Source organism: Lagenorhynchus albirostris, chromosome 10 (genome assembly GCF_949774975.1).
Source record: "Lagenorhynchus albirostris chromosome 10, mLagAlb1.1, whole genome shotgun sequence".
In the NCBI taxonomy this organism is placed as follows: Eukaryota; Metazoa; Chordata; class Mammalia; order Artiodactyla; family Delphinidae; genus Lagenorhynchus; species Lagenorhynchus albirostris.
Genome location: NC_083104.1, coordinates 70,732,808 through 70,854,703, shown reverse-complemented (window position 1 = coordinate 70,854,703; position 121,896 = coordinate 70,732,808). Strand labels below are relative to the sequence as shown.

The following is a 121,896-nucleotide window of genomic DNA, read 5'->3' as shown; positions in this document are numbered from 1 at the left end:
CGCACAGCTGCCTCCTCCACAGTCTATGTCTCTGGTCTGCAGCTGACAGGATGACATCACCACGGGAGAAGTCACCTTTGGTGGTGAGAAGAGCCAGCTGTACACAGGTGAGGTCTACTGGAGCCCTGTGGTCGCCCAAGTTACTGGCAGATCATCTTCCACGGGTGGGGAGATTCAAATCCTAACCCCCCACTAAGGGAGGAGGCCTGGGGGGCTTCCTTTGGGAAAAATGTAGGGCTTCTCCCAGCGCAGGGCAGACCCAGGGACTGCTTTAAGGGAGAGCCTGCATGGAGGCTGGGGGAGGGATGACATGACCTCCGACCTCTAATTATTCCTACAGGTTATCCATAGGGCACTGGCTCACTGACTGGTGCTCCCAGGGCTGCCTGGTTGTCATGGAAACAGGCAACTCCCTCATCATTGTCCCTGAGCAGATCTGTGGTCAGCTGACACAGCTCACTGGGATCCCAGGGAACAGCCAAGGAGAGGGAGGCATCCCAACCCGCTGTCACTGGGAAGTCAAAGGACACTCACCTGAGGCGCTCCTTCCAAATTCCCTGAGGGTGTGCATGTCATTTCCCTGCCCGCTGCTTCATGCCAGGTGCAGCGGGATCTCCCTGCCCTGCCCCCTCCCCGCCCCCTCTCCCTCAAAGGCTCCCCTAGCAACAGCCCTTGCTCGTATTTCTGCCCCACTGCTTGGACTCCATCTTGGTGCCTTCACTGGGGCATCATCTGGGGTGGGGCCGTGTCTGCAGTTGTGGGGGAGAGGAAGGTTGGGAGGTTGAGGGACCAGGGAGGAAGGATTTGGGTGCAGGATGGATTTCCGGGCTGTGAGACCAGCCACCTCTGTCCCCGGAGCCCTGGGGGAGCAGATTCTGACCACCTGTCTCTGCATCCTTTATATCATTTCTCCAGTTTGTCACCAACTACAGCAGTGGCCAGAGCCCACTCACCAGCCCCTTCACCATCAGTGGCATCCACTTTCTCTGCTGGGCCATCAGCACCTCATCTCTACGACTCTCCCCATCTCTCTCCCGCTTCTCCTTCATACCTGGGCATGGAGGCGGGGAGCCCGTAGAGCTCTTGGGATGTCAGATTTGCATAAGACCTTAAGGATCATCTTACCAACTTCTTCCACAAGCGTAATACCAGGAACCACCATTTATCCAGAACTTTCTGAGATGCCGTATGTGGAGTGGTTGAGGTCCAGCCTGTCTGCATCGGGATCCTTGTTCTGCCACTTCGGAGCCTTGTGACCTTGGGCAAGTCACGAAGCTTCTCTGAGCCTCCATTTCCTCATCTGTAAAATAGGGACAATACAGTGTTTACCTTATGAGTAAGGTCCTGGTGAGATTACACAGACTGGTAGAATTAGAGTGATTAGAAGAGGGCCAGGCACACGCTGAGCACCCTGTAAGTGCTGGTGGCTCTTCCTGGTTCAGATGCTGAGCCGAGGCTCTGTGTGTATTTGCTCTTCAAATCCTCCTGATAATCCTGGAAGTGGGTACCGCTATCACCCCCACAGGTAGTGATCAGCCCCTTCTTAAACCCAAAGCTTGGCCCTTACCACGTGTGGGTGGTCCCCATTCCATTTGTCCAAGGATGGTGGTCACGGGGTCCTCTTTGGATTACTCAAACCTCCAAACGTGGTGGGCCAGGCCCTGCTTCTCTCCCAGCCTTCCACTCTGCTCCTAACTAACTAATATACGTGGAGCACCCTCTGGACCTCCTCTTCGGGGGACACAAAGGAGGGAGGAGACACCACCCTGCTCTCTGAACACTTGTGATTAATTGTTTATGTGACAGATGACAGCTGAGAGTGGAAGACTGTGTGTGCGCACACATGTGCTCAATGCCATAGACATCAGTGTTTTTCAAATCGCAGCTCACAGCGCATTAGAAATCAGTTCAGTTGATTGGAACCAGCACTTTAGAAACAAATAGAATAGGAAAATTGAGTGCATCCCATGTACTATGGACTAGAATTTTTATGGGGGGGTGAAGCTTTTGTTTTCATTATACATTGTATGTATGTGTATATAAGGTTATGATGTAAAATATATTTCTAACTGGGGGTTGTGGTTTTAAAAAAAGCCTGAAAGCCTCAGCTCTGGTGGTTGGGCCTCTGCCTCCTTCAGGGGACCCCTCTCACTGCTATACTCCAGCCTCACTGGCCCCATCACTTCCTCTTTCCTACCTCAGGCGCTTTGCAGGTGCTATTTTGCCTGCCAGAAATGTTCTTTTCTCACTCTCTTCACCAGCCTAACTTGTATTCATCATGCAGAACACAGCAATGGGTCATATTATCTCCCTCCCTCAACTGATGAGAAACTGAAGCTCAGAGAGTTTAAGTGACTTGCCCAATGTCACAAAGCCAGGCAGAGGTGGGCTGGGATTTGACCCCAGGCTTCTCTGATTTCAGAGCTCAGGTTCTTTCCTTAACCCATGAGACTTGCCTACTGACCGCTTCACTTCTTTTCCTCCGGGTCATTGCAGCAACGGCCTCATGGGGTTTCAGCCCACGTTCCTACTTTCAGAGCACAGCCAGCCCCCATGGCTCCCTGAAAACGTCTTCCTGAGGGTCTGCTACTCCATCTCTGACGTGGGCAACGACAAGGTGGGCCTGGCTGCTGCTGTATAGACCGGCTCTGCCTTATCTTCCTGGTCAGAGGCACACCCTCTGGGTCTCACGGAAGTTGGAGAGCCCCTATTTTCACTCGCTCTAGCCAAACTCTGCTCCTCAGGGCTGAGAGCTGGGAGACCCCAAATAAAGCAGCTGTAGGCTCTGGCTTTGGGGAACAAGGTGGGTGGCTGGGGAGTTAAATAGGGGGGTGAGATTAGTTCGACTTTCATGCCCACTCAATACAGGTCAGTGGATCCCAGATCTAGTCATTCAAATACCACCCTCATGATCTCTGCACTGAGTGTGGCCCCCCGGTTAGAATCTGCTGGCGTGGGGGGTGGGGCAGAGGCCTGGTCAGGTTTCCCTGCCAGCTCTCTGGCTTGTGCAAGGTGCCATTTCTGGAGATGTGGGACAGTAGTCTGGGAGGACGTTGAGCCGGCAGTGTGGACAGAGCCACAGACACGGAGCCCCCACTTTGGCAGGACGGCTGACCCTGTGCTCACAGCTGTCCTGCCTGTCAAATGGAGAGGGCCACCTCTGGGCAGTGCCCTGGTGGGGGGACAGGCTGGGAGTTCCTGGCTGGATTTCACATCTAGGAGACTGTCCCCAGCCATGGGGCCCAGGGCCGGGGAGGTGGAGGGAGAGGAGAAATCTAACACCTAGACTCTAGGGCTGGGGGCCCTGGGGTCCTCGGGTAACTGAGGCTCTGCCCCTCCCCGCAGTGGCCAGCCTAGAAGACTAACTCCTCAGTGACAAGGATTTCAGGCTGTAATTCTGCTGCTTCCTGACATTGCTCCGTTAGGAGGATGTCACAAACACCCCTAGTCCGTGAAATCATGGGTGTGATATGTCCGATATGTATCTGTGTTAAAATATATGATAATAAATACACAGCTGTGTGGGAAAGACATGTTCATCCTTGTTGCACCTGAAATCATCTCTGCTTTTCTACTCTTGTGGACAATGTTAGCCCAGGTGAAGGTGCACTGCCCACATCAGCCCGGGACTCCCTGAGCTGGGGCTGCCTCCCCCCTTCATCTTTGGTGGGGGGTGTCTCTGAGGACAGGTGTTCTGTCTCCTTGCTCCTTTTCCTTCTCTTCCTCCTCTTTTTTTTTTTTTTTCTTCTTTCTTTTTGGCTGCTCTGTGAGGCTTGCGGGATCTTGGTTCCCCAACCAGGGATAGAACCCAAACCCTTGGCAGTGAAAGCGCAAGAGTCCTAACCACTGGACACCAGGGAATTACCTTCCTTCTTTTTAAAATGTGACTTTAGGGACTTCCCTGGTGGCGCAGTGGTTAAGAATCCACCTGCCAATGCAGGGGACACAGGTTCGATCCCTGGTCCGGGAAGATCCCACATGCCGCAGAGCAACTAAGCCCGCGAGCCACAACTACTGAGCCCACGCACCACAACTACTGAAGCCCGTGCGCCTAGAGCCGGTGCTCCGCAACAACAGAAGCCATCGCAATGAGAAGCCCACGCACCGCAACGAAGAGTAGCCTCTGCTCACCGCAACTAGAGAAAGCCTGCATGCAGCAACAAAGACCCAACACAGCGTAAAATAAATTAAAAAAAAATTGTTTTAACATAAGACTTTTAATTGATGTTTAATACACATACATACCGAAAGGTGCATGTATCATGAGTATCCAGTACTGACTTCTCACAGACCCACGTGACTGGAACACAGGTCAAGAAGCAGAACAACATCGGCACTAACCAGAGGTCCCTTTTCCTCTTCAGCCCCTGTCCCCAGCCCCCTGCCCACTTTAAAGAAAAAGATTCTGACTCAGCTGATAGCTATTGAGGGCTTGCTCTGTGCTAGCACTTTTATAACCATGGTTTTATTGGATTATTCTAGCAACCCTGAGGGACAGATGATTATCCCTGTTTTACAGTCAGGGAAACTCAGGGTCGAAAGGGTAAGTGAGTTATCAGGGTCAAATGGTCAACAAGTGGTGGAGATTGGTCTCCTAAAGTCAATTCCATATCACACATCAGCATCACATTCTTAAATATATACAAAGAGAGGTGAATGAAGAGTTTGAAGTAGGGTCCATAGGTCATCAGCAATAAATCTGCATGGACATCTCTGACTGTTTGAGCAGAAACATCCCCTTACTTATTTTGGGGACTTCTCCTGTCTAAACACTTCAGAAGGCTTCCTGAGGGAGACGTCAAATTCTTACAGGGCTCTGCCTGCTGGCCACAGTTGGTTGGTCCAAGAGTGGGCATTTGACCCAAGATGGGCTAATCAGAGAGCTTTCTTGGGAATTTTGGTTTCATGCTTCCTCTGGAAATGTAAAACTCGGGTGCTGGTGGCCAGTTATGTGGAGAAAGGCAGCCTACAGTGAGTGAGTGAGAGAGAGAGAGAGAGAGAGAAAAGTGAAGCAGGAATGAGAACCAAAGGTCCTGATAATGTTTGGATCCCAGATTTCAGTTGACCCCCAAGGCTCTGCCCCATCCTTCCTCTTCCTGCAGCTGGGCTGCAATATATGACTCACCATCTATCCAATGCATCCCCCTTTCCACCTAAGGCAGACAAGCAAGTTGCTGTCTTTAAGCAAGGGTTCATCAATCAATAGACCAGAGAAAAAACAATCAGCCTGTCTATCCATTTATACACACAGGGATCGATTTCCAGCTGTTTGAGATACAGACAGATAAAATGGACTCCACTATTGAATGGGGATAAGGTAACCTACCTAGTGGGGTTGCTGTGAGGTTGCCTGATTCAACAAATGTAAAGTACCCTGCTTGGCACAACGTCGATGATGGGATATTTTGGTAGGGGAGGAAGAGTCCATTTCAAAACCTTGAACCTAGCTCTTCCTTACAGCAGAGTTCTAATGAATAAATGTAGAAGGGATGATGGACATAGAAAAGCACCACCATAAGGACTGTTGCAAGCAAGGACCAATAATAGATGTTAAAATTGGTGGGCAGAAGAATGATGAAAAACAGGAGACTGGCGTAGTCTCAAAGTGTCTCCCCGGAAGATACTTATTAATTATCGAGGGAAAGATAATTCCTGTACAGCAGAGAAACATGGTAGACCTCACCTTAACCAAGTAATTAAGGTTAAATAACCAGCAATGAGACACATCCCTAGTCAGATACCTCCTGATATCATGCACTGAGGATATATCACCTCTGTGGTTTCTGCTCCAAAATGCATGCCACCAATCTCATCATTAGAAAACATCAGAATAACCTAAACTGAGGGGCATTCTACAAAATAACTGCTCAGCACTTTTTAGAAGTAGCAAGGTCATAAAAGACAAACAAACAAACAAAAAAACCCAAGGAACTGTCACAGATTGGAGAAGACTAAGACATGAAAATTAATGTGATGTGGGGACCTAGATTGGATCCTGAATCAGAAAAAGGACATTAGCGGGAAAACTGGTGAAATTCAAATAAGGTTTATAAATTGGTTAATAGTATCAGATTGGGGTTAATTTCCTGGGTTTGATCATTGTACTATGGTTATGATGTAAGATGTTAACATTAGGGAATTCTGGATGAAAGGTGTACAGGTACTCTCTGTACTATGTAACTTTTCTGTAATTCAAAAATTATATCAAAAGAAAAAGAGCGCTGTGGAGGACCCCAACTGCAGGGCCTTACCTGGCAGCTTTAAACTAGGGGGTCGGAGGATGAGCCAGAGGTGGAGGTCCAAGTCAGACGAATCCAGCTTACACTGGGCCCTCTGCTTATAAAAAAAAAAAGAAAAGAAAAGAAAAAAGAAAAAGAAAAAAAAGCATAAATCCTTGAACTTGAAAAAAAAACTTCCATTCCAGTTTGCCCCCAATAAGTTTGATTAAACCAATATAATGGTGTAAGTATAAAACACACAAAATTTAAGGAAAAAACTAAAAAACCAAGATAATAGCCGAAGTCGTAACTAAAATTCGTGTAGACAGCTGCCGAAGACTTAAGGTTTATAAAGTACCTGTCCTGGGATCTGAGGTGAGGTCTCTCAGCTCTGCAAACTTAATTCAGGGTTAGAATACACAGTGAAACTCAGATCCCTAGTCCAATCTCACACCCACTGCAAGAGACCCCACTTCCAGGATTCCTCAAAATGTGCTCCTTTAGCCTCTGTTTGAATGATTCTGATAACAAGGAGCTCACTACTCTCTTCGTTTGGTTGATGTTTATTTTGTGCCCAATTACTATTGATAGAAATGAGAAATTCGAATCAACCCAAATGAATAGGTCTAAGTAATGTTACTACCAAGATAATAGAGCACTGTACAGCCACCAGGAGTGATAAGAATGTGGCCTATCTCATGGATAGGCCATGGATGTGTGTATATAGTAATCTTCAGTAACAAGAACAGAACAGAAGTAGTATTTACACACTGATTACAGCTACGTTAAAATCTCAGTGTGTACATTAGGAGCCAGAATATAATTTTGCAATTTAGAATGGTGCAAATAATTGTAGTTTCATGTCATTTTGATTCTTTAAAAAGTAGTATATGTACAGAATTTAAATGAAATTTAGTATCCAGAATTAAAAAAAAAAAATCCTCCATTAAGGGACTCAGGGATTGTCATTTCAAAATTGAGAATGGGTGTATGAACACTAGATTGGGAAGGATCCTGAGGCCATGTCTCAGCACCATGAAAGAGAGTGATCTGTTTGATTAGTCATGTCTGCCATGGGTGGAGGATTAGCAGTGGCAGTGTGCATGCTAGTAGCTGCCATCTCTTCTCGAGACGCTCCCAGCAACCAGTGTCACTTTTGTAGTCACTCTGAAAGGTGAATGAGCTGTTTAAGGAGCCAGGTGAGGGAAAAGACCTTTCCTTTTAGTTACAAGTGATAGGATTTGGGGCAAGTCACTGGGATATAAGACAGTATGAAATAAATACCATAAGGGGAGGAAAAGCAAAGTCCTCCACAATAGGAACGAGTTTGAGAGTAGGTGAGCACAGTAGGGAAGGCTTTATGGCCTTTGTACTGGGTCTTGAAGGATGAGGAGATTTTGCAGGTGGAGATGCTGGGAAGGGTATTGCAGATGGAGACCACAGCATGGATAAAGGCACAGTGGTTGGAAAATAACAGGTCTCCTGGGAGAAAGCAAGGAGATTGCTATGGCTGGAGCACAGAGCATGTGTAGGTTAGTAGTGGAAGATGAGTGTGGAAATGTAGGAAGGGGCCAGCCTGAGTGTGTCCTCAAGGTCAGGGTGATGAGTTTGGATTTTATTTAATTAGCCACAGGGAGCCTTTGATGAGTTTTGAGACAGGTGGTGCTTAGAGGGAGAGGAGACCAGAGGGTGATGAGATAACGCCTCTTTCCTGGGAAAGCATCACCATGAGAGGACGCCAGGCCCTGGATTTTGACACGATCCCTTTAGAGTGTGGGGTGGAAATCAGAGCACTGGGATAATGGGGTGTGGGAGATATAACCAAGACCTATGGAGAACAATCCCATGGGATCCATCTAGTGTTCAGGATTTCCTGAGCTCTGGGCCAAGCCCAGGGAGGTGGAAGCCACAATCTCTGCCTTCTAGGAGTTTCCAGTCTATAGAGTGAGGAAACATACACCAGAAGACAACTGGAGACCAATCCTAGACAGTGTGTGATCCGGCACTAAGGGGAGGGCACCAGCTGGGTGTGCAGTGTTTAGGGATAGAAGATGAACTTGGTGGGCAGCCAGTGGGTCAGGCTTACTGGGGCTCCTGTCCTTGGTGGGAGGTAGCCCCGGATGACTTCTAAAGTGTCCCCAGACTCTGTACATCCCTGCTCTAGGAGGAGAGGTCCTGAAGGATGGGCAGAACTTGGACATGTAGAAGGAAGAGAAATGGGCTTTCCAGGAATGGGGGGCTGGGTGGTGGCGGGGCAGCCAGGGCAGACAAGGACTTAGGACGTATGGGGACACTGAGGGGACTGACTGAGCTGTCAGGTCAGGTTGGGTAGGTGGGGCAGTAAAGCCCCAGGGCCTGGCTGCCAAGCAGGGTACCCTGGCTCGATGCAGTAGGCCAGGGGTATTCAGAAGGGATGTGATGTGACTGGGGTTTGGGGACAGTTAGCCCACAGCCATCAGACTCCTTGGGTCCTGCCAGATAAGGAAAGGGTCCCTGGAGGGCCATGTTGTGGAGTCTTGTTGGCCTCACAAGACTTAGGGGACCCCATGGATTCTGCTGTATTCACAGGATGTGGCAAGATTCCAAGGATCCTATGACTTTCTTTTGCCTGATCTTCCAAACCTGCGGATTCCCCTACCCCAGGGAAAGCACTCCCTCGTTACGTTGCCTTCCACTCCAGTGTCCCTGGAGACTGCAGGGAGGAATGGGAGCTGATTTGGCCTTGAGACACAACCAGGCAGGTACCTCCCTCTCTGTGCCAGGCCCGGGTGGACCTCTAGTGCCCTCCCTCCCCTCCTCCATCCAGGGCCAGGGGAGACTCCAGGGCTCTGGCCGGGCAGTGGGTGGAGGTGGCCAGAGTGGAAAGTCCCCACGGGCTGGATTATATCGGTGTTTGGCAGGCCTGCTCTTGGCCTTCTGCCTGGGGCTCAAGAGCCTGACAAATCTGTTTGGAGCCCTGAGTGAGGGGTGAGGTGGCAGAGAGGGTACTGGCGTGGGGACTTTTTCCACTCACCCCAGAATGGAGACTTCTCCAGTGCCAGGTTGGCAGGCATTGGGCCAGCTCCAGGTCACCTCAGGCAATGAGAAGCTTGTAGCTGGGAAGCAGGCAGGACCCGGAGATGAGGGACAGAGGACATGGCAGATCAGGCTCGGGAGCAGGAACGAGGACAGATGAGAGCTGGGGAAGAGGGTAATGGGGGACACAGGCATTTTAGGAGAACAAAAGACATGGGCAGGGACTTCCCTGGTGGTCCAGTGGTTAAGATTCAGTACTCCCAATGCAGGGGGCATGGTTTTGATCCCTGGTCGGGGGACTAAGATCCCTTATGTCGCACAGTGAGGCAAAAAAAAAAAAAGACATGGGCGGAGTCTCAATGCAACAGAAGAAGAGAGACAACGAAGAACAGAAGCAGGGGCTGGCATGTCCCCTCCTCCCATGCCCCTGCCCAGGCCTCCTGTTGCTGCAGATCAGTGCCAGTGGCACAACCAGAAGCCAGTGCGGCTTAGTCTGTGGGTGTGTCCTGAGTGCTTGCTGAACTATGATGAGCATTGCTCCAAATGTCCCATTTGACCAGGAAAACCTCCAAAGCTGCCCCCAATAGCTCTGACTTCAGCCACTGGCAACCCAGCCCCACCATCTGCATCTGTGCTAACAATACCGCCAACATCACCACGGTCAGCCTCACGCTCACCACTACCATCATCATTACCATCCTCCTAGCTGCTGAGTCCATCAACCCCCGACACTCCTAACTGCATCCCCCAAGGGGTTGGGGGTGCTGGAACCAGGACTTAAGTCAGAATCTTTGAGTGCATCACCTATAGACCAGCGATTCTCAACAAGTTTGCTCCCGAAAGGGACATGTGGCAATGCCTGCAGACACTGTTGGTTGTCACAACTGGGGGACTGTTGCTGGCATCTAGTGGGTAGAGGCCAGGGATGCTGCTAAACATCTTACAATGCCGAGGACAGTGTCCACAGCAAAGAGTTTTTTGTCTGAAAGTGTCGGAAGTACTGAGGATGAAAAACCTGCCTATAGATCCTACGGCCCTCACGCTGCCCTCCTCTGGCCCTCACCCTAAAAGGCTTACCTCACACCTCTGGTTCCTGCACAAGAAGTCATATTTGCCACTCCATCTCACGGCAACTTTGATTTCTTATCGTTCGCACCTCCTGGCCTCCACTGCTTGTACTGAAAAGTCAATAAGATGAAAAGTCCTTTGCAGCCACCCTCACAAGGGAAAACACACAGAAATAACTGATACGTGGAGCCCAGGGTATGACGGGGATTGAGGTCATGCTGGTGCAGGGCAGGGAGGCAGGGGCTGGGCTGGGTCCTCGGGGTATAAAGGAGGAAGGAGTGTTCAGGTCTTCACTCCACTGACGCCACAACTCTGAGCTGCTTCTCTACTGTGGCCAGCTGGGAATCGGCATCATGAAGTGGATGGTGGTGGCCCTGGTCTGCCTCCAGACCTTGGAGGCGGCCGTGATCAAGTGAGTCTGGGGCCTGGCTGCTAGGGCAGCCTTTTTTATTTTTAAATGAACTACCATAGACTGGATGGCTTATAAGCAACAGAAATTTATTTCTCCAAGTTCTAGAGGCTAGGAAGTCCAAGATCAAGGTGCCTGTAGATTTGGTGTCTGGTGAGAATCTGCTTCCTAGTTCATAGACCCCCATCTTTTTGCTATCCTCACATGTTGGAAGGGGCAAGGAAGCTCTGTGGTTGACCTGCCTCTGCTCTGGGACTTCTGGACAGGGAAGGCTCCCTGAATCGGTGTAGGACAGGACTCAGCAGTGGGAGGAGATATGGCCTCTGCTTTCAGGGAGCTTCCAGTCAAAGGGAGACGCACCATCCCTTCCCCCACTGATGGATAGGAAACAGGGAGAATAAGGGTGACCACCACCCAAGCAGATGCTGAACGGCCAGTACAATTATTTCTAGATAGGGAGACGTTTGCTAGTATTTTCCTTAAGGCCCCCAATTGATTTGGTAGATGCCAAAATCATCTAAGCAGAAACACCCGTCATGTAATCTCTACACGCTGAGGTGTCAGGGGATAGGGAACGAGGCGGCACAGCTCACAGGACATCAGGAGGACTCCCGGCCTGCCACTCTGCTTGCTATTCTACCACTAAAGAGTGATTTTTTTGGCAAAGAGATGGCTCCTCTCAGAAACTTCTTTGAATATGCAAATTCTGTAACTGTGATGGGGTGCAGTCAACCATCAGCCTTCGTAGCTCCAGGTGAATGGGTTTAGCAGAGAATTTCTGGACAATGAAGGGCCTTGGGGGAATGGGGAAGAGATGGGGAAGAGATGGGGAAAGAAGTGAAAGCAGCAGGAATTCTGGAGCCTGGAACAAGGCCTGGGTGGACCTGCAGAGACCCCTAGGCAATGGCGGCAAGGAGGTCTGCGAAGACATGGGCAGAAACCCATAATTCAGTACATACAGTTCCAGAGCTGATTTGGGCTCCGGACCAACCAGGCCAACCTCCCCACTGTCCCGGCATCCTGAGAGGAGCGTGACTGATCCAGGCCAGACAAGTCGCTGCAGGGGCAGAACTAGGACCCTGTCTTCTGAGTCCCCAGTCTAGTGCCCTTCCCCTGGTCCTGTGCTCTGTCACAGCCAACCGGCACCAGGTGCCTGACAGCCACTGTACCAGAGGACTTTCTTTGGGGTGAACTTTGCCATCTATGAAACTTTTGTTTTATTTTATTGGCCACATTGTGCAGCATGTGGGATCTTAGCTCCCTGACCAGGGATTGAACCCGCTCCCACTGCAGTGGAAGTGCGGAGTGTTAACCACTGGATGCCAGGGAAGGCCCTCTGAAACCTTTTTTAAAAATGCACAAATTGGGAATTCCCTGGCAGTCCAGTGGTTAAGGACTCCGCGCTTTCACTCCTGAGGGCGCGGGTTCAATCCCTGGTCAGGGAACTAAGATCCCGCAAGCCACGCGGTACAGCCAAAAAAACAAAAACAGAACAAAAATGTACAAATCCTACAAAGGGTAATGTCTGAAGTTCCTCTCCCCTGCCTGGGAAAGTGTTTATGGGATATCTGAGAGTGGAGGACCAGGGTGGGATGAGGACCCATGAGATGGGGTGGGGGCATGCATGGGTGAAGTCAGTTGTTTTCTGAATCTCAGAGCAAGTCCTGAGAAGAGTTTTGAAAGAAAGAGAAAGAGAGAGGAAGAAAATGAGAGGCAGAGGGAGAAAAAGCCAGAGAGAACCAGAGATTGAGACAGAGATGGAGAAAGAGGGAGACACACAGACACGTACAAGCCGCAGACACCGGGGGACAGAGTGGCAGGGAGCCTGAGGCAAACAGAGATGGAGAGAGAGATTGGGATATTAGAGCCTCTGTAGGAAAGAGGGAGGTCCTGCCCTGACCCCAGCCCTTCCGCAGAGTCCCCGTGAAGAAATTAAAGTCCATCCGTGAGACCATGAAAGAGAAGGGGATACTGGAGGACTTCCTGAGGACCCACAAGTACGACCCCGCCCAGAGGTACCACTTCAGTGACTTCAGCGTGGCCTCCGAGCCCATGGACTACATGGACGTGAGTCCTGACCCTCCCCGGGGCTCCCCATCTCCCTGCTGCCAAAGACCAGGCCTGGGCTGTGAGCTGCGCCCTTCCTCTCTGCACCCTCCCACCCGGCCCCCGGGGCCTGCCCCCATCTCTCAGACCTGCCAGCCCAGAGACTTCATTGGCGGGCAGAGCACTCAGGGGCCCCTGCTGACCTAGCAGCTGAGTCCACAGAGACCTTTGCAGCTGCCCCGGGCGGGCTTGGACCGAAGGTCTGTGGGTTCTGGGCGAGCGTGGAGGGCAGGCTCAGGCCCCTGCTTCTGGTGCGGGCTGTGGGGCTGGTCACTCTGTCACTCTGTCCGTGGAGGAGGCTGGGCCTGATGGTCCCTGGATCCCGCCAGAGCTAACAGCCCGTCCATGTCCCCCGTCTCCCGCCCAGGCTGCCTACTTTGGTGAGATCAGCATCGGGACCCCACCACAGAACTTCCTGGTCCTTTTTGATACTGGCTCCTCCAACCTGTGGGTGCCCTCTGTCTACTGCCAGAGCCAGGCCTGCAGTGAGTGCTAGGTTGGGCAGGGGAGGGCGGTTGGCAGGGCAGGGCACTGACACCCTCTGGGGAAGGGCCGCACTTCATAAAGATTGCTGGGGAAAGCTGCAGTCCCGGAGAGGACCAGGGACCTGTCCAGGTCATGTGGCACATGCCCAAGCCAGAGGGAAGAAGCTGGCCATGGAGCTGGGTGGCCCCTCTGCTTTCCCTGCTCACCAATACATATCCCTTCACCTACTCCAGCCCAGCCCAGCCCACTCCACTCCGTTCTGTTTGCTCTGGGCAATGCCATTCCATCCCACTCCACTGTACAACACTCTTTCTATGCTACTCCACCCCATGGTTTACTAAGTTCTTACTGAGTATCTCAAGGGACACGGGAGAAGGATATAGATATGGTCCCCTCCCTGTAGTTGTATTTGGAGACAGGAGATATTCACTTCCTAGGGCTGCCTTGGTCCCTGCCAAAGCCTTGGGGTTTGGGTCTTGACGCCTCTAGTCCAGAAGGTCCCTCATTGGCTCCATCCTAGGCTATCTCAGGATCCTGGTGTGGCCAGCTTCTGCTCGGGGTGAGGTGAGGGTCAGGGAATGCACAGATGCCCTGGAGGTTCATTCACTCCTTCATCCGATGAGTAATTTCTCAGCACTCGCCATGTGTCAGGAGATCTGCTGGGGGTCAGGGAGATGAATAGATTCTATATAACCTGCCCATAGGGAGGTCACCATCCTAGGGCATCTCAAGGTTCTGTAGGTCAGAGGGGGCTTTGGAATCGAGGCTGGCCAGTTCTTGTGGGTCTTCCAATGCCAGGAAGGTCAGCTGGCCACCCCCTGACTCAGTGGCCGGTGTGGAGTGGGGCGTGGGAGGAGTGCTGAGTCCCCAGGATGTGAGCCCAGGCTGGGAGACAGGTGGGCAGTCCGGCAGGCCTGAGAGTGGGCCAGCCTGACTTCCCGAATTTTCCTTCCCTTGCAGCCAGCCACACCCGCTTCAACCCCAGCCTGTCCTCCACCTACTCCACCAATGGGCAGACCTTCTCCCTGCAGTACGGCAGCGGCAGCCTCACCGGCTTCTTCGGCTATGACACTCTGACAGTGAGTGATACTGCCGGCTGCCCCCGTGCCCACACCCAGATGTGGGGAAGGTAGTCCGGGGCTGTGAGCTGGATTCTAACCTCAAAGTCCTCACAGTCTGATGGGGAGACTTAGATGGAGGCCCTGAAAAATAAGAGAAACACCTACTGCTCTACCGTACAGGCCAGAAAATCAGTACAATAAAGGCTCATCCAGGGACTTCCCTGGTGGTCCAGCGGTTAAGACTCTACACTTCCACTGTAGGGGGCACGGGTTTGATTCCTGGTCGGGGAACTAAGATTCCGCATGCCACAAGGCGCAGGCAAAAAAAAAAAAAAAAAGCTCACCCATTCACTCATTGAACCCTCACTGCGGGCCATCATGTGCCAGGCACCGAGGGCACCACAATGGTTGGAGTGACCTGGTCCTTAAGGAACTTAAAGCCTCGGGAAGAAGAAGGTTGGGGTGGGGAATGCTGCAGCGGTCGGGGATGGCTTCTTGGAAGAGAAAGTGGCTTTTGCAAACCTGACAAGAAGAGAGGCAGCAGAAGCAAAGGAGGGATGAAGAACAGACCATTGAGGGGTCTGAGGAGGGGGAGCCTGGGGGAGGTGGGTGGAGATACACTTGTCATCTCCCATCCTCTCTTTCCCCTCCAGGTCCAGGGCATCAAGGTCCCCAACCAGGAGTTCGGCCTGAGTGAGAAAGAGCCGGGGACCAATTTCCTCTATGCGAAGTTCGATGGCATCATGGGCATGGCCTACCCTGCCCTGTCCATGGGCGGGGCCCGCACCGCCCTGCAGGGCATGCTGCAGGAGGGTGCCCTCACCAGCCCAGTCTTTAGCTTCTACCTCGGCAGGTAAGGAACCACCTGGCGGTCCCCAGCTCCCAGCGCATTGCCCCCGTGGCCCTGGATGGCTGAGGTTCAACACTTTGGGATTTGAAGGCCTCCCAGCAGGCATATCTGGCAGGGCCTTTCCTCCTGGGCTTCTGACTCTTCCTCCTCCCCTCCCCAACCCCTGCATCTGTCCCTCCCCACTCGGCCTCTTCTTTGTATTTCTTGGCCACGACGGTGTCTCTCCTTCCTCCCGCTGAGCTCTTCTTTGAGCATTGCTACTGCTTTCTCCATACCTCTTGGGCTTACCTCCTGCCCAGAGCCCCAGTTAGCTCATTTCCTTCTGACCAAATGTTTTCTACCTGGACACCTCTTTTGTGTAGAAATCTATTGCTTCATCTCCTTTGATCTATTGTTCTAGCCAGGTCCTGGAGTCTTCTGGTCTAGGTCCACCATGAACTCCTAACGAGTTGTTATTCTTACCACAAACACGAGCCAACTCAGTGATTTATGTGGATGGGCCCCGGTGCCAGGCAGTAGGAGGGGTGGGGGTGGGGGCGTCGCCTGGGGTGGACTTTCTTTCCTCTCCAGAATTAGACAACTACCTTCTAGAGATAGTCAATATCTACTCTCTGGGGCTTAGTCATCTGAATCTTTCAACCACATTATCCTGTTACGACGGTTGCTGGCCTCTGTTTACAAGTACTCTGAGTTTAGCCCGTAGGAGCTCTGCCCAGTTCCACACTCAGGTTCGTCTTCTGTCTAACAGGGGAGGCCCTGCCCTCCCCTCCACCTGGGCCCTACCTCCCTCCGATCCCAGCAGAAAAATAACAAGCTGGGCCCGGGTCAGGCTCCCGTGGACACGCTCCACCAGCAGCACAAAGTGAAAGGGAATGGAGAACGTGGTGTGTGGCAGGGTGGGGGGGCCAGACGACCAGAGGCTTCCCCAGAGGCAGCGCTTGGTGGAGCACCTGGGAGCCTGAGGCACTGGGAAGTCTGAGCTCCAGGCCAGGGGGGAGAGGGGGGCGGGGCGGGGCTGGACACAACCTCTTCCCTCAGGGAGCCCCATTCCGAGGGGAGACGCGGCCCCGCCCTCGGGGAGCCCTGGTCTGAGTGGAGACACAGCCATTCCTCAGGGAGCCCCAGTCTGGAGCCAGGGCAGGACCTCTGTTTTCCTGCCTTTTCCACAGCCACTGCCTGACTCACTTTTGCTTTGCGTCCTGCAGCCAGCAGGGCTCTCAGGACGGGGGAGCAGTCATCTTCGGAGGTGTGGACAGCAGCCTGTACACGGGGCAGATCCACTGGACCCCCGTCACCCAGGAGCTGTACTGGCAGATTGGCATTGAGGAGTGAGTCTGTGGTGGGCCCTGGGGCTGTGGGTACTTCCTCAGAGCAGGCTCTGAGGCACTTCATGTCACACGGGTACTGCCGGGTGGCGGGGGGACAGAGGACCCCAGAGACCTGCGCCTGCAAAGCCACAGCTGCCCTCAGCTGGGGTTTCAAGGCCCAGGTCGGCCTGGAGAAGGAGGGTGGGGTGGGGACAACATAGGAAGGGGCAGGACTGGGAATCCCAGACATTTTGGACCCTGTAGTCCAACCCTAGGGGCTTAGACATTAGAAAACTGGGGTGTGTGAGGGGGAGGGACTATTTTGCTCAAAGTACTTACAATGAATCAGTAACCCTGGCCTTCAGTGTTTCTAGAACCATCCTTGGAACTCTTTAGAAAGAGATTCCAAGGCCATTTAGGTGGCCTTTGACAGACTTTGGTATGAGGCAGGAGGATGGCTGGATTGACCTGTGCAGGGCCCTTATCTTCTGGAGGTGCACCTTGATTCTGTGGTTGCAGCTATCCCCTAGCTGCCCTGAGCTGGGAGGTGCTGAGGCCGCCCATCTCCTCACCGTTCAGGTTCCTCATTGGTGACCAGGCCACGGGCTGGTGCTCCCAGGGCTGCCAGGCCGTCGTGGACACTGGCACGTCTCTGCTCACCGTGCCCCAGCAGTTCGTGAGCTCCCTTCTGCAGGCCACAGGGGTCGAGGAGAACGAGTATGGACAGGTGCGTGTGGCGGAGGTGTGCCCCTTCCCTGGGGGAGGCCAGCCAGGGGGCATTTGTGGTTTTTCCTGGGAGCACAGGAATAGCTTGATTCTTGGCCTACGTGCTTCTCGCCGCCCCCAGGCACTGGAGGTGGGGGCCCCAGGATGACTGGGGCTGGGAGCTGGCTGGGGGCCCGAAGGCTGATCCAGGGGAGCCAGATGCTTGTGCTAAAAGGGTGTGGGGAGGTCACTACTAGGCAGAATTTCCTCTGAGCTTCAGCCCCTTAGCGGAAACAGGTTACACACCTGCCGGGCTTTGCAGTAAGAGGGAAACAACTAGACTGTGCTGCCAAGCCCATGAGTGACAAGGGGTAACCCTTCAGTCCACAGCTCCCTCACCTCCACAGGGCCATGCTCTCTGCCCCGTGCCCCCTCCTGAGCCCACCAAAGGGTTTGCCTAATTAATGCATTCCCACTAACTTTGGTGGACTGATGGGCCATGCTTTCTACAGACCTGCGTGTTTTAAAAGGACACTTGCAGAGAAAGGGGTGTAGATTTAATCTCTCTCATGGGGAAAATTCAAGCAAGAGTCATGTTTGGGGGTGAGAAAGATGCTCAGGTCCCCCCAGATCCCACCCTCTGCACGTGAGTCCTCATGTGTAACACGAGCAGTATTGGTATTGCAGCCTCCAGTCCCAAAGCAGGCTTGGGGCTCAGGCCCGGGTCCTGAGGGGCTGAGGCGATGGGGTTGGCAAGTCCTCTCAGGGGGGAGATGAGGCATCCCGGGCCCTGTTCCTCTCTGCAGTTTCTCGTGGACTGTAACAGCATCCAGAGCCTGCCCACCCTCACGTTCATCATAAATGGTGTGCAGTTCCCTCTGTCACCCGCTTCCTACATCCTCAATGTAAGTCCTGGCCCCTGCATCGGGAGGGTGGGGGATGGGGGATGGGGGTGAGGGGTGGGAGGAAGGGGTGGGTAGCCAGAAACGCTGGGTCTCCTTACCTCGCGCCATTTCCTGATGCCTTGCAGCATTGATTTCTTTTCCCCATCCATTGATTCTAAACCCCCGTCTCTGGAACGCGGCTATGAAAGAGCAGAGTGCCACCTATTATTAATGATTATTATTAATTAGAGGGGAGGGGCGCTGGCTCTTTGTTGATCACTTATGAGAGTCAGCCCCTGAGTGAAGCACTTTGTCTACATTTCCCTGATTACTCGTCACAACATTCAATGAGCGAGATACTGATTCTATTTTACAAACAAAAACTTGGAGGTTCAGAGAGTTAAGTAACTGGCCCAAGGCCACAGAGCTAGTCAGGGTGAAGCTAAGCTTTGAACCCAAGTTGGTCTGGTTCCAAGACTTTACCGCCAGGCTGACCTGCTCCAAATCAGGAACAGGAAGGAGTCAAGGAGACCCTGCAGAGGGAGGCCTTTTGCAGCCTGCCCTCGGCCACGCCAGAATCCCCCACCAGCCCGACTCTGGCTCTGGAGGCTCAGTTGGCCTGTGAGCCCTCAAGGGCAGAAACTTCGGCTCACCTGTTTCTGCATCTGTGCTGCTGGCCTGGGGCTCTGGGCCGAGCAGTGCCCCGTCACTGTGTGAGCGGATGAATGAGTGTTGCCCTTCTGTGTTGTGCAGTACGACGACAGCTTTTGCATGCTGGGGGTCGAGCCCACCTACGTGCCCTCCCAGAATGGCCAGCCCCTGTGGATCCTTGGGGACGTCTTCCTCAGGTCCTACTACTCCGTCTATGACTTGGGCAACAACAGGGTGGGCTTTGCCACCGCCGTCTAGACTCAGCGCCTGGACGCCCGGGCTCCCTTCTCCCTCTGGGCCTCCCAGGCTACAGGGGGTTCTCTCTGCATTTCCTCTCTGCATGTAGCCTCCCTTCTCTGGACTCTGGACTTTCTCTAACAATAAATCTTTCTTCTCCATATCGACCAGCCTGTTGTTTCTAGAGGGCAGTTGTGGCCTGTAAGGCAGCCCCTGGTCTCAGACAATGGGGACAATGAGAGTCAGGGGCAGATTTGCCTCTGCTGCACCATGTTCTGCCTGAGTTTCTAGGAGGTTTGCAGTGGGTCACTGAGAACCTAAGAGAAATAGGGGACAGGGTAGGGCTTGGGGGTGGGCCCTGCATCCCTCAAATCTTGGAGTCTGTTCACAGCTTCTCTCTGGAGAGGGAAGACTGTGGTAGTGGCATGGAAGCAGGACATTCCTTTGTAATGGGCAATCCAAAATGCTCTGCTGACCTAATTTACCAAACTACCACCAGAGTGACCCCACACATGTGCACTAGCAGTGTGACTAGGGGTTCAATGTATCCTAAATCTAGCCTCTTCCTCCTTATCTGTGATCAAGTTCCACTAGGAGCTTTCAGAGTAAGGCTGGATGCCGGTACACACTTGTAACAGTCACGGATCCTTTAGGGAGAGATCACCCGATGCCACCAGAACCTAGTAGGTTCCAGGAGGGCTCCAGAAGATCTGGGCTGAGTTAAGCCTATCATATTTTAACCCAGACCCCTATGTCCCAGGGCTTGTCTTTAAAGAAGGGCTGGCTCTCAACCATGGACAAGAGGGATAGCTATTTGAATCACATGAAAATCAAACCCATTTGTTCTAACCAACTGAGCAAGAGGTCTTGTCCTTCTGGACTTCATTCCTGTCCTCCATAGGACCCTCCCAGCAAAAAACCCGAAACCTGGTGGGGGTGGGGGAGGGACACGGTATGGGGAGGGGGAGGAGGAGAAGGAGGAAAAGGCAAAGAATGATAGCTCAGCACCCTGTAACTTCCAGCAGGGGAAGGTGACACGAAAGAGGTCAGGAAATTTCTGTCCAGCAACATGGCAGCGGGGGGTACCTGCAAGCTCGGCTGATGAGGTCTAGGTGGGGAGGGGGTATATATAAATGGAGAATTCACAATTAGGGGGGAGGTGGGCTCTATTTTATAGTCATATTTCCTTTACCATGCTGACCAACCTTGTCCCTTATGCTCAAGATCCAGGTCTGGTACCCCACTCCAAACCAGGAGGGAAACTGAGGTTTGACACAGAGGGGTTTCTATGGCAACAGCACACCATCTGGGACCCTACATCTTTCCTAGACTCCAGGAAAGCCAGCCCGCTGCAAGTCTCTCCTTGGGGTCAGATAGGCCACAGGGTGTATTGTGGTGATCTGTGTGGTTCGGACATCACTTACTGAAAAGAGAAAACTTGCAAAAGGGGTAGAAACGAAGTGGAACGAAGTTTCCAAATTAAACGCCAAGTCCCTGTACAGGCCTGAACTCACAGAGCGGGACTACAAATCCCGGCATGCCTAGCCGAGCTGCAGGGAGGACTACGCTTCCCAGCGGGCTCCGCGGCAGGCCGACGTGGGGCGGAGTCGGGCGGGGCGGGGCCGCGGGGTAGGGTGCTGCCCTCTGCCGGGCACGGCGGGAAGTGAGTGCGGAGTGACAGCAGGAGCCCCGGCGCCGGGCGCGGGGCTCGGTGACAGCGGAGGCGGCGGCCGCCGGCTGGACGTAGGGAGCGGCGGCGGCGCCGACGGCAGAAGGAAGGGCGGACAGGGGCGGGCCTCCCTGGTGGCGCGGAGCCTGAGGAGCCCGGGAGGGGGTGGCCGGCACAGCTCTCGGGCCGGACACCTGAACTTGGGACAAGTTGCCGGAGCCGCGGGGCGCGGGCGGCGGACGGATTGACCTTCATAGTTAGGTGAGCATAGCTGGGGGGCAAGGGGTGCGCGGAGGGCCCGGAACCCCCGACCAAGGCTCCCCTGCTCCGATCCAGTGGGTCCGGGAGACAGGTGGGTGGGTGGGGGTGTCGACTGGAAAGGGGAGCGAGACCGTGTGCGCCGCGCTGCCACCCGCCCCGCTGTCCGTCTAGCCCGGGACGCCCGGCGCATGGCCGGGGCGGCGCTGCCCGCGGAGCCTGGGAGCCCCTTCAGCCCCTCCCTTCAGGCCACGGCCGGGGGGCGGCTTCTCTGCGACCTTATGTAACCAGGCGGGAGGGGCCGTGGCGGGCACGGGCCTTCCCGGCCCGGGAGCTGGGAGTCGAAGGGGCGGGAGACGTGGGAGTGAACTTGCAAGAAGTTTGAGGGCGTGTGGGCCCGGCGCCCACTTCTTCTCCACCGGACGCGGCTGGGGCGGGTGGCACAGGGGAGGGCGCCGGAGGTAGGGGAGGTGTGCGGGGGCCGAGTCCGGCCGGGCCAGGCCCTGCCTGGATGGTCCGGGGGAATGGGAGGGCCGGAGCGGCGCCACGCCCCGGGGGCCGGGCTGCTGGAAGCTGAGGGGGGGGCGGGTGGAAGTACCATCCCTCCCTCCCTTCCCGTCCCTTCCTCCCCCTCGGCCTCTTGAAGAAGCCGCCTCTGCCAGAGTCCCCCGGTATCCCTGAGCGCAGTCTTTTTCTCCCCCTTGCATTATTCCACGACCTTAGGGAATCCCAACCCCAGAGCTCACCCACTGCACGCCCCTCTTTCTACCTTCCCTGGAGCTCCCAGCCATCTGCCCGCCCCCTGAGTATCCCCCTTCTTCTCGGTCCCGAATCCCGGAAAACACGCCTCCTTCCCCCCGATTCCCTGAGTCCGCACCGCCCAACCTCAGGCTGTCCCGCCCCCGAGTCAGCGCTCCTTCTTCTCCCCTCCTCCCGGTACCCCGATCAGCTATTCGGCCGCAGCGAGTGCGCTCGCCTCCTCGAAGGGAGCGGGCTGATGCCAGCTCGGCTCCTCCGCCCCTCGGCCCCCTCCCGCCGGGGGTTCTGGCTTCACGCACGGCTGCCCCGAGCTGCTCAGGGTTGCGCGAGCAGGTTCGCGCTGAAGCCGCCCGGCGCGCCCCAGCCCAGCGCCCAGGGGGAGGGAGGAAGGGAGGGAGGGGGAGAGGGCGCCTGGGGCGGGGCTCGTCTGCGCGAGCGCCCGCATTGCCCAGGGCTCCCCCACCCCCTCCTCATTCCAGGCCAGCCCCTCACCGCGGGGGCCTTCTCAGATGCCCCGTCCACTCCTGCCGCCCGTCTGTTCTGGGGATGGTTCTGCGCGAACAGTTTCTGGACTAAACTTTAGCTCTTTGGCTTAGTGTTCTCTGGGGAAGTGTCAGTTAATTGCCGCCCAGACCCCACCCCCCACCCTGAGAGAGGGGTGCTTGGGTGAGCAGGGAAGGGGACAAGCCGGTTCAGGTCCCCAGTGACACCTCTGGGATGTGGGCTCAGGACCCTGCGAGCTGAGATTCCACCGGCCCAAGACCTGGCACTCTCGGGCAACTGGCGGTGGAGGGGAAGGTAGGGGCCCGGTCTCTGGTGTCCTCCAAGGCCGCCAGCTGTGGGTGCCCTCAGGTCAGATCGCAGTTCTTCGTTCCTTGGCTTGTGCCCTCTGAGGCCTTCACTCTTCCCAGCCTGAGAGATGGCCCCCAGGCCCTACCTTCAGGGAGATCGCAGTCTGGGAGAGAGACAGCCAGGCCAGAAGAGGCTGGAGAGGGGAAGGGCTGGCTGCCTTGGGAGCCCTGCCTCAGTTTCCCCAGCCGTGGAATTTACTTGGACCCCTTCATTCTGCCTGCCTCCTGGCTTCTAGATGTGAGTCGGGAACCAGAGAGTGTAAATGAAGGGCTGTTTAGGGTGACTCTATGCTCTGCTTGTGCGGGAGAGCAGCCAATGTTGCTCACAGTTTACAAGGCCTGTTACAGCTGCAGTGCTATTTTGTCCTCAGCTCAGCTCTGTGAGGTGCAGCCAAATGGGAACCCAGGCCTCCTGGTTCTGTGTCCCATGGAAGGGGTGCAGGGATTGAGGACATCTCCTCAGGTGAGCACTCAATCCAGGGAGAGCCCCTGGGCTTCTGTGGGCTGATGGCCTGGTAACTCACAGTCAGTGGTGGGTAGGAGGGTGGGCCAGGGCAGGCAGGAGCCCATCCAGGGTTCTGGGATGATGGGAGTACCCAGTGCTCACCTCCAGGGCCAGTGAGGCCTCCCTTTCAGCCTCTCGGCTGGAAAGCATGTGGGAGGGGCTTCCCACCTCTCAGGCCTGGCTGCCCTTTGAGGGTCTGGCTTCTGGCCTGGATCCCTCCTGGGGCTCTGTTTATGGCTGTAATTGCATCATTAGCCAGAGTTTATAGAGTTACTTAGCACCTGCCCCCACAGGGAGTGACCTAGCCACCCCCTGGCTTCTGTCTCTTCCTTTTCAAAGTCAACTTGGTTTCTGCAGGCAGCAGGGGTTTCCCCAACCGCAGCTGGCATGAAAGCCAGGTTGGGCCTTTGTCCTAGGGATGGAGGGCAGTCAGCACTTGGGGCCCAGCTTGGGGCTGCCCTGGAGATGACAGTGGAAATTGGGTTGGCCTCCTCTGATACAGAGGGAGGGAGTTCAGAGTTCCCAGAGCTGCCAGAAGTGTCCACATCCCAGGATACAGTGGGTGTTTTTGCATATAATATATGTAACCTCATCTGAAAAGAGGGAGATAAAAATGTACAAACTTCACAGGCTGCTGTAAGGAGTCAGGTGCCTGGTACATGGTGAGTCCAGGGTGCTGCTCTGTATGTCAGTGTGGGGTGTATGTGATTGATGGGAGTTTGTGTGTGTGGTTATGAGGTTATAGGTGTCTACATACATGTATATAGATGAATTGTGTATGTGCATGTCTATGAGAGTGTAACGATAACTTAAATTAATAGAATATGCATCTATTCTCTTTATGCTATAATAGAACAATATTGTAATAAAATTTAGTTATAATAATAGTTCTCAACATTTATTGTATATTTACTCTTCAGAATGAGGTAGGACTTATTATTTTCATTATACTGATTTAGAGAAGTTGAGCAGGTTGCCTGAAGTCACATAGCCTGGACGTGGTAGGGATTCTAACCCAGGCCCAGCTGAGTCCGAAATCCATGTTCTCAATCCCTGCAGAAGACCACTTCAGGGTTTCCCAGGAGTTCTGTCTTAAAAGGCAGGGTGTGTCGTGGTGCAGGAACCTTCTTTTCCCCCTCCGGGGTCTCCTGCTCTGAGCAGGGGTGGGACTTGTTGAAGCCCCTGCCCCAGGACATACCTGTCTCCTGGATGCTCTTCTGAGCTGCTGACACAGGTGACGAAGGACCCCTGGCAAGAACTCTCCTGCCCGGCCCGGGGAAGAGATGGGTTCAGACAAGGCTTCCTGGGGCTCCTTGGATGCCTCAAACGTTCCCCTACAGTGAAGCCCTTAGTAAGCACTTGTTTAATCAGATGTGGAGAAAAGGCTGGGGGGCTGTTGGGTGAGAAGGGGACAGTAGGGAGTCGTGAGAAGAACCCAGGAGACCCCGCACTGACAGGCCATGTGGTATCACAAAATACCTGTAGTGATATTGTATAAAATATACCTTGACATGACCTGGGACCTGCCTCACATTTTAGCGCCCATTCCCACCCTTATTCAACCCTCTCCTCCATCCTGCCCATTTCTCTTTATTAGTGTGGTAGACTGCAAAGGTGGCCCAAATTTTCTCCCTCTGTGTAGCCATGACCGGTGCCTGCCTCTCTCAGCCTCGGTTTCCGTATCTGTGAACCTAGATCATCTGTGGAGTCCCCTCCAGCGCGAGCCTTCTATCCATCTTCCGCAAAGGCACCAAGGCAGGAGAGGCTTCAGAAAGGGTTGGGTATGGGGTGCAGGGGAGGGGGGAGGTGCTGCCCAAGTCCACTCAATAGAGCTTTCGCTAAAGCCTGGCCCCGTGGAGCGACCAGCCAGTTTTTCTTGGGACAGAGCCATAGCTACCATGTATTGAGCGCTGGGCTAAGTGTACCCTAGAGCATGAGCTCCAGGGCCAGGCTGCCTGGCTTGGAATCCCAGCTCTGCCACTTACCAGCTGTGTGACCCTGGGCAAGCTGCTAAACCGCACTGTGTCTCTGTTTCCACACCTAGCAATCGAGGAGTATAGTAGCACCTACCTAATAGTGCTGTAGGGAGGGCTAAGTGTGTGGGTGCTTGCAGCATGTACAGGACCTAGAACAGTGCCGTGCTCAAAAAATGTTAATTATCATAATTAACTTCTATAATGTCTTTATTTCTCATTTCCAGGTGAGGAAACAGAGGCATAGGGAGTTCTAGGGGAGAAATAAAGACCTATGGGTTGCAAACAGGCCTCTCCCTTGGGTCTAGCAGCCTCGAGCAAAATGCCTTATATGGGGCTTTGCAGACTCCATGGCCACAGTCCCCACCACTCCCTGTTGTACCACACCCTGCTAGGTCTCCACAATTAACAAGGTAGCAGATTTGGCCATGCCTGCAGCATCTCTACCTCCCCTGCCCTGCCCTGCCCCTTGGGACTCCTAGGATAGCATCTGGCCTGGTCACTTACTACTCACTCCTGACCAGAGGCCCTTCCCCTGCCCTCCTGCTGCCTGGCCCTCCTGTACTCTGACCAGAGATACAGATCTCCTTGTCTGCAATGCCACTAAAAGTAGAGATAAAATCTCAGCCATAAGGCAGGATGTGGAACTTACCGTGCCCACAGGAAGTGCTTTGCTGGCTATGGGGCAGTGGGGGCAGTGGGTGAGAGCAGAGGGCAGCCGAGAGGGGCAGAAGCAAGAGGCAGAGTCATCACCAGTTTTCTTTCCTGTCTCTTAAGTGTGGGCATGAGGAGGAAGAGAAATTAGGTCTGGTCATCCCCACCCTTGTCCAGCTTCCTTGGGGCCAGGCCACCTTCTTGTCTTCTATCCACACAGCGGGGTCCCAGAAGCAAATGTGATGCCATGGGATTAATCCAGGAATTCCAACAGACCATCCAGAAACCCATGGTCCATATTCCCTCGTCCCAGCCCTTGTTCATGCTGGTCCCTTCTCCTGGCAACCCCTCCCCTACTCCCCTCCCTGTAGGCAAATCCTCTGTCCATAAAGGCACACCCTTCCAGGAGACCAGGGGACTGCTCCATCTGCAGCTCCAGCTGGATGTTGTGATGCCCTGGGGAGCTCTTTTAAAAAAAACTGTTGCATCTGAGTCTTCAGGGAGGGGCTTAGGCATCAATATTAAAAAAAAAGAAAAAAGAAAATTTTGTCTGATGATTCTAAAGCCCTGTCTCTAGGACAGTGGTTCTCAAATTGGAGTGGGCATCAGGATCAACTGCAGGATTATTCAAACAGTTTACTGGGCCCCACTCTCAGGGTTTCTAACTGAGTAGGTCTGCAAATTCCAATAGGTCTAGAATCTGCAATTCTGACACGTTTGCTGGTAATGCTAATGCTTCCGGTCCTGGGACCCCGCTCTGATAACCTACTGTTTTGCAGCTCCCCAGGCCAGAGCTATCTGTTTCCTGGGTCTCCGCTTGCTTTGGGTCTCTTAGGCCTGTCTCCTTTTCGAATCCAGGTCCCCAGGGGTAGGAACCACTCTGAGACCATTTGGTGACCCCTAGTCTCTGGTATGGTCAGCCCTCCCTCCCCCATCCTGACTTTCTGCCCTCACCTCCCATTAAATTGACCAGGGTCCAGTCTTAGCCCCACCCTTCAGGACAGGTGCTCAGGAAATAGCTACTGCTTAAGGCAGGGTGAGGTGGACAGCACCAGCCCCGAGAGTCATCGGGACCTGGGGGCGGTGGGGTCTGAAGCTCCCGTAAAAGTGCTTGGAGCCAGGGTGGCGTTGCTGGCACCAGGGTGGAGGTGTCCAAAGCAGCCCAAAATGCAGGTGTAGAAAGACCCATCATGTTATTTTACTTTCCCGCCCTGTGGGGGGTGTTTGATCACTGTTTGAATTGCATTTTTTGGTTAATAATAAAAATGATAATACACATGCAAGAAATAGACATTTCCGGGCTTCTCTGGTGGCGCAGTGGTCGAGAGTCCGCCTGCCGATGCAGGGGACACGGGTTCGTGCCCCGGTCCGGGAAGATCCCACAGGCCACGGAGCGGCTGGGCCCGTGAGCCATGGCCGCTGAGCCTGCGCGACCGGAGCCTGTGCTCCGCAGCGGGAGAGGCCACAGCAGTGAGAGGCCGGCGTACCGCAAAAAAAAAAAAAACAGCCATTTCCTTCTCCTTTCTTCACCCGGCCTGGAGGCGGTGGAGTGGTGGGGGGGGGGCCATTGTTCGGAGGAGGGATGTCCATCATCTTCCAGGGGGTCCTGGGCCTTGAGGGCAGCAGATAGCCGGGTGACAGTGGGGTTTCACTGGGAGGCCTGTGTAGGTGGAGTCTTCCTTGGAAGCTGGGGGAGTTTCAGGGAAGCCTTCTGGGGGGTGAGAAGAGGTGACGGTAGGTCCTCCAGCCCTGCAGGGGGGTGGTGAGAGGAGCTGGAGTCAGAGCCCATCAATCTGCAGATGAATGGACTGCTCCAAGGTCACACTCTGAGCACAGGGGTGGGGTCTGTCTTGTAGGATGCAGTGTCGCCAGTGCCTGGAGAGAGGCTGGTGTGTAATGCGTGCTCAGTATAGCTTTATGAAGTGAGTGAGCGAGCGTGAATCGGGCCCCAGTCGTGTGCTCAGAAGCGAGGACACACAGATGCTTTACCCGTGGTCTCTGCCCTGCAGGAACATCACCATTTAAGACCCAGGGACTGGTTCCCAGGAACTTGTACAAGGAGGAGCTCCCTGCCTCTGCCCACAGTGATCCAGGCCCAGCCTGGCTCTAGCATGGGGCTCGCAGCCTGTCCCTCCCCGCGGAGAGTTTGCAGCAGCAGCCCTGCCCCCTACCCCCCCACCCCCCACCCCAGTTCTACCAGTGGGTCTGTGGGGTGGGGCTCCGGTTCGTTTTCTCCTGTTTGCCTAGGGAAATCACAGCCTGTCCTCTGCTTGTTTACAATTGGTTTGGGGACAGCACCTGCCCCAGCTCTTACATCCCTGAGGGGTGCAGTGTGGCCAGGAGGTGACACACTATCCTGTCCACCCCCTGCCGCCTCTGTCCCCTCCCTGCCCTGGCCAGGTGTGCTCTCAGCTGCCCCTGCCAGCGAGGCACCCTCTGGCTTTGCCATGGGCTGATTGGAGCTGCAGGGCTGTGGGCCTCAGAGGCCGGCTGGCGCAGCCCCTGTGTTGTCGAGAGGAGGGGACCGGGATCCAGGGAGTGCGGGGGACCCGCTCCAGCATCCATTGGGGTCAGCAGGCAAAACTGAGTAGGGGCCTGGCATTGTGCCGGCCAAGCAGGGTGGGTGGGAATAAAGACACGGCTCCTCTCCCAAAACTGATAGCCTGGTGGGGAATTTCAGTAACTGCAGAGGACAGTGAAAGGCAGAGTGATGTGAGATAGTACAGAGCCGTGGACTAAATGACCACAAATGTGTCGACGCCTGGCCCTTTGGTCTGAAGAGCATTCTTCCTTTTTTTTTTTTAATTAATTTTTATTGGAGTATAGTTGATTTACAATGTTGTGTTAGTTTCAGGTGTACAGCAAAGTGAATCAGTTTATACATATCCACATAGCCACTCTTTTTTTAGATTCTATTCCCATCTAGGTCATTACAGAGTATTGAGTAGTGTTCCCTGTGCTATACTGTAGGTTCTTATTAGTTATCTATTTTATGTATAGTAGTGTGTATATGTCAATCCCAATCTCCCAATTTACCCCTCCCCCCCGAAGGGCATTCTTCCTTGGTCCAGAGAGAGTTTTTACAGAAGGGCTCATGCCAGCACTGAGACCTTGGCTCAGCCCTTCTCACCCCTTGAGCTCCAGAAAGGGTGGCTCTCTCGATCCCTGGGTCCTCCCACCCGAGGGTCACCTCTGCAGGCAGGCCCAGGAGCCTTCCTTCCTGGACAGGGTCCTTTCTTCCCAGAGGCCTAGAGGCTGCTGAGTGAGAGGTGAGGCCACAGGGAGGCTGCTGGCTCCTGAGCTACCCGCCTGTCATTTGAAGCCCTGGGCCCTGGGGCACACGGTGCTAAATTGGGTGCAACAGCTCAGGCATCTTTGGGCACACCTGTTGCTGAGCCCCAAGACTTGGGCTTGGAACCGGAGCAGTGCCTCTGCTCCCCCACCCCACCTCCAGCATCCCTCTCTTCCCCCCTCTTTCCTTTGCCCCCACATCCCTATCCCTCTGACCCTTCATCTAGTTCCAAGGCATCTGGAACATCAGGCCTAGATGCGGGTGTGTCTCCCTGTCCTGCTTCATCTTCTTCATTTCATTTTTCTGCCTCCCTCCTTCTTTTGGTGTATTTAGAGGGTGTGTGAGGCCCGCCCTGCTCCCCTAGGGCCTTCCCAGTGTGGACCTCTGAGCTCTGCTGTCGGGGACCCAGGGGAATGGCCCAGGGCAGGGTGAGGTGGGTGCGAGGGAGCCCAGCATCATGCAACCCCCTGCCCGTGGCCACCAGGGGCATGTGGTGGCTGGGATGCCCTGGGGTGGGTGGGAGATGAAAGGGCCTGGTCCTGTGGGCTGAGGGGCAGCCCATAGTCTGGGCCAGCTGGAGGAGCCCCTCTACAGACAGCCCTGGGTGTCACTGGCTCCTCAGACCTGTGACTAACTATAGCTTTTCATCCAGTAGGTTTGGCCTAATCATAATGGGTTTCAAAGCCAGGTGTGAGAAGAAAATATTAGAACTTCTATTTCTATGTATTTCTATCTCATCGTTTTGTCCCTCCTTTTATGGTGAAGTATAGCATAATTGCCAAAAGGAGCATAAACCTATATGGATAATGTAATAAATAATTATAAAAGTGAACACCCGGGCTTCCCTGGTGGCGCAGTGATTGAGAGTCCGCCTGCCGATGCAGGGGACACGGGTTCGTGCCCCTGTCCGGGAAGATCCCACATGCCGCGGAGTGGATGGGCCTGTGAGCCATGGTCGCTGAGCCTGAGCGTCTGGAGCCTGTGCTCCGCAATGCAAGAGGCCACAACAGTGAGAGGCCCGCGTACCGCAAACAAACAAACAAACAAACAAAAGTGAACCCAGGTTACCACCACCCAGATGAAGAAACAGAATGTAACCTGCATTCTGAAATCAGCTTGTGTGCCCCACCTTGGTCATAAGCCCCTCCCCCAGAGCAAACCACTATTGTGACTTTCAAGATAATCGGTTCCTTGCTTTCCTTTATCATGTAACCACCTGTACCTGCATCCTTTAGCAAGAGAGTTTAGTTTTGCCTGGTTTTGAGTTTCTAGAGCTGGAGTGACACTGAACATGTTCTTTTGTCACGTTGTGAGATCCGTCCACCATTGTTGTGTGTAGTAGCTGTGGTGTGTTCATTTTCACTGCTGTATAGTATCCCCTGTATGAACTTGTTACCATATTTGTATCCATCCCGCCACTCATGGACCTTTGGGTTGCTTTCCTTTTCTGGCTACTGTGAACAATGCCGTAAGAACATCCTGGAATTTGCTTCTTGGTACACTGGTGCATACACTTCTCCAGAGTCCATATAACCCGGAACGGAATTGCTAGAGCACAGGGTATGCAATGCATATTTCAACTTTAGTAAATACTGTGTTAAGTGGTTGCACGCTCTGTATCCTCACTAACACTTGGTATTGGTAGACTGTTTCAGTTCTGTCCCACTGGTGAGCGTGTAACAGTATCTCATCATGGGTGTAATTTATATTTCCCTTCTCACCTTTTTTATAGATCTATTTTTGTGTATGTTTGCTCACATGCATGATATATTAATACACTGGTATTTATAAGCAATTCCTGAGAAAAGGAACTAATATTGGGGGTGCTCAAAATTTTTTACTCACAGGGGTGAGTGATCAAGATAATTGAAAGACCACTGAAATATTGAATGCCAGGGAGGGGGCTGGTTTATAGGTTGGCGAGGGGTAGGTGGTCTTGGGACGAGATTCCCAAGTGGCACTGGCTGCCAAGGAGGCAGCTTTGCCCAGAGGGTACTGAGCCGACAGGGTACTTACCAGCACCGTCAGGCCCTCCTGCCTGGCACATCTAGGGCTCCAGCAGATAGCCTTCAACTTAGAATTGGCAGGTGCCCGACTTTCAGGTCCTTTTAGGGCCATAGTTCTCTTTGTCTCCCATGGGACATTTGGCAATGTCGGATGACATTTTTGGTTGTCACAACTCAGGGAATGCTACTGGCATCTAGTGGGTAGAGGCCAGAGATGCTGCTAAAGGGTCTGAAATGCTCAGAACAGCCCGGCAACAAAGAGTTATCCGGCCCCAAGTGTCAGCCGTGTTGAGGTTGAGAAACTCTGTTCTAGGGAAGGATCCAGGAACGTGAGATTTGCCATGACCTCGCTGTGTGGCCCTAGGGAAGTGACTAAATGCTTTGAGCCCTAGTGTCCTCATCTCAAAAGGACGGTGGCAAGTGTTGCTGCCCCCTCCCCTTCGTAGGTTGTTGTCAGGACTGGGGAGAGGGTGGCTGTGTAGGCATCTTGGGGAGCATCCCAGCAAAGGGGCCCATGGCCATTGTTTCCAGGGGGTGGGGGTTTCCAGCGCCGGCCCTTCCCCTCGACGGTGCTCCCTATCCATCCAGTGAGCTGGAGGCATCAGGTGATGGCCGTGGGCCTCCTGCTACTCCAGGTCTCAGAGTGCTGTGGGGGAACTGCCCCGAGGGCCCCTGCCTTTTGATGAGGGCTGCAGAAATGAGGGGCTCTCTGGGGAGCCCTGGGGCCCAGGAAAAACCATTTCTGACTTTGTCCTCAGCTGGGTGGGAGTCCAAGGTTGTCTGGGGTGATAAGAGGTGCTTATCATACTCCTTATCTGAGGCCCCATTTCAAGTCCGGTGGTGAAGCGTGGGAGCCAGAGGTCATCCTTAGGGGCTTTGTACACCCAGGCCAAGCTTTGTGTCCTTCTGGAGTTTGCTATCTCAGGGAGGGCCCAGGATTGGGTCAGAGTCTGGGTCAGAGCTCTCCGGGCCTCTTTGACCTCCCCGTTCTGAGGCTCACCTCACCCCCTGCGTCTTCAGGAGCCTTGGCGTGCCTAGCCTCCCCGCCACTACACTATCCCTTCCTGAGACATACTCTTGTGAAAGGGCCTAGTAAACTCATCCACCCTGAGGTGTAGATGACTAACGACAGCTCAGTGACTGCCTGCCTTTCTTGACAAGCAGTATCTAACTACTAGAGATGGGAGTCCCTTAGCCACCAGAAAGAAACACTAGCGAAATGTCAAGTGTCTCAGGCTGTTGGAGAAGTGCTTCGGGGGCTGAGGAACCTCTGAAATCTCAAGTGTAGCAAGAGCATTTTCCCACAAGTGAGAATCGTATGGTGGCTCAGATCTCCCCAGAGCTTCACAGGACTGTGCTGGGTCTCAGGGTCCATTTCAAGGTGGGCCAGAGTGAGAGTGTGAATTGGGTGTCTGGAGGCCCTGGGAAGGCCAAAGGCTGAGGTCACAGGTGTGGGGTCAGTCAGGAAAGTGGTGAACCGTGGGGCTTCTGGCTAAGGGGGCACACACCTCCAGGAGGGACAGGGAGGATGTGTGGGTTAGGGTCTGGCCCGCCCGGGACCTAGTAGAATTCCTGCAGATCCTTGCCCCTCTGTGCCTCTCCATCTCGGGGCAGGGGCAGCTTGGCCTGGGGCCCTGTGTGGCTCTGTGGCCAGTGGGGCTGTCATTGGCTCAGTCTGGAGTAGGGAGGGACCCTGTAGGTGGCCTGGAGCCCCGGGTCCACGAGATGGGAGCTGGGAGCCCATCGGCGTTGGGTAGGGTTGTGGGTGTGAGAGGCCTTCCGGGCGTGTGGTTCCCTCTGCACTGTGAGTAATCCTCAGCACACTTGCAGCTCCCAGGGGATTGTGCAACTTCCTCTCAGGCCAAGGTGCGGGGGGCTGGGTGAGAACCAGCCCTGGGGAAAATGAGGAAACTGGAGCCGGCACAGGGGCCGGGGGCACGGCCCTGGGCTCTGGACCCCCAGAGAGCTGAGCCTTCCTGGGAGCCTCCTTCCAGGGCGCTCCCCTCTCCAGTTACGCGGGCATGTGTGCACGTGTGTGTGGCGGGGGGGCGGGGGGGTGGGGGATGTCTTTGGGGAGCTGAGTTAGTGGGGATGAGGTCCCGCAGGCTGCACTGGCACGTGGGTATCTTTTGAGCGGAGTCAGGGCTGGGGAAGCAGGTGGTGAAGGGAGGGGCTGGGGAGAGAGAGGATGGGATGGTGGAAAGCATGTGAAATCAGGAGAAGCAGACTGCCAGTCCCACCTCTGCGGAGCCGTGCAGCCCTGGGCAGTGTAACTACGCGCTCCCTGCTTCCTCTCCTCCTCTCCCGGGCTCGTCTGAGCCTCTGGTGAGAAGGTAATGGGCATGATGCACTTAGCCCGGCGGCCAGGCTGCAGGAAATACGCACTGACGTCAAGACTGGGAGCAGACGCTGCCGGGCCAGCTGGGTTCAAGTCCTGGCCCTGCCGCTTTTGCAGCTCTGTGATCCTGGGGCCTCAGTCTCCTCTTCTGTAAAATGGAGATGACAGTTACAGTGCCCACCGTGTGGGTTCATTCTGAGGATTAAAAGACTTAATTCACGGAGAGAGCTCAGAACGGCACCTGGCGCAGGTTCATGTCGTACCTGCATGTGAGCATGTTTGCGTGCAAACAGCAAAACACCAGGTTCACGGGGATCATTTCTGATGGCGAGGATCTGAGTGGGGCCTGGGGATACTAATAAGAGCTCCTGTTTCCGGGCCTCACTCCACGTCAGATGCTGGGCCAAAGGCTTGACCTGTACCAGCCCCTTGGACCCTCACACTCACCCTATGAGGTGGGCGCTGTCATCATCCCCATTTCACAGATGGGGACACGGAGGCACAGAGGCATCGCGTGACTTACCAGGGCAGTGATGTCAGCGAGGAGAACAGCAGAATGGTCTGCCTTAGCCCTGCTGGACCTCCTCTGGGTTCGGCTGGAGGTGGGCGGGTGGAGAGGAGGGAGTAGGGTGTGTTGTGAGAGGGGTGGGGGCCCGCCTCACGGCCAGTCAGCTCCGGCCAGGAGCCCTGTCTTCTCTTTGTACCATTTCCAATAACATAGTCAACAAATATAAAGAATGACATTGATATAGGTAACGGCTTTTCGTAGTGGGAGGGAGTGGACTTCCTTGGGCAGAGCTCCCTGCCAGTGGGTGGACTTTCGAGAGGAGGTGAAGGCCACTCCCCTGGGGGGCAGGACAGGGCAGGATGGTCATGAACGTGGCTCCAGATTCAGGCAGCCTGGCTCTGACCCCTGCCCAAGCCGTTTACTCTGGGACCCTGGCCTCAGTTTCCTCACATGTAAAACTCCTCCCAGTCCCTTCCTCTTAAAGTGATCGTGAGGATGAAATGAGATCCCATAAGAGAATGCTTAGCACAGGCCTGACCGGAGTCAGTGTCCGCCACATGGATGCCTCTCTTAGGCACCTGTTACACAGAGAGTCGTGCGCCAGGCAGGGAGCGGGGCTATGCAGATATCCTGGGAGGGCCATTCTTTGAACTGTGGATCGGGGCAACTGATTGGACCCTAATCTGGCCATGAACTCAGCTTAGTGGGTCTCAATGAAAATGCAATGAAAAGGAAGTAATAAATTAAATGGAAAAGAATGATAGGAAACATCCAAGTGTATTATTGCACAGTACTGGTAAGTGTTGTTTTGTACAACTTTTTTGGAGTTTCATGTGCATGTGTACACGCACTCCGTGTGTGTGTGTGTGTGTGTGTGTGTGTGTGTGTGTGTGTGTCCTGGGTCAAACAAAATATACTTTTCTGTGAGTCATGGTCAAAATATTTGGGGCCACCGCCTGAGAGATGATCTCCCTCCCGTGCAGTGATGTTTATGGAGCACCTGCTCAGGGTGAGACCCAGCTCCACACGTGGGAGCCAGACTGGGGGGTTGGGACCCAATTCTTAGCAAGGTGGCTTGGTGAGCGGGCCTGGTGGGGGTCAGCAGACACAGAGGGCAGGGGGTGGTTAGGGAGGGCTTCCGGGGTGATGACATGCATGGGGTGGGGACAGTGAGGGGAGGCGATGCCTGGAGTGAGTGTTTGACTTGGGGTCTGGAGATAGAGAGCCCCCCAGTGGGGGCTCCCTGTCAGTGGAGGGCTGCGGGGCCAGGCCTGGCCAGAGGTGAGGGTGAGAGTTGTCTCAAGGCACTGGGTGAGGGCTGTGCACGTTTTCCCTGGCTGGGGTGGGGTGGGGTAGAGGAGGACTCAGGTTTACTGATGTTCCGCCCACCCCAAGACTTGCAGGATCTGCGGTGACGGGTGGGACTCAGGGCTCAGATACTCTCCCTCCTCCCCTTGGCCCCTGGGAGTCTCCTGAGTCTTCTCCTCCTTTGTGCTGCCCCGGCTGGCTCAGATGGGCCGGGCCTGGCCTGGGACCTGGCTCAGCCCTGTGCCCTGGTCCAGGAGCCGGAAGCCTTTCTATGACTTAGATCTCTGCCCGGGCTAAGTTGGGGTCTCCGTTTCTTCATCTCTAAAGTGGGCATATGAATCCCTGAGCAGCCAGCCGTCTGGGCGGTGATGCCCACCTTGTGACCTAACGGGGATGAGCTGGCTACAGGAAGTGTGGCGAGCTCTGGGTGGGTTGTAACTGTTGTCTCTAAGGCTGGGAGGGCTGGGGCAGGTCATGAGGATATCAGCTGCCTCGCTGGAGAGCCCCCCCCACCTCCCCACCCCGTGACCTGGGGCAAGGGTGGGGAGAGGCCTGTGACCCATGGTGAGCTGGGGATACCCCCGGCTCTGACGGGGAGGTGGCCCATTAGGGGCCCCAGGGGATGAAACCCAGACTTGGCCTGGGTCTGGGAAACCCAACCTCCAGAGCCCCCACCTACATGGGGTACCCGAGGAGCCCCAGCTTGGAGGCCTGTGATGCCAGGTGGAGGGTCTGTGTCCTTGGACTTTTGGCAGAGGTCAATTTTCAGGAAGCTGTGGGTGGCTTTGAGGCTGCCAGACCCAGAGCCCAGAGGCTCAGGCATGAGCTCCCACAGGAGGATGTGGTATTTAAAGAGGTCACGTATATTGAGTACCTACTGTATGCCAGGCACTTCTGTATATTTGCAAATTGAATCTTCACAGTAACCTCACGTGCAGGTCTTTTTATCATCCCGTTTTTAGGTGAGGAAACTGAGGCTCAGAATGGTCAGATCTCTCTCGCTGGCTAGTGAGTGGCAGAGCTGGGCCGAGGGCATGAGTTCTGGATTCAGGCTGCCAGGGTTGAAAGCCAGACAGTAGCACTTGCCAGCTGTGCAACCTTGGACACAAGCCCGAACCTCTTTGCGCATGCGTTTCTTGCTCTGTGAAATGGGTATAACCACAGTGTCCTCCTCAAGGGTTGTTGTGAGAATTCCATGAGATTATGGAGGTCAAGTGCTTGGTACATAGGACACCATCTCTCCTGTCTGTACCAGGGAACCATTGTGTGGCCCGGGGCCCATTCTCTGGTCTCCTTGGGTCCCAGTCTCCTCAGCTGTGTGACGCAGGGTACTGACCCCTTCCCTGCCCTTCTCAACAGAATTGCTGAGGATCAGATGGGATCAAAACCCCGGAAGGGTCCTGGGGGAGGCCTTCACAGAACAGAAATGCTAGACTCTTCAGCCCCCAGAGCTACCAGGAATTTTTCAGGGCTTGGAGCTAACTGCAGGTCCCGATGTATTTTGTCTGGGCCTGCTTCAAGCTTTCATGTTTCTTGCTGGCCCGTGGAGGCATTTGAAGTGCTGACCCCAGATCTACTCCAGAGTTTCTCAAGAAGTGTTCTGTGGAAGGGTTTGGTGATGAAGCAGGAGTGGGAGAGTTGAAAAAAAAAAATGGATTTCTTTGCTACAGGACTTGTCAGAGCCTTTGATATGCGAATATTCTTTATGCACCTCCAGTGTGTGGTCATGGTATACTTCAGGATATTTCAAAGGCCTGGTGTTCAAAGCTCCATTTTCCAGATGGAGAAACTGAGACCTAGAGTGAAGCCTAGGAAATGATTTTCCCAGATCATGCAGTTATCGCTAACAGAGCTGTGACTAGAGTCCAGGGCTCCTGACTCCATGGCCCGTGCTCTGCCCAGGACACCGGCTTCTTGCTCTTCTTCAACGTGTGTGGTCTGCTCCCTTCCTGAAGGCTCCTCACCTTTTTCTGGCCCCTTCCCTCTGCCTCCCAGCAGCGTTAGAGGGTGTCCTGTTCCTTCTGGGTGTCGCTGGAAGAGGAGCATACGGGCTCCTGGGAGATGCTTCTGGGCTGGTAGATGGCAATAAGGCTTCATCCCAGCTGAGGGGCTCCTAGCAAGTTAATTCAGTTTTCTGAGCCTCGGTCTCTTCAACTGTAGAGTGATACTCATCACCTTGTCTCTCACCTGCAGGTACTGAGGGGTTCAGCTCTGACACCTTGTGTGAATGTGCTCTGTTAATCTTCAATTCGTGTCCAGATGTCCATGAGTCTAGCAATTCTGATCATTTCGGGGTGGGGGCGATGAGGGAAGAGCATGGAAGAAATGTGGGAGCCCCTGGCCGTGGGATCTGGCTTGGTTCTGACTCCCAAGTTCCGATTTGCTCCCCACATCTGATGTCCGCCCTTTAGTATATTGCTGGCCCTCTCTGGTCTCCGTTCCCCTGGTCACCTAGGAAGTGGGCTGGTCCGGCTGACACTAGGGACCCGTTTCACAGGGGAGGGGAGGGGAGCCGGGGGCATGGTTTCCCAGTGTCCTGTGGGGAGCTGGTGTCACAATTGGGAAGGAAACTCAAGTGTCTCCGTGCCTCAGTACGGCTCCGCCTCGAGCATGGTGGTCTGCAGAATCTGCCCGCTCCTCTGATCTCCCGGCCCCTTCAGGCAGGGAGAGTGTGCGGGCGTGCCCACATCTCTGTCCACTCAGCAGTTGGGGTATAAATATCCCAGGCTCTCTGCGGGCTGCGGGGGCGCTCCGGGTGCAAGGCTGGGGGGTGGGCCAGGCTGGCTTGGGAGGTGGGAGGTGGTGGTGCCTCCCTGGCAGTGTCCTCTCCCCGAGGGCTGTTTGCCCAGGTTATTCTTAGCACTGACTCATTATAGAGACTATTTTTAATCCTGTTTCTAAGCATTGCCAACATCTGGTGCAGACAGTACTGAAGGGGGTGGGGGTGGCAGGGCGACCCTTTGGGCATTGCTGGGGACCAGAGCCTCTGGCAGGACAGCAAGGGCAGAGTCTTCTGCTTCCTGCACCTGCCACTGCTTAAAACTGGGCATGCAGTAGGCGTCCTATTTGTGCTTGAATGCTGTTGGCTCCCCCACGACCTCATCCTTCCAGCGCCTGTCGGTGGAGGTGGGGAGGTGGGCTGGGGGTTACCATCCCGCCGGAGAGCATGAGCTGATGGTGCTCATCGGGTGGGCTTTCCCACGTCCATCCCTCAGGGATTCACTTGGTCTCTGACCCCTGAAGAGAAGGGCCTCCTCAGAGCAGGAGGGCAAGCCCCAAGCTGGGGCACTTGTTACAGCCACTGCTATGGGAGGAGCCGGCAGACATTATAGGGAAGGAGGGTGCTCAGTGGTGAGTGTGCAGGCTCCAGGGCCGGACTGCCTGGGCTCAAGTCCTGGCTTTGCTGCTTCCTAGCTGTGTGACGTTGGGCAAGTCATCAACCTCTCTGCGCCTCAGTTTCCTCATCTGTGAAGTTGGGGTGGGAGTAGAGTGTTGTAAGGATTCAGTAAAATAATAATGTACCAAGTGCCTACCTAGTAAGTGCTGTATAGTAGGGAGCTGGTGGTATTGTCATTATTGCTATTGCTATTGTTACTAGTGAGAAGCTCTGTGTGTGCCCTGAGTTGGGGAGGAGGCGTCTGGGCTGTTCTCTGAGTGAGGTGGAGCTTGGCATGGGGCTCAAAGGGAGTGGTTGTACACAGGCATCATGATGGGGTGATTTCTGCCAGGCTTCCCCGAGGGGTCAAGGGCACACAGGTGGGTTGGAATGTGGGCTTTGCCCTTCACAGTTTGGGTGAGTCACTTTTCTTTATTTTCTTCTTTTTTTTTTTTTTATATTCTTTTCCATTATGGTTTATCACAGGACATTGAATATAGTTTCCTGTGCTATACAGTAGGACCTTGTTGTTTATCCATCCTATATGTAATAGTTTACATCTGCTAATCCCAGACTCCCACTCCATCCCTCCCTTACCCCCTTTCCCCTTGGCAACCACAAGTCTGTTCTCTAGTCTGTGAGTCTGTTTCTGTTTCGTAGATAAGTTCATTTGTGTCATATTTTAGATTCCGCATATGAGTGATATTATATGGTATTTGTCTTTCTCTTTCTGATTTACTTCACTTAGTGTGATAATCTCTAGTTGCATCCATGTTGCTGCAAATGGCATTATTTTGTTCTTTTTTATGGCTGAGTAGTATTCCATTACATATACGTACCACAGCTTCTTTATCCATTCATCTGTCAGGGGATATTTAGGTTGTCTCCATGTCTTGGCTGTTGTGAACAGTGCTGCTTTGAACCTGGGGGTGCATGTATCTTTTTGAATTACAGTTTCGTCTGGATACGTGCTCAAGAGTGGGGTGGCTGGATCATATGGTAATTCTATTTTTAGTTTTCTGAGGAACTTCTACACTGTTTTCCATAGTGGCTGCACCAACTGACATTCGCACCCACTCCCTTAACTTTTCTGAACGTCCATTTCTTTACCTTCATGACAGAGATGATACTACGTAGGCCATAGAGTTATGGTGGAAAATAAAGCATTTGATGTTCGTGGAGCATTTTACCCGGTGCTGGGCACACGGTAGGACCTGAATCCATGAGACTTTCTTCCGTTTGTTTTTTGCTGTGTCCCTTTCCCATGTGACACCTAGGGTGCCCTGGGTCTGGAAGGTTTGGACGGCGGGGGCTGGGGTCCTAGCTCTCAGTGAGCTATGTGAACACTCATAGCTTCCCCTGGCCTTCTGTAACACCAAGAGGCCAGAGAAAACTCTGGTTTTCAGACCCTTTCTCAGAACCCCTGGGGGTGCCTCGGGGAAGGACTAGGAGAACAGGGTGGTGGGGGGAGAGGCCCCCAGTTGGAGGCCAGGTGGTCTGGCCCTTCCCCCTCCCCACAAAGCTGCTTCATTCTCATGTTTTACTATCACGTTTCCAGGTAAAATTTGTCTGAAAATGGGGTTCTGCTGTTGAAAACAGCCTGGGAATCTCTGGTGGGTGACTTCCCAGGCTCCTGTCGTTGGACGCCTGTGCCCTCCGACGTGGCAGTGACTCTGGGAGGTGACCTGTGCGTGGGCACTGTCGCCCAGAGGGTGCTGGCACTCCCCGAGGGGCATGGGGACAGGGAGGGGGCTTCCAGGCTGCTCCTGGGGGAGAGGTTTGAGCGCTGCCCTGGCCTCGCGGACTGTGGGACGTGGGTGCCCTGAAGACATACTCAGCCCCACAAGCAAAATCTCACAGGCAGGAGCGAGGGCTGAGATTGGGCAGAAAGGCGCGTGCCACAGCGCAGGTGCATTTGTAGTGAATGCTCAAGAAATATTTGAAAGGAGTGAATGAAGGGGCACCAGCACAGCATCCCAGGGCAGCGGTACCTCTGAGAGGGTGGCAGATCCCCACTCTTCCCCTTCCTCCTTGCCCTCCACTCCCCCTTCCCTTTCTTCTGCTTTGCTTGACCAGCCTTAAGCTACCCCAGCCCTGGGGACAGGCTCGGCCTCGCTCATAAACTTGAGCAAAGACACTTCCTCAGCCTGAGCCTCAGTTCGTTCACCAGTGAAATGAGGATGATGGGCTTGGCTTGGGAGGCCTGCTCCGGTGTCGTGACCTCTGTTCTCAGGGCAGGTCACATGCACACCGGGGGAAGGCCAGCCCCCGTCACCAGGCAGGGCCCTCGGGTTCCAAGATGAGGCTGGGGATGCCGCGGGGCTCCGACTGGGGCCTCCCACTGGGGCCTCCAGGGTGTGATGTGCCTGGGCCATGGCTGGGGTGGGGATGTGGGGGGCTGTGGGTGTGAGAGGAAGGGTGGGCAACCTACCATGTCCGCTGGGCCGGGGCCGCCACCATGACTTTTGTGTGTGACCCTCTGCGAGTGTGGGTGGCCGCCAGTAGGGACACATTTGTGTCCTTGTGAGTGGGTGTGAAAGGGTGTGTGAATCCAGCCGATCAGGGAGTGAGGGCACTTATCTCCTGTTGCTGGGAGCTTCCTGGGCTCTGAAGAGAATGGAAAGTGATTCATGCAAAGGGGCCCCTCCCCAGTTCCCCACTTTAGCCACGACCTGAGGTATAGGGTGGCCTGGCTTCCTCCTTTGCCCCCACTCACCAGAGGCCCATGGCCCCCTCCTCCTTCACCTCAGACCCTGTATCTCACTCTGGGGTAGGGGGGTGCCCGGACCTGCAGTCTGACCCTCCTCTCAGTGGCATTTGGGGCGGGGGCGTGGTCCATGCCTGCAGCTCTAGAAGGCAGTGCACCCCCAAGCCCGGCACAGCTAAGCCCCTGCGGCAGAAGAATTGGCCTTCAGAGGCCCAGCCTGGGACGCCGTGGTCACCACCCCACACCAGGCGAGTGGTTTTCCAGCCAGAGGAGACCTGTGGGGAGGGGTGAGGAGAGGCTCCACCTGCCCACCGTCTCCCCGGCTCCGGCCATCCTGGCTGCAGCCACTGCCTGTGACTCATTCCCCCGGGGACTGAGCCGGCTCCTCTCCTGGGGCACCGGCCCAGGCTCAGAAAGTTGGGGAGGGAGGAGTGAGGCCCTCTGCGCGGGGAGGGGTCGCAGCAGACCTCTCTGGTGTCCTCTGGCCTCTGCAGACTTCACCTTCCCTTTGCCGCAGCCCCAGATTACATAATGGGGCCCAAATGCCTCACAAGTGAGCGGCCCAGCCTGGCAGCTGGACTCAGGAGTCCCTATTCCCCAGTGCCCGCCACCAGCGCACGTCCCCATTCCAGTGCCCAGCTCGCTGGGGGAGTGGGTGGTGCCTCCCACAACCCCCCCCCCACTGTGAGGGGGGGCGCTGGGCAGCCTGGGAGGGGGTGGGGAGGCCCTCTCCAGGGAAATGAATTCCTGGCCTGGCCCCAGATGCCGGCCTGCCCAGCTCTGCTCCGGGCTAACGCTGGGTGCACACACAGCCCCATTGTACGCCTGGGCCCTGTGCCCGCCATGGGCCTGGCACCAGCTCCATCAACAGCAGTGGCTCCGTCAGCTCCTCAGCACCCCCTGCCAGGGCCCGAGCCACTGGGCCCCCGGGGAGGAGGAGGGAGGGCTGGCGATTAGGCTGTGAGTGAGGGTGCCCCGAGCTGAGGCGCCCTGAGGAGCCAAAGGCATACATTTGTTTCTTTGTCAACTGTGGATACAGGGCAGGGAGCACTGTCCCCCATTCACATGGGGCATCAAGACCCCGAGAGGCTGCAGTAGCCTGCCCAAGGGCACACAGCTAGCAAGGGATGGAGCCGGGGTTCGAGCTCAGGCAACCTTGGTCCAGAGTCTTTTCTGCACCCCTTACTGTGCTACATACCCAGTCTCCAGGTCAGGGCTGGGGGAAAGGCAGTGATCCTTCTTTCCCCAGGCCAACGTTGAGGAGCTAGGCAGGCTACTTTCTGGAAAGTACATGTCCCCAGGGTGGAAGGGGACCCTGGAATAGTAGGGTCTGGAGCCGTGTGCTCGTGAGAAGCGTGGTGGTTTTCAAGGATGATACTGGTGGCTGGACAGGCAGAGCAAGTCTCCAGAGTCGGAAGGCAGCTCTGTGCCTCAGTTTCCCTGCCCCACCGGCACTGAACATCCCCTGTGCTTCTTGGCAGGCCATAAGAATGTAGAGGTGAGGTGTGGCCAGGGCTGAGACCTGGACCCTCATCTCCTTCTCCTGTGCTCCATAGGCTGGCTGGGAAGTTCCCTTTTCCCAACCTAGACCAAGGCCTCCTGTTGCTTCTATTCTTAGAGTCTGTCCTGAGCTGCCCCATCTCCTCAGGTTTCCCAGCCTGAAGGGGCCTCTGAGGCCAGAGAGCCTGCCAAGGGGGCAGCCTAGCTCTAGGCTGCGAGGGGGTCCCATCTCTGCCTAGTGCCCAGGCCCCTCAGGCCAGGCTGGAGGGTGCCCAGAATCAACTTCCATGGGTCTCAGCTTATCCACTCATGACCTCCGACCCCATGGGTTTGGGCAGAGCTAAAGCGCCTCCCTTCTTCTCGGCCCAACCTCCTTGTCCCCTGCCCATCGCGGGCACGAGGCCTGGCTCCCCCTTGGTGACACCTCAGCCCTCTCAGCAAATGGACAGGGCAGTTTGCAGGGACCACACGGTTGTGCGGCGCCAGGGCTGGGCCTTGGGGACAGGTGGGGAAGACAGAGGCTGGAAAGGGACACCAAGGCCAGCTCCCTTCTCACCCCACTCTGGAGTCTTGTCTGCTTTCCCAGTCTGCTTGGGCTCAGCTTACTCCGATTATGCTGTCCCCCAAGACAGCCAAAACATCTTCATCCAAGGCCACAGCAGGGCATGTCAAACCCAGAAGGGCCATGTCTGAGTGCCTTCTCCCTGGGAGATGCCAAGGAAGAGAACACCTGGGTACGGCCCTCAGGGAGTTTCTACTACAGCTGAGAAAACTAGGCAGAGTAACTTCTCTGTGCCTCAGTTTCTCATTTATAAAATGGGTACACTAATATTTCCTACTTCCCAGTGTTGTTGAAGGGCAGATGAATTAAGACATGGTAAATCCCTTAGGAACAGTTCCTGACAAATGGTAAGTGCTCAGTTCAGGTTTATTGGTAGTAGTCATAGTGATAGTAGTCATTCTAGTAGAAAAAGTACAATATATGATGTCAGGTAATGCTGTTTTTTCCAAACTAGGTTGTGCGTACCGGTGAGGACAGGGACTGTCTTACTCATCTCTGTATCTTGGCGTCGGGCACAGAGCCTGGCTTGGAGCAGATTAAGTAATTGTTTTCAAATGGTTATCAGAGGACGGTAGAGTCAGGGTGGGCTGCCTGGAAGAGGTGGCCCTAGAGTAGGGCTTCCTGAGATGCACAGGCATTAGACAATCTGTGGATGGAGGATGGGGCAGGGGGTACATCTGGAGGCCTCGAGTGTTGGGGAGAGAGTGAGAAAACCCCCTGAGCCCAGGACTTGGTGAGGACAGGGGGATCCTGGATGCCTTAAAGGCCCATCTAGGGAGTTACGACTTTATCTGGTGGACAGTGGGGAGCCACTGGGGGTGATGAAGCAGGGGGATGACCTTTCTTTGTTGCTTAGTCCATTTTGTTTTGTCCAAGTGTTCTCCACTTCTCCAAAGACAATAAACCCTCTCTCTGCTCTTCAGTCCCTTCTCTCCAATCCCTATGCACCCCCAGCCCACATATCCACGCTCCGTTCTTGGCCTTCTCTGCTCAGCTGTACTGGCCTGCTCCCCCTGCCTGCTCTTGTCCCCTTCCTCTCCCTGGCCCCTGACCCATCTTCCCTGGGATTGGGGTTGGCTGGACTTGGACTTGAGGGGAGAGGGATACAGGCATGGTGTGACCACATGGTGGGAACCCGTGTGATGGTGACCAAGCCAGGACACCCTGTTCTGACATAGCCCGCTACCCGCTTCAGGGAATGACCCACCCCCACCCCCCGCCAATAGTGTGGCTAAGGCTCCTTAGGAAGAAGTTACTTAGCATTTGTCAACCTGATAAATGGAGATACAGATTTCTCTAACAGATAAATTAGAGAGTGATGGGCCTTCATTTTCCTGTTATTAAATTTAGCCTAAAAGGATATTGAACTGCATGGGAACCAGACTGTAGAAAACTACTGTGTCTCTTCTGTCTCCTTTCAAACATCCATCCATCTATCTATCCATTATATCCATCCATCCATCCATCCATCCATCACTTCATGCATTATGTCCATCCATGCATCCATGCATCCGTCCATCCATCCATCATATCCATCCATCCATCCATCATACCCATTCATCCATCTGTCTGTCCATCACTTCATTTATTATATTCATCCATGCATCCATCCATGCATCTACCAGATATCTACTGAGCACCAAATTAGATGCTTTACGTTTAATCCTTATAGAAACTCTCCAAGATGGACACTACCGTCATTTTGTACCTGAGGATACTAGGATGCTGTGGAGTTAAGTAAGTTGCTGAAGGTTACGCAGCCAGTAAGTGATCTGCGATTCAGCTCTACCTGCTTCAAAACACATGTTCATAGTGTGGGATCAGATGGCCTCCCTGGGTGTCCCCAGGGCCTCGTTCTGAGCGTGGAACATAACAGCTTTGCTATTGAATGAACGGACAGGCACGCTCAGGTTCTGGAATGCTGGAGTTCCATAGTTCCATCCTAGGAGCAGCCTGGGGTGGGAGGCTATTCTGGGCTTCCAGTTGTACTGGCATTTGCTACTGGTAACCTAGTGTTGCCATTGCTGCCCCTGTAGTGGAGGCTTCTTGATCACGTCACTTGCAACCCAGCACGTGCCTGTTTCTTCTCTTCATCAGGCTAGCTCTGCTTCTGAGGGCAGTCCTGTCTTCCACAGGTAGGAAAGTTCTAGGTATGTGCTTGGCCACTGCATTCAGCCCCACCAGTCTCCCCCAGCGACTGGGCTCTTGGGCACCTGTCTCCCAGTTTGTCCATAGGACACCCAGCCCCCATTTTACTCTGCCCCCTTTATCGGCCTTTCTTTCTAAGCTGTGGAGTTTGCTGCACAATTTCAGGTTGAAACTGCCTCCTCGGGCCCCATTGGCCGAGACAGGGCTGTGAGTGCAGGCAGTCTACTTGGGAAGTGACCCCAGGAAGCATGGCTAGTGGAGCAGGCTGAGTGAGACACAGAGGGGAAGGAAGCCAGTGAGACGTGTGTTCGGGAGCAGGTGACCGCTGTGGGCACCAGGCTGTCTCAGTGCGGATCTCTGGAGAACGTGCTTTAGAGCTTCCCAGCCGCGGGATGGGGTGAGGGAATTGGGGGTTTATTACTGGCTCCCCCTGGTCTTTGGCCGCGGGAGGGCGGGTGCTGCCTCCATTGGCTCTGGCACGGATGCGTGCAGGTGCTAGCCGTCGGAGGTGCTCAGGTGGGCAGGAGGGACTGGGAGTGTCCAGGGGCCCCGACAGCCTCTGCCGCGCTCACCGAACCCAGGTGTGGTGGCCCGGCCAGTCCCTTGAGTGTGCCTCTGGCCAAACCCCCTTCCTACAGCCCTCCTCTCTCCATGCCCACGAAGCTGCCACTCCACCCCACGCCCGCCACTCTACCCCAGGCAGACCCTTCCCACTGGGGCCAGTCACCGGTACCACATTCATTACATTCAGCAGATACTTAAGGAGCACCTACTATGTGCCGGGTGCCACCATAAGAGGAGGAAGCTGCCAGGATCCCTCTAGATGCTCACAGCAGAGGAAAGGGATCCAGCGTGAAGGAGGTCCTTCCCATTGGTCCGCCAGACGCGGCAGCCCTTTCCGCCCATCTCTGAGCTCTACGTTCTCTCCTAGAGGGCGGGGCCAACAGGCTGGGGGCGGGGCCGACAGACTGGGTGGCCACAGAGCTTGGGCCGCCTTTGAGTCACCTCCCGGCTCTGTCGAGGCTGTGATTGTAGCGGTTTTTCTGACTTCCTTTTCCTTTCTCTCGCTGCCCCTGCCTCTTCCCTCATGGGGCCACTAGCCCCATGGCTGCCACGTGGCTGCCTTCTTCAGTCGGGAACTGAGCCTTCTAGCGCCCTCCCTCCGAGTCTCTATGGGGAACAGGATGCAATTCACGGTGCAATGGCAGGGGGGCGGGGGGGGGTGAGTTTATTCATGGGCACCCTTCTTTGTCCCTGGTGAAAGCCCTGCCTGGTGCCTGCTTCCTGAAGAGGGGCCTCCTCCTTCTTGACTCCTGCCCCCACCCCTCAGACTGCACTCCCACTACTTTCTCCTGCCTTGTAGGGCCCCGGGAGGGGGCAGAACTAAGAAAGGGAGGTGGTGTGTAGGTAAGGCCGCCTGCTGTAGGGGCAGGGGAGGGCAGGCAACAGGGCTGGGGCAGGTGCCGGGCCTGGCGGGAGCACACACAACACATGCTCCAACCTCTGTATTGGGCCACAGGCAGGACTGCCAAGTCCCAGTCCCTTTCACTCATCTCTCCAGCCGCCACCCACAGACTTTCCCCTTGATGTTTTCGCTTCCAAACCAGGTTTGGTCAGGGCGCGTGTGCCAGGGCGGCGGGGGCAGGAGTGTGTTGACCTGGGCTGGCCAAGCTCATTCCCTCTGACATTCTCCTCCTACTTACCCGTGGCATCTATTTCCCACCCCGTGGGCAGGGCCAGCGCTGGCAGAGCAAACGTCAATCGTGTACCTGCCCCACTTGGATAGAAAGATGGCTGTACTTATTCGGGGCAGGCGTGTCGGTGTGAGGGCTGGGAGGACATCGGAGACATTCGCGCGAGGTCAGAAAGGGGGCGCTTACGGTGAGGCTTTCGCTTTGTCTCAGGACGGAGCTTAAGCATCTTTGATCGGGGGAGGAGGAGAAGTTGCAGCTGCAGCTCGGCTGCCCGAGTCTTACCCCCATGGGGGAAGCTGGGGAGACAGAAGGACACAGGTTGGGGGAGACGGTGAGTGGGGAGAGCAGAGTGACTGATGCTCCTCCCCCACCCAACACCCACAAAAGCCAGGGCACTGGGTTCCTCTCCCTGCCCGGCAAAGGGCAAGCGCTTCTTGTGGCGTTTCAGGACAGCAAAAGGGGTGGGTGGGCCGCTGTGTGCGTTTTGAGAGTGAGACCACCGTAGGGTTCATCTCATACCTGTGTGTGTTGGGGGGGCTGGATGGGGCAGGTGGAGGCGGCTCCCTCACTCCAGGTGCCTGGGGTGGGGGGACATTGCTGTACAAGGTCATTTCTTTTGTTGGGGGGAGAGGTCTCCTCTGGCTTCCAGAGGGAGATGGGGTAGAGGTGTCAGCCGGGTACCCGGGCAGGGCAACCGAGAAGCTGAGTTCTGGGTCTGGGGCGGCTGCCACTGGGGAAGTCCTGGGCTGAGCGAGGGCTAGGCAAGGACCCAGGCAAGGGACCCCTGGATTTTGTGCCCCAACGGACCATTCCCAGAAGCCCAGCTCACACCGGGCTGGGGCTGGGGAGGAGGCCCAGCCACCGGGTGGGTGCGGGTAGCAAGGGGAGTCAGTCTGTGATTGTCCAGTGGCCCCTGCCTGCTCCGGCTGCCCTGTCCTGCCCCGACCGGGCATGAGTCAGACCGAAAGCAGAAGCTGGCAGACATTGCGCAGGGTGAAGTGAGGCAGAACCAGCAGTGCTATTTTGGAACCTGGTTAATTCCCCCTTCTGTCCCCCAGCGCTCATCACTCAGGGCTCCCCCCACCTCCTTGTCACCAGCTCTTTGCCTTCCTCGAGGGGACTGTTGGGGCGAGACTTGATGTCCCCTGGCACATATGTCGGGGGGTGGGTGTGTTGCTTAAAGCTCCTCTGCTTGCTGGACCCCTCCTGCCTGGCCAAGATTTGCTGGCTTCTCTGGAACCGGCCTTCTGGGGTGTTGGGAGGGCAGGGTGCCCCCTCCTGGTGGGAGCTAGCAGACCGGGTGAAGGATGGTCGGTGGCTGCCCCTCCTCCGCTGCTCTCAGGCCAGCTGTCAGCTGCCTCTCCCAGGGCTGTGAGCTGACAAGGGCTTCAGGTGGGAGCCTCTCCCGGCAGTGACTCTTACAGGTTTGGGAGGGATTTCCAGACCCGGAGGGGAGGTATTTTGGGGCCAAGGGCCTTTCCAGAACCCGTGACATCACGCACCCTGCAGCAGCCCCCACTGACCCCCTAGTCAATGGTTCTTTCTTGGGCATCTAGGCCTGCTTGAGGCCCCACATTTTAGGATTTCTTTGGAGCCCGTGTGAGCCTGGGGGCCCCTGGCCGTCCAGCCCGCGGAGGTGACAGAGGTCAGTGGGTGTGTGTTTCTGAGCTGAAGATGAGGGTGTATAGGTGAGAGTGTTACCCACCCGTGGGCCGGGGGGATGGGGGTCCCTGCCACTCCTGAAGCTGTGTGGTCAGGGAGAGGGTGGGCTTTGCTATGCTCGCGTGATTGTGTGCGTGGGAGATGGGTGCGGCCTCTATCTGCAGTGTGTTGCCGCCTCTCGGGGGGGCCCTGAGGTCAGCGCTCCACCCGGCTATTTACCCCCCAGCAACCTGGGGTGGTGGGTTTCATGCACTGGGGCGGGGGACTGTCAGCAGGCATGTTGCAGGTGACCAATTAGAATGTGGGTCCCTCTTAAGCTCAGGTGAGCAGGACTTGGGTTTCTTGTCACTCAGCTGGGTTTGGGGCTTAGGCGGGGTGGGGAGGGGCAGAGCAGTGTTGGGGGAAGAGTGGTCTCCCAGGCCCGCTGCAGGGCCCCAGAGTCTCCCATGCCTCACACACAGCGTGCAGACACAGCCTGTCCTCGAGGTTGTCTGCTCTCTGCTGGAGCTGTTCTCTGGGCAGCTGAGTCCTGGGGTGGTGTGTGTGTGTGTAGGAGATGCTGTGAGCGTGTGTGAGTAGGTGTGTCTCACACGGCCTGTCTGGGTTGCTTTCCCACTGGGAACCATCTCAGCTTCCAGTCAGTTCCTGCAGACTGTTTCCCCTCCTGCCCGAGCCAGAGCCCCAGCACCGAGTAAGCCCGAGTCCAGAGATGGCCTGGAGCCCTGCATTCCCGCCTCCACCTTGGCTCCTAGGCCTGCCTGAGAGTTTGGGTTGTCTGCTCAGGTTCACTGTGCTGCTCAGAAGGCCTGTGCCTATCCCTTCAAGGATCTCTCTCCACCTCCCAGCTCTCCCCTCCCACCTGTCACACCTGGAGGCAGCAGGTGATCAAGCCCCCAGGAGGCAGCAAGTAAAGTGACTTTAACGTGCCCACAGATGTCCTAGGAGCCCATGTTAAAGTGCAGATTCGGACTCAGTAGGTCTCGGCTGGGGCCTGAGCGTCTGCATTTCTAACCAGCTCTCGGGGATGTGATGCCTGTGGCTCTTGCTCTGAGTGGTGAAGGCTTAAATGGCCCTCTTCCATCCAAACTCCATCCAGATGGACTCTGCTCATCCGGCCAGGGAACTAACCCTCAGGGGCCACCCCCTAGGTGCACTTCAGCTCCTTTGATCCCCTCACCTATTCTGAAGGAGGTGGCATTACTGCCATCCTGTTTTACAGATGGGGAAACTGAGGCTCTGAGAGGTTGAGTACCTGTCCCAGGTCACACAGCTGGAAAGTGGCAAAACCAGACTTGAACTCTGGTCTGTCAGGTCCAGAGCATATGAGCATTCCACTAAACCCAGCCATCTTCCGGGGAGCGGACTCAGAAGGCTGAGATGCAGCCAGGGGGGGTGGGTGAGGGGTGGGACCGCAGCTGCAGGGAACATCCAGCCCCACCTGCCTAGCCCCGGGCCCCTCCGCTGATGGGCTTACGACTCCCTACCTGCCTCCTCAGGCCGTTTCTGGACTGACTCCCCGCCTGGGCACCCAGCCTGCTGCCGTGCCCCTGTGCACTCACCTGTGTCTGCGGAGGTTGTGTACGCAGACCAGGCTCCCCAGCTCCACTGCCTACCAACGTGCAACCTTGGGCAAGTTGTCAGCCTCTCTGCCCCAGTTGTCCCCTTGTGAAGTGGGGGATATACTACTACTTCCCCAGTAGTATGTGCTCGGAGGATTACATCAGTAACATGTATCAACTCAGAACCACGCCTGGTGCATAGGAATCGCTCAGTGCCAGTAGTAACAAACGCCTGCTGGTTTGTTCCCGGAGACCATAGGCCACCTTCTGAGAATGTAACGCAGTTGTCAGGACTCCTAGGTGTTTTTCTTCCTTCTTTCTCCCCTGCAGTCTTCCAAAGCCTTCTTTTATTAGGCAAAGCCTGGATACTTCAGTTTTAAAGAGGTTGTTTTTGAAGTCCTCAGAGGCAGATTAAATTCTTAAAAAGGAAGCCAAGCAGTAGGAGTTCATTGCAGTGGACAAGCAGAGATTGGAGAGGCCTGCGCAGCAGGGAGGAAGCAGAGGAAGCCCCCAAGGGCGGGGGTTAGGAGCCAGGCGCCCGGCCTGGGGCAGCTCAGGTTTGGAAGCCAGAAGCCTCTCCGTGTGCCGGCTGCCTGCTCCTCGCTGCCCCTGGGCTGCATCCTCCTCTTCTGAGGAGATGGACGATCGAAGACTGGGTCTCCAATGCTGCCACAGCTCTGGAGAGGGAGCTCCTGAGTGTTGGAAAGCAGCGCCCGGCTCTCCCTGTCATGGGCCCTGTAGGCTGGCTCCCCGGCCACCCGGCCCCAGACCCATCCATGCTGCCCGAACCCTGCACCTTCCTGGACAGAGCAGGAAGGGGGCCACCACGGCCCTTCCAGCCTCCTCACGTGATCAACCAGGGGTCCAACTGGGAGAGGGGGCAGGACGTGTCTGAGGTCACACAGCTGGGTCGTGATATAGCCAGGCGCGGTTTTTCGATCCCACTCTGCCCTTTCGGAACAGACTCATTCCAGAGGGTCCGAACTCCCGGGCCCCAGATCCATGATGGTACACGGTGACCAATCAGGCGGAGCCTTGGGACTCATCTTCCCTGGTGGGGGTATCGGTGACCTTATGGGTGGACCTAGCATCCACCGAAACTTAGCTGAGCTTCCCTCAGCAGGGGGATGGGATCAGGTGGGCTGGGGTGGGCAGGGGAGGTCACATGGGGCCTGAAGCCCTCGGAGACCCGTCTGGAAATCCTCCCCTTGCTCTCCAGGCCCCTTTCCTGTCTGGGGTGCCATCTGTGGCTGTACTCCCCACCCTGCCCCTCCCTCTGCACGTCCAGCTCTGCTGCCGTCCAGTGCCAGATGTCTGGTCCATGTAATCGCATTTCTGTCCAGCCAGTTTGATATAATTTCCCCCTGAGGCCCTCGTGTGGCCACGTTACCGCCTCAGTGAGGTCCAGATATGTGGGCTCCTGAGCCCTGGGCCTGGATTGTCTTGGCTGTTCGGCAAGAGGAGAGCCTGCAGGTGGGCGGGGCCTGGCCTGTGTTCTGGGCATCCAGGAGGGCCGAGGGGTGTGCAGGCCTCTCTGGGACCCTCTGGAGGGTTCACTGAGGGCAACGCGGGGTGAGGGGGTGAGGCAGGGCTGGGAGTTTACGGGAACAATAATCCATCTATCTACGGGGATCTTCCCTGTGGACCCCTGGTTACCTCATGGGACTGGAGCTGGTGGTGGTCGCACACCTGAGGGAGACCTGGGCTGGCCTGGAACACTTCACTATGCTCTTGCAGTGTGGCCTTGCACAGGGCCCTTAACCTTTCTGAGTCTTGGTTTTCTCATCTGCAGAGGTTCTGTTTGTCCCGTGAAGTGTCTGTGGGGGACTGGTGAGATCTGATAGAGGTCATGTGCTGAGTGCAGTGCCTGGTCCATCGTGGGGCCTTGGAGTGTCTGCTGAATGCGTGAACAGGTGGTAATTGAGCACGTGACGGGGGTTGGATGAGCAGCCTCCCAGGGCCCTGAGCCTTGTTCTGGGAAGTCTGCCGGCTAGGATCGGGTGGAGGTTCTAAAGAAGAAAGCTGATTTCTCTGGAGCTTCCTTGTAGCTGGGGAGACTGGAGGTGATTAGGAAACAACTGGAGAACAAAGCAGTGTGGCCACAGGCAGGCTGTTCAAGGGGATGGGGTGTCCAGGACTGGGGGTGCAGGGGAGAAGGGGAAGAAGGGGGTTTCAGCCCCCTTGCCCTACTCTAACCCAGGAGACAGGTGGCTGCCTACTGAGCGGCAGGGCGAGGGATTCTGCAACGTGTGTATCTGTGTGTGAGAGACAGAAACAGACAGACAGCAGAGGGTCTGCATGTGTGGCTGGGCTGAGTCTCTGCGTATCCCAGGGTGGACATCTCCCAGGACCTTTCTGGTTTCTCCCTCCGTGCTTCCCTCAGCCACATGTCCCCCTGGCCCCCGATCCTTCAAAGCCCAGTGGCAGCCCTCCGGGGATAGGCCTCATGCCAGGGTCCAGCTGATCCCTATGGGACAAGACAGGCACCTCTCTGATCTGGGATTGCCTTTGAAGCTACCCGCCTTGCCGCACAATCGCCTTGCCTCGCCCCAGGCCAGCCAGGAGGTGCCGGCTCCCACCCTTTCCTGTGGGATGTGAGCTGGGTCCTCAGGCTGATGGGCCTGAGCTCTGGGCCCTGGAGGCCACTCAGCAGGCCGGGAGCTCCTGTGGCTGCCCTTCGTCTCCCCTCTCCTTCCTCTCCCTCCTCCCCACCTCCTGCCTGTGTTCAGGCTTGTCTGAAACAAGCCCCTGCCTGTACTCCCCCCACCCCCGGGCCTTCTGCAGCGTCCTGTGGTGCACACTTACCCGGGGCAAGTGTGAATTCCAGTTGCTTTTTTTCAATGTTGGAAGCATCCGGAGAGCCCACTGTTGCCTTTCATGACCCCTAAGGAACCACGGATCAGCTAAGATAATAAGGACCCACATGACTAAGTGTCTGCAGCGCTGAGCCCTGTGCTAAGCGTTCTCTTTAGAACTTAGAGAGGTGGGTCTCACTGTTCCCCACCTGCCTCTCCCATAGCACCGCAGTGAATTATGTATAATATACAAGCTTTAGAAAAGAAAATCTTTTAAAACCCAAGGCTTTTCGAGAGGAAACAAAGAGGGTGCCTGGTATTGGGAAAAGCTGGCCAAGGCCTTTCTGCTTCTGGCCAGTCTGTAAGGAGAGACAGAAGCTGGTGATCACTAGGCAGTGCTGTCCCCCCACCTGGGGCCTTGTTATGGGGTGTGTGTGCGTGTGTGTGTGTGTCAATGGATGGGGGAATGGATGGGACCCTTTTCTCAAAAGAAATTTAAGAATAGAAAGAGGAGACTCACCCAGGGATGCCCCCGGTGGGCATGGATGAAACGAGAGTAACCAGTGACCGAATGGTATCACCCTTCTGCCCGTGATTTCACCCTTGCAGAGGTGAAATCACCTAGCATCCCAACTTAGATCACAGCAGCTCTCTGGGAGAGGTTCCCCAACTGGTAAGCCCCACTTGAGTGTTGGAAAGGCTGAGGCTAGGCTCAGACACTGAGTCAGGCCCAAGTCTGGGATTCATCCCCAAGCCTTCTGATGCCAAGTTCCCGTAGCATCTTGTGGGAAGGCGTGCTGGCTCCTGGGGATCTCATGACACCTCCCTACCCTTAGCTCTCTTTGGGTTTGGCCCGACTGATGCCCGCCAGGCCCTGCAGGGACCCGTGACTGCCTTGGTAATTTGGAACGGCCCTGTCCTAAGGCGAGGGGGTTGTGTGGACATTCTTGTTCCGTTTCCTAGTTCATCAGGCCTTCCTTTGCCACATCCTCGGCCAGAGGGGGCTCAGAGCAGATAAAACAAACCCCAGACCTGGAATCTTCCCCTCTCTTCCCTTCCCAAGGCTGGAAGGTCACCCAGGAGGTCTCGGGGTCCTTCGCCCTGCTTCCGGGGGCCTCGGCACCTGTTCAGGAGGCCTTCCTTTAGTGGTTGGTTTGATTTCCCCTCGGCCGTGACTGGGCAGCTCCCACACAACTGGTAGTTTGTAACAGACTGGGTCAGAAGGAAACTTCTTCCTACCACAGAGGTGCAGAATGTGATAAATGGCTTAACCAAGCATCCCGGCCTCTGAGCTTCCACACTTTGTTGTTTCAGCCGCCAGACATATGTTTTTTTCTGGGAATACAGGAAATTATCTCTGCCCTTTGAGGGAGGGCAGAATTTTTTCTGCTTGTGTTTGGGGATTCCAGACCATTCCCTCATCCTGGGCACCCTCTGGCCCCCTGAGCTGGAATGAAAGAGATCGGCTGCTGAAACACTTTGATTGGTGGGGGGCGGGGGGAGAGGCGCATCTTCAGTGGAAATCCCTGAAATAAAATGTAGCTACCTTGTCCCAAGTGCAGGACCAAGGCCAAACTCTTAAGTCCCAGGACTAGGGTGGTGGAGCCAGACTGCCAGCATCCAGCCTCGCCACTTATTAGCTCTGTGACCTTTGGCAAGTGACAACCTCTTTGTGCCTGTTTCCTCATCTGTGTGTGTGAGGGGGACAGTACTGGTACTCATGTCATGAAGTGATTGTGATAATTAAATAAGGTGCTTTGAACCATACCTGGCGCATAGTAAGTACTCCGTAAGCATTAGTATAAAATATTTTTCCTGGGCTTCCCTGGTGGCGCAGTGGTTGAGAGTTCGCCTGCCGGTGCGGGGTACACGGGTTCGTGCCCCGGTCTGGGAGGATCCCACATGCCGCGGAGCGGCTGGGCCCGTGAGCCATGGCCGCTGAGCCTGCGCGTCCGGAGCCTGTGCTCCGCAACGGGAGAGGCCACAACAGTGAGAGGCCCGCGTACAGCAAAAAAAAAAAATATATATTTTTCCTCATTAGAAAGATATACAGGGACTTCCCTGGTGGTCCAGTGGTCAAGAATCTGCCTTCCAATGCAGGGGACGTGGGTTTGATCCCTGGTTGGGGAACTAAGATCCCACATGCCTCGGGGAAACTAAGCCTGCGTGCTCTACAGCCCGCACGCCACAGCTAGAGAGAAGCCCACACGCCGCAACTAAGACCCGACACAGCCAAACAAATAAATTAATTAATTAAAAAAAAGAAAGATATACATTTTCATTATAGAAAGAGAAGAATATTCCACAGGTAAAAAGAAAAAAAATCGGGCTTCCCTGGTGGCGCAGTGGTTGAGAGTCCGCCTGCCGATGCAGGGGACACGGATTCGTGCCCCGGTCTGGGAAGATCCCACATGCTGCGGAGCGGCTGGGCCTGTGAGCCATGGCTGCTGAGCCTGCGCGTCCGGAGCCTGTGCTCCATAACGGGAGAGGCCACAACAGTGAGAGGCCCGCATACTGCAAAAACAAAAAAAAAACAAAAAAGAAAAAAAATCACTCATGATTACATCATCCAAAGAAGTCAGCAATATTTTAGTATATTTCCTCCCAAGAGGTTTTTCTACACGTATTTGTACATGATGATCAGATTTTATATACAATTTTGCATCCTACTTTTTGTCACTTGCCATATCCCTGTGTTACTTATTGTAAATACAACATCTGATGAGGAGGAACACAACGTAATTTTTTTTGTTTTTTGACTGCGTGGCTTGCAGGATCTTAGTTCCCCAACCAGGAATTGAACCTGGGCCCTCAGCAGTGGGAGCGCAGAGTCCTAACCACCGGATGGTCAGGGAATTCCTGAACACAACATAATTTAACCGTCCTATTGCTGGACATTGAGATTATTTTTTATTTTTCGCTATATAGTGTGATGGGCATCTTTATGCATAAAAGCCTTTTCTGCATTTGAGATTTCTTCCTCAGGCTAGTGGATATTTTTTCAGGTTTTCATACATATTGCCAAACTGCTCTTCCAAAGAGGATGTCCCAAGCTACATTCCGGCAGTTGCATTGAAGCTGCCTGGTACCAAAGGCATTTTAAAGTCGTAGCCACACTTGGGTGGGGGAGGGGAGAGGGTAATTCATTCAACTTTTACATTCTTTAAGGTCTGCCCTCATTCTTACATAAAATTTTAGTGAAAGTAGGACACACCTACAGGAAAGTGTACAAACTATTGAGTGAGCATCTGGATGTATTTTCATAAACTGGACACTCCCGTGTCACCAACCCCGGCATCGTATTACAGAACATTCCTAGTCCCCACACCCACCCCAGGCTGTCCTATGCCACCTCCCTGTCACTCCCCCTGCAAGAGTAACCAGGATCCTAACTTCTAACACGCAAGATTCGTTTCCCCCGTTTTTGAACCGTCTGTACATCGATTGTGCTGTGTGCGTGTTTGCCTTCTTTTGTTTGCTGTTATGTCTGCAGGAGTCATCTGAGTTGTGTGTAGCAGTAGTTGGTTCACTTCCATCACTGAGCAGCGTTCCAGGGCGTGGAGGTACCACAACTTCTTTATCCATCTTCCTGCTGATGGACGTTCGGGTGGTGTCCAGTTTTGGCCACTATGTATAGCGCTGCTGTGAACTTTCCAGTCTGTGTCCTCTGGTGCCCACACGGATGCTTTTCTGCTGGGCAGATACTTAGGAAGGGAGTTGCTGGCTCATGGCGGCGACTATGTATTTTCTGCTTCCTGCTCGTATTTTTTTTTTTTTTTTTTTTTTTTTTTTGCGGTACAAGGGCCTCTCACTGTTGTGGCCTCTCCCGTTGCGGAGCACAGGCTCCGGACGCGCAGGCTCAGCGGCCATGGCTGACGGGCCCAGCCGCTCCGTGGCATGTGGGATCTTCCCGGACCGGGGCACGAACCCGTGTCCCCTGCATCGGCAGGCGGACTCTCAACCACTGCGCCACCAGGGAAGCCCTCTGCTCGTATTTTTAAAGGATCATCTGGAAGGCAGAAAAATCCCCAGGGCAGTTCAGGCCCCACAATTAATTGAAGGGAGGTGCCTCGGCTCAGGGCTTTTTGGGGGGCCCTCCATGAAAATCATGTCCCCTCCGAAGGCTTGTGTCAGGGCTGTAGTGGAAACTGAGTTAGGCCCTGGGTCCTGGCCCTCCAGCTCCAGCTGGCATGTGGCTTCTGACCCTGGCCTGTGCCTCCAGAGGCCACTCGGTATCCTCACCGGGGGTCCTCAGGGGCCTCACAACCATCGCGCTGAGCAGGGCAGGGCTCGGGCCAGACTCCAGGTGGAGCTGGGGGGGGACCCAACTTCGGACATGATTGGAAGCAGGTTGGGTCCCTCACAAACCCCTACAAGCTGCCCTACTTCCTTTTCCCTTGTTTTAAAAGAATCGCACAAGTAACGCATCTTCACATCCTAGGAGCTAAGTCTTGGAAAGTGGAATGAGAAACTATAAAAACCCCTCTTTCCCCCTCCCCACTCTACTGCCTCTCCCCAGAGGTAACACAGTGAACAGTTTGGGTGTTGGGGGTGCCCGGATGAGTGGATAAAACGTGGGGGCTGTGAACCAGGCTGCCTGGTTCAAATTGCCCTCCTGCTACTTAGCAGCTGTGTAACTTAGGGCCAGTGACTTCACCTCTCTGTGCCTCAGTTTCTCCCTGAAAATTGAAGGCAATAATAGTAGTCACTGCCTGGGGTTGTGAGGAACAGATGAGTTAATAGTGGAAAAGCACCTAGCCCAGCCCTGACCCATGGCAAGGATTCAAAGAGCATCTTGATTCTTCTAGTCTTTTCTACACATTTACTCATTTCCTGCCTAAGTGGGCTCCAGCTGTACATTTTATTCTGCAGTTTGAGTTGTCCACTCAGTGCTGTATCTCTGAGATCTTCTTTCCTATATCTGAGACCTTTCTGTTCTGAGACCCTCTTTCTCCTTGCGTCTCCTCATGGAGTCCACTGATTTCTCCCCATCTTTCCCCTCCCTCTGTCCACATCTTCCCTTGGAAAAGGTTCTGGCCAGCCTGTTCACACTAAGGCGTAAATGACTGACGAGGGAGGCTGGTGTGAAACCACCTCGGGCCCCTGACCAGAGGAGGGCACAGCTTCGGAGGGGAGCCGGGAGCCGCCCGTTATCAACGCCTAAGGGCTGTTCTGTTAGGTGCGTTCTGCACACTCACTGTGTCTCCTTGAATCCTCACAACGACCCCAAGAGGCAGGTGCCATTATTGGCTCCATTTTACTGGGGAGGAAACCAAGGCACAGAGAGGTTAAGCGGCTTTCCCAGAGTCACCCAGCCAGTATGGGCAGAGCAGGCACTTCGGCCACCTCTGTCGACTGTGAAGTCCATTTTGGTCACAACTAAACTAGAACCCCGACACGGCTTAGGGAAGGTAGAGGCAGGTGGGAGGTTCTGGGGGAGCCTCAGCAGAGGCGACCTGTGGACTCTGTGGGTGCAGATGGGGGCAGCTCTCAATGCCTCGGCTGCAACTGAAGCCCCTGCTATGTTTTCCATGCTACTGGGCAGGGGCAGGAATTCTCTGGAGCATCAGACCCCCTGGTCGCCTCAGGAGGAGGCAACAGGGGCGAAGGTTCTTCAGGGAAACACCCTAGCCCCAGGGTCTGCATCGTAGTGGGCCCTCGAGTTCCCGGTGTTACCGAGTACATGCACGAGTACATGCACCCTTTCCAGGCCTGGTGGGTTGACGTCAGACAGTGGGGAGGGTCTGGGGCATTTTAGATCTCCCGTGTTCCTCCTCTCAGCCCTTCCTGACCAGACTGGGCACTGGGGGAGGCTGCGAGTGGCCCTTAGGCTTTGAGTGAGCAGGTGTGCTTGGGGGTTGGGGGGGTGTTAGCACCCCCAGGGTCTCTCTTGGACCACCCCATTGCCCTTGGATCCCCTCACCCCTCAACTCCCGCCCTTAACCCCACACCCATCCCACCTGGCCACGCTTGGAGCAACCCAGGCTGGGAGCCAGGGCAGGGGGCTGGGACTCTGCGGGTAGCAGCAGCTCTGCGAGGGGGGTGAAAACTTCGACAACAGGATTGGGAGTGGGAGAGTCCCCTTCTGTCAGAGGACCGGGGACAGGCTAAGGCTTCTGACACTCTTTGATACACAGACAGCTGAGGTTCATAATTCAGTATCCTCCCCCAGGAGGCTCTCACAGACCCCGGCTGGGTGGTGGGGCAGGGATTCCTGCGTCCATTTTACAAGTGAGCAAACTGAGGCTGGCGCAGGCAGTGAGAGGCTGAGCAGGCTGAGCCCATGTTCTTACCCAGCACAGGATGGCGCCCAGCCCTTTGTGAGAGAAACAAGGGGCTCGTTCTCCCTCAGTCCTCCCCGTGCCGGCTGGCACTGCCAGGCTCGGTGTCTGCACCCTCACCCCACCCCTGCCCCCATGGGCCAACTGAAGTTAGATTGTTCCTGAGGGGGAGGGGCTCGCTGCATTTGTGAGCGGGCAGGGGGTGCAGCTGCGAGGGGAGTGAGCTGGGCTGGGGTCAGAGCCTGTGAGGTCTGCAGGGCTGCAGTGCAGGCAAAGACAGGCTACCCCTCTGTAGGAGCACAGGACAGAGATGGAGGCTGCAGATGTGTCCCTGCTACAGGACAGAGGAGGGGGGGAAAGGGTGTGTCTGCTCCTTTCTCCTTGGGAACTGTCCATAGGGAGCTGGGCAGAGAGACCCCTGGGGCTGAGGCAGCCTCGTCACAAATTCCTGGCCTACAGGGACAGAGAAGGGAGGAAGGGAGGTAAGGTTAGGGCCGCTGAGTACTCAGCCCTCCAGCTGGGTAGTGCTGCTCCACTTTGCAGGGTGACTAGGAGCAGCCCTGGCTCGAGGGTCAGGTGGCTTGGGCGGCCCTGGGTCAACCAGATGTGCAACCTGGGACAAACGCCTTCCCAGCTCTAAATGGGGACATGATGGTCTGAAGACCCTTCACCCTCACCCACCATGAGCCGGGGAGCCAGAATGTGGGATTGGGTCCCAGCACTGTCCCCGCTGCCCGAGACCTAACCTCCCTGTGCTTCTGTTTCTCCTTATCTGTAGAAGGAGAATAATAACCAAAGCTACCAGATGGGGCTGTTTGAGGTTAAAGTGCTTGGAACAGTGCCCAGCACACAGTAAATGCTCAGATAGATGCAAATTACTATTATTTCCATGATCCGGTGATTTTCACTGAATATATGCCAGTACCTTCCGCTAATGCTGACTTAGTCTGATGTCTGGCATTAGACAGAACATGTCAGCCTGTGCTGCTTTCCTTTGCCACCCCCAGAGGTCTGGTCTCATCCTTAGGACCTTGGGCACAGCTCTGGCATCTGGTCTACGCTGTGGCTGACCCTCCAATCTTGTGCTGATCCATCGCTCACCCGCTTAGCCTACCAAGTGCTGCACACTGTTGAAGACACATTATTTTCATTTAACGCTCTCACCAATCTTCTGAAACTCTTTACAGGTCAGGTAACTGAGGCTCAGAGAAGTTAAGTGACTTGCCCAAGGTCACACAGCAAAGAAGTGGCAGAACTGAGATTCAAGCCCTGTTTGTAGCACTTGCTCAACCAGAAAGTTGTACTGCCTCTTGCAATATCGCTGAGAGGGGACCCTGCAGCCCCTGTCAGGACCTTATGGCATCTGGGCACCCCCAGGGCCCCTGCACCTCTCAGAGAGCCTCAGCCCATCCCAGCTGGGAAGGACCTTAGAAATCACCCAGTCCAACGTTTTCATCTTGTGGATGGGGAGATGGAGGCTCAGAGAAGGGGAGGGATGTGCCCAGGGTCACTCAGTGAGCTAGGGACAGAGTGCGACCAGCTGCAACACTCATTCTGTCCTGTCCTGCCCCCTTCCCAAACAGGCCTTAGTCCCCTGTCCTCCTGAGACCCTTCAAAGATCAGGGCTGATGTGCTGGGTGGTGGAAAGCTCTCCCTGGGCCCTGGGAGGACCAGGTGCCCTGCAGTGGCCCTCCCTGCGCAGGGTTACAGTGGCCTGAGGACTTCCTTTCTCATTTACTGGCCTGTAGATGCCAGGAGCTCAGGGACTGCAGCTGGCTCGCTGCTGTATGGCCAATGCTGCTTCATAAATAGTAACCATTCCCTGCACACGTTCATAGAAGCCTGAGGCGCAGCAGTGAGCAAGACAGACAAAATGCCTGCCCTCAGGGGAGTTTGCATTCCTATTGACAAAGAGATAGAGAATGAATTGAAATAACTAAGCAAAAATGTGTAATATTTAAGATGGTGGTAAGTGACGTGGAGAAACAAAACAGGGAAGGAGCATAAAGTGGGGGGCGGGCTGGTGGGGGGTTTGCAGTTTTAAATAGGGTAGTCATGGAAGGTCTCTGTAAGGAGGTGACCCACTTGAGTGGTGGAGGTGAAGGAATGAGCCATGGTGGTGTCTGGGGGATGGGCACCTCAGGCGGAGGGAAGCGCAGGTGCAAAGGCCCTGAGGTAGGAAACATGCCTGGTATGTCTGAGGGATTGGGTGTGGCTGGAGCAGATGGAACAAGGAGGAGAGTAAGAGATAATGGGGTCACAGGGATCATGAGGTGGGGACAGATCATAGAGGGCTTTTTATGGTGAGGACTTTGGTTTTTACACTGAGTGAAGCAGGAGCCATGGAGAGTTCTGAGCCGAAGGAGGGAGAGGATCTAACTTTGGTTTTAACAGCACCCCTCTGATTACTGAGTTGCAAGTAGAATGTCATGGGGCAGGAGGGAGCAGGAGGGAGTGTGATGTTAGGAGGCGCCTTCAGGAAGCCAGGTAAGGCATAGCAGAGGCTGGGCTCGCGCTGGTGGCAGCGAGGCAGTGGCAGAGGAGGATGTATTTGAGGTCAGCTCTGGAGGCTCACCAGGTGGCATGAGAGAGAGAAAGGAGTCAAGTCTGGGAGGCTGACCTGGAGGGTGTCTCTATCTCTGGCCCAAGAACCAGCAGACTTGGGTTTAAGTCTCTGTCACCCACTTGCTTGGTGACCTTGGGCACATCCCTCCCCCTCTCCTGTAAAATGTGGTTGCCCTTGTCCTGGCCCCTTCCCCGAGACCCTGTGCACTTGGTTATGTTTTTTGTTTGTTTGTTTGTTTGGGGCTGCACGGCGTGGCTTGGGGGATCTTAATTCCCTGACCAGGGATGGAACCCGGGCCCCCTGCAGTGGAAGCACAGAGTCCTAGCCACCGGACCACCAGGGAAGTCCCAAGACCCCATGCACGTTGAAGGGGACCGTGCCTCACAGCACTGCCCCCTCCCGTCCGCAGGGAGCCAGCGGCCACCATGGCGTCACGCATCGGCCTCCGCATGCAGCTCATGCGCGAGCAGGCGCAGCAGGAGGAGCAGCGGGAACGCATGCAGCAGCAGGCCGTCGTGCATTACATGCAGCAGCAGCAGCAGCAGCAGCTGGGGGCGCCGCCCACCCCCGCCATCAACACCCCCGTCCACTTCCAGTCTCCGCCACCCGTGCCCGGGGAGGTGCTGAAGGTAAGGCCTGCTCCGCCCTGTCCCTTCGCCCCGGTCCTTGGAGCCCCCGCCCTGAGCCCTTTACCTCCTCCCCGCTCCAGGTGCAGTCCTACCTGGAGAACCCCACCTCCTACCACCTGCAGCAGTCCCGGGACCAGAAGGTGCGGGAGTACCTGTCTGAGACCTACGGGAACAAGTTTGCTGCCCACATCAGCCCTGCTCAGGGCTCCCCAAAGCCCCTGCCAGCCGCCTCCCCGGGCGTGCGGGCCGGACACGTGCTGTCGTCCTCAGCCGGCAACAGTGCTCCCAACAGCCCCATGGCCATGCTGCACATCGGCTCCAACCCTGAGCGGGAGGTGAGTGAGGAGCTGGCCGGTGCCTGCCACCAGCAGAGCTGGGGCCACGTGCTGTGCTCCTGGGACTCCTAGTCTAATGGCAGAGGCAAGATACTGCCCTCAGGGAGCCCAGGTCTGAGGGGAGACACGGCCCCGCCCTCAGGGAGCCCAGGTCTGAGGGGAGACATGGCCTCGCCCTCGGGGAGCCCCCGTCTGAGGGGAGACACGGCCCCGACCTCAGGGAGCCCCGGTCTGAGGGGAGACGCGGCCCCGCCCTCAGGGAGCCCCAGTCTCCCAGGAGAAACACCCCTACTTTGGAAACCTCTGCTGGGGAGAAACAGGAGACTCATGCAGGAATGCCCAGCACACTTGCAAACCCATGTCCTGACAGCAGGTATATAAAGCCGTCTGCCTGGCCAGCTTGGCTCCTTGGGAAGAGCCCTGGCCTAGGCCTTGGGGCCTGGGGGACCTGGACAGCTCATCCTCTCTCTGGGTCTGTTTCCTTCCCCCCAGGTGAGCAGATGGGGTGAGGTGGGCACCAAGGTCCCTTCAGGTCAGTGGCTGTCCCAGTGCCCCCTTTCCCCTGCCTTTCTCCGAGTAGGCACCCCACAATATGGACCATTTTTTCCCTTTCAGTTTGATGTCATCGACAACATTATGTGTCTGGATGATGTCCTGGGCTTCATCAATCCCGAAACTCAGATTCCCAATACGGTATTGCTGGCCAGGGCGGGGTGGGTGTGTCAGAGGGAGGGGCAGTGGCCCTACAGCGGCTGTGAGCCTGGAGAGAACTAGAATATCTCCTACAGAGATGAGAGTCACCTCCATCAAATCATGTGACGAGGGCCCAGGGTCCTGCAGAGCTGTGAATCCAGAGAGTGCACCTTAGCCTGCGTGCGTGGTGGGGCTTGGGGGGAGAGGTGGCTGGGGAAGGCTTCTGGGTCGGAGGTGGGGCAGGAGGCACTGGTACTGAGGGGAGCAGTGTGGCCCCAGGAAGGCCTGGAGCTGATGAGTTTCTCTGAGATATGGGGCACCCTCTTCTACCAAGCCCAGGACCCAGAAAGCACAGGCCTGTGTCCCTCACTCCGAGGGGCAAGTGGTTTCAGGCTGGTTCGGTTCCCTCCCTCTGGCAGCCTCCTGGCAGCGTTAATGCTCTCTGGGCTTCCTGGGCAGAGGTGACAGGGCAGGTGGGAAGGGGTCAGGCTTGGAAGCAAGAGGCCTCGATTCTGGCTTTGGCTGTGACTCTGGGAAGTCCCTTAAGTGTTCTGAGCCCCTGGGGATGATGCCTTCTACCCACGGGCTGGTGGGAAAATTGGATAAGGCAAGAAATTGGGGGCTAGCTCTGCACAAGCGGGACAGGTACTTACACTGAGCAGGTGGAATTGCAGGTGTCCCCTTCCCTTGTTTTTGGAGATCCCTGAACCTTAGCTGCTCACTCCTGCCCCTTGGGCCCCAGCCCATGCTGCTGAGGGAAGTCAAGGAGTCAGTCCTCAATCCCCGCTGCCTGGTGACAGTGCCCAGGGGCTCATCAGGAGTTGGCAGGGGCCAGTGGGTCGGAAGCCTGCTGCCAGCAGGGGCATCGGGGGCTGGGAGGCCAGGGAGGAGGGCACAGCGTCTGGCCCCTTTAGTGGGGGCCAGGGTACCCTGCAGGGTTCTGGGCCTGTGATTTGCTCTGCGTGAATGTGTGGCAGGAACTGGGAAGATCTTTCCAGAGCTCAAACCTGTCCCTGTGGGGCCCGTTTAAACCCCCAATGGCTGTTCATCACCAAGTCCCAGGGTCTCTGCAAGTGGAACCTGCCCTCCGGAGTCCGGCAGGATCTCCCCCCACTCCCCCACCACCACTGCGCTCCTTCGGCTTGAGGTGCTTGTGACCTCATGCTGTGTCCAGGCTGCTTCCCTGCTCAGCCATCCCCCAGCCCATAGTGCCCTTCCTCACCACGCCCTCTGGAAACCTTCCAGATACTCCAGAATAGATTAGGTGCCCCTCCCCTTGACTTCCAAAGGCCCTGGGGGAAATCCTCTCACCCACTATCTCCTCTCTCTCCAGCTGCTTCCCAGCGCTGGCTGGTTGCTCCTTGAGGGCAGGGGCTGCCTCTTATTCAGCTCTGGACTCTGCCCTGGGTGACCCCAGCACAGCCTTCCCCAGTGTCCCGGGGAATCCTGGGACGATGGGCCCTGGGGAGAGCCCCCCGAAGACAGGGGGCTGCTCATCGGGTACCCTTCCCCACCTCACCCTGCAGCTGCCCCTGTCCAGCAGTCACCTAAATGTGTACAGTGGAGACCCCCAGGTCACCACCTCCCTGGTGGGCGTCACCAGCAGCTCCTGCCCAGCCGACCTGACCCAGAAGCGAGAGCTTACAGGTACCAGCCCGCTGCTTCCCTGCACCCCAGCTCCCGAGTCCTGCCGCTTCCCTTCCCCTCCCAGCTCCTCTCTCCTCTCCTGTTCTCCAGATGCTGAGAGCCGGGCCCTGGCCAAGGAGCGACAGAAGAAAGACAATCACAACCTCAGTGAGTCTCCCCAGCCCCTCTTCCTCCCCTCACCTGGGCTGGCTCAAAAGCCACTCTCTGACCTGCACAGCTTCTAGGAAAGATTCCCGACCCAAGGCTTTAAAATCCTGGCTTTGGTGTGACTGGGTTCAGCACAGCCCTCTTCCCGTCAGCCCTTTCTAGGAAGGGGTGGGAGAGGTGCTCCAGGGAGGAGATATTCATGAAATTCCCAGCACTTCAGAGGGAATGAGTTTATCAGATTGTTTTCTTTAGGATGTGGAGTCTGGGAAGGAGTTCTGGGCAGTGGAGAGAGAGAGTCTTCCCCAGGCAGCTTCGCCCGCTACAGCCTGACCCCCTTAGCTGTGTCCGACCTGCCCCCGACCCCCTCACCCCCGTAGAAATCCCATTTGGTTGGTCACCCATTCCTTTCCAGAAGGACTAAGGCATCCCTGCTTGGGCTGGACCCTTCGTCCCAGGTGGGGTCCTCATCCCCCTAATGGCCCCTCCTGGAATTTGTTACTTTTAGTTGAAAGGAGACGGAGGTTCAACATCAATGACCGCATCAAGGAGCTGGGAATGCTGATCCCCAAGGCCAACGACTTGTGAGTGGCTTTCCTGGAGGAAGGGAAGGGAGGGCAGCAGCTCACAGGTATTACCTGCTGGTCGCCAGGGGGAAGGGATGGGAAGAGAATCCCTTGGTTGCTGCCTCAAAGAGCTTATCATCTATTTGGGAAAGAAGATTCCTCCCTCCCCCAAATAAGGAAGGCTCAAGACTAGAGGAGCAGATGTCCCAGAAGTGAGGGTGGGGTCAGGGGTACTTCCTGAAGGAGGAGTCATGCTGGGAAAGTTTGGCAAGGCCACAGGACTGGTGCAGAGGTGGTCCAGGGACAGGAGTAGTGAGAGTCAAGGGTGACTGTGGGTGTGGGTTTTGGTGGCAGGAATGGGAGGCCTGGGGAAGGAGGCTGCTCCAAATTGCTTGGTTCCTGGGATTAGTGACGTGGGTGGTAGCACCACAGTTACCTGGGAAGGCCCGTTCTGTGCAGATGGAGATCAGCCTCCTTCATAAGTAGGGGTTGGCTGGATCTGGGATTTGGGGCAAAGTTGGGAGAGGCGACATAAGCTCCGAACAGGGTTTTACTTGCACCCACTAAGCTCCTGGCAAATACCTGCCCCCTCCCCTGAGCATGCACCTCTGATTCTACCTGGCCTACAGGGATGTGCGCTGGAACAAGGGCACCATCCTCAAGGCCTCTGTTGATTACATCCGGAGGATGCAGAAGGACCTGCAGAAGTCCCGGGAGCTGGAGAACCACTCTCGGCGCCTGGAGATGACCAACAAGCAGCTCTGGCTCCGCATCCAGGTCTGGCCCCTGAACTTGGACTTCTTGGGTAGCTCTGATTCCTGACCCCTGGCCTGAGTCCTGACCCCAGGGGCAGTGCTTATACTTCTGAAGTTGGAGACATGGGGATGATGCCCATGAGGAGGGAGGACGTATCAGTCAGGATGTTATAGCTTGGTAACAAACAACCCCCAGCAGCTTTAAGCAACAGATGTCAGTTGGAGGGCCTGTTCCGTGAGGCCCTCATTCTGGGACCCAAGCTGACGGACAGGCACATCTAGAGCTGGCTCTTAAAGCCACGTGTCACCCTTAGGGTGACACTTGTCCCTTCTGCTCACATTTCCTCCATCAGTGCAAGCACATGCCTATACCTACCGTCAAGGGGGCAGGAAAGGGCAAACCTACCCCTGTGGGAGGCAGAGAGCTGGGACTTTATGGTGGGTAATGCTAAGAATCACCACAGGGGACAAGAGAAAGAACAAAGGCTTGGGAGAGTCCATCCTACCACCTAGAGCTTCCTAGTCCTGGCTCTGTGTTGAAGGCCTCTTGTCCTCTTTGGACCTGAGGCTGGTCACCTATACAAAGGGCAGCTGGACTACAGCTTAAAATTCTTCTATTTCTTATGGTAGATAATACAATTCACATTACAGTCCAGCACACACGGCCATACTCAAAGTGAAAAACCAAAGTTTCATGAAAGAACCCTCATCCTTAATAGATGAAGTGCATTCTGATAGCTTCTCATCTAGTCTAATCTAGGCAAGTCTATTTCAATTAAAAAAATAGAAAGCTGGTCTAAGGCTCACTGTAGTGGTTTCCCAACCCACTCATGAGTTGCGACTTGTAGTTTGAAAGAACACTGGTCTAGACTCTAGAGCTACCCTGTGCTTCCTCCCAGCTGAGACATTTTGTGGTCTTGGGTGCCACAAAGGGAGGGGCAAGGGCTGCAGCGCAGGTGGGGGGCGGGCAACGGGTACCCACGGGTGTGCGCCTCCAGCCTCTGTCTGCCGCACCTGCAGGAGCTGGAGATGCAGGCTCGAGTGCACGGCCTCCCCACCACCTCACCCTCGGGCATGAACATGGCTGAGCTGGCCCAGCAGGTGGTGAAGCAGGAGCTACCCAGCGAGGAGGGTCCGGGGGAGGCCCTGCTGCTGGGCGCCGAGGTCCCCGACCCTGAGCCACTGCCGGCTCTGCCCCCCCAGGCCCAGCTGCCCCCGCCAGCCCAGCCAGCCCAGCCACCGTCCCCATTCCACCACCTGGACTTCAGCCACAGCCTGAGCTTTGGGGGCGGGGGCAACGAAGGGCCCCCGGGCTACCCCGAACCTCTGGGGCCGGAGCATGGCTCCCCGTTCCCCAACCTGTCCAAGAAGGATCTGGACCTCATGCTCCTGGACGACTCACTGCTGCCGCTGGCCTCCGACCCCCTCTTCTCCACCATGTCCCCCGCGGCCTCCAAAGCCAGCAGCCGCAGGAGCAGCTTCAGCATGGAGGAGGGCGACGTGCTGTGACCGGGGCCACGGGGGTGGGCCTGGGGGGGGGAGAGCCAGGGCCACCTCCCTCCCACCCTCCAGCCTGTACTTGTGTGTGAAGTAGCCCCTGCCCTGCCTCACTCCGCCCTGTCGGCCCCCTGTTTGGGCTTAGTGCCCTTGGCAGTCCGTGGGGTCGGAAGCCCCCCACCCAGGGGCAGCCCTCTTGATGGGGCTGGGCAGAAATAGGCCTTCAGCCCGGCTCCCGGAGGTGAAATCATGAGGGTGAGGGAGGATACAGGGTGTGCTGGAGGTAAGACGAGGTCTTACCTTCTGAGCCTGGTCCCCCCACCGATGAAGGAGGACTCGTTGGAACCAGGGGTCCAGAGGTTCCTTCTTGGAGGCAGTGACTGGTCCAGGGGGTGCCCAGGCCTGCCTTTCTGGACTCTGATGGCAACAAGCCCGTCCTCCAGCCTGGCACTCCCCGCACCCCCCTTTGGTGCTGACAGCTCTCCACCAAGTGGTGTGAGGGCGGGGGTGGCCAGAAGAGGAGGCGCTGGGTTCAAGTTAGAGTGGGGTCACTGCTGGAAGAGCAGCTCCCCTCCAGTCTCCCCACTTTGTGCCTTTAGTAAACACTGTGCTTTGTACCTGTTTGTCCTGTCTCTTTGGAGGGGGGTCTGGGGACAACAGAGATGGGAGGATTCAACCCAGTGGGCTCCTTTCTGGATTCAGAGTTCAAATGCCCCCATGGGGATCAGGGAAGGGGGATACAGGCAGGAGGGACTGAGTCCATCACCTAGTTTCCCCCAACTCCCCAGCCCTGCCCCATGGGAAGCTGGAGATCTAGCCTTACTTAGGTGGCTCGGGAGCTGCCGGGGGGCCTTGTCCCTCCTCGCGGCCACAAGGTGGTGCCACAGCCCTGCTGGTCTCACCTCCAGCTGTGGCCTGAGACCGCTGACCCGGGTGATGTGGGAGACCCCGTTGCTTGTAAACCAAGTCTGCTGCTCCTCACTGCTGCTCTTGGGCGCTGTGGGTCCAGGCTACTCCTAGCCGGGGATGGGGGGCATGTTTCTCCTGTTCCCACCCCCAGTTCTTTCCCCTCCATAGGTGGGCTGCCTGATCTGTGCGGACAAGGCCCTCTGCCCTCTGCCTTAGTGTCTCTAGCAGGACAGGCTCCCTAGGAAGTGAGGGGCTACATCCTTCTATGGGTTTGAGGAAAGAGGGACCATGTAAACCAGTTTGGGAGGAGGTGGGAGCCCAGGACGCTGGGTGGTGCCCAGGGCGTGGGTTCTGCTCTGGAACCATCAGGCAGCCAGGCCCCCACTAACCCTTTTCTCTCTCTGGGCTAACGCTCCCTCACTGCTCAATAGTTCCTGGGGCCTCTGCGCCAAGGTCCTGGGACTTCATGACCTCACCCAGGAAGGGGATCCTGGGACTTCATGACCTCACCCAGGAAGCGGAAACGGGCTTGGGGCAGAGAGGGGTGAAGGGGGAGCTTTTTGAGCCCTGGGTTCCTGGGAGGGAGGGAGGACAGGGTCTCTGGGGGCTTTCCCTGGTTCTCCCTCGACTTCCCACAGTCTCTTCAGGCAAAGGCCAAAGTGGCTTCCCCCTCATGGGGCCCTATGAGGCCAAAGGGGCCTAATTTAAAAAAAAGAAAAAGAAAAATCCCAGGATGAAAATGGCTAAGTGGGCAATTTCCTCCTTGCAGAATGGGAGATTGAATCAACGATGGAACAATTAATGTGTGCGGGAGAGAAGGAAAGGGGGCTGGGTGTGTGGGTGCTGATGGCGGCTGGGCTGGGGATTAATCTCAAGGTCAGATGGAGCCGTGGATGACCTTGTGAGTTGGAGCCAGCCCAGGTGCTGGTACCTCCTTCCAGTTCCAGGCGCCACCCTACTGCCCGGACCTGCCCACAGCCTGGGAACCTCCCTTTCAGCCCCTCCTGGGGCAGGTCCTGGACTCTGGCTGGGAGATACCTGATGGGGGAGGCATGGGGGTGTGGAAATCTCAAGGCCATCCTTCAGGCCATTGAGGGCTCTCTCCTACCCCCATCTGTTCTCCCCCTTCACCCTGGGGACTGACTCAGTGGAGTGGAGAGAGCTGCCCTCCTGCTTCCTCAAGCAGCCCCTCAAGACCATGGTATCCCCCCTCCACCTGCCTGCAGGCTTGCTGCCCCGAGGTTCCTTCAGCCTGGCCACCACCTGCAGCTTGGGAAGAAGGGTCTGGATAGCCAGCCCATGGGGCAGCACTGGGGAGTAAGTGGGGGGGGCGGTTCTGCCCACAGGAGGGTGCCACAGAGCCAGGAGCGGGCAGCTGCCGTCTCCCCTGGCAGGGGTGGGTGGGGCCGATGTCTCAGCTTAATTGTGCTTTTCAAGCTGTGTGCCTGTGGGCCCTGCAGGTTTGGTTCAAGCAGGCCCAGAGGCTACCTCCAGAATTTCAGCCAGCCACCAGAAAGTGTTCGTGCATCTGAGACTGGTCTGCATGACCCTTAGCCTGTGGCTGGAATGGCGTCGGCCACCAGCTTCTAACCGGTGGTTATGAACATCTCTGATTAAGTAAGAAGAGGATGCAGTCTTCATCCACACCCTTTACTTGGTAGACAACACCTTTCCAGACGTCGGGTCCACGACGGGGAAACTGTTTGTAAAAAGGTGGAGTGGGTGAGGGATTGGTGTGAAGGCAGAGACGCACCTGTGAAACCCCCTCGTTTCACTGAGGAAAACCCCACGGCCTTGAGAACAAGCCAAAGTGTGAAAAGGTTATGGGGTCTGGGAAGGGGTCCAAGCCAGGTTGGGGGGAGGACAAGCAGCTGCAGCTCCTTTGGGTCCCCTGTGGAGCCCCAAAGCCAAGCAGGTATACTGGGTGTGAGGGTCCTGCCATCCCCAGCTCCACCCCCTGTATCTGCCTGTCCTTCCCCCACCAGCTGCTGGCTTCTCACCTCTTGTACTGGGAGGAAGTCGGGATCCGAGGCCCATGAAGGAAAATAGACACACTCACCGGAGTGCACACACAGGAAGGTGGCTTTCTACCCCTGACGTCTGTGGAGCGTTTCCCTGCTTGTTCAGATAGAAGGCCAAGAGTGGACTCCGGGCCCTGCTGAGGACAGGCCGGGGGTGGCGCTGGCTCTCGGCTCCTTATACCCACCTCCTCAGCACGGGGAAGTCTTGGACGTCCAACAGCATCTCCTCCAAGGCCTGCTCCACCATCTGTAGAACAGGGCTGTCTGGGAAGCCAGAAGTGGAGTGAAGCCTGGGGTGGGGATGGAGCGGGGAGAAGCAGGACCTCAGTATGTCCTTCTTGGAATTTCTCAAGTTTCCATCACCTACCGTTCCTTTTTTTTTTTTTCCCCCAACATCTTTATTGGAGTATAATTGCCTTACAATGGTGTGTTAGTTTCTGCTGTATAACAAAGTGAATCAGCTATACATATACATATATCCCCATACCTCCTCCCTCTTGCATCTCCCTCCCACCCTCCCTATCCCACCCCTCTAGGTGGTCACAAAGCACCGAGCTGATCTCCCTGTGCTATGTGGCTGCTTCCCACTAGCTGTCTAGTTTACATTTGGTAGTGTATATATGTCCATGCCACTCTCTCACTTCATCCCAGCTTGCCCTTCCCCTTCCCCGTGTCCTCAGGTCCGTTCTCTACATCTGCGTCTTTATTCCTGTCCTGCCCCTAGGTTCTTCATAACCTTTTTTTTTCTTTAGATTCCATATATATGTGTTAGCATATGATATTTGTTTTTCTCTTTCTGACTTACTTCACTCTGTGTGACAGACTCTAGGTCCATCCACCTCACTACGAATAACTCAATTTCGTTTCCTTTTATGGCTGAGTAATATTCCATTGTACATATATGCCACATCTTCTTTATCCATTCATCTGTCGATGGACACTTGGGTTGCGTCCATGTCCTGGCTATTGTAAATAGAGCTGCAATGAACATTGTGGTACATGACTCTTTTTGAATTATGGTTTCTCAGGGTATATGCCCAGGAGTGGGATTGCTGGTTCGTATGGTAGTTTTATTTTTAGTTTTTTAAGGAAACTCCATACTATTCTTCAAGCGGCTGTATCAATTTACATTCCCACCAACAGTGCAAGAGGGTTCCCTTTTCTCCACACCCTCTCCAGCATTTATTGTTTGTAGATTTTTCACCCATCGTTCCTTTAAATCGGAGATTCTTCACTGTTTGGAGATACTGGCTTGGATGAGCGTCTCATATACACTATGGATATCACCCCCCACATAGCCTCCTAACAACGAACCCTAAGTTTAACCCTCCTGCTCCCAACCCATGCCTCCCTCCCCATCTCAGAGCCTGGGCCCCTCCACGCCACCTGGCATGTCAGCTGGAGCAGCTAGAAAGAGCTCCTTCAATTCACCTCCTGTCCCTCACTTCCTGAGACCTTCACCTCCCAGGGTCCAGCCCCCATGCCCCTCTTGGGCTCCTCCAGCCTCATCTTTTTTCTTTGCTCTCTCTTTTCTGAGGGGGGCAGTGAAATTTATACAATATTTAAGCCGCCAGAGCCGAGTCCGGGAAGATATTATTAATGTAAAAGGGACGGGCTGCAAATGCTTTTGGACCTGGTTACAATTAGAGGGTGATTTTTCTAAAGGTCAATGAATTCAGATAATATTCAGGGGGGAGAGAAATTTAATACCTTTTTAGTGAATTAATTAATTATAATATTATATCGGCTTGGGGTTCTTTTCTAGAGTGATTAAGGGAGCGATCTGTCTTCTGTGAGGCCGGGGAGTGGTACCTGCCACAAGCGAGGACCCTGTCTCAGGGCTCAGGAAGGGGGTCCTTCCCCCTCCTCTCCCTCTGGAGGTGGCCAGGGAGCTGGAGGGGCTGTGGGTAGCAGGGGAGGCAGGCGGGACCCGGTTTGGGCCGGGGCATGTGCGGTGATTGGCAGTGCCCTTTGCCCTCAGACTGGCCCTCCTCCTGCTGCCTGGTCGCTGAGCCACACGCCGTAGCTTGAGAAGCTGCGGTGTGGGTTATGGCCTCCTCCTTTACACTTGGAGAAACCGAGGCCCACTGGGTTCAGGGCCTTGACCTGAACCCCATTATGAGTTAAGACAGACTGGGGTGGTGGAGCTGGCTGGAATAATAAGAAGGCTCCCCCTGCCTCCTGGAAAATCTCCATTGGCCTGTGTAGTTCCCCTTTCAGAAGAAAGAGGCTCTTTAAGGGCCTAGCATGTGCCCAGGCTCTGCTTGTAAAATGAAAATGTCCCAGGAGTGCGGATAAGTCAAGTTGCTGTGAGGCCTGGAGAGGAAACAGCTAAGACTTCCGACACTGGAGAGCCCTGAAAGCACCCTGGGGAGCGCGCCTCTCACCCACTTGTGCATTCATTCACGTGTTCAATCATTCAATCACTCAAACATCTGTGGCATGCCCACTCTTGTGCCATCTCGGACAGACTGAAATAGCCCTTCTGGAGGGCCCACCGACCACATCTTGAGCCCCAGGTGCTCATCTGAGCGATGGAGGGTGGGCTGGGGAGACGTCTGTGGTCCCTTTCCACCCAGACAGCAGCCCGCCTCCACCTGAGGGCTGCGAGATAGTGGTTATTCATTCCCTCAGCAAACCTTGAGCACTCCTTAGAGCCAGCTCTGTGCTGGGTGCTGGGGATGTCCTGGTGGATACGGGACAGTCCCTACTCTCTAGGAGCCAGTCCCCAGGCAGGTGGGGGCGAGGAGACAGGCACATGAACAGCCATGATGATTCAGCAAGGGGGTTACAGGAAGGCAGAGGCGGTATTAAACTGAATCATGAGGGACCAGGCTGGCAAGGAGATGGAGGGGGCATTCCAGGCACAGTGTGCGAACGCTGCCTGTGGACCAGAGGGCTGGGGAGACTGGCAGCAGATGAAGCTGGGGGGCCCAGACACTGACCAGAAGACTATTCCACGAGGCACAGGTTTTGGGTCCAGGAGGCAGGGAGCAGCAGAACTAAACGGGCCTGTGTTGAAATGTGGGCTGTGCCGCGGCTTGCCGTGTTAAGGGGAGTGGGGGAGACTTTCTCTGCCTCGGTTTCCCTTCTGTAACTGGGGACTGCCATCTCTACCTCCCAAGGTTGTTGTGGGAATTAAAGGAATAACTGAAGGGAAATGCCAGGCACAGCATCTTGGTCAAGGTGTGGTCCAGACTTACTTTCAGTTGGCCCTCGAGGGGCGGGTGGGTCAGGGCCCTGTCCCTGGTTGTCCCTGCAATTCCGGTTTCCTCCCCAGGGGACGCCAGCGGAGGCCATAGCCTGGGGACCTCTCTGGGGGCAGGGGGAGACCAGCGCTTTCCTCCCTTCCCCGCTGGGCCTCTGCGACCCGCCCCACCGTTGTCCTTCTCCTCCTTCCCCCCGCACCTTGGCCTGGCTGCCCCCCGCCCCTCCCCCATCCTCTCCTCCCTTTCCGTGCGCGGCGGGCAGGGAGGGCTTCCCTTTGTACTATCTTTGGGGCCCTAAATTAAAATTGATGACATCTTGAAATGAGCAGTGAGGGTAATTTTGCTTCTGAGCCGGGATGCTAATGAGGCCCCTTAATGGTGCGAACGCCGAGCTGACGGGTCGTGTGTCACGCGCGGCGGCGAGGGGGGTAATGGCCGCGGTAAGTGCCGGTAATTACACCCTGTCTCGCTGTATTTTGGCAGCCCTGGCGGGAGAGCGGGGCGCTCCATCACCGCCGCCGGGGGCGCCCCCACCCATCGCGGGCCTGACAGCCAGAGATACCCCCCTACGCCCCGCCAGGCCCCCCAACTCCAGCCCCTCCCAAAAGCAGGGGCCTGGGGCCCGGCCCCCCATGCACCCACTGTGTGCAACAGCGCACACACAGTCACACGCGTTGCAATTACACTATTGTGCCCCTCGCAGCCTGAGCACACACCCGTCGTGTGCCCAGCACACCGTGCTCACCCATTATGCTCCCCACCCCCCGATACTCCGTACCCTGGGAACACACAAAGATCCACGTACACACCTTCGTGGCACACACGTACGTGTGCACACAAACACGTCCTTAAATAGCGCACGTATGTTCAGTGCCTACTGTGCTTCAGGTCTGTTGCCTCTCATCCTCCGAATTCTCCTGAGCTGGGAGGTTGAGTCTCACTTTATGAGGCAGACACTGAGCTTCGGGAGATAAGCAACTTGTCCAAGATCACACAGCTGGACAGCGGCAGACGCGGGAGCGGAGGTCAGGTCTGTCTCACTCTGCAGTCTCGGCACCCACCACGCTTCCTCTCACGTGTGCCTGCTTATACACCTCTCCGAGTACAGACACCTGCACGCCTGCATATGCACGTATATTTATCACACCCAGGTCACATACAACCTCTGTGCACCCAAATACGGCTACCAATGTACTGTGTGGACATTCACCCAGGCACTGTCGACACACAGATGCGTGGGTGTACTTAGCACACACACGGTTACACACACGTGCGTACGTGCTTGGATCACATGCTGTTCATACTCCACGTGCACACAGGGTGCTAGTCATGCAGCTGCTCCAGGCTCTGGCATGTCAATTTCTTTTTTTTTTTCTTTTTTTTTTTTTTTTTTTACGGTACGCGGGCCTCTCACTGTTGTGGCCTCTCCCGTTGCGGAGCGCAGGCTCAGCGGCCATGGCTCACGGGCCCAGCCGCTCCGCGGCATGTGGGATCTTCCCGAACCGGGGCACGAACCCGTATCCCCTGCATCGGCAGGCAGACTCTCAACCACTGCGCCACCAGGGAAGCCCTGGCATCTCAATTTCTAAAGAAGGGGAAGTAAGTCCTGGTCCACTTCCCTCCCAAGTAGTTAACTATTGTTAAGGAAGAATGACAGCTACACAAAAGCGTGTGACGTGCCCTCTTACAACATCCGCCCCCCCGCCCCGGTGCAGAAATACACACCGGGTGCACACACAGACATCGTACAGATGTGCACGCACTCTGAAAGTGTGGTGTATAAGCTCTCTGTGCATACAACATGCAGCCTTTAGACACATTTCTGCACAGACATGATCCACGTGCAATGACCACACATGCACAGCCCTGGTATAGAGCCCCAAGTGTGCATAGCAGTGAAAATGGAAACTCCACAAAACCCATGGTACTTGTCATGTGTATATCCTACCACCCCCCACCCCCCCGCCCTGGGCAAATGTTCATCAACCTGATTATAGTAGAGGGTAAAAGCATGGACTTTGGAGTTTGACTGCCTGGGTTCTTGGCCTGGGTCCATCACTTTACTTGCTGTGTGACCTTAAGCAAGTTACTTAACCTCTCTGTGTCTTGTTTTCCTCCTCTGTAAAATGGGATAGGGATGTTGTGAGTATTAAATGAGTTAACAGATGTAAAGCACTTGTGCCTGGCACATGGTAAGCTCCCAATAGATGTCGGGGCAAGGTGTGTATCGGCAACAAAGGGTGCACATCAGAATGTGACAAGCAGTGAAGGATGGGCAGTGGAAAGCAGAAGACAGAGTGCCCACTTAAACCTGGGGTGGTCAGGGAGGGCTTCCTGGAGGAAGAGGGCTTTGGGCTGGGCCTTGAGAAGAACTGTAGCCACCATTAATTGAGCAACCTAATTGTGGTCATTGCACGTGGATCATGTCTGTGCAGAAATGTGTCTAAAGGCTGCATGTTGGGCCCTGCACTAAACACTTGGTACGAATTAATCCCTTGAATCTTCTGTGGCTCACAGGAGGTGGGTACTGTCATGTCCACATTACAGATGAGGAGAAAAAGACCCAGAGAGACTAGGTAACTTGTCCAAGGACAGGAAGGGCTGAGAGGAGAGGAGAGGAGGGCCCGGGAATTCCAGGTGGGCGAGCAGCATGTGTCAGAAATAGAGCAACATGGGCTTCCCTGGTGGCGCAGTGGTTGAGAGTCCGCCTGCCGATGCAGGGGACACGGGTTCGTGCCCCGGTCTGGGAAGATCCCACATGCCGCGGAGTGGCTGGGCCCGTCAGCCATGGCCGCTGAGCCTGCGCGTCCGGAGCCTGTGCTCCGCAACGGGAGACGCCACAACAGTGAGAGGCCTTCGTACTGCAAAAAAAAAAGAAAGAAAGAAAGAAATAGAGCAACAGATGGGAAAACGCCCCCAGAGGGCTTTCCTTGATACACTGTAACAGCATCTGGAGGGGTTTCTCCCCTAACTGCTGTGTCTCTTGCAGCCACACCAGGGACCTGGTGGGGGTGGGGGTGGGGTGGCCGGCACTTCCCTAAGATGCTGGGGCATCTTCACCTCTTCCTCCCGCAACCAAGGACCAGTTAGGGAAGGGGTGAGTCGTCCTGAGCATCCTGGCCCTGGAGACCGGGCCTGGCCCTCTGGAAAGGGACCAGAAGAGGACTCAGGAGGGCAAGAAGGCATGGGAGGAGGTGTTGAGGGGCCATGAGCAAATCTCTGCCCACAACCCTGAAGCCAGCATGGGCGCACCCAAGGGGCTGGTTCCCTTGGATTCCTCCATAAGGAATAAATGCTCACCAGGGCACCCAGAGCTTTCCCCAACAGGCCACAATATCCCCTTTGGCTTCACGTCCATTAAAGCGTCCCAGGCCTGCCAAGCTGGTGCACTCGTCATCCTCGAAGAGATCAGAGATGTATTTTCCAGTTTTTGCACAAGCTCTTCCCACTTGCGGTGCCTTTTCCGATACCCAGCCCACATCAGTGCCCCATCCTCCCTGAAGCTCTCGGTTCAGGCATTTTGCCCCCACCCCCCACCCCCGTATCTCAAGTCCTTAGGCCGGTGGCGGAACACAAGGAAGGGAATACGCTTCATCTGGTCGGGTGGTTCTTTGGAGAGTTGGCCTAAGCCCCTGTCCCCAGGTTCCTCTCTCTCACCTGCTCCCAATCCACTCAGTTACCTGTCGCCCCCAGAACTGCCCGCCCCCAGCAGCCTTTCCTCCAGACGCCGAGTTGCTTTAACTCCTTTTCATAAATCCCAGTGTGCGCCAGCCACTCTCCCACATGTACCCCTAGACCTTCTCATCCCACACGACCCTTCTTTCGTAGTGCCCTCTTGCCAAGTCAGAGAGGGAGCGTGGCAGGGCGGGAGGAGAAGGGGCGTGGGCTTCCGAGGCCCCCCCAGTCGTGGGTTAGCACCTCAACTCCTCCCCTTTCTGGTGGTAGGAATTTGGGGAAGCCCTCCACCCATATCTTCACGCTTTTGTTTTTGCCTCTTCTGTCCGGGGAGAGGGTCCCGACAACCCTACCCCTCAGGTTGAGGAGTCCCTGGGATGGGTGAGCACTGCCTCCGGCCCATTGGTGTGGACAGCACCTGGCCGATGGCGGGGGGGGGGGGTGTACACTGTGGGATTGTAACCAAAAGTGGGGTCCGGCTGCTCGTTGCTCCAAAGGCAATAAAGAGGCAAGGTTGGTGGAAAGGAAAGTTTGCTTTACTTTGGACGCCGGCAACCAGGGTGGAGGGGAGGGCAGATGCCTGTCCAAAGGCCGACTCCGCCTCCCATACAACCAGTGGGCAAGAGCTTTTATAGGCTGAGGGAGGGGGTTACATGCCGAAACCGCACAGTCAGCTCTGACAGTCATCTTGAAGTTGGTCATGCGGTGGTCTAACTAGCATCGTCTTGATTGTTTTAGGTACAGTTAATCTTCAGTTCCAGGGTTGGTTTGTTCCCATTTCCTTGAGGCCAGTTCTCAGAATTGTGGCAGCTTATATCATGGCTACCATCTGGTCATCGTGTAGTTAACTTCTTCCACCTGCTGGGGGTTCCAGTATCCATAAGAGCTCACAGGGCATGGCTCAGAATATTATCTACAGCCCTTGAGGAGGAACTAAAGGTCCTTGACTCTGCATAATGACTATACTATTATTATTTAGTCTTGCTGGACTGTTTTCCTTTGTTTTTGCATTTGCTCGCTTCTCTGATTAAACTTATTCTTTGGCTAAAGTTTTTCCACAGACAAAAGGCAGGTGGAGGGCATGAGGGGAGGAAGGACCATAGGGTCCTGCTCCGTTTCAGGATATCATTTTTTAAAAATTATTTTTTGGCCACGTTGGGTCTTTGCTGCTGCATGTGGGCTTTCTCTAGTTGCTGCGAGCGGGGACTACTGTTCGTTGCAGTGCGCAGGCTTCTCATTGCGGTGGCTTCTCTTGTTGCAGAGCATGGGCTCTAGGCGTGTGGGCTTCAGTAGTTGTGGCACGAGGGCTCAGTAGTTGTGGCACAAGGGCTTAGTTGCTCTGCGGCATGTAGGATCTTCCCGGACCAGGGATCAAACCCGTGTCCCCTACACTGGCAGGCAGATTCTTAACCACTGAGCCACCAGGGAAGTCCCAGGATCATATCATTTATTGTCCAAATCTGGGCCCTTTAAAAGTGGAAGGAGGCCCTATGAATAATTACATCAGGGCAATAGGCAAAAAGTAGGCCTGTCCTGGGATATGCAAGATGTGTGGTCACTAGATCTATATGCGATGTTGCTCCCTTTCCTGCCCACACCTCTGGTAGGATGCGCTGGGGCATCTGTGTGCCCCCATTGGCCAGTAGGCTTGGCCACCTTGGGGCCCTCAGGAGCCAGCATAACCTGGACCCGGGGAAGCATATAGAGAGGGTCACAGCTGGGGGCAGAATCTCAGGAAGTGGAGGTGACATCCTAGCTATTGGGAGTGGCTTCCAAGGCTAGACAGTGGAGAGGAAGATCTGAGAGGTAGGAAGGAGGGGTGGGGGACCCCAAATCCCAAGGTGCTCTCCTGGAGGTACCAACAACCTCCATTACAGAAAATAGTGACCTCCGCCCTTATAAAGCACTGGCTTTGCAAGGCAGACACTCTTCTGGGCACTTTTCATGCATTCACTCACCTAATCCTCACAGCAAGCCTTGGGGGTGGGGGTGGTACTATTATTATCCCCAGTTTAGAAAGGAGAAAGCTGAGGCACAGAGAGCTGGAGGGTAACTCACCCCATGCCACACAACTTAGAAAGACCTGGGCTCTGAATGCAGGTGGCCCGTCCCTGCTCTCTGAGGCCCTGCTCCTGGGCTCTGAACGCAGGCGGCCCGTCCCTGCTCTCTGAGGCCCTGCTCCTGGGCTCTGAACGCAGGCGGCCCGTCCCTGCTTTCTGAGGCCCTGCTCCCGGCTTACAGAGAAGTTAAACTGTGTCGCTGGAGGCCGATGTTCCCAGTTCTGCACGTCGTGAGATCTGGGAAATTCTGCAGGAAGCAGCAAGCCTAGCAGAAAGTAGCTCAGCTCTGGAGTCAGACCCGTGTTTGACTCTGGCTCCATCGCTTACTAGCTGTGTGAACCCCCCGGGCACACTTCTCACGCTCATGGAGCCTCGGTCTCCCCGTCTGGAAAATACTGTTCTGTTGGGCGTCAGAGGCTCCAGACACTAAGCTGTGGGAGGTGATGGATCGGCCCAAGGTGGGTATTTCAGGCCCACTGATCCCTGTCCTCTTGCTCTCCAAGCTGGGCCTGCCCTGGGCTCCCCTCACCCCAAGGAGGCCAACACTCGGGGCTCCAGAGTCCACAGTTCCATCCTGATTCGGGGCCAGGGGTTTGAAGGAGGAAGGCTACAGGCTCCTGAATCTGAGATGCTCAAATGGTAGAAGTTGTTATTATTTAGATCATAACGGAAGGGCACCTGACTTCAGGCCAGGGCAGCGTGAGCTTGTCTAGCTGCCCCCCTCTACCATCAGGATGGGCCCAGAGGCTGGGCTGGGCTCCGGGGGCACCGCCTACCAGGGGCCCCTCAGGTGCCTTAGTTGGTAGGGTCTAGAAAAGGGAAGGGGGAGAGGGGAGACTGCTTCCTAATGAGCAATTAGTGTCTGCTGAGTGGCTAATCGTGTGGTTCCATGTAATTAAGAAGCTAATTAGTGCTGTGTCAATTAAGGTTTAATTAGTGTCTTCTTCAGAGAAGCCTGAAAGACCCTCATGCTGGAAGCTTCTGGAATGGCAGGTGGGGGTGGTGGGGTGGGGAGGTGGATTCTAGGAGAGACATCAGGCATTTCAGGGGAGCCCCTCTTCCTCCTGTTGTGCCCCCTGCAGTTCTGGGATCCGTGATTTATTGACCCCTGGCTCCACCCCCCACTGACTCTGGTCATGGAGGTTTGGCGACCTCATGAGGCTCTCCCCCATCACCAGGGTTTGCTCACTCCAGCGAGTGATGAGGTCCCTGCACAGCTCCTATGACAGGGGACCCTTAAGGCATTGCACCCCATTCTCTACACCTGCTAAAGCCAGTAACTTCAGCGGCTCTCCTCTGAGGAAGGTGAGGAAACAGGGACACAGAGAGGTTAAGTAACTTGCTCAAGGTCACACAGCCAATTAAGTGGCAGATCTGGGATTCAACTCCAAGACTGTTGGGTTCTTTCTTCTTGCTTTTCTGTCTTCTGCCCCTACCTGAGCACCCCACCTTCCTCTGTTTCTCAGCCAGGACCTGACCTGGTGGCTGGGTGCAGAGCCACCGTGCAGTAGAGCATGGCAGCTGGGCCCCAACTGCTTGGCTGTCCACAGGGAGGGACTTGGGATAACAGTCATCTTTGGAGCATCACACTCAGCGGGTTCTTCTCTCACCCTCAGCTCCCAGCCAGCTGTTTTCCCTGAGGCTCTCCCGTCCCCCGCTACCTCATCCCTCTCTCTTCCAGAGGGGCGCCATCTCCTAATGCAGGTGGCTTCGTTTTCTGTTGGGGTCCAGGGCTGACCACGGCTTCGAGCAGAAACCACTTTCCTCACAGTACACAGTATCCCCCTGCGCTGTTTAACAATTTGATCAGCTTTATTGAGGTACAGTTTACAAACCATAAAGTTCATGCATTTTAAATGCACAATGCAGTGGCTTTTAGTACATTTGGAGTTATCTGATCATTGCCATAATCTAATTTTAGAACATTTTCATCACCCCCAAAACTGAACCCTGTACCCATTAGCGGTCACCCTCTAATCCACACTCCACCCCCAACCCCAGCCCTAGGGAACCATTAATCTGCTTTCTGTCTCTACAGATACGCCAGCTCTGGACATTTCATATAAATGGGACCAAACAAGATGGGGTCTTCTGTGACTGGCTTCTTTTATTTAGCATAATGTTTTCCCCTCTCTTGTTAATACTATTTTAAATAATACCGTGATAGGGCTTCCCTGGTGGCGCAGTGGTTGAGAGTCCGCCTGCTGATGCAGGGGACACGGGTTCATGCCCCGGTCCGGGAAGATCCCACATGCCGCGGAGCGGCTGGGCCCATGAGCCATGGCCGCTGAGCCTGCGCATCCGGAGCCTGTGCTCCACAACGGGAGAGGCCACAACAGTGAGAGGCCCGCGTACCGCAAAAAAAAAAAAAAAAATACTGTGATAGACATCATGGAACTCAAGATCTTCACATACATGTTGAATAATTTCTTCAGAGTAAATTCCTAAAAGGGAAATTGCTAGGACAGAAGCTGAGGCTTTTTGTTTAACTGACTCCCCACTCCCTCCTGCCTTCACTGTCTGATCAGAGTTGTTGGGGGTATCCCTGCCCCATGACAGGTGACAGCCACCTTCCTCTAGTTCCTGTACTTTCCCCCCTGCCCCCACCTCTGGCCTCCGTTCTCTGCCGCTCATCTTTCTCCTTTTGCTTCCATCGTGAGCATCGACTCTGGATTCAGCTTCCAGGAGTGTCTTTGCCGGATGGCTTCCCAAGGCGTATGGGAGGCAGCCCACACTCCTTGGTGGTCTTTGAAGGTTTATCACAAGCCCAGCCCCCCTCCTCCCTCGTCCCTCCCTCCACCCTCCCTCCACCCTTCCTTCCTTCCTGCCTGCCTGCCGGCCTTCCTTCGTGGCTTCCTGCCTTCCTTCCCTCTTGCAAACTTCCACTAATTCAGCCAGACCAAGCTCCTCTTGTGTGTGCTGCTTCTGTGGGCATTTCCTCTGAACTCTAAATCCCCAAACCAAACACTAGCTGCTCCGTGAAGCTCTCCCTGAGCCCTCAACCCAGAAGCGACGTCTCCAACTTCACAGCAACACAGAACGCAGGAGGCTGGCTGAGGTCACACACCTCCTGCCAGGCTTCCTCCTCGGGATGTGGGCAGGATGGCGTTTCTGGGCTATAGCAGAGCAGCTGAGGTCAGGCGATCAGCCCCCTCCCCTGTGCTTAGATGGAGGCTATCACTCTGGGACCCAGAGCCATCCTTTCAACAATCTTTTCTAAGCCTTCTCTGGAAGCCAGGCCCTGGGCTAGATCCGGAGATGGGAAGAGAATTAAGAGGAACCCATGCCCGCAGGGAGCCGGTAGTTTAGTGGGAGAAGAGACAAGCCCTTCGAAAACAAGGTGGTGAGGGCATGGGGCTCCTGGGAACACAGGAGAGGCCCCTGGTACTACCTCCCGGGCTGGTGCTAGTGGTGGCGACAGACAGGAGCCTCTATCTCCTCAACCCCCCCAACCCCCCGTCTCAAGAGTAGCAGGAAGGCCCAGTGGGGGAGGGGAAGCAGAGACATTTGGCTTGAGGGGGGAGGAAATGAAACAGAACAGAGATAATTGTTACCATTTGACAACTTTCTCTAATTAGGGACCAGTTCTGGTAGATTCTCTAATTTGCTAGGTAATTACTGGCCAGTAATTCTACCAGGATGAAATCTGGGGAAGGAATATGTTATCAGAACATTTTGGTTTTCTCTGTCCTGGGGGCTTTGCCCAGAAAACAAGCTAGATGATCTGAGCTCTCTCTTCTGCCTCTAACCCCGCATCCCTCGATATCCCGCGGGGGCCTGGTCCTCCTCATGCCTCCCACCGGTCTGTGTCCCCGTCCTGCTGCCTGAGCTCCAGAAGCTGGCAATCCAGTTGGAAACCATCAGGCGACACCACAGGGATGTGGGGGTCATCTGTATTTTTGCCTTTGTAGCATCCAACCAGGTTTTGGTGACATAGAATTACTGTATGTCAGGGACTAGGAAGGGGCCACCTTTGAGATTTGAATTGCCTTTGGCAACTTCGTTGAAAATAAATTGGTCATATATGCATGTGTCTATTTCTGGACTTTCTATTCTATTCCATTGATTCATTTGTCCATCTGTCAGTTCCATCAATTTGTCCTGATTCCTGTAGATTTATAAATCCGAGAGTGTAAGTTCTCCAAACTGCTGCTCCTTTTAAAAGTTGTTTTGGCTGTTCTATGTCATTTGTCTCTTTATATAAATTTTAGAACCAACTTGTCAATATCCATGTAAAGGCCTGCTGGAATTTTGATTGGGATTGCATTGACTCTATAGATCAGTTTGGGGAAGAATTGATATGTTAACAATATTGGGTTTTCTGATCCATGTACACAGTCTACCCATTTCTTCTTTTATTTCTCTCAACAATGTATTGAATATTTTAATTTTTCAGTGAACCAGTCTTGCACATTTTTGGTCAGATTTATCACTAAGTATTTCATCGTTTTCAATGCTTCCTTCATGGCTCAGCCAGCCATCCCTGGTCCAACCAGACATGGTCAAGTTCAGGGCTGCCACACACTGTCTGGCTTTAAGAGGCACCATTCACAGGGGTCAGTGGCCCCTGGAGGATTTCAATGGGAAGTACTTCTCTGGGCAGTGGGGTTGTTTTCACTCAATGTACCTGCGAGATGCAGGGCAAATTTTAGTAGAAAGAACCCCTTAGAGGGGGCTTCTCTCCTTGGGCAGGTGGATGTGTCTTAAGCATCTACTCTTCTTTTGTCTTCCCAGCAACCTTTCTCTCCTTCTTCTAAAATAATGTCCCTGCTTTGGGGAACTGCTCCTCTTCTCCTCCTTGGGGCTCTGATGAGGCTCTCAATTACCAAAGCCCCTTCCCCAACAGGAGTAAACAGATGATCCAGGCCCATCAATTAGTGTAGCCAATGCTTCTGGCAACAGTGATCCAACCAGAGGATGGACATGTGATCCCAGAGAGCCATCCTGAGTCCTATCCTAGGATTAGAGTTCTTTTCCTCACTGGGGTTCTTGGCATCTCTAGCTTCTATCTGCCTTGCTCTCTCCCCCTCCACCAACATGGAGGAGATGTGTCTGCAACAGGAGACGCTGAGGCCAACACTCAGGGGGTCACAGACCTGAGACAGAGGGAAGGAGAGAGACAGAATCCTGGTGGCATTCGGTCCCCAGCTCCCACCGATTGCTGAAGATCTTTCTTTAATTTTTCAAATACCAGAGTGTTCCTTCCAGCAATGAGAGCCAATAAATTCCTTTTTTGTTTAAGTTGGTTTGCATAGGATTTCTGTCACCGGCGTGGTAGATGCAGAGCTCTCTGGATTCCTCGCCAGGAAAGTAAGACTTTGGGGCAAACTCTTCATTCCTCTCACAGAGCAACTAATGTCACAAGACGGGAAGTAGATCAGTCAGTATGTTTTCTTTTTTTTTAAATTTATTTTTATTCATTTATTTTGGGCTGCATTGGGTCTTCGTTGGTGCGCGTGGGCTTTCTCTAGCTGCAGTGAGCAGGGGATTCTCTTTTTTTTTTTTTAGATCTTTATTGGAGTATAATTGCTTTACAATGGTGTGTTAGTTTCTGCTTTATAACAAAGTGAATCAGCTATACATATACATATATCCCCATATCTCCTCCCTCTTGCATCTCCCGCCCACCCTCCCTATCCCACCCCTCTAGGTTGTCACAAAGCACTGAGCTGATCTCCCTGTGCTATGCGGCTGCTTCCCACTAGCTATGTCTTTGCAACTGGTGGTGTATATATGTCCATGTCACTCTCACTTCGTCCCAGCTTACCTTTCCCCCTCCCCGTGTCCTCAAGTCCATTCTCTACGTCTGCGTCTTTATTCCCGTCCTGACCCTAGGTTCTTCATAACCATTTTTTGTTTTATTTTTTTTAGATTCCATATATATGTGTTAGCATACGGTATTTGTTTTTCTGTTTCTGACTTACTTCACTCTGTATGACAGACTCTAGATCCATACACCTCACTACAGATAACTCAGTTTCATTTCTCTTTATGGCTGAGTAATATTCCATTGTATATATGTACCACATCTTTATCCATTCATCTGTCGATGGAAGGGGCTGTTCTTCGTTGTGGTGCATGGGCTTCTCATTGCGGTGGTTTCTCTTGTTGCAGAGCATGGGTTCTAGGCACGCGGGCTTCAGTAGTTGTGTCACACGGGCTCAGTAGTTGTGGCTCGAGGGCTCTAGAGCGTAGGCTCAGTAGTTGTGGCGCACGGGCTTAGTTGCTCCATGGCATGTGGGATCTTCCTGGACCAGGGCTCGAACCCGTGTCCCCTGCATTGGCAGGTGGATTCTTAACCACTGTGCCACCAGGGAAGCCCAGTCAGTATGTTTTCTTTTTCAGTTTTATCAAGAAATCATTGATATATATATAAGTTTAAGGTGTATGGCACGATTGTTTAACATATATTGTGAAATGATTATCACAATAGGTTCAGCTAACACCCATCATCTCATATAGGTACAGTAAACAGAGAAGGAAGAAACAATGGGAAAGAGTAATTGACTTCCAACACCACGGATTGATTCCACTGTCTTTGTACTTTATGTAAAAATAATCACATAGTCTGCTCTTTTGTGTCTGGCTTTCTTCCCTTGAGTCGGGTTTGTTCATTCTCACTGCTGTGCAAAATTCCATCAGGTGATTGCACCAGAGTTTGTTTTTCCATTCTACCATTACTGGACAATTGGGTTTCCATTTGGGGGTCACTACGAATAGTGTTGTGGTGAACATTCTAGTCTGTGCCTTTTGGAGCGTGTGTGTACCTAGACCTTTTTCATATGCCACCAGAAGGGAATTGAATCGCTGGGTTGAATGGCTTATGCATGTCTATTTTTTTTTTTTTTTTTTTTTTGTGGTACGTGGGCCTCTCACTGTTGTGGCCTCTCCCGTTGCGGAGCACAGGCTCCGGACGCACAGACTCAGCGGCCATGGCTCACGGGCCCAGCCGCTCCGCGGCATGTGGGATCTTCCCGGACCGGGGCACGAACCCGTGTCCCCTGCATCGGCAGGCGGACTCTCAACCACTGCGCCACCAGGGAAGCCCATGCATGTCTATTTTGCCAAAGGAGATGCACTCCCAGCGGTTGTGTACAAGGGTTCTTGGTGCTGAAACATGAGGTAAGACAGTCTCTACCTACAGCAAAATGGGGGGAAGCTGGTGCCTGGATGGAAAAAGCTGGACTTCTCCATCCTGAGAGTGGGTGGCAGTGGGAAGGCGGGGGCAACCACACCCAGGAATGGGGATGGAGGGGGACTGGCAGCCTGTAGGGAGGGTGGCCACGGAAGGGTCTGGAAGGGCCGTCTCTTGCTCTCCTCCTGAGCTAAGCAGGTAGAGGAGGCTGAGGCAACAGCTCCACATTCCAACAGCACCGGGGCTGAAACTCATCTCCTCTCTGTGGGGTTTGCCCCTCACACTGATGTGGAAATTGCTCAGCCCCTGTGACTGGCCTCTGGTGGCAGAGTCTCAGCCCTGGAGAGACGGGGCGAAGGCCGTGGCAGACCCTGTGGTGATCTCAACAGCCGGCCCCCTTCTCCCTGCCCAGCAGTGGACCAGGTTGGTCTGTCTGTTAGTCACTGCACACGCATTGCAGGTGATGGGGCTGCCTGTCCCCTCAGGCATTACCAGTGAAGAGCTCTCTGGCCAACCTCTGCCTCTCTGCATCTCTGCCCCTTTGCCGGAGGGCTTCCTTCAGCAGCCCAACCAGACAGCAAGCATCAGAAAACTGACACTCCATTGGGAAGAGCCTTCAACCAGGGATGGTGGGTTTGGTGTATAAACACCTCAGCTCCCTCAGAGGCAGGACCGAGTGCTATCCACCCACAGTGGTAACCAATTTGATAACACACCCTTCATTGTCTGCCTTCCCTCCCAGTCTCACTCCCCTCCTCCCCTACTGATGTTTCCTGGAATCCCCTCCTGAACAAACCTACTTGCTCTTGAAGCCTTGTCTAGGGCCTGCTTCTGGGGGAGCTAACCTAAGACCACATGTGACCCAGCCTGGACAAAAATGTAAGTAGACCTGTTAGAAGCTTCTGGAAATGCTCTTCCCCCCTCTGGTGAAAGGCGTAGGAGGAGAAGGTCTCTCTTTCCCGCTCAGCTGTTTTTGTTCTGTATGGATGCTGTGTGAGCTTGATGCCTGGGGCTGCGGTAGCCACTTTGTGACAAAGAGGGGAGACCTGGACCGCATGATGAGGATGACAGAGTGAAAGGATGGAAGCCAGCTTCCACGACAGCATCTTTGAGTCTCCCAATCAGCTTGGGATCACCTGCCTCTGCACTTTTGTTAAGGAGACAGTGCATGTCCTTACAGACTAAGCCACCTTCAGCTGGGTTTTCTGCTGCTTGCCGCCGAGCTCATCAATTGCTGATACAGGCCTTGTCCCAGAGGTGTTACCGTTGGACTCGACACTCCTGCTACCACCTTGAAGCTCCCAATTAGTGACACCAGAGAAGGACTTAGACACAGGCTTGGGGTGCAGGGGGGCGGAGGAGGGGCCATGGGCTCAAACTCCACAGGTGGCTGAGGGCCAGGGGTCCCAGAAGCGAGAGGGACTTCTAGGCAGCAGGGAGCTGGGGTCCCAAGGACAGGGGGTGGGGAGGGCAAGAACCCATTAATCTGGCCAGGGTGAGAGTTGTTATTGTTATTATTATGAAGCGTCTCAAGGCTCACACTCATCCCGGCCTGGCCAGGCCCCATTAATGGCCCCATAAATCCCAGCCATAAAGAGTAATGGGGGGAGACAAATGAGATAATTAGGAATAAATCTCACCGAGGTCTCTATCCAGCAGCGTCCCTGGAACGGGCCAATCTTCCGAGCCATTAGCCAGGCCCCTAATTAATGCCAAGCTGCCCAGCGTTGTAGAGGCTCCGGGCACGGGAGGGACCCGGGACCAAAAGGAGGGGCGCCACTGCCCCCAAAGCCCCGGTGGCAGGTGACCTTGGGAGCAGCCGAGGGACGCATGCCCGCAGCCTCCCTGCTTCGCTTCTCTGTCTCCAGGGCTTGGGGAGGCTTCGTCCGCACCGTCCCGTCTGCCTCGCTGTCTCTTCCCCTCCTTCTCTGCATCTCACTCCATCTCCGGTCTGTCTACCTTCAGTCTCTGTTTCTCTCTTACCAGGCGGTCACTGGCTGCATGGTTGAGCCGCAGAAGATCTGACTTAGCAGGAATTGTGGGCGCCACCTGGAACCACCCTCCTCCATCTGGCCTCCCTGCCAACAGTCAACACCAGGGCGGGGACCCCTTGGACACCCCCTCCCCTGGAACAGTCTTTGGAAGCGGGAGGTCCCCCTACCACTGCTGCAGTGCGCTCTCCTTGGGGCGGTTCTCTCTCTTGCCCGGGGCTGGGATCTCTCTCCCCTTGTCATCACCTCTGCCTCTGGGTCTTACCTCTGCCACTGGAGCCCCGAGACTGAGCCTCACTCTTCTCCCAGGCTGCAGACTTTTGAAAGCCTTTGTCCTTGTCTTTCCCTCTCCAGCCAGATGCCCTGTGCAGCTCGAGGTTTCCAGCCAGGCCTCCCCAGCCCAGGTGCCTCCTCTCGATCCACCTATAGTGACCTCTGTTGTTTTAACCTGCCATCCTCCCCCCACTTTTTGTCACAGCACCCCTATTTCTTTGGGAAATGTGCCCACCTGATTCTGGAAGGGCAGCCACGTAACCCACCGTCTCTGGCCACAAAGGCCTGGCTCGTTGTAGCCCTCTGTCCCCTGACGTGGTGACTGGTCCAGGGATGGGCCTTACTGCCTTCCCCGGGCCCCCTGAGGTGGCAAGACTGAAAAATGCCTGAGACACAGCACGCGAACACACCTCTCTTTCCCGCCGCCGAGCACCCCTGGACACTTGTCCGCATCACAAGGGAATGAGGCTGTAACCCAGGGATGGTAGGAATTGTGGGATACAGAGGCCGCTACAGGGTCGGGGAAAGATAGGAAAACCAGGTGCGGGGCAAGGAAGGCTGGGAGGGGCTTTTCTCTGGAGGAGGTGGGGGGGAGGGGAGGGCTGGGGCTGTGGGAGATACCATCCCATGCCTGACTCCGTATCATTCTAGGAAAGTCAGAATGTGGAAAGGAGCATAAACACGGAAGTGACAAGGGGCCAGGTCTATGATCTCTGTCCTCTCTGCTGCCCCCGCTCAGCAACGGGGAGTGTCTGCAGCAGCTGTCCTGAGCCTTGGGGACCAGCCTTCAGTCCCCCACCACTGCCTCCTCTGCCCGGGGAGCTGGTGAAGGCCCCAGGGCATGGCTGGCTGCAGGCAGTCCAGCCTTGGGGCCGCTTCAAGGTGTCCCCTCCTTGCCCCGGAGACATGGGGTATCTAGGCCCGAAGCCGGGTTGGAGTTGGCCCAGCTCTGAGTACAACCACAGAGAATGCCGACTAAATGTGCCAAAGAATGGGGAGAAGCTGGTACGGGCTCAGGAGGCTGGGGCGTGGCGGGCAGAGCACCCCTCCCCACACAAGCCAGCCCCTGGCTCAGCCGCCTGCTCGGCTACAGGGCAAACACACCAGGTCACCCAGGGGTCATGGGTGGTCCTGGCCAGGGACAGCTCAGCCTGGCCTCACCACCTTGTCTTCCCACAAATGTGGTAACGCCTGTCTTGAGTTAGACGACCCAGGGCAGGAGAGTGGCCCTCAGGAAGTCTCCTGGGCAAAGGGGGGTGCTGATCTGCTGCTCCAGGGTTGAAAGAAAACCAGAGAAGCAGGCGACTTCCCTGGACACTGTGGCCGCCATTCGATTTCCAGAGCCTCCTCGCTGCTCCATGGTACACACAAGGAGACTGAAGCCCCGAGAGTGAAAGGGCCTCTTCCCCAGGACCTACAGCAGAACCCGGCTCAGATCAGCTGGTCAGAAAGCAGAGACTGGGAGACAACAGAGAAGGGCCACGGTGTGGAGGGGAACGGTCCTGAACCAGGGCTTGCCCTGGAAGGACACGTGGGCAGAGCTGGGTGGGTCAGTGGCCTCTAAGATAAATGCCATCTGCTTCCCAGCAGAGATGAGGCCACCTGGGCAAGGACGCGGGGGCTGGGGAAGGTGGAGAAGGCGTGGGATGCAGGGGGGCGGGTAGCAGACACAAGGATCAGGCTGAACGGGCTGGTGGCGTTGCAGGTTCTGAAATGTGCAGTGTGTGAGCACATGTGTGTGTCTGGTGTGTGTGTGTGTGCGGTATGTGTGTGTCTTTGTGGAATGTATGTGAGTATGTGGCTGTAAGGAGAGTGTGTGTTTGTGTGTGTGTGGCTGAATCCCGCCTCTGTCTCACCCCTACGCAGCTCAGCCTCTCGGGTTTCAGCCCCTGTCCTGCAGGAAACCGCTGTTTGGACTTCAGAGGTGCCTCTTCCTGCAGCGGCCGCCACGGAGGGGAGAGGGCCGGGAAGGGGCCTTCCTGCCCACCTGGACCAGACCTTGAGTTGGTCAGGCGAACCCCCCACGCTGGTCCTCCCTAACGTCCCTCGAACCTCAGCCTTGGGGAGAAGCTGGGTTGAGCGGGGACTGAACGGAGGCCCAGCCTCCGTCATCCATCCTCCTGTGGACAAAGGAGTGCAGCAGAAACGTGGACGCTCCCCGCAGCCATGGGGGCAGACTGTCATCCCCTCATCGAGGTCAGAGTCACAAACACGCACACCCTGAGGCCCAGTGATCCCACCTTCAGGAATATTCTACAGATACAGCTCATTTGTGCAAAAGGACATGCTCATGCAACCTTGTTTATAACAGAGAAATTAATGGAAGGGATTAAGCAGGAGCCGGGCAGCTGGGTCATGTGTGGCTCATCCCTCCGTGAAGCTCCAGGCCGCTCTTCAAAGTGCTGGTAAGGAAGAGCCCCAAAACAAATGGTCAAGTGATAAAAATGGTGCAACGTGCATGGGATTCTGACATTTTGTAAAAAAAAAAGAAAAATGATATGGGTAAATGCTTGTGTATGCACTTTTGATGAGACTTTTGAACCTTTTGTACTTTGAGCATACAATAACTAAGCAAAAACAAAAAAACACAAAAAAAAACCTTGAGACAGACGAACATGGAGGGGGCCAAGAAAATGGGGCTTCTCTCCTGGCTTTGATCTTGACTATGTGACCCTGGGGAGGTCACTTCCTCTCTGTGTCCTGAGTTTCCTATGTGGTCCCAGAAGCTGGAAAACCTTGGTGTTGGCAAAGTGAGGCCTGTGTACACGTGTATGAGGGGAGGGGCTGCAGGGGAGGGGGGTGGGGTCCCTCTCACCATCTCTTGTCACCTCCTTCTGCTGACACTGCAACCCACGCCCAAGGCCACGGGCTGTTCCCTAATGTGGCATTCCTTAAGAGAGCTCGGATTTCATCTGGCTCTCTTCCTGAGCTCCCTCCTCCCCTCCAGAATCCGTCAGGGCCACTCCACCCTTTGTTCCTGGAAGCAGCAGCCCACCGGTTTCCCATGAGGTCTCCACTTTTCAAGGCCTTCTTCAGCCATGTCTTCTCCTCAGGACGATCCAAGTCCAACCATGAGCTGTCCTCTCACTCACCCTGGACCCCTCCTGGCTTCCTCCAGGTCCAGGATGGGGTGGAGAGGGGTTTGGTCCACACAGCCCTCCCCGCTGTCGGCCTCAGTGCTCTGGTCTGCCCCTCCTTCCTGCACCCAAGGGCTCTGGACACCTGACCTCTGAGGCTCCCGCCAGCCCTGACAGTTTTCTTCTCAGGGCCCCTGGAAATCAGGGGGACAACTGAGGCTGGGCCACGTGACCTCCATTCAGGGCAAACTTGCCTCCCGGTGCAGCCCTGGCTGTGCGGGGGCCCAGGGTTGCCCCCTCCCCAGGCCCTGCTCTGCCACTGACATAGGCGTCACCCTGTGCCTTGGAGCCACCATGGCTTCGAGAAGCAGGAGTCAGCAGGAGATTAATTAATCAAAACCTGAACACATCTGCTGTTAATTAATTCTATGCCAAGGGTTAACTCTTCCCTTTCTGGGCTTCTCTGTCCCTTCGGCAGGGAAGGAAATAAAGGTGGGGCGTGTGTACCCGTCTTCCTTCCCTCCTTCAGGGGGGAACATGAAACAAGGGAGGGGACCTCGGAGGCCAGGAAAGCCCCATCCATCTGGGGACTTTTTAGGGGGGTTGTGGGAGTGTTTGGTTTTCAGAGTCGTGGTCCATGGCCATCACTCATGAGTCCTGAGGAAATGTGAGATGGACCCATATCTTTATTTACAGCAACAAATAGAACAGACCTTCCCTCCATTCCCTCCCTCTCCCCTTCCAGTCTTTTCTATACCTTTCCCCCCTCCCACCCCACCCTGGGCCCAAGCCCAGCCCTGCCCTCTGGGGTCACTGTATGGGTCAGGCCCCACAGGAGGGGAGACCGGGGAGGGGCTTAGCTGAGGTCAGGTGGGGCGTCTCTTTTCACATTTTGTTGTCCTCTAAGCCTGGGGGCAGGGGAGGGGGGAGGCAGGCACAGGGGCAGTGAGAGGTAGAAAAGCGCACAGCCCCAGCACCCCAGCCTCCCCCATGTCCCGGCCCCCTCCCCCAACTTTCACAGTGTTCTGCAGCCCTGGCAGCTGAGCCAGGAACGGTCCCCCCTCCCCCCAGGTCTTAGGTGCTGTTGTCCAGGGAAACCAGCAAGGAGGACCAGCACCGCCCTCTCACCGGGCTGGGGTTCTGAGAGGGCTCGGGGAGGGTGGGAGAGGCCCGGGGGAGGGGGCGGTCCAGCCTCGTGTGACAGCCGGGGGCACCGCGGGTCAGGAGGAGAAGCAAAGCCCACAGCACTCCATGCAGATCTCCAGGCAGTCGGCCGACTCGCAGCAGGCGTCCAGGATGCCGCAGTCCAGGTCGCAGGGCAGGTCGCAGTCGGCGCACTCGCCGGAGCCGCAGCAGCAGCAGCAGAGGCACGAGTCCTCGGAGCTGCAGGAGCCGCACGTGGCGCAGTCCAGGACGATGTTGCACAGCGTCAGGAACTCGCAGAACAGGCAGGACAGGATGCAGTGGACGCAGCAGTCTGCAGGCGAGATGGCCAGGGGCCGGGGACCAGCCGTGGGCGGCAGGCTCACTGAATGCAGAGATAACGCTCGTGCAGCCCTCCCCCGGCTCCGTGCAACGGGGACCCACCATCCAGGTGACCCCGAGACACGGAGAGTTACGTGGAGTGAGGGTCTGAGCCCCGGCAGCCTGGATCCCGAGTCCCTGCTTTGACCACCCTCGGTCATTTATTTAACGAACACGGAGGGATGACGTGTTCCAGGCACTGTTCTAAGTGTGCACGAATTAAACTCATTTAAACTTGCAACAACTCCTTGAGGTGGGGCTGTATTAGCCCCTCTCTACAGATGAAGAAACTGAGGCACAGAGAAGTCACTTCAAAATCTCTCCAGAATCCTACCACTCTGCTCAGCTCTTGCCTGGTGACAGCAACTGCATCCTCGCTGGTCTCCCCACTCCCTGCCTTTGACTACTGCTGCCGGCCCGCACGCACCTACTCCGCCCATGGAGGCTGGAAGGACCCTTGAAAAACCTCTGTTGCATTCCACCCCTCCTGCCCTCAGAACCCTCTAGTGGCTTCCGCTTCAACAGGAGGAAAAGCCCAAGCGCTCCCAGTAGCCCCGACGGCCCCTCCCCAGACCCCTCTGCTGTGGCCGCACTGGCTACTCCTGGTCATGCAGGCACTGCCCCCTGTCCCCCCGGTGCTCCAGCCCCAGATACGTGCTCTGCTCATCTGCTCATTCTGTCCCCTCCGTCTTTGCCCAAATGTCCCCTCTCGGAGAGGCTTTCCGGGAGCACCCTCTTCAATACTGCCGGGCCCCAGCCCCACCCCCTTGCCGGCGCCTGCTCTGCCTCCCCGCCCAGGACTTAGCACCTCCCGCGGCTTACACAGCTCTCCCCGCCTACTACAGGGCAAGCACCGCAGGGGCCGGCGTCTTTGGCTGTTACGGTCCCTAGACCGGTGCCTGGCACATCGTGGGTGCTGAGTAAATACACAGGAAGCGAATTAACACACGATCCTGCCTTGGGCACCCAGTTGGTACGCGGTGGTGCTGGCTCAGCAGCCGGTGTTCTGAACCGCTGGCGTGCTGCCAAGATGCTGGGCTGGCAGGGGTCGGGCCATGGGCAGTGTCCAGTTCCCCTGACCAGGCGGGCCCCTGGCTCGGGGCTACTGGTCCTGTGGGAGTCTCACATCACTATGCAGGCTCTGACGCCCCCACCCAGTCCTGTGCACAGGGAATGGGGGCTCGCACAGCTGGAACCCCTGCCATCTATCGGCAAACTGGATAAGGAAGTTCTCTTCAGGTGCAAATCTGATGAGGTCACCACCTTGCTTAAAACCCTTCGAAGCTCCCTACTGTCTTCCAGATGAAGTCTAGACCCACTATCCAGCTTAGTATGTACCCTCCACCGCGGGAGTCCCGGTCTGCTTGGAGTCTCACCTCCCACCATTCCTCACCTGGAACTTCATAATCTAGCCACACTAGCCAGCTCTCAGCTCTGTGCTAAGGCACCCCGGCTAGATGCCCCTATGGATCCTTTAAGGCTTGCTCAGACACCTGCAGAGCCTTCCCCAGCTTTCTGGGCTGGTGTGGGTGTCCCCCTGAGTTCACTTCATCACTCATCATTTATCTTTTATCACATCACAGAGTGATTACCTGTTTGGATCTCTGATGAGAGCTTTATGAGGCCATGGCCTGGGTACCCAGCACACAGCACCGTGCCTGGCTCACAGCAGATGCCCAGTTCACTTCAGATGCATGAATACCCCCTTCATAAACAAGCCTGCTGGGCAGAATGTGCTCTGGGGGATGAAAGTTATGAACACATTGTGTGCAAATGTGTACACTGAATCCTGTTTGCAGAGGACCAGCCAGAGTCCCCAGCATGGGCAGAAATTACTTAAAAGTTCTGGGGTGAAGGTCAAGCATCACTGGGCTACAGGTAGCCGTCACCCCTGCCGAACTGATGCCTGGTGGGGAGGGGGACCTGGCTGCCCAGGTCAGTCCCTCAGAGGACCTCTGTGTGGCAGGAACAATGGCTGGTATATCTGGGTGCTCTGACCTCCCACTGAACCTTGCAGCCCCCATCCCGCCCCCAATTAAGCATCTGATGGTGCGTCATTTTATTACGCTAAGTGCTGTGCTCTCACTCAACAGATGGTCCATTCCTCAAGGAAAATTTCTGTTTCCAGAAATGAGGTGGCTTAAGCTGGACGAGCCCAGATGGCTCCATTTCTTGTTAGAGCAACTCTGGGAGAGTAGGGAATGAGAAGGGGTTGGCCTTGAGAACTCACACGTGCCTTACCTTACCCAACATGTGTCCTCTGCAAGGTTCTCTGATTTAAGAGTCTTGCATCAGACTCCCTGGAGGGCTTGTTAAAACCCAGACTCCCGGGACCCACCCAGAGGTTCAGATCTGGTGGACCTGGCGTGGGGCTGAGATGCTGCACTTCTAACCGGCAACCTTGCAAAGATGCTGTCGCTGGCCCCTGCATCAGACTTCGAGGAAGCCAGCTTTGGAGGCTTCTCCCAGAGGGAGGCGAGATGGGGTGCTTACCTTCCTGCGCCTGGAGAGGGATCTGGGAGGCAGCAGACTTGGTGCTGCCCTTGCTTTTCTTGCTGCCTTGGCTGGCTAGAGATGGGTGTGTCTGCAACTTCCGGTGGGCCTTGGGGCCACCCAGGGCACCGTTCCCTGTCCGCCTGGTGCCGCCCAGCTCCGAGGGGTGGCCAGAGCCATTCGCCACTAGTGGGGGGCAGCCCAAGGGGTTCCCCTGAGGCTGGCCTAGGAAGATGATGAGAAAGGGCAATGGGGGAAGTGGGAGCTGGTGGGGGGGTCCCCGCACAGCCTCCCGGGGCTCTGCTTGAATCCTGCCTGCTTTGTTCCTAGATACATCACAGGTCATCTAGCTGATCTGTATTTTGCAGATGGGGAAACTGAGGCCCAGGGAAACTGACTTGCCCAGTGGCACATCATGAAACAGCCACAGAGTCGAGCCTGGCTCCTGACTCCCAGGTCCATGCTCATTCCAGAAAAGACAGAGGTGCAAGGCAAAGGGAGAGGTTCAGGGCCCTGGATCCCACCTTCTTACCCGACGTGAAATCCACTCTCCTGCTCTTGGGGTCTTGGGATTTTGGCAAGAGCAGTGGCAGTTGGGGGTGGAGGGGCAGCAGGGAAGCAGTTAAGCATCACCTCGGCCCCTGCCAAGCCCCCTGCTGCTTTTGCCCTTCGTGTGCCAGGTGATTGATTGGAAACATCTGTTTGGAGATGAATGCCCTGGCCCTGGAATCAGGGGCTCCTCAGAGCAGCCCCCTATCTCCCGCTTCTTCCACCTCCAGCTCCCCGCCCCATCCAGCCTCTGTGGGGCACCTGCAGAAAGGGCTTGCTGAGGGGCCCCTTGGGTCTGAGGAGGGGGAGAAGGGAAAAGGGAGGCCAAGCAGGGAGACCCCAGAAGCTGGGAACCCTGGGTCCCCATCCCAGGCTGAGGAAACAAAACAGCTTTATCAGTGGGCTGTGGGGAGGCTGGCCCTGGAGATCCCCCCAAACACCCCGTTCCTTCCCTCAGGTTTGCCCACCTGGATGGCATGGTTCTGTTCTCAAGAGATGAGGGCAGGGGTGCGTGTGTGTGTGTGTGTGTGTGTGTGTGTGTGTGTGTCTCAAAAGATGAGGGCAGGGGTGTGTGTGTGTGTGTGTGTGTGTGTGTGGAGAAGTCTGAGAAGGGGTCACAAGAGTTCGAGGATCCCTCTGCTCAGGGCCCCTGACTCCTGGGCGGGACCCTCTGGCCCTGAGGACCCTCAGTAAACGTGAACGTGGGGCACTTACATCTCTCAGGCCCTGTGGTCTAGATCCCCAGCTCCCTCTGGGCCAGGTCTCTGGGTTTGGATTGTGGCAGGAGTGGGTGTCTGGGGCAGGAGCTAGAGGCTGAGGAGAGCGGAAGGGGGCCTCAGCGCTGCCCCTAACTGAGGGGGCTGGGCCTTTTAGTAATGGTGGGAGCACACTGCTGGGCACGCAGTGCGCGCCGGGCACTGTTCGGAGCATTTGGCATGCAAATTGTTCTCAGTGTCTCTAGAGGGCAGTATCCTCCTTTTACAGATGAGGAAATCGAGTCCCAGGGAAGTACAGTAACTTGTCCAAGGTCACACAGCGAAGGGTCAGAAGTGGGACCAGCCTGGAGGCTAAAAGCTGGGACTCCGAGAGCAGAGAGGCAAGGAGCCGGGATCACTACTCTCATAACTAGTAGCTGACATGGTTTGAGCTGTGACTAGGTGCCAGACACACACAGTGTTAAGAGCTCTAAGTGTAGTAACTACTTCCTTATGTGCTTTTTTTTTTTTTTTGGCCACACCGAGTGGCTTGTGGGATCTTAGTTCCCTGACCAGGGATTGAACCTGGGCAATGGCAGTGAAAGTGCTGGGTCCTAACCACTGGACCACCAGCAATTCCCAGTAGTAACTTCCTTAAGCATCAAACAGATCTACTATTGCTAGCCCATTTTGCAAATGAAAAAACTGAGGCCCAGAAAGGGTAAAACTTGCCAGAGGTTCCACAGCTAGGAAATGGAGCAGGGAGGGGATGGAGATTGGGAGAAAGGAGCTGAGGACAAGCTGGGGAGTCAGGGATACAATGGGAGACAGGGCTCTGGGGAGGACCGTGCTGGGAGCCTCTGGCCCTGAGCAGTGGCTGACCTGCATCTGGGTAAACAGGGGTAAGGCCAGGGGAAGTGGCCAGGCCTGAATCATCCTGCCCCCACCTCCTGGCCCCATGGTGAGTGACTGGGCTGAGTCCTTGGCCAGCTTTGGTGCCCCCTGCCCTGCTGCCTAAACATGGGCACAGTGACCAGAGGGCGGGAGCGTGTGGTGAGCTAAGGGCCCAGGAAGTTGGGGCAGACACAGAGCTCGCCTGTGGCCATGGCCGTGGCAGTGGTCGTGGTGGCTGAATCACAAAGCAAACACTCAGGGCCCATAGACACAGGGGTGTCTGTCCAACTCCCATCCAGGCCCCCTCCTCCGTGACCACGGCATTCACCTCTTTCTCTCAGTTCTGCTGGTGGGTGTGTCTGGAGGGCAGTGCACTAGCAGGATTTAGTAACCCTGACTTACCCCAGATGCTCTGGCTGAAGGTGGCTCCACCCTCGGCCATGCCAGCTGGGCAGGCAGGCGTAGGAAAGAGCACTGGGCCAGGAGACCTGAGCTCCGCAGCCTGTGTTCAGGGAGAGTGGGTCTCTGTGCCTCAGTTTCCTCATCTGTAAAATGCGCTCGGCAAGGGCTATCCTGCTGCCTCAATACAGGCCAATTTGGAAAGTGCGTGAGATCACGCAGGGAAAGAAAGTTGGGAAGTGCCGATGCGTCCGTAGATCTTGCGGATCTTACTGGTAATCACAAAATGATTCTGGGTGTCCCTTCCCCTGCTTCTGAGGGTGACAGTGGCGAATTCTCCCCCTCCAGGACTTCCTTGGAGACACTGAGCTAAACCTGGGAATAGAGCTGAGTTTTGCTCCTTTCTGCAGAGAGCAACTGCGGGTGTCTCTCCTGCCGGTTTGCTCTTGACACGCTGAAGGCTGGGCTGCCTCAGGCTCTGGCTCCCTGGCCCTGGCCTCACGCTCTCTTGTCCTGAACCACATTGCCTGGAGCCTATCCACACTCATTTTGAACTAATTTATCCGAATCATTTTGTATGTGGAGGTCTTCTTCCTAGACAGAAAGGGCAACGTCCTACACCTTTCCACTGCCCACACCTCAAGGTCCTGGCCCACCGCTAGGCTCCCACAGGCACCCACGGCATTTCTGCCAGCCCATCTGCATTGGATTCCCTAGAGCAACTCCTACATGTTGCCATCCCAATCCCCTGACCCCTAGGACTCACGTGTCACAGCTTCTGTGGGGATGTCGAGGTCAGTGCTGTCCAGGGCCTGGGAGGCCCCAGGGCCATTGCTTTGGGGCATCAAGGGTGCCGCCTCCTCCAGGGAGCCCTCCTCTAGCGCTGACTCCGCAGGTTGAGCGGATCCTGTCACTACCTCCAGCCCAGGCCGGAGGGATAGGGTCTGAGCTAGGGAAAAAGCAGACGACTGAAGGACATTTTCCTGGTGCCCTCCTGTTTGCCCAGCCCTGGTCCCCTTCCCATGGCCCAGAATGCCGTGAGCCCTCATTCTCGGACTCAGTACCAGTTACACAGCCCTTACCCTATCTGGCAACAGTGCCAGAGTCTAGAATAGAAAGTTCCCAAACCACAGCCCGTGAACGAGCAAGGGTGTGTACGTGTGCATGTGTGTGTGTGTGTGTGTGCACCGTCAGGGAGTGGGGCCCGAGATGCATGGTATAAGGGAAGTGGGGGGAGGCAGAAACACAGCGCAGGAGAGAAGAGACAGGCAGTGATGGGGAGAGAGGGACAGGCATCCAGAGTGACATGGAGAGAGAAAGAATCGAAGGCACAGTGGAAGGTAGAAGCAAAGACAGACAGTGCATCAGAACGTGGGAGATTAGGCGCGGAGGAGGGCGCCCCAGACGCCCAGTGACAGACAGCCCGGGACAGGCAGGAGACTCAGCAGTTGAGCGAAAGTCAGCGATGGAGAGAAAGATAAAGGTGAGATCAGAGGCAGAGGCGATGGAGAGGGAGTGGGCTACAGACAGAGCAAGAGGGAGACAGACAGTGAGCAACTGGGGCCGAGAAAGAGGATGATAGCAAGAGAAAGAGTCAGAGAACCCTGGGGGGTGAGGCGGAGGGGCTCCGGGCAGGAAGAGAGATGGGGAGACGGCCCAAGAGGGCTGGAAGAGGCCTACGGCAGCCACAGGTAATTACAGTGAATGGCTCGGCCCCTCTGTGCAGGGTGGGCGGAAGGCAGAAATGGAGCCACCTACGGCTCCTGAGCAGCAGGACTAGGGGCCCCTGGGCCCAGGGGAGGAAAGTTCTGGGGGCTGAGAGGTGGGGCAGGGTGGCAGAAAGGTGACTGGGCGTGGGAAGGCCTGAGGGTGGACAGGAAGGGTGAAGCCCAGGGTCATGGGGCCAGGGGCCAGGCTGGGCAATGACAGGGTGCAGCCTGGGCCTCCCATCAGCCCCCAGGTCGTGCAGTGGGAATGACAGGGGCCTCAAGAGGGTGCCCCTCCCCCAAGCCGCACTGGGAGCAGGGGAAACAGAAATGAGAGACTCAGAGAGACACAGAGACCCAAGGGCCCAGGGAGAGGAGAGCGACACAGGGAGCCACAGAGAAAGATGAAGAGAAGGGTGATGAAACCCAGAGAGTAACAGGTCAGCGCCCACCCGTACACACCACACACAGAAATCACGAGACACACCCACAGCGACAGAGAGAGACGAGAGCTGGTCTTGGAAACAGTACAGAACGAATCACAGAGCACAGAGGGCCTTACACAGGGGTTCCTTCCCTGAGCCGTCTCCAAATGGGGGCGGAGGGGTAGAGAAGGAGACCATTAGAGGGACCAATTCAGGTTGGGCAAGTAGGTCTGGGGGCTGGGAGCATCCTGAGGGGAGGGGACGATCCAGGGGCTCAGAGACCCCTGAACAATCCTCGTTCCAAAGACCCTGGTCCCCCACGGCCAGGGGGACCGAGGCCCCAGGGACCCCACGTGGGTGGTACAGAGAGCAGCCGGCATACTCCCAACTGCCTAGGGAAACCATTGACCCTGCCTGGAGCTGGGAGCTGGGACAGGGTGCAGGGAGGGCTGGGGCTCCCACCACTCCGGAACGGTGGCAGTTCTGTGCTGGGAACCCCTCCTGGTGCCCAGGGAGGCAGGGGGCAGGTCCCTCCAGCCCCATCCATTCCTTGGGCCTATTGAGAGCTCTGTGCGTTAATGAGAGGTCAAATGGCTTTGGGAAGATCGCAGGGCTCGGACGAGGGAGAGCAGGGAAGCAGAGATGACCCCCAAGGGGATCCAGGCCACCTGCTCCATGGCGCCTCTCCCAGCCCAGAGCCTGGTCTACAGCAGCACAGACGGGACAGGACAGTGGAGGGCCACGACCAACCTGGCCTGGAGAGGGAGGCTCACGGCTTGAGTCCTGATTCCCAGAAAGGGAGGGGGCTGCCCAGCTCCAGCCTCTGGCCCTAGAGGCGTCTTGCCAAAGCCCTGAAGCGGAGTGCTGACTCTCCCAGGTGGTGTGATGACAAAGGCCTGAGCCAGCAGCTGGAAGACCCAAGCCCTGCTTTTTACCAGATACCAGCTTGGGCAAGTTACCAGGAACCGGGTCACCTTGTGTGAAAGGGGGCTCACCATGCTCGTCCCTCAGGGTTTCAAAGAGTAAATGAAACGCTCAGCAGAGCGTGGCATGCAGGGGGCCACTCACATACCCTTCCACCTGCCCATCCCCCTGCCTGCCCTCCCTCCTCTCCCTTCCTTCCTTTCCTCCTTCCTTCCTGTGCTGTTTGGTATAACAGCTACGACGCACCTCCCAATACGTCAAGCACTGGGTGGACCAAAATGAGAAAACCTGGTCACTCCCCCAGGAGTTCTCTGTCGGGGTTGGGGTCGGTCACATACACCGCAGGGCAAGAGTTACAGCAGGGGCATCTAAGAACTGTGGGAGCACAGAAGGTGGGCACTTACCCCAGGGGTGTGTGTGTGTGTGTGTGTGTGTGTATTTGTGTGTGTCTAGGAGGCTGCTTGGAGAAGGCAATGCCTACGCTGGGTATTAAATAATCAATCAGTCAGCAAAGAAGGGGAAGACCTTTCGAGAAAACCAGCAGAAGCCAAGAGCCCAGTGTGAACAGCTACGGCATGAACGAGGGGAGACTAGAATGACAACTGAGGCACGGTGGGCCTTGTGGTCACTTCCCAGGCTTTCTTCTGAGGTCACCAGGGCACACAGAGGTGACACTGTCAGTCCTGCAGTGGAAGGAGCCAGGATTGTAGCCTCTTGGCCCCCAGGGTTGAAGAGGGAGGAAGGTGAGGAAGACTGGTTAGGAGTCAGGAGACTGGTCCTCACCTGGGCCCTCCTACCCCTATGTGGCCTGCCACTCTCTGGGTAGTCTCTCCTAAGTCACCTACAGGGCTGGTGACCTTGAATCTGGTGGGAACAGGAAATTACAGAGAGCACAGACAAAGTCCCGAGGAGGCCCCTCCTGCAGGAAACCTGCCTGAGCATCAGACCTTGGAAGGAAACCAGGGAGGAAAGTAAATCCAGTCCAGTCATCTTGACCTGGAAACACTGAGGGACAGACCTCCTGGAGCCGGGAGGGCTGCGGAGGGGACCCAGCAGACACTGGGGGAGCAGCGCTGAGGGCAGAAGGGGAAACTGTGCTGAGGGCCCAGAGATGTGGGAGCAAGAAGTGGCAGGAGGATCTGGTCTGCGGGTGACATGCTGCCCAGGGGCCCCGACGCCAAGATGCTGGAGAAGAAATTGCTCTCCCTGCAAGCACATGGAGCCGAAAAACCAGACTAGAGGCGGGGCCCACGTGCTCAACCATCAGAAGACAGAAAGAGCTCAGCTTTCCTTCTTGCGGCCAGGAGACCCCTGCCCAGCCACAGAGGGGAGAACATCTCTGAGGAGAAACTCCAGGAGGATGGGAGGCCAGCAAAGGACAGGGGCCACTGTGTGGACAAGAAACGCAAGTTGTGTGTGAAGGCATCTGCCCCGGGTGGGGGTGGGGCTGGAGTCCCTGGCTGGGGCCCCACCAGAGCCACCTTTTTCTAACGTGCACAGGGGGTAATTCCCTGGCGGTCCAGTGGTTAGGACTCTGCGCTTCCACTGCAGGGGACACGGGTTCGATCCCTGATTGGGGAACTAAGATCCTGCATGCAGCACGGTGCAGCCAAAACTAACTAACTAAATAAACTTAAAAAAATAATATCGTGCACAGCGGGCCAGCCACGCTGGTGGCGTCTCTGAGCAGAAGTCCTAGCCCTGCACTTCTCTCAGGAGTCCCCATCTCCAGGGGGGAAACACAGAAAGGCAAGAGCCCGTGTGCCTCGACATATTCTCATCCCTAACACGGGATAAGGTTCAGGTCAATGCCCTGAGTTCTAGGGTGGAAAAGTCACGTTTAAATCCATAAGCCCGAGAGCGAAGCAGAGAGACTCAAACTTCAGCCGGACCCTGTGCGCTCCCTCTGCCTGCTGTTCCTGGATGGAGAAGGAGTTCGGGGGACCTCTTCCAAGTGGGAAGTGTTCATTCCAAGCCTGGAAAGTGTCCACGGGACCCTCGTCCCCAAGCTCCAGTGCCTGGTGCCTCCTGCCGAGCCCTCTCGTGTCTTCGTGGACAGTGGACCCAGCCTTCCCCTTTGGAGCTCCGACCATCTCTGCAGAGAGAGGGCCAGGATCTGATCTGCTCAGAGAGTAGTGAGCAAAGCCCCACATTCCAATCTATCCTTGGCCTGGTATCCAAGGCCTTGGTCTATATCTTCAGCCTACTCAATGGACCAGGATCCTATCTTCCAGGCCGGCCGACCTCTCCATGGCCCCAGGCCACCACAGGGCCTTCTGCCCCATCCATCCAAGCTTCCCCACCAAGGGGAAGCTTATCTTGTTCCCCTTGATCAGAATGTCCTACCTCTCCCCTCTCCCCAAATCCAGCTCATCCTTCGTGACCCAGCTGGAGTTTCACCTCTTCCTCCAGAAAGCCTTCCCTGACCCTCGAGCCAATAGTCTCTCCTTGGAGTGGCCACTTACTGAGAACTCAGCATCCAGGGTTCCCTGCTGTGAACTGTAACTAGGGAGTGAAGTGTGGGTCCTCAATCAGACTGCAGCCCCAGTCTGTCTCTGCACCCCCAGGAGTTACTTAGCAAATGTCTGTTGCTGAGGATTGAGTTCTGGGGCCTGGAGCCCCAGGTCAGGAGGAGAGAGAATGAGAAGGTGAGAATTAGGGTTGGCGCCCAGCACCAAGAAGGCAAGAATGTGGACTCGCTTGATACACACTTGTGACACACAGGTTACAGGCTCGGGTCACCAGGCTAAGGACTTGTGAGGGCCTGAGATGGCCAGTTAGGCTGGGTCCAGTTGGTTTTATTTTAGGTCTGAAGGCTCCAATTCCCCAGGAAATTCAATTTAGAACCAAGAGCAGGAACGTGACGCCACAGTGCTGGACAGAAATCTGTGGGTTAGGGAGCCAGGCTCCTGGGGCATTCGGGGCTGGATGGGGAAGAGGCCACTGGGGGAGCCAAGGGTGCGCGGGCCTGGCCACCTGCCCCGACCAGAGCTGCCCTGGGGCCCCTTGCACCCCTGTCTGCATCTTGGGTGGCTGCGGGAGGGGCTGACTTGCTCCCTGGCTAGCTTGCCAGCAGGGCCTCAGCCGTGCTGTTCTGTCAGCGCTCAGCAGGGAGCGTGGGGGATTCTGGGCTCCGATTTAGGCGTCTGTGGGGTTTTGGCTCGGTCTCTTGCGGTTTGGGCTTCCTGGGCAGCAGGCTCATTCTCCCAAGGCAGCAGAGCCAGGCCTCCTCGTGTTATGAAAGCCACATTGTCTGGCCCAGCCCAGGCTGGGGAGGGGGCTCGCTGGGGCACTGGGGGGCCTCAAGTTACAGCCCAGGGCTTAACCCTCCCAGTGGCCCACCCTGGCCCTTGCCCCTGCCCCGAGCACATTCAGTCCCTCCTTTCCCTACTGGGGCTCGAAATGGGTCACACAGGGGCGAGGATCTTGGAAGGAAGGAGTGGAGGCGAGAGCAGAGAAAATGGATAAGCAGGGGGAAGAATGGGAGAGTTGGAGAGAAGCAGGAGGCTGAGAAAGAGAGGAGGGGCGAGGGACAGAGAAAAAGCCTTCCCAGGCCTCTGCCCCTAGCCCTCTCTCCAGGCTGCAGGAGCCCAGTTCTTGGTGGAGTTTATTCCCCAGAAGTCCCTACTCCAGGGTCCCCACAGAGGGGGGAATCTGAGGGCTGGTGGGATGCACAGCAGACACACTAGTCTCACGTACATGCCGGCCCCTGACCAAACGTCTCCCACTTGTCCTCACTCTAGGAGACCCCCAGCCTCACCCCGCACCTCCACAGCCCTGGGTCTCCAAAGGGCCAGCATCCACACCAGGTAGACCTGGGCCTCTCCAAACAGGCAGACCAGCTTCCATGGGCGGATACGGAGACTGAGGCCAGAGAGGGGAAGGAACTTGTCCAAGGCCATGCAGGGAGTTAGTGTCAGAGGTCCAGGACCAGACCTCCGTTATTCAGAGACTCAAAGAGGGGAGCAAGGGCGAATGGGGCTGGGTGAGAGGAAGGCAGAAGATTAGACTAACCTAGAGCTGGGACTAAAGGCGTGAAATCTGGGCCTGTACTCCTGCATGCAACCCCTCCAGCCCCCCGCAACAAATCCCAGATGTTCCTGACTTCTCCCTGTCCCTGTGGTCCATTGTGAGCCTCAGCTCACATGTGTATGGTGAGGGGATTGACTGAGAGCCACAGCCCCAGGACTCCCCTCTGCCCCCTCCTTGGACCCCCTCAGGAAGTCACAAACCCTCCCGGGTTGGGAGGCTCCTGCAGGAATCCCAGGGAGGTTACAGACCCTGTGAGTTGAGGGAAGGGGTGTTTCACTCGGGTGGTGAGCACTTGATTGGGGTGAGTGAATGAGAGAGAGGGAGAGAGAGAGAAAGAGAGAGGCGGAGAAGGAGATAAAACGTGTGTGTGTGTGTGTGCGCGCGCGCGCGCGCGCGTCCCTTCACAGTAGGGGTGGTGGGGACTGGCCGGGCCCCGGTGGGGAGGAAGACGAGCGAGACGAAATGGCAAGGAGGGGAGGGGCCGGGTCCTGTCGGACAAAAGTTTTCTGGAAGCACTAGGCTCTGGTTGGGTTGGGGGAAGGGAAGGAGAGAAAGACTCAGACACCCCCACCCCGCCTGAGGCCCCCATAAATATTTACACACTGGGCAGAAAAGGCTGGGACACAAATTCCAGACGGACAGACAGACACTGCGGTGTGTGTGTGTGTCTGGTGTTGGGAGTGGGGAGTTGGAGCCAACTTGGCGCGGCCACCGCCTCCGTTCAGGCCCTACCCCCATCGCCTCAGCCCTCCACTCTCCTTGGACCCGGTCCCCGATACCCAGATTCCGCGCCTCCACCTCCACTCAAGCTTCCCCGAACCCGCTCCCCGCTTCTCAGGGAGGAGGGGGGAGAACGACCACCGCCCCCAACCCCCTACCCGGCTCTTGTCCAGTCTAGCTCTCCATCCCCGGTCCTACCTGGGCCGGGGGCTGCGCTGGGGGCTCCATGGGGCGCGTCGCAGTGAGGGGGGCGCTGGCCACTCACCTGGGACATCGGCCCGGGACCTGTGGGAAACAGGGCTCAGCGGGCGGAGCGGAAGGTCCCCGCGCGCGCGAAAGGGGAAAAGGGGGCCGGGCAGAGGGCGATCCAGCGGCAGCCGTGCGCCCATCCCTTCCCAGTCCGGCCCCCGACCGACTTACTCGTGCGAGCTGCGCGCCGCTTTCTCGCGCCGCGGGGATCACTGCGCTGGGCCTGCCATGCACGACGGCCGCGAGCACCCCAGCCCAGGGGCAACTCGGCGCCACTGCGCTCGCTCCGCGCCCCTCCCTCTCACTCGCTCCTTTCTCCCATTTCGGCGCCAGCGCGCGCCGCTGGCCCGCTTCCTTCTGCCTCCTTTCCCTGTAGCCCCCTGGCTCCTCCCCTGCTTGCCTCTCCTCTTCCCTCCCCTCCTCCCCGGCCCACCCTCTCCCCGCCCCCTCCTCGCCTTCCCAGGCGCCCCCCCCCCCCACGTCCCTTCCCCCGCGCCGGGCTCGGCGCTGCCTGGGCGGGACACGTCTGTCCGCGGGGCGCTGCGGCTGGAGCCCCCACAGGAAGCCGGCTCCGCGCGTTTCCTCCGCGCTCTCGGAGCTGGGCCCAGTCTCCCCAGATCCCCGCCCCCCTCCCAGGCCCAGCGCCCCGGGGGGCGTGCAAAAGGGGCCGCGCGCGTTCCCCTTCGCCTGTCCTAAACTCTGCGAAAGTTTTTGAAAAAGCAAGAGAACGAGGGAGAGAGAGAGAAACCATGGTGACCACAACCACCTCGAGCCAATTGTCTGAATATTTGTGGCCCCCAAATCTCGTTGTCCCAAAGGTGGGAGTGATCAAGTTTCTCAGGCACCCTTTGTCCACCCCCTTGGTCTCTGCCCCGGGGTCCTAAGCCTGGGCACAGACCAGAAGTTGTCCCTCCGGGAAATCCGGTTAGTGACCACCTAGCATCCCGTGTCCTAGAGCAGCCCTAATTCCCCCACCTCCACCAGCCGTGCGTGGGAATTTGGTCAGAAACCCAACTTTGGAGGCAAAGAGAGGTTCTCGAGTTCAGCCTTTCTTTTGGCTCCAGACTGGAATCCGAGGCTTTCCAAATTACGGGCGCTCGGGAAAGGGGAGACAGGGAGCCCCTCCCGGCGGGGGCAGCCCGGCGACACATCTGGAATTGTGAGCTGGGTCCCTCCTCAGGGCCGGGGTTAGGAAGGAGCCGTGGCCAGAGAGTCGGGATGAGGGGAGTTCAGGGACCCTCAGCGTCGCCCAGGGAGCAGGTCCCCGAGGATGGGGGAGGGCATGGAGCCTGCGGCCCGCTGGGTGGGGGTGGGCGGGCCCGTGGGATGATCAGGTGGGACCGCCCGCTGTGGTGACAGCTAGAACAAGGACTCCTCGGAGCCGAGTATGGGCTCCCCACCACGAGGGGCCGTGAGCAATTAGGGAGGCGACGGTGGCGCCAGGCCTGTTCTCCCGGTCCCGCCTTCCAGCCCGGGCTTGAAGCCGGGGCTGGGACGCGGGGGCAGAGCTAGGGACTCGGGGCCTCTCCTTGGTGTCCCCCAGTCCCCGCAGTCGCTACTTACGACGCTCGAAGGTCCTCGCGGCGCCGTCGAGGCCAGGACCGCCGTGGTCCCCAGGGCTTTCGCCACCCGAGGCCGCGTCCCCACGATGAGGCCAGGTGGCTTCGGCCGGAAGTGGGGGCCCCCGGGCCGGGAGGAAGGGGTCCGGCTCCCGCGGCCGCGCAGCCTGGTGCGGGGCCCGGCCTGGAACTCCGGGAGCCAGCCCGGATCAGTCTGTTGTATGGAAATTCTGGGGAGCGGGGCGGACTCCCCCTTCCCGGCAAGGGCTGAGTCACTGGGACGCGCCCGCGGGGCTTGGCGACTGCAGCATTCTGACCAGCTTACCTGGGTCCGCGAGCTTGGCCTCATCCGCCGCCAAGAGTGGAAGTGGAAGGGCGTAAGGGGGCGGGGTGGTGGACATGGTCCCCAGTGCAGTCCCCACCGTCGCTCTCCGTCCTCTCCTGAATGTGGGGCCCCCTCCCTAACCACAGACCCTAGCCCTACACCACTAACCCGCCCCGCCTCCCCGCTGCTTCTCAGTCTCTATCCAGGGCCCCTAAACTCTGGATCGGCCCAGTCTCCCAGCCTTACTGTCCGAAATCAGCTGCTTGGGATCCAAAGTCCTCTGAATCTGGCCCAACACTAATTAATATGTCTGGTTTGTTGGAAATGTAAAATAGTTACATTTAATCCCACATACCGGTTATACAGGTGTGCTCAGTTTGTGAAAATCCAGCAAGCTGAACATTTAAGGTACATACCCTTTTTTATATGGGTAAAATGTTTTAAAAAATCAACACTCATTAAAATCAACATTCTAGAGCAAAACACAGTATGGTGTGATGACCAGGCAAGGGACTCCAGTTCCAGATCCCAACTCCACCGTCCACGTGTTTCCTTGGAGAAGCCCCTTTACCTCTCTGAGCCTCAGGAGGGATGAACATTGGGGCCCTCCGTGTGGAACCTAATAGTTCCATTGTTATCCAGGACCAGGACTAGGGTGAGGTAAGTGGGGCGTTCCTCTGGGGTGCAAAATTTAGGAAGGTGCCAAGATGAAAAAATGTTTTAATTCAATATTTTTTTTTTTTTTTTTTTTTTTTGTGGTACACGGGCCTCTCGCTGTTGTGGCCTCTCCCGTCGCGGAGCACAGGCTCCGGACGCGCAGGCTCAGCGGCCACGGCTCACGCGCCCAGCCGCTCCACGGCATGTGGGATCTTCCCGGACCGGGGCACGAACCCGCGTCCCCTGCATCGGCAGGCGGACTCTCAACCACTGCGCCACCAGGGAAGCCCTAATTCAGTATTTTTAAAAAGCCAAATCAGCAAATTACAGCCCTGCCAGCCAGCTGCCTATTTTTATTTATTTATTGGCTGTGCCTCACAGCTTGTGAAATCGTTTTTGTTTTTTTAATTTAATTTAATTTATTTATTTATTTATTTTTGGCTGCATTGGGTCTTCGTTGCTGTGCGTGGGCTTTCTCTAGTTGTGGTGAGCGGGGGCTACTCTTTGTTGCGGTGCGCGAGCTTCTCATTGCGGTGGCTTCTCTTGTTGCGGAGCACGGGGTCTAGGTACGTGGGCTTTAGTAGTTGTGGCACGCAGGCTCAGTAGTTGTGGCTCGCGGGCTCTAGAGCGCAGGCTCAGTAGTTGTGGTGCACGGGCTTAGTTGCTCCGCGGCGTGTGGGATCTTCCTGGACCAGGGCTCGAACCCGTGTCCCCTGCATTGGCAGGCGGATTCTTAACCACTGTGCCACCAGGGAAGTCCCAGCTTGTGAAATCTTAGTTCCCTGACCAAGGATGGAACCAGGGATTGAACCCAGGCCCTCAGCAATGAAAGCTCCAAGTCCTAACCACTGGACCACCAGGGAATTCCCCAGCTGCCTATTTTTATAAATAAAGTTTTATTGGAAACAGGGACAGGATTAGGGTGAAGCCAGTGAGATGGGATCATGCAAGTTCAGGGTTAGATCCTGTCTTTATTTAAAATATCGGCATTTTGTTCATTATAGATTTTTTTGCATTAATTTTGATTTTTAGATATATTGCAGGAAAATATTGTTTACCGAGTAATTACCGAGTAATTGTAATTACCGAGTTTTCTGATGCTCCCTTAGGTTTTGCACCTGAGCCTCACTCACTCTAGGCCTTACACACCTCGCCGTTGTCCCTGGCCTATTACTGTCTTCTCCTGAAGGACCTGGCTAGGACCCCAGAGTAAATGAGCGGGAGGCTGAAGATGCTTCCACCCCCCTCACCACCCCCCTCAACACCAGGTAGGCTCTGCATTCAAGCCCAGGCCTAGCTTTCCTGGGGCCCACTGATCAGTTCAGAGTCAAATGCAAAGTCCTTACAATGGCCTTCAGGCTCCAAGAGCTGGGCTCGACCTGCCTTCGCCTTCATCTCCCCTCACTCATTTCCTTCCAGCTTGCTGCTCCCTGAGTTTGTTTTTTCAAATTGCCCCATGTGCTTGCCTCAGGGCCTTTGCACTTGCTCTTCCCTCTGCCCAGAATGTGCTTCCCCTAGATATTCACTTGGCTCCCTTCCTTGTTTCCTCTACTTATGTCACCTTCTCAGAGAGGGCATCCCAGACCGTTCACTCTCTGTCCCTTCCCACCACTTTATTATTCTTCATAAACCTTTCACCTCTTGTTGATTAGTAGAATGAAAGCTCCAGGAGAGAGGAGACTTTGCTTTGTCTGCTAGGGTATTCTCTAGAATTGGGTCTGACCCAGAGAGCTCAATAAATATTTCGTTTCACAGATGGAAAACAAGGGACCAGAGAGGGGAAGGGGCATTAGCAAGTCACGCAGTGAGTTGGTGGCAAGAGCTTACTAGATCCCATGTTTCCAGACTCCCAACTCAGTGCTGTTTCCTGCCTCCTGGGGCTTATCCTCACCCCTTACCCCCACAGCCCTCCAGACAGCGAAGGGTGACCCTGCACAGCTCTCCTGTATGCTCCCTTCCACACAATGTGATTACAGAGCCTGGCCAGGCTCCAGACCCCGGCGTCCACCCCTCTCCAGTGTCTAGCAGGCAGGCACAGCTCTTCCTGGCTTCCTGTCTGTGGCACAGGGCTGGTCAGTGGCTGGGCTGGGTTCCGCAGCTGGACCATAGCTTTGGTCTCCATACCCTGGAGAATGGGGAGCAGGCCATTGTGGCACGACCTCCCTGCAGAGGGCTGTGTTGAAGGGGGTGTGTTTGTGTGTAGTGGGGGGAGGGGAATGCTGGATAGGAACTGAACAACTAGATAGGAACACCCTCCATAATGAGCAGAGTGGAGAATGGGGCTGTAATCCCCCCTTCCTCAAGGACATGGCATGTGACCGTGGGAGGGCAGCTCTGGGCCCCAGGCCTGATTCTCTTCTTTTCTTCTATTCTTGGTGATCAGAAGACGGTGGTATGTCACATTCGGTACACATGAGTTGGGTATGTTCTATATGCCAGCGCCTTGCTGGGTAGTTCTAGATTTGTTGCTTCCTTTCTTTTCTTTTTTTAAAATTTACTTTTTTTAACATCTTTATTGGAGTATAATTGCTTTACAGTGTTGTGTTAGTTTCTGCTGTATAACAAAGTGAATCAGCTATACATATACTTATATCCCCATATCCCCTCCCTCTTGTGTCTCCCTCCCATGTTGCTTCCTTTAATACACACACAGTCCGGAAAGCTATTATCCTCATTTTACAGGTGAGGAAGCTGAGGCACAGTGAGGTGCAGTGACTTGCCCATGGCCACACAACTAGTATGGGTCGCAGCTGGGACTTGTACCACATTTGTTTTTTTATTTTTTTGGCCGTGCTGTGTGGCATGCAGGATCTTAGTTCCCTGACCAGCGATTGAACCCATGCCCCCTGCAGTGGAAGCGCGGAGTCTCAACCACTGGACCGCCAGGGAAGTCCCTTGTACCACATTTCTGAAGCCCACTGCAGTGCTCATTCCAATCCCTGACATGGCCTTTAGCACAGAGAGAGAACTGTGATATTCTTCGGAATGTGTCCCCCACCTCCAAGCTGGCTGCTGGAGATGGAGGCATGGCCCTGGCCCCCCTCCTCTGTCTCATCGGTAATTGGCAGCGTAGAAAGAGTGGGGCTTGGTTTGGTATCGTGGAGACCCAGTTTGCATCCTGGCTCACTCACTTCTACCTGGGTCTGTGATTTGGGGCAAGTCATTTGAACTCTCTGAGCTTCCAGTTCTGTTGTGTAAACCCAGGAGGATGGTTCCCACTTCACAATTGGGAGAAATTAAGTGAGCACCTGGTACAACACCAGAGGCTTCAGTAAATGGTAGCTCCCTTGCCCGGGTCTGCCCTCCCTGACGCTTACCCAGCAGCAAGCAAGGGGAGCCTAACAGGGCATGCGTCCATCACCTTACCTGGTGCTCTATGCGACAGGCAGAGTTCACAGCACTTTACACGAATTAACCAGTTTAATAGTCACAACATTAAATATCGATTAATAGTAAGTACCAATATTTCCCCCATTTCACAGGTGAGGAAACAGAAGCACAGAGAGGTTCAGCAACTTGCTTAAGCCTCACAGCCTTCCCTTCAGCACCATCTTCCCTGGGGGGAGGGAGGGGTCTCAGGGCTGATCCTCTACATCCCTCAGGGAAGTTAATGAATTCTGAGCTGCTGTTAATCAAGTATAAATGCCCTTATGCGCTGGCCTCCAAACTTTTTTTTTTTAAGTAATTCAACTTTATAACAATTATAAGTAAACCTCTTAAAATTTTCTGGACAGTGCCAGTCTTAAAAGAAAAAAAAGACTTATTTTTTAGAGCAGATTTAGGTTCACAGCAAAATTGAGTGGAAAGTATAGAGAGTTCCCGTGCACCCCCTGCCCCACACATACCCAGCCTCCCCCATCATCCACATGCCCCCCAGAGTGCTACATTTGTTACAACTGATGGATCTGCACTGTCCCATCATTATCACTCAAAGTCCATAGCTAACATTCAGGCTCATTCTTGGCATTGTACATTCTGTGGGTTTTGACAAACATATAACGACATGCATCTACCACTATAGTATCGTACAGAGTATTTTCACTGCCCTAAAAATCCTCTGTGCCCCACCTATTCATCCTTCCCTCCCCCTAACCTCTGACAACCACTGATTTTTTTTTTTTTTTTTTTTGGCTGCGTTGGGTCTTCGTTGCTGTGCGTGGGCTTTCTCGGGCTTTCTCTAGTTGTGGTGAGTGGGGGCTACTCTTCTTTGCTGTGTGCGGCCTTCTCATTGTGGTGGCTTCTCTTCTTGCGGAGCACGGACTCTAGGCACGCAGGCTTCAGTAGTTGCGGTATGTGGGCTCAGTAGTTGTGGCTCACGGGCTCTAGAGCGCAGACTCCGTAGTTGTGGCGCACGGGCTTAGTTACTCCGCGGCATGTGGGATCTTCCTGGACCAGGGATCGAACCCATGTCCCCTGCATTGGCAGGTAGATTCTTAACCACTGTACCACCAGGGAAGTCCCAACCACTGATATTTTTAACTGTCTCCATAGTTTTACCTTTTCCAGAATGTTGTGTAGTTGGAATCATACATTATGTAGCCTTTTCAGATGGGCTTCTTTCACTTAAGAATATATATTTAATGTTCCTCCGGGTCTTTTCATGGCTTGATAGTCCATTTCTTTTTATCACTAAATAATATTCCATTATCTGAATGTACCACAGTTTCTTTATCCATTTTTTTAATTGAAGGGTATCTTGGTTGCTTCCAAGTTTTGACCATTATGAATAAAGCTGCTATAAACATCTGTATGCAGGTTTTTGTTGGACGTAAGTTTTCAGCTCATTTGGGTAAATACCTAGGAGCATGATTGCTGGATTATATGGTAAGAGTATGTTTAATTTTCTGAGAAAGTTCCAAACTGTCTTCCAAAGAGGCCGTACCAGTTTGCATTCCCACCAGCAGTGAATGAGAGTTCCTGTTGCTCCATATCCTTGACGTCAATAGCATTGACGTTGTCAGTGTTTTGGATTCTCGTCATTCTGATAGGTGTGTCGTAGTATCTCATTGTTGCTTTAAACTGCATTTCCCTAATGATATATGAAGTTGAGCATCTTTTCATATGCTTGTTTGTACCTGTATATCATCTTCAGTGACGTGTCTGTTCAGGTCTTTTGCCCTTTTTTTTTTTTTTTTGCGGTATGCGGACCTCTCACTGTTGTGGCCTCTCCCGTTGCAGAGCACAGGCTCTGGACGCGCGGGCTCAGCGGCCATGACTCACGGGCCCAGCCGCTCCGCGGCATGTGGGATCCTCCCGGACCAGGGCACGAACCCGTGTCCCCTGCATCAGCAGGCGGACTCTCAACCACTGCGCCACCAGGGAAGCTCCTTTTGCCCATTTTTAAATTGGGTGGTTCATTTTCTTATTGTTGAATTCTAAGAGTTCTCTGTATATTTTGGGTAACAGTCCTTTATCAGATACATCTTTTGTGGGACTTCCCTGGTGGCTCAGTGGTTAAGAATCAGCCTGCCAATGCAGGGGACATGGGTTTGATCCCTGGTCCGGGAAGATCCCACATGCCGTGGAGCAACTAAACATTTGCGCCATGACTACTGAGCCCGCGTGCTGCAGCTACTGAAGCCTGTATGCCTAAAGCCCATGCTCTGCAACAAAAGAAGCCAATCACAATGAGAAGCTCACACATTGCAATGAAGACCCAACACAGCCCCCCAAAAATAATAAATTAATTTTTAAAAAATAAAAAACTTAAATTTAAAATTAAAAAAAAGATATGTCTTTTGCAAATATTTTCTCCCAGTTTGTGGCTTGTTTATTCATTCTCTTCAAAGTGCTTTTTGCAGAGCAAAAGTTTTAAATTTTAAGTCCAGCTTATCAATTATTTCTTTCATGGGCCCTGCCTTTTGTATTATATCTAAAAAGTCATTGACAACTGCCAGGTCATCTAGTTTTCTCTTACATCATTTTCTAGGAGTTTTATAATTTTGTGTTTACATTTAGGTCTGTGATCCACTTTCAGTTAATTTTTGTGAGGACTATAAGGTCTGTGTCTAGATGATTTTTATTTTTTTGTATGTGGATGTCCAATTGTTCCAGCACCATTTGTTGAAAAAAGTGTCTTTGCTCCATTAGGTTGCCTTTGCTCCTTGGTCAAAGATCAATTGACTCTATTTATGTGAGTATTTCTGGACTCTCTATTCTGTTCTAATCTATTTTTCTATTCTTTGCCAATACCACACTTTCTTGATTACTGTAGCTTTATAATGAGTCTTAATATTGGGTAGTGTCAGTTATTCAACTTTGTTTTTCTTCAATAATGTGTCGGGTACTCTGGGTCTTTCACCCCTCCATATACAAACCTCTGTCTCTGTGTCCAAAGGACACCAGTCATACTGGATCAGGGCCAGTTCTAAAATGACCTCATCTTAACCTTGTTCAATTTGCACAGACTCTATTTCCAAATAACATCACATTCTGAGGTACTGGGGGTTAAGACTTCAATGTATCTTTCGTGGGGGGCATAATGTAACCCGTAATGCTCCCCATTCCTCCCTTCCCCCAGCCCCTGGCACTCTGTAATCTACTTTCTGTCTCTATGAATTTGCTTATCCTAGATAAGTGGAATACAATACTTGTCCTTTTGTGTCTGGCTTATTTCACTTAGCCAGACACAAAAGGTTTCAAGGTTCATCTATGTTGTAGCGTGTATCAGAACGTCATTCCTTTTTATGGGTGAATAAATAGTCCATTGTATGGATATGCCACATTTTTTTTTTACCCATTCATGTGTTGATGGACACTTGGGTTGTTTCCATCTTTTGGCTACTCTGAATAATGCTACAATGAACGTTAGTGTTCAAGCCCTGCTTCCTCTTAAGTATTTTGACAGTGCACCTATATCAAGTTTTTAAAATTGCCGATGCAGGGGACACGGGTTCGTGCCCCGGTCCGGGAAGATCCCACATGCCGCGGAGCGGCTGGGCCCGTGAGCCATGACCGCTGAGCCTGCGCGTCCGGAGCCTGTGCTCCGCAACGGGAGAGGCCACAACAGTGAGAAGTCCGCGTACCGCAAAACAAAACAAAACAAAACAAAATAAAATTGCCCATCAATCCCCATATGTGTCATTTACTTATAAATTATATACCTGTGCTATTATGTTATATATAGTGTACATAATAAATATGCTTAAAAGTGAAAGGGTGAGACAAAGAGTAAATAGGAATGAATCCAATATAAATGAAGTAAATATAAATAAGCGTTTCTTCGTGAATCCCGTTTTGGAGACAATGCTGTACCACTCTTCCTGAAAGAATATATGTGATTGACAGACGGTCTTGCCTTAACCTCCTGGTTGTAGCTTTCTCAGGATCTCATATTTCTTTGACAATCTGATGAAAATTATGGGCACTCTCCAAAAACACTTCCCTCCAATAAACATAGCATTTCCAATACAAGTTTGGGAGATCCATAGTTTTGTGTTTACATTTAGGTCTGTGATCCACTTTCAGTTAATTTTTAATTAACTAACAATTAATTAACTGTTAATTAACTAACAGTTAATTAATTAACTGTTAGTTAACTAACAGTTAATTTTCAGTTAATGTTTTTCAGTTAATAGAAGCCCAGAAAGCCTCATTTAAGATGACTTGCCTTAATCTGAAGGACTGCTTCAGCGGTGGAATTTCAGATATCTGCATAAAGTGCCATTTGAAGGTGGGGAGAAAGAATTTTATTCACCTCCGCAGCCCTGTTTCTGAGTCTATGGGTTTTTTAGGATAGCCTGACATTGCTGAAGAGAACAAACAAAGCAAAATATATGGAGATTGGAGTTGCATCCAATAATCAGAAAGTGCTTCTGAAGAGCCGAGAGAATAAAACAGAACTGCAGGTGATGAAGGAGGTGGTAGGAGTGGAAGGGAGGTTGTTGGGTGGGGGGTTGTGTATCCTGGCCCCTGAAGATGCCCATGGACTCCCACTGGGGTGATAGACAGTCTGGCTTAAAGTCGCCAAGCTGATGGGTGGGATAATGTCAGATTCTCACTAAGGGGAAAATCACGGCGAGTTTGCATTTGGGTTTCCTTTCTGTTTTGGACCTTGCAGTAATAAGAAGCAAGCCATTTTCACATTCTCACTATCATCTCACTTATTGCCATTCGTATCAATTAGTGTCCAAACAGGAAAACAGAAACCATTCTAGGTGCTTTTAGCAGAAGGGGGTTTAATACTGGGAATTGGTCACAAATGTCTTAGAAGGGAGGAGGTGATGCTCAGAGGCTAGGAAGCTGCTACCATCCCTGGGCTGGAACCCACAAACCCACACTTGGGGTTGAGTAGCTGGAAGTGTTGCCACTGGAACAGCTGACACTGAGCAGCAAGCAGGGACCCTTCTTGCCCACTGATGCTAAGGAAATGCCCACCCCAGGTGCCCACGCTGCTGCTGCCAATTCAGAAGTAACCTGCGGAAGCAGAGAACTCTGCTTCTCCCTCCCTCGTGCCTTCCCATCTCTCACCGGTCCCTCCCATTCGCAGAACCTAACTGGAGTTTGGGAAATGTAGTTTGCTAGCTTCCAGCACCTGCAGAACACAGAAGGGAGGACATGAAGCTGGGAGCCAACAGAGCACCAGCAAGTCACAGCAGCCATTGCAGACTCCGCCAGAAACAGACCCATGTGGACCACTGAATTTTCTGTCTCCCCTCCCCTGGGGTGCCCTCCTTAAAGACAGGGTGCTGTTTGTCCACCACACTTTCTCCAGCACCTTGAATGGGGTACCTGAGTCAGTGCTCCATAAAGCTGTTTTCCCTGACCATTTTATCCTCCCACGGAGACAGAGTGAGTGTTCTCCGCTTTCAGTGTATAAAGGAGGCAAGGTCCAGAAAGTCATGACTTGCCCAAAGAGACCCAGCTGCCATGACATGCCTGTCCGACAAGTCTCGGGAAGGTTTTGGGCGAGGACAGGCCAACTGACTTGGCAGTTGTCGGCGCCCCACTGCCCGCCACGCCTTCCGGTCTGGCTGCCCAGAGCAAGCTGTGATGTGGATGTCTCTTTCAGGTCTACAAGTGCTCTCAGAGCTGAAGCCAAGAAGGGCTGACTCAGCTGTGACCTCCTCAGGGCTGGGAACTTCCTCCTGCCCCAGGAAATAGGGCATCCTGGCACCTCTCTGCCAAACGGGCCATGCTGTAAGTCAGGTAGGCTAGTCGATGGAGACAGGGGCTGGAAGAGGCAGGAGCGGGACCCTGCGTGGGACCCTCCCTCCTCTGTTCCCCAGGGTGGAGCTCTCCATCGCAGAGTCTCTGCTATACTTAGAGGGACAAGATTTCCCAAACCAAAAATTGGTACGTGTGGTTAGACACATATGACTGTCTTTATGAGGAAAATGGGAGAGAGTGTTAGAAATAGGGTCTGTCTCAGGGTTTCTCAATCTTGGCACTCTTGACACTTGGGGGCCAGAGGATTCTTTGTTTTGGGGCTGTCCTGGGCACTGTAGGATGTTTAGCAACATCCCTGACTTCTACCCACTGGATGCATTCCTCAAGTTGCGACAACTGAAAATGTCTCCAGACATTGCCAAGTGTCCCCAGGGCAGGGTAGAGGGAAGCGCTCCAGTTGAAAAGCAATGGTCAGAATTCCCTGGCAGTCCAGTGGTTAGGACTCCATGCTCTCACTGCCAAGGGCCCGGGTTCCACCCCTGACCAGATAATAGGATTCTGTGCAGCGCAGCCAAAAAAAAAAAAAAACAATGGTCTATCCCCAAAACTCAGGTTGTATCTCTACACTGGACATGGCCAGCGGCCAGGAGATGGTGCCCAGTCTGGCAGAAATATAGTCCTGCCCCTTGAGGAGGGAGGCACAATACTGGCCCTAGTCTGAGGGAAGAGACAGATCCTGACCCTGGGGAACTTCTGGACTAATGGGGGAGATTAGACAGCCCCTAGAGAAACAGGAAGACATGGTGGTTAAGAGCATTGAACTTTGGAGCCAGAATCCAGTATTCAAATCCTGGCTCCACCATTAATAGGATAAGTTACCTCTTTGAGCCTCAGTTTCCTTATTTGTATGATGGGGATAATGATGGCACCTATGTTGTAGAGTTCTGTAAAATTATTTATTTATTATTTATTTGTTTTTATGATCGACTTTATTTTTTAGAAAAGTTTTAGGTTTACAGAAAAATTGAGAAACTAGTACAGAGTTCCCGTATATCTCATGCCAGTTTTCTCTGTTATTAACATTTGTTATAATTAATAACCCAACACTGATACTTTTTATTATTAACTAAAGCCCATAGTTTATTCGGATTTCCTTAGTTTTACCTGCGGTCTTTTTTCTGTTCCAGGATCCCATCCGGGACGGCTCAGTATATTTTGTTGTCATGGCTCCTTAGGCTCTTCTTGGTTGTGACAGTTTCTCAGACTTTTCTTTTTTTATAAATTTATTTATTTATGGCTGTGTTGGGTCTTTGTTGCTGCGCACGGGCTTTCTGTAGCTATGGCGAGTGGGGGCTACTCTTCATTGCGGTGCGCAGGCTTCTCATTGCGGTGGCTTCTCTTGTGGAGCACGGACTTTAGGTGCATGGGCTTCAGTAGTTGCGGCACGTGGGCTTCAGTAGTTGTGGCTCACGGGCTCTAGAGCGCAGGCTCAGTAGTTGTGGCGCACGGGCTTAGTTGTTCCGCAGCATCTGGGATCTTCCCAGAACAGGTCTCGAACCGTGCCCCTGCATTGGCAGGCGGATTCTTAACCACTGTGCCACCAGGGAAGCCTTCAGACTTTTCTTGCTTGTGATGACCTTGACAGTTTTTAGGAGTACTAGTCAGGTATATTGCAGGATGCCCTTTTACTGGAATGTGTCTGACTTTTTCTCGTGATTGGACTGGGATTCTAGATTTGAGGAGGAGAAGGTCACAGGGGTAAAGCACCCTTCTCATCGTGTTGTCTCAATACTACATCCTATCAACATGACTTATGACTGACCACCTGGCTGAGGTGGTGGCTGTCAGCTTTCTCTGCTGTGAAGTCCCTCCCTCTCTCCTGGCTGTGCTCTTGGGAAGGAAGTGGCTGTGCCCAGTCCACGCTTAAGGAGTGGGGAACCTCATAAGGAATTTGTGAAGACTGAATCAGTGCAGAAATACATGCTCCTCAGAACAGTGCCTGGCATGGGGTAACTCTTCTGAACGATTTGCTGTTATGATGACGATAGGGAGACCCTCTGAAGAGGAGATTGGATGGTCCCCCCACAGAAAACATACTCAGGGCAACTTGGAAGACGGTATGCTGGGTTAGGCAGAATAATGACCCCCTACCCTCCAAAGATGTCCCAGGAATTTATGAATACGTTGCCTTACATAGCAAAAGGGATTTTGCAGATGTGATTAAAGGTGTGGACCTTGAGATGGGGAGATTAAACTGGATCATCCAGGGGAGCCAATCTAATCACATAGATCCTTAAAAGTGGAGAAGCTTTCCTGGCTAAAAGTACAGAGAGAAGGGCTTCCCTGGTGGCGCAGTGGTTGAGAATCCGCCTGCCAATGCAGGGGACACAGGTTCGAGTCCTGGTCCGGGAGGATCCCACATGCCGCGGAGCATCTAAGCCCGTGTGCCGCAACTGCTGAGCCAGTGCTCTGGAGCCCACGAGCCACAACTACTGAGCCAGCGTGCTGCAACTATTGAGGCCCACACGCCTGGAGCCACGCGCCTGGAGCTCCGCAACCAGGGCGGGCACCGCAATGAGAAGCCCACACACCATGGCAGGGAGTAGCCCCCGCTCACCACAAATGGAGAGGGCCCGTGCGCAGCCACGAAGACCCAACACAACCAAAAATAAATAGATAAATTTATTAAAAAATAAAAGTACAGAGAGAAGGTACGCAAGGTCAGTGGCTTGCGACATGGACGGCAGAGGGTCAGAGAGATGGCAGCATAAGCACTTGACCTACTGTTGCCAGTTTTGAAAGTGGAGGGAAGGGCCCCAGGCCCCAGGAAGGCGTGCAGCCCTGCCAACGCCTGGAGTTTAGCCCCATGAGACCCGTGTTGGACCTCCTATCTACAGAACCATGAGGTGATACACCTACAGTATTTAAAGCCGCTGACGTTGGTCAAGACGGCGATAGGAAACTAATACGTGTACCGACAAGCACGGGGTTGGAAGTGGAAATATAGTCCTCGAGCAGAAATTGCTGCTTACTAACTGCAAACGAATCAGCTT

The 121,896-nt window shown here is 55.0% G+C and overlaps 3 protein-coding genes across 16 annotated transcripts; 2 read left to right on the top strand and 1 right to left on the bottom strand.

Moving 5' to 3' along the window:
* Nucleotides 1-10,654: 10,654 nt before the first annotated feature.
* On the top strand, nt 10,655-19,152 carry PGC (progastricsin). Its single transcript, XM_060164186.1, has 9 exons — nt 10,655-10,713; nt 12,627-12,777; nt 13,184-13,301; nt 14,263-14,381; nt 15,017-15,216; nt 16,419-16,541; nt 17,100-17,247; nt 18,032-18,130; nt 18,863-19,152. The coding sequence occupies exons 1-9, from the start codon at nt 10,655-10,657 to the stop codon at nt 19,016-19,018; spliced, it is 1,173 nt and encodes a 390-aa protein (XP_060020169.1). The 3' UTR covers nt 19,019-19,152.
* A 1,509-nt stretch (nt 19,153-20,661) lies between these two features.
* On the top strand, nt 20,662-68,851 carry TFEB (transcription factor EB). Of its 5 annotated transcripts, none has more exons than XM_060162861.1 (9): nt 20,662-20,927; nt 62,378-62,597; nt 62,678-62,932; nt 63,548-63,625; nt 65,152-65,272; nt 65,363-65,419; nt 65,925-66,000; nt 66,612-66,759; nt 67,758-68,851. In XM_060162861.1, exons 2-9 carry the CDS (start codon nt 62,394-62,396, stop codon nt 68,244-68,246), a joined length of 1,428 nt encoding a protein of 475 aa, XP_060018844.1. In that variant the 5' UTR covers nt 20,662-20,927; nt 62,378-62,393; the 3' UTR covers nt 68,247-68,851. The 5 variants fall into 5 exon arrangements, with proteins under 5 accessions (XP_060018844.1, XP_060018845.1, XP_060018847.1 ...); XM_060162862.1 differs by lacking the exon at nt 20,662-20,927 and adding an exon at nt 47,148-47,271; XM_060162864.1 differs by lacking the exon at nt 20,662-20,927 and adding an exon at nt 47,274-47,292.
* A 24,494-nt stretch (nt 68,852-93,345) lies between these two features.
* Nucleotides 93,346-108,962, bottom strand: MDFI (MyoD family inhibitor). Of its 10 annotated transcripts, none has more exons than XM_060162853.1 (6): nt 108,758-108,803; nt 107,144-107,230; nt 99,905-100,082; nt 97,134-97,299; nt 96,602-96,826; nt 93,346-94,061 (listed from the first exon to the last, which is right to left on the bottom strand). In XM_060162853.1, exons 2-6 carry the CDS (start codon nt 107,171-107,173, stop codon nt 93,659-93,661), a joined length of 1,002 nt encoding a protein of 333 aa, XP_060018836.1. In that variant the 5' UTR covers nt 107,174-107,230; nt 108,758-108,803; the 3' UTR covers nt 93,346-93,658. The 10 variants fall into 10 exon arrangements, with proteins under 10 accessions (XP_060018836.1, XP_060018835.1, XP_060018841.1 ...); XM_060162852.1 differs by lacking the exon at nt 108,758-108,803 and adding an exon at nt 107,366-107,578; XM_060162858.1 differs by having other exon boundaries at nt 93,347-94,061; nt 99,905-100,087; nt 108,758-108,962.
* Between the last annotated feature and the right edge of the window lie 12,934 nt (nt 108,963-121,896).

Bases quoted from the DNA above. Each gene is read 5' to 3' on its own strand.
- PGC (XM_060164186.1), top strand. From the start codon at position 10,655: ATGAAGTGGATGGTGGTGGCCCTGGTCTGCCTCCAGACCTTGGAGGCG. The intron at 12,778-13,183 runs GTGAGTCCTGAC...TCTCCCGCCCAG, and splicing joins AGCCCATGGACTACATGGAC to GCTGCCTACTTTGGTGAGAT. The intron at 15,217-16,418 runs GTAAGGAACCAC...TGCGTCCTGCAG, and splicing joins TTTAGCTTCTACCTCGGCAG to CCAGCAGGGCTCTCAGGACG.
- TFEB (XM_060162861.1), top strand. From the start codon at position 62,394: ATGGCGTCACGCATCGGCCTCCGCATGCAGCTCATGCGCGAGCAGGCG. The intron at 65,273-65,362 runs GTACCAGCCCGC...CCTGTTCTCCAG, and splicing joins CCAGAAGCGAGAGCTTACAG to ATGCTGAGAGCCGGGCCCTG. The intron at 66,760-67,757 runs GTCTGGCCCCTG...CCGCACCTGCAG, and splicing joins AGCTCTGGCTCCGCATCCAG to GAGCTGGAGATGCAGGCTCG.
- MDFI (XM_060162858.1), bottom strand. From the start codon at position 107,219: ATGTCCCAGGTGAGTGGCCAGCGCCCCCCTCACTGCGACGCGCCCCAT. The intron at 97,300-99,904 runs GTGAGTCCTAGG...ATCTCCAAACAG, and splicing joins CCCCACAGAAGCTGTGACAC to ATGTTTCCAATCAATCACCT. The intron at 96,827-97,133 runs GTAAGAAGGTGG...TCATCTTCCTAG, and splicing joins GAGAGTGGATTTCACGTCGG to GCCAGCCTCAGGGGAACCCC.